The sequence below is a fragment of the Rutilus rutilus genome (genome assembly GCF_951802725.1).
Source record: "Rutilus rutilus genome assembly, chromosome: 20".
Taxonomy (NCBI): domain Eukaryota; kingdom Metazoa; phylum Chordata; class Actinopteri; order Cypriniformes; family Leuciscidae; genus Rutilus; species Rutilus rutilus.
Genome location: NC_140225.1, coordinates 33,664,945 through 33,786,840, shown reverse-complemented (window position 1 = coordinate 33,786,840; position 121,896 = coordinate 33,664,945). Strand labels below are relative to the sequence as shown.

At 39.7% G+C, this 121,896-nt stretch overlaps 3 protein-coding genes across 3 annotated transcripts; 2 read left to right on the top strand and 1 right to left on the bottom strand.

The window, feature by feature from the left end:
* The first annotated feature begins 730 nt into the window (after positions 1 to 730).
* On the top strand, positions 731 to 71,262 carry pcsk2 (proprotein convertase subtilisin/kexin type 2). The gene is made up of 12 exons (XM_084392025.1): positions 731 to 1,036; positions 3,359 to 3,463; positions 12,003 to 12,116; positions 12,487 to 12,595; positions 13,676 to 13,713; positions 23,056 to 23,132; positions 29,467 to 29,555; positions 43,471 to 43,646; positions 49,204 to 49,419; positions 57,120 to 57,220; positions 61,996 to 62,223; positions 69,958 to 71,262. The coding sequence occupies exons 1-12, from the start codon at positions 863 to 865 to the stop codon at positions 70,445 to 70,447; spliced, it is 1,917 nt and encodes a 638-aa protein (XP_084248151.1). The 5' UTR covers positions 731 to 862; the 3' UTR covers positions 70,448 to 71,262.
* A 2,854-nt stretch (positions 71,263 to 74,116) lies between these two features.
* On the bottom strand, positions 74,117 to 97,593 carry bfsp1 (beaded filament structural protein 1). Its single transcript, XM_084391163.1, has 8 exons — positions 97,042 to 97,593; positions 94,617 to 94,677; positions 92,769 to 92,864; positions 85,689 to 85,775; positions 82,309 to 82,422; positions 80,116 to 80,336; positions 79,159 to 79,250; positions 74,117 to 75,267 (listed from the first exon to the last, which is right to left on the bottom strand). Exons 1-8 carry the CDS (start codon positions 97,407 to 97,409, stop codon positions 74,330 to 74,332), a joined length of 1,977 nt encoding a protein of 658 aa, XP_084247289.1. The 5' UTR covers positions 97,410 to 97,593; the 3' UTR covers positions 74,117 to 74,329.
* A 10,213-nt stretch (positions 97,594 to 107,806) lies between these two features.
* Positions 107,807 to 120,756, top strand: prokr1b (prokineticin receptor 1b). Its single transcript, XM_084391927.1, has 3 exons — positions 107,807 to 107,935; positions 115,705 to 116,309; positions 118,816 to 120,756. Exons 2-3 carry the CDS (start codon positions 115,840 to 115,842, stop codon positions 119,531 to 119,533), a joined length of 1,188 nt encoding a protein of 395 aa, XP_084248053.1. The 5' UTR covers positions 107,807 to 107,935; positions 115,705 to 115,839; the 3' UTR covers positions 119,534 to 120,756.
* Positions 120,757 to 121,896: the final 1,140 nt, after the last annotated feature.

Genomic DNA, 121,896 nt, shown 5'->3' with positions numbered 1-121,896 from the left:
CAGTTTTAAGGAGGAAATACTCAGCAATGGTGTCGACTTATGAATTTACACATGGTTTGTCTTAAAGCAGATTAAAAACACCACATAGACACATAAACAACATTAAAAGCTGGATTTACACCACAGGGAGACTTTAAATCAAACAGGCTACAATATAAATAGTTCAACAGCTAATTAGCTTTAACAAAAAATTACAAGCTGCATTTATTTTGACAGCCTGATCTCATGAAATGCGTCTCTATAACACGCATTGTGTTTATCGGGCAATTGAAATGCTAAAATGAGTTTTTTACATGCATATGACACGCAGTTTATTGCATGTAATACACGTAGCCCACACCAGTAATCCCCAAGGGGTTTACAGTGCGTATCTGCACGCAAAAACAAATTTTCGTGTATAAACTGCACGATAAACACAATGCGTGCTATAGAGACGCATATAACGAGAACGGGTTGATTTTGAAGTCTCGTTTACAAACTGAGGAACGCGTCTAAATTATTTTGTTATTCTTCATGAATATCCGAGCCTGGTAAACTAACCCGAGTCGGATGGAGGAATTCTCCAGGGTGCTGAAAGTACAGCATCACTTCATCCACACTAGTGAGGGAGTGAGAGAGAAATCAGCCACACCCGCTTCTGCTTATTGGGCATCTTTCCGTGGAACGTCACATGCAAAACAGCCACACGTTTATGCCGATGAATTATAGATTAAAGGGAGGCTGAACATGCAGATTGGGTTCCACACACACACACTCATGCACCGATGACTGAGGACAGAGATGCGTCCTGACGAGCCTTGCTGAAGCGATCTCCGTTTGACAGCGTTCACTCACACACAGCACGGAGAGAGAAACACACACGATGCGTTTATTCTTCAGAGATGTGGTTCTCTTACTGCTCAATGCACTGGTGCTGATATCTGCAGCAGGAGAGGAGCTCATCTTCACCAATCATGCTCTGGTCCAGCTGCACGAGGGCTCGGATGGAGATGCTCACACTCTTGCCCTGGAGAACGGCTTCGGGAGCGCGAGGAAGGTATGCGCACCAGAACGCCTTCAGAACTGGCGTGTTGATGCATGCATGCTTAAATAAGGCTCAAAGGCAGGATTTATAATCATGCAATAATATAGAAGCATATGCACACTCGTGCAAATATGAGTACACGGTGTTCTTGTTTACATCAGAAACAAATCAACTGGAATTAAGTGCTACATTCATTCTGCAAAATATAGACTCGGAAGTTGAGAGGTACATCAATTTACAAAGTCATAGTTTATTGTTTTTTAATGGTCATATGGTCGGAATTAATTTTCGGAATTAATTATTATTCCTACTGGAACTGCCAAGGGATAAAAGAAGAGCACTTTAAAGAAAGACGTGGAAATAATATAACTTGAAAATAGGAATTTCAATTTATCCAGTATAGGATTTTATTTAATTCTTGGAGGGCATGTATTTGATCGTATTATGATTTTTGACTATTGGAGATTGTAGATATACAATTATGCAGGTGATTATCATAACATTACACAACTGAATCACATCATTTCTTAGGTAAACCTTTACTTGAGTGCATAAGACTGACATGACGGCTTTATAATCATCACATGACACATGATATTAATATGAAGGAGGTTTATGCATGTTAATGACACTTGTCATTAAGTGTCATGCGCTCAGTTATGTCATTTTTAATGCAAAGATGACTTTGTTTGAGATGTCTTTGTTATGACAACTTGACATAAACCAATACATCATAACCTGTCATAAATGTGTCATAAACATGACAAACATAACAGGAGCAGTAAGAAAATGACTGAGAATTACTCTAGTGTAAATAGTAAACATATCCTTCATCTGACATCCCAATGTTTATTTATTCGTCTCCATAAAGAGCCGTTTATCACAGAACAGAGACTTGATGAGCTTGACAAATCAGCCTTGTCAAATGTCAAACATCACTGGTGTGGAACAGAGCTTCACGTGTGGCCGTGCATCGGGATAACATCTTTCAACTTATTATAGAGAGAGAGAGAGAGAGAGATTTTATTCTTCTAATTCATGCACTCTGAACCAATTATGGTCTCTTTGAATGATGCAGTTCACTGCTTTCTTTGCACCTTGATGAACAGTGTTTGGACTCCGGGATGAAACCTCTGTTTGTGGAACGAGTGTCTGGAGATTTTATTTGACTTCAATTCCATGCTCAGAATTTCACAATCACAATTTGCCTTGAACTTAAGAACAAGATTCAATTGAACAATGACAGCCTGTGAAAAGATATTGTGGGAAGATGAACGATTAAGAATACATAAAATATAAATGATAGTGTAAATACAACAAGATATCTGAGTTAAAATTGAAAAACACAATACAGATGCCAAAATATAGATTAGATGTAACGGTTTCAGAGCCATAGGATGAAACTGGATCTGAATGGTATTCTTAATATTCCATGTTAAGTGCAATGAACATGCCTTTGTAATACAACTTAATCTTGTTTATTATCATGAAAAATAATGCAACATATTTCCTCAATGTTAACTTATTAGGATTTACAGTGAATATTAGTTGGTGTCACTCAGACCAGGTTTAGTACATCAGTGGAAGCCAATAAAGTTCTTGCCTAAAGTTAAAAAAGTGTCCGTTTATAATATACAGTAATACAGATCATATGATCATTTCTGTGGGGAGCATTAGTGGCATAAACATCTTACTTTAATTTTTGGTTATCTACACTGCAAAATATGCTTTTCTTACTTAGTATTTTTGTCTTGTTTTCAGTACAAATATCTAAAAATTCTTAAATCAGGAAGCATTTACTAGATAAGTAAAATGACATAAGAAATTATATCTTGTTTTCTGAGAGAAAACAAAATCTAAATGAAGTGAGTTTTTGTTTAAAACAAGCACAATTATCTGCCAATGGGGTCAGAAAAATTAAAATGGAAAACAAGCAAAACTTCACTCACTTAATTTAGACCCCCCCCCCCCCCCCCATTTTACTTATCTAGCATCTTGATTTTATATATTTTTGATATTTGGACTGGAAACAAGACAAAAATAAGAAAGAAAAGCATTTTTTTGCAGTGTAATATTTGCATGCACAAACAATCTCAACATCTTTTTTATGCCCAATTATTAACACATTTTCATGCTGATGAGTGTACGAGTGTCAGTTTATTAATTCACATTAGCGGGACGAAATATTAATGTGTGACCATGCAGATGCTCTGTATTTTGGCCTTTGAAAACATTACATTAAATCCATCATACTCAAGTGCGTGGACTGGGTTTGGTGTATTCCACACTTCTCCAGAGCTCAGACTCTTCTAACACACGTCTGTTTCATTTCAGCTTCCCTTTGGTGAGGGGTTATTCCACTTCTACCCACGGGAAATCCCTAAAACTCGTAGGAAACGCAGCGTTCACCACCTCCACCGCCTGGCGAACGATCATCGGGTAAGACCAGCATCTCACAGCGTGTGTGTGTGTGTGTGTGTGTGTTCCCATAGAAACAAACCCAGCCATTGGGAAACGACCGCTAATCTGATGCCAGATCCATTGCTTGTATGAGTTAAAGGCTAACATGTCAATCAAGTTTTTGGCTTGATGTTTGAATGTATTATGACATTATGCAGTTTGAATGAGGTTATATTTGTTTTATTTATGAAAATGCTTTGTTCTGATTCTGGATGCTGATTGGTCAATGCAGTGCTAAAATGCACAATATAGTCACAGCTCTGATGCGAAACACGTCAGCGTTGGTTTACATGGCTGTCATCCACTGAATTGTATTATTTCAAATTATGCTTAATGGCAAATTTGTGTCAAGGTCATGCTGTACTGTGTGTCACGACAATATCAGTGTTTATATCACATGTAGCACGACCTCTCAATGTACAGCATAAGAAATACATAATGTATGTTTTAATGTCAGCATAAGATGAATTGCACTTTAAAAAGTTGAGCAAAGTTGATTGATTTGGGACATAAAGTCCCAACAGCTGGCAGCTCAGACAGGAGGACACATGTTTGCTTTGTTTTTATGCTTTAGTGTGAACATCCAATAAATACCAGTTATTTCACTGACTTAAAACAGTGGAATATACAGTACAGACTGTACTCTCTGTTTGGAGCTGAGACTGCTATTTCATAAAATAAAATGAGCCATAAATGAACCATAGATGGTTTTTTGAGACAGAAAATGTGAAGATTTCAATCTGTAAGATTTAAGCCTATAATCATCCTCCATAATCCTGTGAGGCGGTACAGCACCAATGGGAACTCGCATGAGAGGATCTGTTCAGTTTCTGCACTTTTAATAACTAAACAGCTATTAATGTTCAATTGTGGGTTTGAGGAGTTGAATTATTTATGAGTCTGTTCATCAGGGCTGAACCTCTCGAAAGCATTGCTCCGGCTAAAGTGTGTTAACTCATCCGCCAAACCCTCAACATCAACATATTGAGCTGCAGTCATCGTTCGCAAAGATCTTCGAAGCGTGAAGATGCATTATATTAAGTCATTGCTAGTGAAAGCTTCTCTAGACATCATGCAAACAAACCGATTTCAACTTGATTCACGTAAACACGTTTCCATGTGTTTCATGTCTTCCACTCTTCACCATCCAATCATTTCCCGATTAATAAAAGCAAGCATTTTTTCCTCATTGATTATCATGTTCCAAAATACATCACATTATGGAAGTGAAATGTCTTAAAGGGGTGGTATGCCCTTTTCACTAATGTAAAATAAGTCTCTGATGTCCCCAGAGTGTGTGTGTGAAATCAAAATACCCCACAGATATATTTATATAGCATGTTAAATTTGTCACTTTTTGAGGGTGAGCAAAAAACGCACCGTGTCCCTTTAAATGCAAATGAGCTGCTGCTCCCGGCACAGAGGGCGGAGCTTCTCTCTGTGTGTGTGTGTTAGCAGCTCCAATTACCTCACACACACACACACACACACTGAACATTTCAAAAACTTTTAGCCTTTCATGTTTAAACCGGAGTCAGACAATGATGGAGAGACTCAAGAAGAAGTGACAACATGCAGAAGCAACAGGACATTTCTGAATGATTAGTTGATGAATTTATGAAGGTTATGTGTAGTTATCTTCTAGTCATTGATTAGCATATTCTGTCTTGATAATCTATAAATCGTGTTCTGGGGGCGGGGTTTATGTAAATTTAGGGTTAGTGATGTCACTAACCGGCGAAGAAGCTCATTGTAGTTCCTACCAGCTATTCGTTGTAGTCCTTAAAACGTGATTTCTGGAAAAGCAAATATCTCCCTTTGCTTTGAGCTTTGAGCGCTATAACTTTGCAGATGTTGTTTATGCTCAAACAGCAACATTACACACTAACTAAAGTTAGAAAAGTCAAATCATAATCAGTGGTTGCGTCCGACATCGCACGAGTTGGTACTTATTTTCAATAAGAAATTACTTCACGGCCGCTAAAATGTGTGTAGTATGAATGTAATCCGGGCGTTATACATCCGCCATGATGTCAATATCATGTGACCTGCCAGCACCAGTGCCATTCATAAATCCTCTCCTGTGGCCTCCTGGGATAGTAGTGTCCATCGTCTCACACTTCAAATCTCACCGGAAAAGTGGGACTTTCCCTACTCTTTTATGAGTACTGTGAACTCAGACACACTTCTTTTGTCACATACTGTTTTTTGCCTACTATATAGTGGGGAAGTGTGTGATTTCAGACGCAGCCAGTGTTTTATGTTTAATTCAATTCACTTTAAACAAGAAAGAAAAAGCTCACCGATCACTAATGTCTGTTTCCATCAATCACTGGATGATATCTCTGAAAACTTCCCCACTTACAGTTTTGATTCAATTAGAGTCCGTTCCATTGACCAGGGTAATCAATTCAGAAATGACAGTCCCATCATATTTCATCCATTCATCATCTTGACAAATGACACGCGTCTCATTAACAGACTGATGTGCTTTAGCTCGGCCGGTCTTTACTGATGGACACAAGCTAAAGATGGACAGCAGGGGAAAAACAAATGCAAATGCTAATAATAAAAATATAACCGACTATAAAATCATGCTATTACAAAAAGAAAAAAAGCTTTTGCAAAGGAGAAGAATAAAATATGCTTGCAACATCTTTTGTTGTTGGCATCAAAGGTTTTGTGTCCTTTGTATCAAACTATACTGTATTTTGGTGAAAATGATTGATTGAATTTAGTACAAATACATTGCAAAACCGATGGTAACTTGTAATTTTTATCTTAATTAGCTATTACATGCAATGCATACGAAATAGTTGTTGGTAAATCAATGTATTTAGGTGTATTCACTGATTTTAAATCATATTTTTGACTTTCTCGGTGTAGACAGTGATCCATACGTGAACAAAACTACACAAAGTAAAGGAAAATATGACCCAGACTACATTAAATACAGGTTTATTGCAACGGGAGAATAAACATTGTGCTGGTTTGAGCGTGTTTCGGGATGCGAAATGCATGAAACCTTTGAAATTCAAGAGACATTTAGAAACCCAAATGTACAGCTTTTGTTTGTGTATTGTTGGGCCTATGCAGTTTGTTGTCAAATAATGAAATATCAATGTTTGATTTTAAGGACATGACCCAACATTGTTCAAAACTAATGTCCAGGAAGTAAATCCGATCCCTGGAGCAAAAGCATCCCAGTTTGTGATGGATTTACCTCAACTTTAGGCGCTTTAGGCGCTATTCAGGCAAAGAGTCTTGGAATGACCCTGGAACGACCCTGGTTTCTCCATCGCCATCATTTCCGGCTCAAGTGTTGTGTGTATTCTCAGAGCGCTGTGTATTGATCTGTGTCCTGTTTTTGTGTTCTGCTCATTCACACGCTCCTCTCAGGCTGTTTACACTGAGACGCTGGTAATATTTGCTCTGCTCTTCATTTGGACAGTCTCTCTCTGTCGTGTAACAGCGTTCTTCATCACAACTGTCCGTGTCGGATCCTTTTCCTTCCGTAATCAGACATATTTCCAAAGCAAGTTACATTTAAATAAAGGATTGCATAGATGAAAATAGAAATATTTAATAAACATTTAATAAACATTAAAAATAAAGGTTATTTATTGGCATTTGTGGTTCTATGAAGAACCTTTAACATCTATTGAACTTTTCCATGCACAAAAAGTAGAAAGAAGTTCTTGGTTTTAGGGTTTAGGGTTTAGGGTTCACTTTCTGGAACACGAAATGGTTCTTCAATGGCATCGCTGTGAATACCCACTTTTGGAAGCTTTATTTTTTTATTTGACTTTTTTTAATTGAAAACAAGGAACAAGGGGTCATCATAGGCGTTGTCCAGACAAAACAATTTCCATACACTCTTTGAATTACAATAACACACTTATCCGTACACAATACATTTATCCCAATACTTAATACATTTTTCCAAATGAAGTCTAACAGTAAATGCAAGTCTCTCCATACAGTACATTTCGTTTACAATTTCCATTTGCAGCTTGCTAAAAGTATATATCACTGTTTACAACTTTAGGTACTTTAGTACAATGTCAAAGCTTTATTTTTAAGAGTGTGCTGCACTCAAAAAAAATGTTTGGGTCAAAATGGACAAACCCAAACGTTGGGTTAAAAATGTAATTTAAAAATGTAACCCAACGGCGGGGTTTGTCCATATTTGACCCAAAGTTGGGTTGAAACAGCCCAGCAGTTTTTAGAGTGCATGTGCACGATAAGAGCAGGAACTTGTGCTAACAAAGCAGGGTCCATTTTTTAAAACATTTTCTTCCAGCTCATCTAAAAGTAAAGTATTTGTTCTGTCACTCTTCGTATCGCTCTGGGTTTGGGGTTTTAATTCAACAAGTGGAGCAATTATCACACACTTCACCATTAAAGACACGTTTAAATTAGCATGTGTTCTGAACTTTAGGGACAAAATTAAGAAGGATATTCACGCAAAGCCCCACTTACATTTGCTACCTCAGAAACACTTGTATTTTCTTTAGGGAACGCAAATCTGCACTGCTTGTTTTCTCTCCTGGATCAATCATTTCAACTAGTATTTTTCTAATTTGAAAATAAGTCTCTTCGGATAAAGCGGTCTTCTAAATGAATGAATGCATTAAAATATGATTGCGTATGAAGATCTGTCTGTAAAGGGGAAGGACAGTGTTCAGGGCGATGCACGTATGAAGCGTACGGTGCCATTTTGAGAAGCAGCAACATCTGAGTCACGGGTTTGTCAGATGTGAGGAGATAAGACAGGCTGTTCTGAGCGCAGTCCCACCGGAAACACCACGAACACACACACAGAGACGCACGATAGAAACAAAGGGTTAAGAACATATGCCTGAATGCCCCTTAATCAGGAAACATCATGAGTTCTGGTGTTTTTTAAGGATCACTGATGCACAATGCAACTGATTGCGAAATTGGTAAATGAAAGGTACTGTGTCCTTCAAAACCCATTTACTGTAGTGTAGTGAATTTTTACAATAGACCCAACCGACCCATAAACCCCTGAAGCCAATTTATTCCTTGTACCCGTCACTTTCCCACCTTTCAGCTCAGGTTCGCTCGACTCAATTATCATGTCCTTGAATGTAGTTCCTGGTAGAGAGAGAATTTCTTCTCATCTTTTGCAGAAAGAAGCACATTGATAGACTACTGTGTTTTGTGCTAGGACTAGAATCTTAAATCATTGCATTAGTGTTTTTGTTTTAATAAAAGTAATATCATGATATACATTTCTCCTGGACATATGAGGAAAAAGTTTCGTACTGTTGTACTGCCAATCTGTGGACAAACCAGTGAACAGGTTCATTTCATTTGATTATATTAATATTTTAGCTGGAACTTGTTGGATGCATATTCAATTAATAAGATTATTCATAACAAACTGAGTTAAGAGATTCAAAACAGTAAAACGAATTATTACTGTCGAGTTCTGACGGCTGTCACAGTCGGCTGACGCAGAGATGAAATAAAGCTGGACTTAATCGCAGCAGCTCAAAAACATGACCAGAACAACCAACTTCATGCGATGTAGACCTAACAAAGACTAACAGAAGACAGGCTCAGTATACAAACACAAACCAATGACCGAAACGAGTGACAGGTGCAGTGCATTAAACAATCAATGAATAACCATGGAAACAAAACTCTAACACTGGCAACAGACCAGGAACTCAAACTCAGACAAAATGTGACAACAGCATCAGTTTAATTCTTTATAAAAATGAACAAGTTACTTGATAAGGCCACTAAATTAAAATTCTACATTTCTACTTTTACTTGTCATATCGATCACACTAAGTCTGTATTGTTTTTTGTAGTCTGCATGATTACTTTTAATCATCTCTATTAAGATACAGAGATTAAGCACAATCTCAAGTCATATTTATCTATAATGCATTAGAAATAAGTTTATATTGGTCATAATTATCATACTTGTACTACCACATGGTAAATTCACAATTAAATAATATGCTGGACTCTTTTGCCCAATATGCTCTGTGCATCTTAGCGTGGCCCTTATTTGCACCAAAGCACCAAGTACGGGTCATGTGTTGTCTGATATCATTTATTTGAATGACTCTGAATGGCAAGTGTGTGTGTTGATTTACTGCCACAGTGGATCGATGGGGTCAAAGAGCTCTGACCTCTCATGGGTCTCCAGCAATATGAGTGATGCTGTAATATATTTGCATGACTGAGAGATATACATACACTTGCAGACAGCTTTGTGTTTTTGAATTAGTGATGCACGATATATCGGCCAACCAAATCGGTATCGGACGATATATGAGAATTCATAATGTTATCGTTATCGGCCTGATTCGAAAATTTGGCCGAAATATTAAAGCCGATAAATAATGGGTTATTTCCTTCAGCCGAGACACTTCAGATGCCACTGTTGGAATTGCTTGAAATATGATTGGAATCACTTCAAAAAAAGGAAAATACAGTTCAGTGCAAATCTGCCATGTCGGCTACATACAATTATAATGACAACATTATAATTGTGTGTTTGGGACATGACTTTTACTGGTGAGATTTTTGTTTTTGTAATCAGGCTCTCAAAATGTATATAAAAATTTGGATTTAGATTTATCGGCCAATATATCGGTTATCGGCTTTCAAATATAAAGAATTATCGGTTATCGGCCCAAATTTTCATATCGGTTCATCCCTATTTTAAATGTTAGCGTTTTAGTCTTGGTATAAAGATTGTATGGATGTAAAGGTGCAAAGTAACAATTTGCCAGAACTATACGTTTCATAATAGACTCTTATACTGTATAAGGTGGGGAATCTCAGCTGCTCATGAAAATAATTAATATGTCATCAGCTTGCAGTGTTTTAAGCATTAAAATGTTCTCGAATCTGTGTGCGTTCACACTCGTCGATACAACCGAGATCAAAATGAAAAATTCGTAAGCAAAATGGCCGTGAAAATGAGAAATGCTCGTTTGCTGCTAGTGTTTGTGTTGTCTGGAGGGCCGGTTCCTCGCGCCATCAAAGCGCTCTCTGAGACCGAGTGCAGACTTTCATCTGTCTTTATTTCACATGCAGATGTGAGAGTGTAATTGGGGGTTTCTTTGTCTGCGAGGCCTGGCTGACGTCACGCTCTGGTAGTGACGGGCTTCGGGGGGTTTCTGCGGTGTGGAGGTGAAGGGTCTCGCTGTGAAGTCTCTCTAGTGTGATGCTTTAAAGGACAGCGATCCGACCATGAGTAATCCTGCACTTTGAAACTCTACGAGCTGTGAATATTGTGCTCTGCTGTTTGTGTACTGATAAGACCTCATGGATGATCACCAGCAGATGTTGTGTTTCGGATGTTGGTGTCCGCAAAAGGCTTTTTAGCGCGATTAGAGACTTTAGATACAACTTAATGAATTTGCTTAAAGAGATAGTTCACTTTGAAATTAATTTTTTATATGTTTTAGCTTACCTCAAGGGCATCCAAGATGTAGGTGTCTTTTTTTTCCGCAGTAGTTTCAATTTTGATATTTTTAGGTCAAACCGTTCTTGTCTGTCAGTCATATAATGCAGGTCAAGGTCACTGTCTCAAAACACAAGCACAGAGTCCAAATTAAAACAATTCCCCATCGTCCAAATGAAACAATTCCCCATCATAAGTACACATTGATGGCCTAAGACACGAAACGAGCGGTTTGTGTGAGAAAACGAACAGTATTTATATCGTTGTTATCTCTTGAAAACAGCACACGTCCAAATGATCTGACGGCGCGGGCGGGTATAGATATATACATAGATGTCGCCTTGGCTACGGTTTTGTTCCAATGAACTGCAGTAGCGAAGGCGACATCTAGTGTATACATCTATACCCGCCAGCGGGCGGGTATAGATATATACACTAGATGACGCTTGGCTACTGTTTCGTTCCAATGAACTGCAGTAGCCAAGGCGACATCTATGTATATATCTATACCCGCCCGCGCCGTCAGATCATTTGGACGTGTGCTGTTTTCAAGAGATAACAACGATATAAATACTGTTCGTTTTCTCACACAAACCGCTCGTTTCGTGTCTTAGGCCATCAATGTGTACTTATGATGGGGAATTGTTTCATTTGGACGTGGGGAATTGTTTTAATTTGGACTCTATGCTTGTGTTTTGAGACAGTGACCATCGACCTGCATCATATGACTGACAGACAAGAACGGTTTGACCTAAAAATATCAAAATTTAAACTACTGCGGAAACAAAGACATCTACATCTTGGATGCCCTTGAGGTAAGCTAAAACATATCAAAAATTAATTTCAAAGTGAACTATCCCTTTAAAGTTTCCCTGTAGTCACTCAAAACTTATCTTTGATCAACTAAATGACATATTTGAATGTTTTTTCCTGTGAATTTTAAAATAGCTTGAATGTAACTCTACAGTATTTGTTGGATGTAACACGGTATTCACGCATAGAAGTGTGAGTCTGAAGCTTGAAATCCAATGAAATCCAAAGTAAGTTGCCTTTGTTTTTCAGGTGAAAAACGTGTTTCCTCAGGAGGGTTTTGGCCGTCAAAAGAGGGGCTACAGAGAAATCAGTAACTTTGACGTCAACATGACTGACCCGCTTTTCACCAAGCAGTGGTATCTTGTAAGTAATTATTGTTCATGATGTCTTCATTTTATTTGACCTTCAGCATAGGAACTGATTGTATTGCATTAGTCGGGAATCGCTGACGGCTCTTCATTTAAACGCTTTTCCTCATTAGCCATCATCGAAACACGTTGATATCTTCTTTATTTCTCCAGGGCTTATCGTGACAGGCGTCCCTGTCTGTTTTGCCCTGGAGAACGTTCTTTAATTTAGTTTGTCAGTTATAAACACTCCACAGCAGGGTTTCAGCGAAGTGTAATATCTGTGTGACATTTATTTTCCCTTCCACGCCTCCTCCCTCATGACATCTAATTCTCAGTGCGTTGGATGCTCAGCCCGTGTGACGCTTTCGCTATTGTTTGATTAGATAAACACAGGCCAGGCGGACGGGACCCCGGGGCTGGACCTGAACGTGGCAGAAGCCTGGAGCATGGGCTTCACCGGCAAAGGAGTGACCATCGCCATCATGGACGACGGTGAGCGAAGCCTAAACACTGTCGTTGTGTGAATGAACGGCCAGAACACATTAAGAGTTTTCTGTTTTCAGTTGAAACGGTGTCGTGTTAGCGGCTCCTAAGTTAATAACTAAAGATCTTTGCAACGGAAGTCAATCAATCAAAACTAACTTTAGCTGGACAATAACTTTATTCTAGAGCTGCTGTAAAGCCAAAACAATTTCTGTTACTGTAATCTCCTATTATCGCTGTAAAGCTGCTTTGAAACAATCTATACTGTTAAAAACACTATATAAATGAAGGTGACTTGACTTGACTTGACATAGACCAGTTATATATGAGTTAAAGTGCCACTATTATGCTTTATTGGATATTTACTTTCATGTAGTGTGTAATAAAGCTGCTTGAGAGTGTAAAAGGTCTGATAAGTTGAGATCAAAGTGCAGATAAATGGAGTTTTTGTCCCCTAAAAGAAAGAAGTGATTCTGAACTGAAACGAGTCATCAGTGATTTAGTCTCACTTCCTGATGAACCTGTGTAGGTTTGTAACTAATTTGCATAATGCCAGCCTCTGGTCTTGATTGGCTGATCAGCGTCTCTTAACCCCACCCTCAAACACTGTAGTTTATCAGAGAGTTTGGTTCGTGTTGTTCATGTGGAGAAGACGCTGTTTTCTGCTGACAAAGCAAATCCACTTTGATGAGATTGATACGGTAAAACCCTCGCCATCGTTACTGTTCGTATCACTGTGATCAAGAGCTGAGATTCAGATATGATAATGAGCGTTTGCTTCTGACCAATCAGAGCAGAGCAGCTCTCAGAGAGGCGGGGCTTAGAGAGACTGAATCCTTGATGGAGGCGTTTCAGACACTGAGAGAAAAGAGCTGATGCTGCAGTGGAGATTATGAGTTAAATAAAGTGTTTTTTTTTTTACATTAGATAGATGTAAACCTGTTTTGAGACTCTGAAACAACATGAAGAACCTTTAAAATAGCACAATAGAGGCACTTTAAAGGCTTGATAATGTTTAGTATTGTTTGCTAATTTCATCATGTAAAGATTGAATGGCCAATAACGTACTATTTTGACATCACCTTGCAGGCATTGATTATCTACATCCAGATCTCGCCTCAAATTATGTAAGTACTTTTTTCATTTAATCCTCATATTTAATATTTATATAATATTTGAAGTAAATTGTAAGTATTGTAAAGACTTTGCAATAAGTTCCCATTTGTAATGCATTAACTACATACATAGTATGTATTCATTTTAATGAAAATTAGTTAATAAAAATACAACTGTACATTGTTAGTTCATGTCAGCTTGACATGTCCATGAAATAATAATAATAAAAGATACAACTTATGATTTCAATGTAGTAGTTAATGTTGAAATTAATATTAGCTAAGATTAATAAATGCTTTAGAAGTCTTTTTCATTGTTAGTTCATGTTAACTAATGCAGTTAACGACTGTTAACTAATGGAACCTTGTTGTAATGTGTGACCGTTGAAGCACTTTTAATCTGTGAAGTATTTATTTAGCTGAACTGGTTATTTAATAGATAAACCATTTTAATTGAATGCTCAGCAAACATTATTTTACTATCGTAGACACAGTTACAATGATGTGATATGACTCACATTGTGATATGAAGCTTTGGTCATGTCTAGAACTCAGATGAACTAGCTGGTTAATGTGGAGCGCTAAACAAGCAAACTCCTCTGTGGCAAAATAATGCGTTGTTTTCCGTTTCTCAACCTAATTAATGTTTAATGTTCATGCGGCTTATGAAGCTTTACAGCATGTAGACAGTGGAATAAATCCAGCGCATGGCAATGATCCCTGTTGTAAAGGTTTGCAAAGAAAGGCTTTCTTTTCTTCAAACAGATGACACATTTGCATCCTGTGCGCAATTAAATATGCAGCTAATGGTTGAGTTCTCTTCCCCGCTGAGAAGGGATTTGCTGCACCTTGGCAATTAAGAAATGCTGCCACACATCATACATCAGTGCCTTACTTGCATACAGTAGATCTCTTTCCATCTTTACTTCACCCTGTGTCTCTCAGAAGAGATGCACTATTTTCTGTCTGCCAGTCCTTCACGACTCTCGATAAATCAGGCTGGGGGAAGACATGCTAAAATACTCTTACAGTGTTTCCTGCACTTATAGTGAGTGGCAGTGTCCAGGCAAAGGCAATGATGTTTTAGTTATGATGTTTGGAGTTTAGAGCTTGTCAGTCTGAATTGAATGTGATGAAAGGAGGATTTGGTGCCACAAAACAAAACAATGTCTATAAATAGTTAATGCATTTTCCTTTTGTGTTGTCTTTACTAGTTGCACGCAGCAACAAAAAGATTCATGAACGAATTACTCTTATGACGAACCAGTTCTTTTTAATGAATCGTTTAAAGACGTTTCTCAGCGCGGATTTCACTCGATGTGTAGACGGCGTTTAGACTCCTTGTGGGGAATAATCGATGGTACGGCATTTGGTTTAAGTCTATGATTATATACATCCCACCTGTAAGTTCTTGCAAGCTGTGGTCTACTAAAAGCCTCAAAGGCATCAGGGCTAAAGAGAAGAGAACAAAGAGGGATTTTTTTAGTCTTCCCATTTCTACTCTTCTTATAGCTAGGAAAGCAGTGAAAGCTTCTCTTGTTGCCCTTCGACTGAAAATTACAACCAAAAGCCGCACAATGTGGCATTGTATCAGTATTTATATTCCGAGTTGTGTTGCGGTAAAGTTTTGTGTTGTGGTGCCAGTAGTTGTGTTGTGTCTCACCGGGTGTAACCATTTGACGTCATCGACGCAGAATGCACTGCGCACCTAAAATGGCGCCCCCATTGTCCAAAATATGTCTAAAACTATGTGGATTTTTTAAAATAAAAATATTTCTACCACATATTTTAGTAAGAGACATCATTTACGTTATATTAAGCCATACAAGTCTTAATACCCGGGGTTCCCTTTAAGAGCATACAATCTAGTGGAGGGGGCCCTAGCATTTAAAATGTAATTAATGACCTCAGTTGAGAGACCAGAATCTACGAGCTGTAACCCCTCAGGATCCAGACCCACAGTTTCCAGAGCTACTAGTAGCAGACATTTTCCATCCTGACGAACCCTCGCCAGAACTCCCGGGAGACTCCTCGGAGGTGAAGAGATCTGCCTGGCCAAACCTCTACCATATGGACTCCACTACTTGAGGATGGAGTCGCCAATCTCCGGGCCTCAGCCCCTTACTTTGCTCCCGAATTTAGGTGTCCAGGAATGTACACTGCCCTCAGGTAGAGCAGTTATCCTGTGCTTCTTGGGGACGAGAAAATAATGGCTTTAATGAGTTTCTTATTGGGAGGGGAACATGTTCTATGGTCCCTTTGTCCAAGAGCGTTAGCAATGGAATATGTATATATATCTGATCTGGCTTCACCGTAGTGGGGAGCATGCCATTGAAACGAGGAGGATGAGACTTAAACTGAATTCTGTAGTCGTATTCTATAGTCCATAGAACCCAAGGAGAGACGTTCGGCAGAAGAGGTATTTGTGAGTTGAGACTGGCTGAAAACCCCTCCGGAAACTGCTGTTCCACCAAACACCGGAGCTGGCAGGGTCGAGAGAGAGATGGGGCATGTAGGTCAGTACCACTCTCTCTCCCTCGAAGGGGCTCGCCAGTAAGGACTTGGCGTCAGGATTTCTTTCTCTTGGCTGCCTGGGACACAAAAACAGACCTGAGATCTCCTTAGGGACCGGAGGCTGCTGGACCCGGGTGAGGGACGAACTGCTGGAATCCATCAGATTGCTTCGTTTGCCACTTGAAACCAATTGACAGTGGTGTTGATCGTGTCGTCAAATAGGCCAGCAGAAAAGCTTTCTCTTTTTCCTTGATCTCTTACAGGTTTAGCCACAGGTGCCTCTCTGTAGCTACTCTGGCTGCCGTTGAATGGCCGATAGCGTGGGCCATATGTTTGGTATCTCGAAGAGACTGGTCTGTGGCTCGGCGGTGCTCTTTAACCGCGTTAGGGACAAGGCCCTTGCTGGTATCCAGTTCCTTCAGCAGGAACTCCTTTATGCCGCTTCATAGGCCTTTCCAACCAGTGCTGATATTCTACGGCACGGCCTGGACGGCAAGACTGGCCTTTTCAAAGATGATGCCAAAGCCATCCTGGTGGAGGTGGGAGGATGGAGGGGAGGGGACCATCCTGGTGGTGGTGGGAGGATGGAGGGGAAGGGACCATCCTGGTGGTGGTGGGGAGGAATGGACAGGGACCATCCTGGTGGTGGTGGGAGGATGGAGGGGAAGGGACCATCATAATGGAGGTGGGAGGATGGAGGGGACCATCCTAATGGAGGTGGGAGGATGGAGGGGACCATCCTGGTGGTGGTGGGAGGATGGAGGGAAGGGGAGGGGACCATCCTGGTGGTGGTGGGGAGGAATGGACAGGGACCATCCTGGTGGTGGTGGGAGGATGGAGGGGAGGGGAGGGGACCATCCTGGTGGTGGTGGGAGGATGGAGGGGAGGGGAGGGGACCATCCTGGTGGTGGTGGGAGGATGGAGGGGAGGGGAGGGGACCATCCTGGTGGTGGTGGGAGGATGGAGGGGAGGGGAGGGGAGGGGACCATCCTGGTGGAGGTGGGAGGATGGAGGGGAGGGGAGGGGACCATCCTGGTGGTGGTGGGGAGGAATGGACAGGGACCATCCTGGTGGTGGTGGGAGGATGGAGGGGAGGGGAGGGGAGGGTACCATCCTGGTGGTGGTGGGAGGATGGAGGGGAGGGGAGGGGACCATCCTGGTGGTGGTGGGAGGATGGAGGGGAGGGGAGGGGACCATCCTGGTGGTGGTGGGAGGATGGAGGGAAGGGGAGGGGACCATCCTGGTGGTGGTGGGAGGATGGAGGTAAATGATGGCATCAGCATCTGCGAACTCAGACGTGTGTAAGTACCGATCTTTTATCCTGCCAAGTATTAGAACACGATTGGTTAGATGTGAAGGTAATAAGTGACGTAACAATTGAGTCTTCCTGGCAGAACTTACTCTAAAGCTTTCATTTCCATTTATGTGACTAAAAAAGTGTTGTTTTAGTATCGATTTTTTGTTTAGTATATACTAGCAGTGTAACGAGACCCTCATGTCACGATTTGATACATATCACGATACTGAACTCACAATACGATATTATTGCGATACTCCAAGACATGATAAAAGGACAAAAAATTAACTGTTGATTAAAATGCTAAATTTGATATTACATTGTGTGTGTAAATGAATAGTCTTGGACTTGGTGCTGAAACCCAAAGCACAGGACAATAGAGACACCAGAATAACAATATTCATGATTCTGAAGCTGGAAATACTGAATTATTTTAGATGAATATGCTTGATCTCTGTCACTGACTAGATATATTTAAAATAATGTAGGACACTTTTTACTGGTAACATCAGACATTTGGCATTATCAGGACCCACTAATATCCCCCATTGCATTATTATACATTATATTCAACATTATATATAGCAGTTTAATGTAGTACTGACACTAAAACTCTGTAAACTTGAATTTATTCTCACAGCGTAATTTTAATTTTGGGTGAACTATCCACAATACATATTGTCACAATCCACAATACATATTGTTTCATTTTTGTATTGCGTTATATTGTGACATGATATATTGTTACACCCCTAAGTATATACAGTATTTACTGCGGAAGTTCTTCTTCCAAACCACTAAAATAGCTATCAATGAAATCTTAATGGAGTCGAAATGGGAGTCGGAACCAGAATATTTGACGAATGCTCCTCCGCCAGTGAAGTAGAGCTGTTACTGTTCTGAGACCCGCTGAGCTCTGTGAGCCGCAGGAGCCGTGGATGTGCACCACAGATGAGTTTAACCCAAAAATAACCTGGGTTTGACTGCGGAGGAGGATGATGTCTCCAGCCGGGCCCAGCTGAAGCATAATTCACCATGTCCTCCCCTGCTACTGTTTTATTTAGCATCAATTCCTCCCAGACATCCCCGTTACTCACCATTAGCAGCAGAACTATACTCGCTGAAAGACAGAATGTAAACGTTTGTTTTTGTGTGTGTGTGTGTGTGCCTGAAGGGTACGAGGTTAAAAATAGATTCAGAATAATTTTCCTAATAAGGACTAATGTGGGATGAGGAGTGAATTAGCATAATCGTTTGAAGGATTGTTTCCGACAGGGGACTGGATTTAATTCATCGCTTGCTAACTGCGGTCTCCAGGCGGCAGCCAAATGGAGACTTGCCAAAGAACAGACCGAATCACGCTCAGCTGCTGCTGAATTCACTGCGCTGTATGTGTGTCTTTCAACACGCTTTCCTCTATGGTATTCGGTTTCCATGGTGATTAAAATGATGTCATACGCACACACAAGGGTTTTAGAGCATTTTTTAAACTTTGACCTCACAGATGTAGCATGAGTGGAACTATTTAGTGAACATTAATCTAATTTTGTGCAATGCAAGAATTAAGTTTATTTTTCTAACCCCATTGGCAGATATTTTGAAAACAAAACTTATTATCTTAAGTCATTTTGCTTCTCAAGTAAATGAATCTTGATTTATGGATGTTTAGATATTTGTACTGGAAAGCGAGTAAGAAAAAAGCAATAAGCCACTCGAGGCTTTGCGCTACAGTGATTTTACGAGTGTATAGGGGTAATAGACCCTTGACTTCCCTTAATTCCCTTAATTGTGGTAAAATCATATACATATATATATCAGCCACCATATCGGTATCGGCCGATATATTTGTTAATGTTATCGTTATCGGCCCGATTAGAAAATTTGGTCGATATATTAAAACCATAATTAATGTATTATTTCCTTCAGCCGAGACACTTCAGATGCGCACTGTTCAACATGATGGTTTTGAATAGCTTGAAATATGATTGAAATCACTTCAAAAAAGGAAAACACGGTGAAGTGCAACATGTGCAGCAATCTTTCATATCGGCTACACAACATTATCATGAGAACATTAAAATTGTGTGCTTGGGACAGGGCTTTTAATGTTGAGACTTTTGTTTTTGTAATGTTTTGGCAGTTTTGTTTTGTTTTGTCTCTCAAAAATTATTAAAATAAATTTGGATTTAGATTTATCGGCCAATATATCGGTTATCGCTTTAAAATATAAAGAATTATCGGTTATCGGTATCGGCCCATCTTTTTTTAAATTGCCATTTAAATGGTGCATCCCTAATATACTGTATTTATAAATACATTGCAATTCAGAATATCACTATTACTGATGATGTTTTGAAGCACTGATGCAATTTCATGTTTTCGTCTTGCTCTCCATTAATGAAGTCTCTGGGGCAGAGAAGGATACTTCCTCTCCTCTGAGAGAGCTGAAGTGAAGGCCGACATGAACGGCAGAATCTGAATCTCCATGATTGCACTGATGGATTATGGGACACACACACTGCTGTAAAGCACAGGACTGATGTGTCATTTGTCTCTGGGAGCCGTTCGCTCTGGGACTGCTGTCCATTATCATGCTCTACTTTCTCTGAGTGCAGACTCTGAGAAACTGGACTTTTTTTCTATGGCAGGAACATTAGCTATAACCACCTATTTTTATGTGAATTTTGGGATATTGCGTTAAAAAAAGGGGATGGATACGGCAAGATGCGCATAAATTCTAATAATGCTCATATAGATGTATGTGCCCAATTGAAGTGGATACATTTTTTCATCCGATGAGAAGAAATGCACATAATCTATGATGGAAACACATTAGCAGAGTAAATCCCTCAAAACTCATGTGACTCTGCCTCAGCGTCAGCTGTGATTGGATAACTGGAGTAACCAGAGGACCAATGGCGTCGCAGCATCTCTAATGTTAGTTTGGTGTTTCTGAAACGCCGGAGTCGAAGTGTGTGATCAGAATGATTTGGTTTAATTCCCTCCAGAAGCGTCTCACACACACGAGTGTGTTCCCGAACACCAGCATCCGAACGCCAGAGAACATGACAGCGTTTACTGTGTTTCGTCTGACGCTCTGAGACACACTCGTTTATGATGGAGGGAAAAAGAGTCCGATTGCAGAAACTTACAGTTTTATTCCTGATATTTTGTGCCGATTTCCCAGGAAGTGATGATTTTGTTCTCTTGAACACGTGTTTTCTTATTATTTCTGTCAGGACCACTACCGTCAAATATGATTGACAATTAGCATACAGTTTGGATTGGCGGTATGGTTCTGTTCTGGGCGAGAACTAGCCTAGCATGGATAAGAGCAGGGAGAGCAGCAATAATCCCCCTTGGGGGAAACAGAACAGAACCAACATGAAAATTTGCAAATATATTTAATTCAAGATTTTAAAAGTACAACATATTCGATAATTGTTCTGATTCAAGGGGAATCAGAATGTCAAATCCTGACTGGGCGAGAGGAGGAGCTGGGGATGGAGGAGGGTAATCAGCTCCTGAGAACGCGATATCTGCTGATAATACTGAAGGAGCTTATATATGTATACGGTGATAGGTGTCGTATTCCTATAGGTAGATGTGGATCAGCTGATGCGAGCTTGACTAACGTGACCTGCCAGAACTAACGCTACGCTTGATAATTGTTATTAAAAAAATTCAGAATGATAATAAGGATAATAAAGTATCATTCATAAAGTTCATCATTTCTGAGGGGAAAATAAATAAGCATGTTTTGGCAAATATAAATGATACTTGTTTCTGTTATTTGGTACTTTGATGTTATGTACATGTGATGTGACTGTCTACCAGTTAAGAAGGGATTTCACATGGCATGCATTTGGCTTTTCTTAATAGTTAACATTGGGCTTATGGTCAGAACAAAATAAATTCTTGTTATACTTTGTCATAAGAATATTTCTCACCGATGGTTCCACTAGGAGACCAGCTGAATTTGGATGAACCAGTGAATCTCAGTTTTCTCAGTTTTGTCATCCCTATGAAAACCTTCCATCCTCCGTTATCTTCTCCAAACACGTCATTAAACCGGGCCTCGGGAACCAAAGGCCTCCCTTTTGTCTCCCACTGAGTCACTGGTAAATGCCAGGCTGAAACCTCATCAGCCTGGAGCCATCGACCACACAAGTGAGCCATCTCTTCAACTCTGGCCTAATGAAGGCCACGCTCGGGCCGTATGGTGAGAAACGCTGTGAAGACCTGAGATCATGAGCATGGGGAAGGTTCTGCATGGTTCTGCTCTGAAGAGGGCATTTGTTGATTTCGCTGGCTGAAATGATGTGAAATATGTTTACAGCTCCTGCAGCTTGCCAGGTTTATATGGGTCATATATACTGTGTGGCAGTGGATAGAGAGATTTATACTGCGGTAGAGCCATCACTGTTTTACACTATTTATAATATCGATCAAAAGTTTGGAATAATTAAGATTTCTTGTTTTTGAAAGGAGTCTTTCATGATCACCAAGGCTGCATTTACATTTGATCAAACATTCAGTAAAAACATTAATATAGTGAAATTTAGAAATGTAATTTATTCCTGTGATCAAAGCTGAATTTTCAGCATCATTACTCCAGTCTTCAGACTCACATGATCCTTCACAAATCAGTATAATATGATGATTTGATTATCAAGAAACTATATTATTATAATTTTATTATCAATGTTGAAAACAGATTTTTTTACTTTCAGAAGTTTGGGGTAAATAAATAAATAAATAGGCCAATTTTATTCAGCAATTATGCATTGAATTGATCATCAAATAATCATGAATTTTTAGTTAGTAGCAAAAACTGTTTTCAGCATTGTTATAAGAAGAATCATTATTACTAATTTAGCACCATTAATAATGTATGAATTCGGGAGGATCATGTGACACTGAAGACTGGAGTAATGATGCTGAAAATTCAGCTTTGGAATAAATTAGATTTTAAAATATATTCACATAGAAAACAGTTACTTTAAATTGTAATAATATTTCACAATATTATTGTTTTTACTGTATTTTTGATCAAATACTTGCAGCCTTGGTGAGCAGAAGAGACTTCTTTCAAAAAAAAAACCTTACACATTATTGGTTCATTGAATTTCTGCATATATATATATATATACACCATTACTGTGACAAAACGACTCATTTCAGATTGTGGTCATACACCCACACCGACCTTTTCTTCCTCATGTCTCTGCAAGTTTTTGTCAGACCAGAATGAAGTTCCTCTCATGATTGAGGTGTCTGTGCCGTGTTTCCCGCAGTGTTTGAATGCATTACCCCTGAGATTGGGTGGATAGTTAATTAAGGAATAGCTAGAGGAACGTTTAATGAGGGGCAGCTCGAAGCACACGGAGGGATGAACACAATGGGAATTCCAGAGATGGTTTCTAAATAATGAATGACTAATTACTGAAATGAAGCTCATTGTTTGTTTTGACATAATTGGTACTAATTCATAAGTCTGTAAAGCTTGATGACGGATCCTCTGTTTCTTGTTGATGTTTCAGAACGCAGAAGCCAGCTTTGACTTCAGTAGCAACGACCCGTTCCCTTACCCCCGCTACACGGACGACTGGTTTAACAGGTAATGAGCTCCGTTTCTAGCGGCTGGTTTTCAGAATGACAGTGTGTGTGTGGCCATATTTTGATGTGTGCATCCGTAGTTGTTTGAGTGGATATCAGTGGACAGCACAGATCCCGGACAGCAACACAGAGTCGGCACAGATCCGGCCCACATCTGGTACGCGCTGAATCCACATGTATCTGGGCCGACACTGTGTTGCTCTCTGGGATTTGTTCTTTTCATGTGAAAGTAGCAAGAAGAACCATGTAGAAATGTGAAAATACTGAGTGGACACAATGCAAAGCGTATGGACGCATTGTCGTGTTAATTAATATCTATATGGTATGTCTATATTTTAATATCTCTAATAATATTTCTCAGCTTCAATTGTGGCTCATTGAATCAGAATTTAGTCTGATAACATTATCTTTAAAGGTTTTTTGTCTTTTTTTTTACTCATGTGTCACATAATGTGAAGCCTTTTTAAAAGCACTGATGCAAGATTTTTTATTTTTTATTTCTATATTCAAATTTCTATATCATTAGTGCTGTTCAAAGGTTTGGCCAATATTTTCAGCATCGTTACTCCAGTCTTCAGTGTCACATGATCCTTCAGAAATCATTCTAAGGGTGCTTTCACACCTGCCTCATTTAGTTCGGTTGAATCGCACTAGAGTTCGCTTTCCCCGTTGGTGCGGTTCATTTGGGCAGGTGTGAATGCGGCAATCGCACTCGGGTGCGCACCAAAAGCGGACCAAACAAGCGTACCGAGATCTCCTAGAAGAGGTGGTCTCGGTGCGCTTTGAAACGAACTCTGGAGCGGTTCGTTTGTGGTGAGAACGTGATCCGACCTCGAACAGACCCAACTGCCAAAGAACTGCGTAATTTTGGCCTAAACCAGTTGCCGTAGTCTACTGCACTGTGCATTATGGGAAGAAGAGAAATGTTTGTTGACAGTTTGCACTTTAAGCATGGCAGCTCACGGACAAACTTGGAGTTTATTTTCGAGCCGCATCCTCGCTTCATTCTCAAACATTATCGTTTGTCTAAAGTGGTGTAGACAAACTATATGATAAAATATGACCAGGGATACATTCAGCTCACGCAGTCGTCTCTCCACAGTGAACAGCGGCGTGTTGTCTGCCGGATTTTACTCCTCTTTGTTTACTTCTGGGAGTTCTGTTGGAATTTTCCCGCACGTTAATTCTGACCAATCGAAGTGCAGTTATGGAAATGCGTTCAAGTCACATCTGGCCAACGAGTGATGTGGATGTTGTCACGTGACTGCATTTTGGTTCGTTTCATCAACTCATAAACTGATCCGGACCAGAGCGATCAGTGTGGTGTGAAGAGGAACCAAAATGCCTGACAAATGCTACAAAGTATAATTTTTCGCCCTTGGTCCGGACCAAATGATCCGAACTACAGATGTGAAAGCACCCTAATATGATGATTCGCAGCTCAAGAAACATTTATGAATATTATCAATGCTGAAAACAGTTTTATATTTCTGTGGAAACATTGATCTTTTTTTTTTTCAAGATTCTTTGATGAATAGAAAGTTGAAATATAAATCTTTTGTAACATTATAAATGCCTTTACTGTCAATTTAGCTTTAGAGCAAATGATGTGTTCACCGTATAAGATATAAATCTGCTCGCTGAAGATCTCGCTGATGCCGCAGTGCACTGACCTGCAACTGTGTTTCTTAGCAGGGTTTGGATGAAGGACTCCTTGCCTCTCTGTATTGATTTTCCTTACACGTAACCCCATTAAGTCATCTCTCCCTGGCTCTCAGCCCAGCTGCATTAACACACGCAATGAGCCTTTCCTTCTGCTCTCCTATCAGAGCGATGTAGGCCTGAGCAAAACCACCCCGAGGTGAAGATCACGAGGAAAACTGCCATGTTTCATTGCCACCTCCAGTGGGACTGATCAATGACTCAGCACTCAATAGATTTTACATTACAATAAACATTCATTAATGCTCTGCAAGAGATGCAAGGAGTTTTAATACTTAAATCGATGTTTTCTTCCATTCTCTCTGAATAAATAATCTGATCCTCCTCTCCGCTGTGCATTATGAAACAGAACAAACGAGAGATGTTTATGTGAGGAAGGGTGTCGTGTGGACAAGAAAGACACAAGAATCTCACCATTCAGTACGGTCCAGTGTAACGTAACTGTGTGCACTCAGAACACTTCGTGACGCAGCGACACACACGTGAGCTCACAGCTAAAAGCATTTGCATTCACAAACGTTAAGAAAGCACTTAAACTCCCAAGCATGTATATTTTAAAAAAGCAGTTTATGACACTACATTACATTAGCAGTAAAAATGCATTTGTTGACTATTCACTTTATTCACTGATGATTTTTTCATTTGTTTGTTAATTGATTCAATTTCTCAGATGATTGAGGCTCATATATATTGTGTGCAAAAGCATGTCATTTCTGCACCACTAGCGAAAGACATGAAAATAAAACTGTTATGAAACAGGTTTCTGGAACTATGGAAGCTTGTTTCCATCAGGGAATAAAACAATTAATTGCGACTTTTTAATCTCACAATTCATAATTTATAACTGACAGTTGCAGAAATGTGAGATAAAAATACATAATTGCAAGTAATAAAGTCCAAATTGGAAGACATAAACTAGCAATTCTGACTTTTTTTTCTTGCAATTGCTTATATTTCCCAATTCCTGCTTTTTTTCCTCAGAATTGTGAGATATAAACTCGCAATTCTGAGGGAAAAAAAAGTCACAATTACTTTTTTATTCCATGGAAACAAACTTCCACCCCTCTGCCTGCTATTGTTTGGACAAACAGATAGTCCCACCCCAAATGTATGTAATTGTTTGAGCCAGTGTTTCTGTGTTGGGCTGGTTTGGATGCTCAAATGAGCAATAATAGTTCAACAGCACCGCAGAGCCACGATGTTTATAGTTTTCACCGGAATCAGTCTAAGGATGCTTTAGAGTTATGATACGACATTGAACGGATTTGTCTTCACCCGATGCACAAGCTCTTCTCCTCTTGTAGGGACACATGTGCTATATTCAACACACTGATTAAACCTGATTAAAAAAAGCAATATAATCTCTTAAGATCCTGAATTCTTAGCTAGGAACCTGTTCAAAACTATATCAAATACAAGAGTAGCTGTTTTCTTGGCTTGGATGATGAGCTGTTTATTGTGCAGATTTGTGCAGCCGACAGCTAATGCTTTCACGAGAGTGTATGAGATATTTCTCCTGCACATGTACAGTATGTGGACAGAAGGTGCCCGACGGGAGGAAGGTCAGGGAAGATTGGCAAGCCTTCTGTCGGCGTGCTGCTCTGCTCAAAGACCCCCATCACACTGTCACACCATCAGAGAATATTACTGTACCAGACGTTAAAGGTGCAGTATATGTGAGATTGACAGCTAGTGGTGGAAATAGGTACTGCAGTCCAAATTCTAAATATCAGAGATCGTTGTTTCTCCCGCCTCCTCAGACTCGGCAGATTGAGGACACGCAACAGGAACGATCGCAATTGACAATTGAATGCGAGGAGACTTACTGTGCGTTCACACCGGACGCGAATAGCACGTCAAATTTGCGCCTGCCGCGTCTAGTTATACGCTTGACCACTTTGTGTCAATTCGCGCGTCAAGAGCGAAATTGATGCGTGTAAAAACAAAAGTTTGAAGCGAAATTTACGCGCATCACGCGCGTCAGAGGAGAAAGTTTCAAAACCCGTTGGCGGCCATCTTTTTACAAGATGTCTGATGTTGATCGATCATTTATCGAGAGAGTCACCGCTCTGTATTTGCTTTGGAAAGCAGAACAGCGGCATAGGGGTCATCGTCGCCGTACTTGGGTCCACCGAGACCCTCCGGAGGCGTACCCAGTTTGGCGAGTTTCACCATTTGCTCCAGGAGCTGTGCCTGGATGACGGCCGCTATCAGCGGTGCTTCCGCCTGTCCCACGCCAGGTTTGATGACCTGTTGTCCCACATCGGAGCGAGGATCACCCTCGCCCTCACCCACATAATCTGTAATTTATTTTTGTATTGATGATAAATGGAACTTGATGCGCGAATGAGGCGTATTCGCGTCTACCGCGCCGCAGGAATTTTTTATGCGCATAACGCGTCTTTGCATTGACTTAACAATGAAATCACTCGCGCCTGACGTGCTATTCGCGTCTGGTGTGAACGCACCATTACACTCTGAAAGCTGATGAGTTGATTTGAGTTGATATCGCGTTTTAACATGCTCCCGTTCATAGTGATATTTAGATGGATACCAAGGTTTTGTAGGTCGGGTAGAATCTGCGATCTCTGACCCAGTGTGTTCGCTGGCTTCCAAGGCTGCATTATGCTGTGTTTTCCGGCAACTGGCAACCCGGGTGTCGAAATACTATTGGGTAAATTGGCAACGTGCGGTCTCGCACAGACCAAAACACAAACAGACATGCCAACACGGAACGCACATTTCATAGTAAAATAACTGGCTGTAGAAGTGTTTTACAGAGAAACGAGTATGTGAACTTAGCATGTTTCCTAAATATCTGCAAACATATTATGGTATTTTCTATGCTTTAGTACAGTCAAAAACGTACATACAGCACCGTTAAGTAAAAAAAAATGGTGCAAATTTACAGCATGATTCTGGCTACTAGTTGCTGTGCGTTTATGGAAAATTCTTATATTGACAACTTTCAATTAAATCACAGTATATTCTGTGTTTTGTATGCCATGTTTTGTGTTAATATATACAGTATGTGGCTTTCTGGTTGAGGAACCCATACTAATATAATCGTTGATTATAAAACATTATTCATTTTCTGTGTCGAAACCTAAAACATTTCCAGAATTATGATCAGACTTTAGATGCAAGACTTGATAAACACCCCTGTAAAACCATGTCAGATCAATTATCGGATGACCCTGACACCAGCCTTATACGAGGCTTTCTTAGAACCGATCAGTCTTTCAGGTAATCTGCAGACTAGTCGATTTTGAAAATATTTAGGTGTCCATAGATAAAGGAACACGCCGACTTTTTGGGACTTTAGCTTATTCACCGTATCCCCCAGAGTTAGATAAGTCCATACATACCCTTCTCATCTCCGTGCGTGCCATAACTCTGTCTGACGCACCCACCGCTAGCCTAGCTTAGCACAAAGACAGGAGGTAAACGGCTCCAGCTAGCATACTGCTCCCAATAAGCGACAAAATAATAAGAGTTGGAGCAAATCACTCCGCAGAAGTAGCAGTGCTTCGCCTTCTGAGAATATAGTTCCCAGTATGTATACGGTTAGAAGATGGCTGTGTCTCATGTGACCTTGTTATTCGTACACGCTGTGACTATACAAATCACAACATGTAAATAGGAAAATGTTGGCGTTATTTTGTCACTTATTGGGAGCAGTATGCTAGCTGGAGCCGTTTACCTCCAGTCTTTGTGCTAAGCTAGGCTAGCGGTGGGTGCGTCAGACAGAGTTACGGCACTAACGGAGATGAGAAGGGTATGTATGGACTTATCTAACTCTGGGGGATACGGTGAATAAGCTAAAGTCCCAAAAAGTCGGCGTGTTCCTTTAACACAGAAAATGTCATAACCTGCATTGATTTCAGAGTACAAATCTGAATACGATATTTTGTAGAAAGATATTAGTTAAACCTTGGCTTAATTGATATTTTTTTACAGTGCGCATCAAGGGCAGACACAATCTAATAGAAAGGCGAGAAGATCCTCTTGTGTTTTTCCATGGTGTGAAGCATGCTGGGGCGTGTGGTGAGAGCAGAGTAATATCATCCGAGCTGCAGACTCACAGCATAATCAGACGCTTATATATAAATAGAAGCGCTGACTGTCTGAGTGGAGGAGAGGAGGGAACCATCGCTGTGCTTCATGCCGGGGCTCTTCCTGAGGATTCTCTGTTCTAGAGACCATTTTAGAAGCTTGTCTTGTACATTTACGGGTTGTTATTGAAGTAGAGTAATGTTCAACATCGATGACTTCATTTCCTTAAGGGGACCTATTGTGCAAAATTCACTTTTACATGGGGTTTGAACATAAATGTGTGTACACAACCACCCTATAATGATAAAAATCCACAAACTCCTTGTTTAATCCCCATAAATCAAAGCAGTGTCTCAGAATAAGCCGTTTGCAGATTCTAGCCGTGTGACGTCACATTGCACAGGCCCCGCCCACAAATATGAATAACTGAATAAGAGCTTTACTGACTGGAAAGATGTTTTTTAACAAATCATTTTAATATTTAATTGTTAGATCACATAAATCATTGTGAAATATGTAACTCTAGACATCTCTGAATGTTTTTGTTTTTTTTCCAGTCATGGAACCAGGTGTGCTGGTGAGGTGTCTGCAGTTTCAAACAACAACATCTGTGGGGTGGGCGTGGCCTACAACTCCAAGGTAGCAGGTACGTTTCTCATAGGTTTTTTTTACAGAATTTAAAGTTCTGGTTCATTTAGACATTTCCACTTTAGACATTCTACTAACTATAAGTAACTTTGCAGCTACATGTCAACTAATTCTTATCAGTATGCAACTACATGTCAGCTAACTCTCAATAGAGTATTAGAAGACTGTTAGGTTGGGTTTAGTAGAATAATCTGAAGTACTTTCAAAGTTTCTTATAGTCATTAGAATGTCTGTTGGGGAGCATCAAAATAAAGTTTTAGCAGATAATAATCAGACAGACTAATAATACTCTAAAGACTGCTAGTTGACGTAGTTGCAAAGTTACTTATAGTTGGTAGAATGACTAAAGGGGACCATCGAAATAAAGTGTTATCAATGTTCCTAACAACGTCTCATTTGAGATGTCAAGCAAATTGCCTTGGAAGTAGTTGAGAGTAGTTGAGAGTAGTTGAGAGTAGGCTGAGCAGTCAAGGGATGAACCAGAGCTGTCAAGTCAGACAATAGGCTTTTGGTGTGCACTATCTGCGTTGAATATTTTATCCAAGTTCTTTGTGATACATTATGCTGAACCCAGTTTATTTACAATAATCATAAGTGAGCAAAATAAAGACTGGTCAATAACATAAACATGAAAACAACTCACCAACAGAAGTTACAGAGACAATACTAGACAAGAGACAATGGGAAAATGACGGCTCTTTATACACAGAAAACGAATGACCAAACAAGAAACACCAATGAAACAATGAACCAATCAAAACGTGACACATAAGAAAAGGGAAGCACAAGACATGATCACATGAGGGCAAGGAAATCACATGACACAGGAACCATGACTGTGAGAAACTGTTGTAAAGGTTCGCTCTGCTCATCCCGCACGAGCTGTAGAGTCGCACAATCAGTTCACTGATCACGTGACAAAAGTAAGGTGAGATGACTGACAAGTCCATGGCGGAGGATTCATTGTGAAACAGAGCCTAAGCATCTGATACATGTTTTTTATGTTTAATGTTTTATAATCTATACACAGATAGCTAATTCAAAAGCGAAAGTAAAACGCAAGCTTCCTGATGCCTGCTACACACAATAGCCTGTCTCTCAATATTAAACCTATCTTAAAGGGGTCATATAATGCCATTTTTGTACAAGCTAATATGATTCTTTAGGGTCTAAATTAAAAGTTTGTAATATACTTTAATTAAAAATTCTCATTAGTATTGTAAGAAAACACTCATTTTACCTGGTCAAAAACAGCTCTGTTTTCAGCACGCCGTTTAAGTGCATGTGTCTTTAAATGATAATGAGCTTTGCTCACCCCACCCCTCTGTTCTGTGCGTACACCGTTTGTAATAATAACACAATAACCATAACGCGTTGTTCATTATAAACGTGGGATTATGAATTATATTGAAAACGTCGTACATAGAAAACATGGCGTAATGTACCCTGAGTGTAAACAGCCGCATTCATTGTCAAGTTGTGATCTATTTTTTTTGTGCAATTCCCCACTTGAAAAGGACAGTCCCTCCACATGAAGATTTTAACTGGATTTCACTCAATAAACAGCCATGGAATCAGTTGTTTGTCTTTTATTTACCATGCTTTGGTTGGCACTAAACAGGTGAAAAACCTCAAAAGAGAGATGACAAATACAAGATTATTATTTGAGTTGACAGCCAAACAAAATTATTCACATTCACCTCAGATAAACACATTACTGCTATTACAAGGTTTCCATTTTTATTCTAATCAGTAGTTTTAAGCAGTATTTTCATAATAAAGAATTATTCTAAGGTATCATTGTAGCCACACAACTAGATATGCTTTACCAAAACAAATCAGTTGGTATTTTAATTTTCAAAATGTATATTTTCTTATCTTTTAACCAAGTATCTTAGCCAAATAACTTTACCTTCAAAATATTTAGGTTAATTAATAGATCTCATTATATTTTTAGCCAAAGATCTTTAGAGTATACATTTTTTACTAAATTAAGAACTTATAAGGGTGGTGTGGCGCAATGGATAAGACACATGCCTTTGGTGTGAGAGACCCGGGTTCGAATCCACTGTGAGACACCAATGTGTCCCTGAGCAAGACACTTAACCCCTAGTTGCTCCAGAGGCGTGCGACCTCTGACATATATAGCAATTGTAAGTCGCTTTGGATAAAAGCGTCAGCTAAATGTAAAATGTAAACTTGGTTTATGAAGATTTCTACAAAGTTTAAATTACTTTTAACCATTTCAAACACATTCTTTGTCAAACAATGAATTTGGCTTTTCTTACTTTTCCTTTATACCCCACTTGTTTGATAAAACCAAACAACATTTGAAGTTACAAACATCAAAGTAAAAGTCCCAACAAAGTCAACAAGAGTTAAGAGTCTGTGTTTTCCAGAGTATCATTTGCACTGCACTGCTTAAGTCAGTCTAGCCAAACATGGCCAATATGGCGCTTACCGGCTGTCCTTCACTGTTTTGTGGAGGGCTTGGTTTTGCACAGTCACCTTGATGACAAAGATGAAATTTCCTTGGTCTAGTGGTGCTATAAATGCTCCTTTCACTGTGGTCTAAAGACAACAACAGAGCCAGGTACTGGCACGCTCAGATTGCCTCAGATTTGTTCCACCTGGTTCTCCACTGATTGAAGGAGGAGGAGTTTCACCACTGAGGAGCTCCCAGCAGTTTGTCAGCACACCTCCCACTCGATCTTCCCACGGGAACCGATGGAAAGATCGTAAATCAGCACCTGCTTACTGCCGGTCAGCTCCGAGTTTGGTCCTCAACTGGTAGCAAGACAACCAGGCGTCGAACATCTCTGTGCAGGACCGTGGTTTGGGTAGCGTCTTTCAGGACTTTGGCCGATGGCCGGTTTAGTGCGGGTTTTGTGACAGGAAGGCAGGAGCTTTGGACCACTTTGACGTTCACGTCTCGAACAATGCCCTTAGCATCTGGATTGACGCTCACCACCCGTCCTAGCTTGAATTGGCCCCTCACTGCATTTTGGTCGCACAACCAGACAATATCTCCGACAGCAACGTTGCGATGCGAAGTGTGCCATTTACTTCTCAGAAATAAGTTTGGGCCGGCAAGCTGGCTCCAAGACCTCCAGAACTTGTTGACCTGGTTCTGCATCTCTCTGAGTCTCTTGTAAGGGTAGTTTGCAAAGTCAAATGTTTTGATCTCACCGCTTGGAGAGGCTCGGCCCAGGAGAAGTGTGTTGGGTGACACATACTGCACGCTTTCTTCATGGCTCTGCACCCTGGCATCTATTGGGCATTCGTTGGCAAGGTTTGCAGCAAGTTGTAGTGTTGTCTGAAACTCGCTATAGCTGAGGCCAGTGTTGTTACCCAGGCTCTGTAGTGCCTTCTTGAGAATGCGGACAGCGGCTTCAGCAGCCCCATTGCGGTGAGGTGAGTCAGCAGGGTGAATTGTCCACTCCCATTTGGTACCTTTTTGAGCCGACATCTCTTCTATTGAAGTTCTATTCTGAGAATCCAGGAACTGGTACAGCTCTCTTAGGACAGGTTTGGCGCCGATGAAGTTTGTCCCCGGGTCGGACCAGATCTTTCTTGGGTGCCCTCTAATTGCAGTAAAGCGTTGGTAAGCCATCAAGAAGCTCTCTGTCGACATTGTGTTGACCAGGTCTGCATGAATTGCCCTGCTGGCCATACAGCTGAAGACGACACCCCACACTTTCATTGAGACCCGTTTCTTGATGTCATCTTTGACAAGGTACGGTCCGAAGAGGTCGACTGTAGTGAACTCGAACGGAGCTGCAGGTGTGGCTCTTTCAGGAGGTAGGTCAGCCATTACCTGTTTGCACCTTCTTGCTCTTGAGTTTTTGCAGAAAAGGCAGTTCTCCACTACTTTTTGGGCAATTTTCCTCCCTTGGATGACCCAGGCTTTCCTCCTCATTTTCAGCAGGGTTGCAGCCACACCTTCATGACCCTCATCATGCGCCTCCCGTGCCAATAAAGTAGAGACCCATGCATTGAAAGGCAGAAGGGGAACTGCAGCGCCATCCTCCCTGAAGCCATGGATTCTCCCACCGCAGACTAGTAACCCAGATTCTGGCTCTCTGTACACAACCAAGCGGTCCGTAGTGGTAGCTGGGAACGTCACCCCTTCTTGAGCAGCAAGATAGATGTCTCTTATTGCCTCTTGACGTTCTGTGGCGGTGATAACTCCTTTTGTGGGAATCGCCTCCCACTTTGGGGTCTCGATGGACTTTGTTGCAGATATAAACTTTTTAGCGGCTCTCCAGATGAAAGCAACAGTCTTGATTAGACACTTTAGGCTACTAAAGCGCCTCTCATCCACCAAGTTTATGACAGCTGCACCAGCAGGAAGTCTTCCCACGAGACTTGCGGAGCTCATCCGACAGAGGAAGGTCCCATGTGTCCTTGACCATGCTGCATTTTGGTTTTGCCTCTTGGAATGCCCTTCGGACCAAGATAGCCCCTTTTTGCTTTGATGGCGTTGTCAGGCCAACTGGGTCGTACAAACCAGCAACTTGACTCAGCAGTTCACGTCTTGTCAGCGGGTCTGGTGTCTGTGCTCGTACTTCTTCTAGCAGCAAGTCTTGCCCAAGTCTCATCTTTTTCTTCCGCCTGGAGAAGTTGACCCTTACCATGACATGCAACATGTCTTCATCCACAATGTAGCCGAGACCGAGCGCCTTGTTGTCTTCCTCCTTAAGCTGGTTCGGCAGGACAACAATATTTGGTGATGCCTTTTCTCTTTCTCCTTTACCTTGGCCTGAGAAGACCCAAGGCTTCAGTGCAAACCCTCCTGCTTTTAGAATCAGCTCCACATTCTTTGTGATGACTTTAAGTCTTTCACGGCAGTTGTGGGATGTCAAGATGTCATCGACGTAGCTGTGCTCATGTAATACTTGGCATTCATCTGTGAGGTGGCTGAATTGAGGCAGGTTAGCCGTCTCCCTCATGGCAAGTTGTGCTATGCAACCTGCTGGCTTGTCCCCGATATTCACTCTGGTTATGGCGTATTGTTCTAGCTCATCGCCCTCTGAATCACGCCACAAGAACCGGTGTAGATGGACTTCCCTCTCCTCGAGCCACACAGAATTGTACATTTTTCTAATGTCTCCTAGAGCGGCGAAGGAGCATTGGCGGAACTTGAGGAGGACAGCTCGGATCGAGTTGAGAACGTCAGGGCCTTTCATCAGAAGGTCATTGAGACTTTGGCCTTTGTACTTCTGACTGCTGTTCCAGACAAGTCTTACCGGAGTTGTAACAGAGTGGGGGTTGGGTGCGATAAGATGACTAATATACCAGACAGGTCCATTCCAGTTGGTTAGATCCTCTTTGGTCAGCTTTTTTGCAGCCCGGCGGTCAACCATTTCGTGGACTTGAGCACTATAGGCTTTTTTCCACTGTGGTTCTTTGGCGAGCTGTCTCTCTGTTCTAAGGAAGGTTGCCTCCACTGCTTTTCTGTTGTTTGGCAATGTAGATGGGTCCATGAGCCATGGATATCTTGCATGCCAGTGTGGACTATCACTGTGGTCATCAGCACCAACATAAGTCAGGCCACCCTTTACAACTTCCAGCTCCCTTTCTTCAGCCAGAGTCATTTCTTTGCCACCAGGTTGACAACTGCCGCAGCAACATCCTCCACATTTTGGGGTGCAGGGGGCGCCAATGCTATCCCATCTCCACCACTCAATAAAATCCCGAGTGGTAACAGCAGAACAAGAAGACTTGATGGTAGGTTTGGTGCAAATATGTTCTTCATACATCAATGCTGCTGTTCTCATGGACCTGGCGAAGTGCACTCTGGACTGGTGTGCTGTAACTGTAGCCTCTTCAAACAGACCAGGGTGTGTCCCTGCAATTGTCTTTCCCAATGGCCCATCCCATAGTACAAGGTCCCCAACGGTGCGTATTTTCTGTGGGACCAGTCGCCCTTCCTTATGGCTTATCAAAAGCTGTATCTGTCTTGGTCTCACAAGTTCATCTTGAGGGACATCTGGAAAGAACTTTTGGAGTCTTTTGGCCGTCACATGTTTGTGGATATCTGCAATGCTGTCCAAACCATAACAGAGGAGTTGGTGGGATCTGAAGTTGCCTTGCTCTGTGCGGACCCGGATCTTTAGGAGGTACCGTTTTGTGGTAACTTGAACTTTCATTCCTCCCACACCGTGGACAACAAGGGTTATGGCTTCACTTCTAAGGTTCAAACGATCAGCTGCATCATGAGTTATATAGTTTGTATCCGATGCCAGGTCGATCAAAGTCCCAACTTTTTGTCCTGCATTGGCCGTGACCTCTAAGAGCATCATGATGACTGGCCACTCCACTATTCCATTCTCTGCTAGAAGGCTGGGTTGGTTGGACACAAGAGAGGTTCTAGCTATAGTGTTGCAAAAGGCATTGCGACACTTCTCTGCAAGTTCAGGTGAAAGACTTTTAATGAACTCTTCTTGGGCTTGGGTGTAACGCTCTCTTGTGTCACCTCCCACTTTGCTGTTATTGTTGGACCTCTGGACGACATTCCCTTTGGACGTATCAGCTCTCGGGCAAAGGTAATAGTGGTGTTCTGCAGCACGCTGTTCTATGCAGTCTGGCCTCCTGCACAGGAACTCTGATTTACAGTAGTCACCTTCATTGTGAATCTCCAGGCATTTTTTGCAGGCTCCCAGCTTCCTGACAGCATCTCTTTTCTCTGACAGCTTAAGCGTGCGAAACTTTTGGCAGAAGTACAGCCTTTTCTTATGCTTGCCGTCTCCGCAGACCACACATCCTTGAGCCTGGTTGCTTAGTTGGGTGGAGGTTCTGGTTCGAGCTTGCCGAGGTTCAGATTTTGGTTTTGGTTCCTCCTCTCTCAGTTGGTCCAGCTTCTCATAGATGGCTTCTTGACCTTGAAGAAATTTGAGGAGGTAGTCAAATCGCTTGTCTTCTTCAGCTTCATCACCTTTGCCAGCTACATGAAGAAGCCATTCCTTCTTCAGGCCATCAGGAAGTTTACTCTCTATTGTTTTTGTTACAAGAGGGTTCTTTATAGCACCGGTCTTGCCAAGCTCGTTCAGATCGACTAGGGCTTTTTCTACAGATTGGATGAGCTCAACAATCCTCCTAGGCTGGTTACCTTTAACTGCTTGGAGTCTTTGGAGCTCTTCTACTATCTCAAGGGCTATAGTTGTCTTATTTCCAAAGCGGTTCTCCAAGACCCGGAAAACCTCCTCAGCAGTTGTGTAAGTTGTAAGGCGGAGGTCTCGTATTGTCTTCTCATCCACACTGTCGAGAAGTTGGAACTTTTTAACCTCTTTGGATCCAGTAGGTTCTCCCTGCATCTGGAGAGCTTCCCAATCTTTTTTCCACCGGTGAAACTCTCGGCGGATGCCAGAAAACTTTGGGAGGGCAGCTGGCTTTAATTTAATTGCTGGTGTGGCCACACAACTGATTGAAGTAGTACTCAATCTGCTGGTTTCTTCTCTGACGTGTGCCCCTGTAAAGTCTGCTTGTCTTATTGTGAGTTTTGGCAGGATAGTTTCAAGGCCTTTGATACGACTCTGGAACTGTTGTTGCTCTGCTGGGGGGGCCCAGCACTTCCAATGTTTATGCACCTCTTTCGCAGCCTTCACAAGTTTCTCTAGTTGTCCGATCATGAAGAGATATGCATCTGGGTTTTTACTTGGGTCCACAACTCCCACGTTTTCTGCTTGCGACTCTGCTGTTGTAATTGCTTGTGTCAGTTCATATTCCCCGAAATTGGCCCACAATGTCTTTTGTATGAGGTCCTTTAGCTCTTGCAGTTTTCTCTCACACTCATTGGCTGTTTTGACCAAGTCAGACTTTTGCTGCTCGCTCAACTCCTCTGCATCAGAGTTTTCTTCAATACATTGCCCCTCTACATCATCGTTGGCTTCCAGGACTTTGCCAGCTTCTGCAGTGAGCTTCTTAAAAATGTCTCTGAGCTCCTCTTCTGACATCATTGTATGCATTCGTAGCACATTATTGGCCAGACGGGAAAACTGACGCTTCACTGATGTCCTTGCGGTCTTTAGCTGCTCCAACAGTAATGAATCAGCCATTTCAATCACAGCAGCAGGGCGGGAACAGTCTTTATTTGTCTCTATGGACACGTGTGGTCACTTTTCTGGTCCTTCTCCAGTCTTCAGCAGCGGTTTTTCACTGTCAAGTTGTGATCTATTTTTTTTGTGCAATTCCCCACTTGAAAAGGACAGTGCCTCCACATGAAGATTATAACTGGATTTCACTCAATAAACAGCCATGGAATCAGTTGTTTGTCTTTTATTTACCATGCTTTGGTTGGCACTAAACAGGTGAAAAACCTCAAAAGAGAGATGACAAATACAAGATTATTATTTGAGTTGACAGCCAAACAAAATTATTCACATTCACCTCAGATAAACACATTACTGCTATTACAAGGTTTCCATTTTTATTCTAATCAGTAGTTTTAAGCAGTATTTTCATAATAAAGAATTATTCTAAGGTATCATTGTAGCCACACAACTAGATATGCTTTACCAAAACAAATCAGTTGGTATTTTAATTTTCAAAATGTATATTTTCTTATCTTTTAACCAAGTATCTTAGCCAAATAACTTTACCTTCAAAATATTTAGGTTAATTAATAGATCTCATTATATTTTTAGCCAAAGATCTTTAGAGTATACATTTTTTACTAAATTAAGAACTTGGTTTATGAAGATTTCTACAAAGTTTAAATTACTTTTAACCATTTCAAACACATTCTTTGTCAAACAATGAATTTGGCTTTTCTTACTTTTCCTTTATACCCCACTTGTTTGATAAAACCAAACAACATTTGAAGTTACAAACATCAAAGTAAAAGTCCCAACAAAGTCAACAAGAGTTAAGAGTCTGTGTTTTCCAGAGTATCATTTGCACTGCACTGCTTAAGTCAGTCTAGCCAAACATGGCCAATATGGCGCTCACCGGCTGTCCTTCACTGTTTTGTGGAGGGCTTGGTTTTGCACAGTCACCTTGATGACAAAGATGAAATTTCCTTGGTCTAGTGGTGCTATAAATGCTCCTTTCACTGTGGTCTAAAGACAACAACAGAGCCAGGTACTGGCACGCTCAGATTGCCTCAGATTTGTTCCACCTGGTTCTCCACTGATTGAAGGAGGAGGAGTTTCACCACTGAGGAGCTCCCAGCAGTTTGTCAGCACATTCATCGTGATGCGTGCAGCAAGCGATTTGCAAAAATTAATATAAATATTAATATAAAGGTTAATAAAACGTTACACTCACTTCTTCTTCTGGAGGTGCAGCAGGAACATGAATAGTTGGTACCGATCCTTTTTTCAGGAGCAGCTTCTTAGCAAAACCAGCTTTATACTGACCCTTGTTTGTAAAGCAGTCTGGTGTGTGAAATGATTCGCGCAAACATGAAAGCATTGATGTTGATCGTGGGGAATATTCCCTTCGAAAACAAAACTCAGCCACTGCGTCTTTAGCGGTTCGGATTTAGGAACATCAAAATGATGCTGTGTTCGTTATTACACCCAAGAACAGAACACCACACTCGCTTAGACGCCATTCTGCTCATAGACAGTGCTCCAGCGTATCAACAATGACGCACGGACTATGATTGACAGCTCGCTCACGAGCGAGGGCGGGTCTGTGTTGAAACGCTGCTGTCAATCAACAATCGTGGGTGGGGCGTCGATTTTGTGACGTCACAAAATCGAATGGCTTGATTTGAGATGGGGGAAAACATATAAGAAGATAAAAAAAAAAAACACACTGGATGGATTTGTATCATTTTATGATGGTTGTGTACAGGCACTGCCAACACACATTTAAGTACAATCAACTTGTAAAAGTGCATGTACCATTATATGACCCCTTTAAGCTGGGCTGTGTAGTTGTAACCACCTCTTGACTCTGGTCTCTGTTTGCACTTTAAATATTGAGAGAGTTCTTTGATTATGGTTGCACTTTTTGTTTGCACTTAATAACACTAAAAAAAAAAAAAAAAAAATCTATTTTCAATTTGTGGAAAGGAGTTTAATTAGGTCATACACAGTCTCAATCAGAAGTTCTGGAAGCTCATAATTCATGTACAGTAAGGTCTGAAGAGACACTTGTGAAATCATACAGGAGAGAAGTCAGTCAGTTGAGTTTGTGGCAAAACCTTTTACAGTGCTTGTATATTGCAATGCATATGAAAATTCATACTCATTAAGAACGGAAATTACATTAATTACAAGATGATTGATAAAACAAAATGCACCTGCAGACTATTGTTCCAGTCATGAATTTTTGTTGTCTCGTCTCGCTCTCATGAACCCAATCTCGTGTCTCGTCTCACCCCTACTAAAGTACCAAGAACATTCATTCCATAGCACATGGTGCATACAAATATACACATTCAATATGCAATTCAATTCAATTGAATTCACATTTATTTGTATAGAGCTTTTCATAATAAGTAAAAAAAAGTTTCAGAACAGCTTTACAGAAAATGCATGTTTCAAATTACAATCAAGAAGCCAATTAAATTCAGAAACCATATTCGTCTTAATGTGTTTGGATACTATCAAGATTCAAGACAATGTTTTAATTAAAATCATTTCCATGCATTTTTTTCCTTATCAGGTTTGTTCTGTGTAGTCGATAAATATAATGAATGACTTTGAATGACTATGATGAATGATCCGTTTGTTTCAGAAAATCATCTTTATCATATTGATAACTTCTACCCTTCCCCTCTTCCACAATATCCAGCACACAAACATCAGCATCAATAAAAACATCATTTACGCACTGCAGCACATTGATTTTTTTTTTCTTTTCAAAAGGCCACAAAAGTAAAGGAGAGTAACTAATTGCCAGTGAATATCTTGTGTTTAGCTTTTGTCCCTTACAAAGGGCACACACACTGAGCGTCTGTAGTCTCACCACTTCAGCTCTTGCAATGTTTTATAATCACCTTCAGGAAGAGGTCAATATTAAAGGTCTCACATGTTTGATGTCTTATGATACACAGCAGTGGTATTTTTAGAGTGTATTCATACAGAGCTTCAGGCTTAAACCTGTGCATATATATATGAAAAGACAGAGATTGTTGCATATTTAAACGTACTGTAATGAACTTGAGTTAGCGCTGCTCATGTTGCCTGTTGAAGATCATTGCAGAAGTTGCATCGTTGGCCTCCATCACAGTCCCCTTCAGACTGTTTAACTCTTTCCCCGCCAGCCACCGCCAGCTTTTTTATGACCCCCAGAATATTTTGTTGTATAAATATCAGAATATGCAATATATCAAAATAAAGAGCAGAGCCTCTGTTTTTAAACAAAAACCCGTTTTATTCTAGCTTCATGCATTCTTTTTTTATCAACACTTGAATGTGGGTAAGTTTCGTAAAAAAAAGCAACATTTTGAGCAAAAAGCTGAGAAAATCGTGTTTGTGTGAAAGACTACATCCGGATGGGATTCAGAACGATGATCAAACACAGATGGAGTAGATCAAGTTCATCAACACCCTCAAAGCTTCACAGTCCCATAAGCTGTTTAATGTTGATGATCGTGTTATAATTTACATATGCACATGATTACATATGGTATCGCTTGTTTCTGCTTTTTCTTCCCCTGTGTTTTGATCAGGAGATTCTGTACTCTTTCAGTAGGTGTGTAATAGCGCCCCCTACTGTATAACAGTGAAAACAAGGAAAGCGGAAAAAGAGTTAACTAGCAAGACTCCGGGAGAATAATGCTTCGGAATTAATGCTTCGCAAACAGCTTTCAAACTTCTTATTAACCCTAAGTAAAGAATGAAAAGACCTTTGCTGTGAGCATATGAAGGCCTTTACTTGCTGCAGGAGCGAAGCATTGCATGCTGTTTCACCAGCTAGACCAGCAGGGACGTTTATTTTCTTCTTTTCTGCAAGTTTGTCAGAAGAGAGAGAGAGAGAAGCAAAGTTAAGGTTAAAACTTGTGAAGTGCTTGATGCAGTACCAAAGCTATTATCTTCTGCTTCTTCTTCCATATGTCACCAGTGAATCTCACACCCTCTCACCATAGGCGTGTTTTTTTTGGACAGTTTTCAGTGGTTATGAGGAGCAATATGAGAGAGAAATTTGGTGATTGTTGTTTAGGTACATTAAACCACGTAAAGCTTTTTCACGTTAGGACTTATATATAAAGCCCATGAGAACCGTGGGGAGTCAACCCACCGCCGCTCCGCTGCCCTGCTGTAAATCTGATGTCAGATAATGTCCATAATAACTGGACTTTAGGTTCGATTTTTTGACAGTTTTCAGTGGTTATGAGGAGCAATATGAGAAATGAATTTGGTAGGCATTGTACATTAAACCACGTCATGTCATATTGTCAACATGGTAGGCTAGTTAGGCCATCCTTAAAAATATTCTTGTTTGCCGTAACCGGACCGACCCTGTCGATTTAGGACCGACCCAATTACATTTTTTTTAGTCCGACCGACTTGCCGGTTGTAAACTTGCGTTAAGACCGACCGATTTTTTTTTTTTACTCTTCAAACAAATAATACAAATGCAATAGTATTGTGAATATAAATAAGCCTACATACAAACGTAGGCAACGCTCTTTCTTTTAAATAAAAACCCATGGCGTCATCTATGATTATAGTTGTATGCGAAATGAAACCGAAATCGCGACACTCAGATCCACGAAAAATATGTTTTAAGTAATTCTATGAATTACACTGCGCAAACATAATATACATAATATAGGCATAATATAGGCTATTCATTTTATTTTATTTTTCGTGTTCGCATTTATGAGGAAGAAACAATGTTACGGACGTGACCGCTCTGAATAGCAGCACTAGGCTACAATTAAAACTTTCACAGAGATCTCAAACAGGCATTTAAAACACCAAATATTAAGAATTGGCATATCAAGCAAAATAATATTCGATGATTGATCGAAAATCGTATCTCACATGCTCACCGGCAATACGAACCGACATTAAATTTCTCTGTAGGCTATAGGCTAATAGGCCTATGTGTTGTAGCCCAGTCATTAAAAAACGATTTAGTTTCATATTCATGTTTAAATAAAATTATATTTAAAAAAATAAATTCATGTTGATTATATGAAAAGTGAAAAGGATGAATAAGATAAGATGATCCCGAAAATATTGGGAGACAAATGGAGTGGGTAGACATGATTTTGACCACTTCATTAAGTTCGTTTCGTTTTGTATTAATTGTATCTTAATTGTAATCAATGTTTCATCAAACAATTTCCTGGATTTAATAGGCTAAAAAGCAGCCAATATAATCAGGACACGGAGGCGCCGGCGCGTGAACTGGAGCTGGTCTCTTAAATGAACCAAAACTCCGCGTATAAGCTACTTGCCTCACAGACCTGAGACATATAGAAAGCATGAAATGTACACTTTTAAATAAAACAATTCAAAACGAAAGAAAACAGACTGCTCTCTGCTTATGTAATGAAATGTGCATTTCTCTCTGGCGCGTTCACTACTGCGAAGATCGCGAGTCAGCATCGTCAACTTCAACAAAAAAATATAGACCGACCTACCAACCTTTTTTTCTTTTCTTTTTTTGGCTGTTACGGCAAACCAAAATATTTTTAAGGATGGCCTTATGAAGCAGAATAGTGGGTCATATGTCTAATGCTTTTTGAAACCTTAAGGCTTAAGGACATCATCACATTTTTGTATACATTTTTACTTACATTAGTAAGCTACAGGACATCGTCTTTCAAAACATGACCTGCGCGAAAGAGAAAAAAAATGAATGTGTCATTGTACCCAGCACTTCTCAAACCAAACTGACGCCCATGCCTCTCACCCATCCAGTTATCACTGCAGATCCTGATGAATAGAGCGGCATCAAGGGTTTTCCTGTTGTTCCCTTGTTCTCAGTCTTGCCATTTTTTGCAGGCATTCGTATGCTGGACCAGCCCTTCATGACGGACATTATTGAGGCGTCTTCCATCAGCCACATGCCACAGGTCATTGACATCTACAGTGCCAGCTGGGGTCCCACCGATGATGGCAAAACTGTGGACGGTCCTCGCGAGCTCACCCTGCAGGCCATGGCAGATGGAGTCAATAAGGTACCGGAGCAAAGAGTTTTCAGTAACACTTTATTTTACAGTGTCCTTGTTACATATGTTACATGTACTTTCCATAGCAATAACAGTAAATGATGCATAATTACATGCAACTAACCCTCAACCAAACTCTAATCCTACCCTAACCCTATAGTAAGTACATGTTGTTAATTAATATTACTCAGTAATTAAATGTATAATTACATTGTAACAATGACACCTTAAAATAAAGTGTAACCGAGTTTTCTTGCAGCATAGCAAACGGGATTCCCTTATGAATCGCCTGCTGCTGTGGAGAGAAAAGAGGGAAGAAAAACTAGACAGGTACAGAATTGTAACATCTGGTCCAATCAGATAAAAACCTGGAGTTCAGAGTCCTCCTGGTCGCTCTGCCACTTTAGATCAGCTGCAACACTGATTATTGCACAGTTCTGAAAATATCAGTGTATTTAGAGGTTTAGCTTCAATATAAAACCAGATTAACTAATAGAACTAAAAATGTGCATTTCCAGAAGGAAATATTTCTATATATCCCCAATATTCTAAATCACAATTTGATATGCACATATTATGCAAATGTTATCAAAGTGAGAAAGAAAATGGCTAATTATTGCACAGTTCTGAAAATATCAGTGTATTTACTGATTCAGCTTCAATATAAAACCAGATTAACTAATAGAACTAGAATTTGCATTTACAGAAGGAAATATTCCTATATATCCCCAATATCAATTCAATGAAAATTCAGAATGCAAATGTTGAGTAAGAAAAGTAAATGTAAGGTACTTACTTTTGATAATGTAAAGTAAGAAAAAAATGGCAGCTGTGATTACCACAACTTAACTGTAAAAAACAGTAGCAACATTTTAAGTTTTACAGATTTAGCTTAAATTTACAGTAAAGTTCATCACAAGTGGCTTTTCTCCAAGCTGAGGGAAATACTGATATATAGAAGACAGTGTTAAACCCAAAACACCATCATGGTAACACACATGGCACTAAAATAATGCAATAAACATTCATCTAACAACATAAGATGTAACATAACTGATAAGAAAAAACTAAGAAGAAACTGAGATATTTCAGTGAAGACCCATCAAATGTGAATTGTCATACAGAGAATTTTGGGAATGCCAATTTAAGGCTTTTCACCGCAAATTATATGGTGACTTGTTGTTTGTCACTTCCAAAAACTTTATATTTAACAGTGTTTTACTGTGAAAATGTCTTATTAGTTCTATTGCATAGACTAAAGGAACTTTCCATTAACCAATTACATTTTTCAGTCTTTACCATTAAAATTACAATCCCCTGCAGGTGTTCACTAACATCAGGCGCGTCCCTATCAGGCGCGACGCAAGTGTGTTTTGCTAGTTTCAGCCCAACGCAGTTTTCATTTTCTCTTGTTTAAATAGCAAATGCATTTGTGCCATTTGTGCGCCCATGGGCTGCTGGTCTGAGAACGAGTGTGTGTTCAGGCGCATTGTTGGAGCGTTGCTGTTTTGAGGAACTGAAATAGACTGAGCCATTGATCAACTGAAACCTGCTCTTAAGTCAATGGTGCAGTATTTTTTTTGTTTTGTTATTTAAAGAGCACGTTAGTAATGTTATAGGCGGGTCCACAGCGCGCTTACACTCTGCTTATTAGTTTTCCACTTGCAAATTCTGCCGTGTAAATAGCGAATCTGCCATGGCGCGAGCGGCTTTTAAAGGGAATGGGAGATGAGACTCTGATTGGTTTATTGCACGTTACGCCCAAAACACACCCATTACTCATTAAGAGAATAGGGACGACCCTTTTAGATCATGCGCCGGGACCGCCGACCATTTTCCCCGTCGTTAAACTAGCAAAAGTGGATTCGGACCGACCTAAGTGCACTTGTGCCGTGCGCTTTAGACCATGAGCTTAGACCCTTAAAATAGGGCCCACAGTATGTCAGTTGTCAACCTTGCAGAGTCTCGTTGCTTCACACTGTATGTGTTATTTAATTGCGCGTCCCCTGTCCGTGACTGGAGCATTCACAAACTGCCTCGGCTAATTTGTATAAATGTAGCTGAGCGTTCCTCTGCTGAGCAGGATTTATGAGGGTGACCCATCTGTCAAGACGAGCCATCGCACAGAGTAATCTCCCTGTGTTTTCAACAGCCCTTTGCAATTGAAATCAGATTGGACAAGAATAGCAGTGATGGGTGAAGACTCGGTCTGTCCCTCAGGCGTTCTCAATGCAGTTAGAGAGGACCGAGGTTGAGCCCGGGAGTAATACTGAACGCTGTTTAATCATTTTAAGGGTCAGATGGCAAACACTTCATTTATTTATATGTAGGATGGTACAGAGAGTGCTAATGAAAAGCCAGATACAGTTCAGCATTGCGGTTTTGATGCTGGTGTCGTAGCTTAAAGAAATGCTCTGGTTTAATATCAGTAACAGCATGTTTAGCATAATGTCGATTACCACAAAATAATTTTGGATTGTCGGTCAAAAATTGTGGTTACGATATAGCAAGTACAATGGTGTATTTCAATAAACATAAGGAATATTTATTTACTGTTTAATTCAATGTTTTACTTGGCATTTCTTCGTAATTAATTGTGAAATCTACTAGCAATTTCAGAGCGAAAACTGTTTCTACAATAATTTTTTTGCAGTCTTTTCAACCTCTGTGTCATGACCTTGTAACATGACACGATTATGCTCAAAATACAGATAAAACAGAGAATCCATGTCTGCATGGATGATGGACAGTTGTTCTTCTTTTAAACCCTCTGGAATGAAAGTCCAAATGATTTCCATAACCAGAATTACACATAGAATGCAACTAAATTGAAAGGAATAGTTCACCCAAAAATGAACTACTTTTTTTTCATTGAAGGAGGGACCCAGAGTCACATCTAGAGACCAGAACATCATAGGGACTGGGAACAATATAACAATATGTCCATATTGAAGTCAGTGACATTACACTGAATATCAGCACAGACGCTTCTGCTCCTGCTGTTTGACCAAATGTTCCTCCATTCGTCCGGAAGGAATTTTCTCCCTCCCACACTAAACAGAGCCTGTTACAAAACCAGCAGTGCTTAAAGCGCAATCGCTTGTGTTAGCTACGTGTAATTGTTCCAGAGTTCAGCTGATGGGTCTCCATTCATAAAGAGTGTGAGAGGAAGAGAAACAAGAAAGAAACAGAGATGGAGAGATTCTGCTCACTAAAATGAGCACCAGAGTATTCATTTAGTCAGTCAAGGGATGTGTAAAAAGGTTGGATCATGGTCCAGACCAGTGGGGCCAGTGCACTTAGAGGTCTGACACACAAAAACAAGGCACTGGCACTGCAAATGTAAAATTAATATTGATATACAAATTATGCTTGAATCAGTGCCTCTAAATGTTGGTACAATGCAACGCAACTTAGGCTCACTGGAAAAACATGCCTCTGACTCCAAAAACGTACCTATTTCACTGCAGTTTCCAGCTGAAATGAACACTAGTGGCAGTAAAACACCAACAACTGTTATTCCTTTTCACACAAATTATGATTACAGGAGCAGATTGTCAACTCATAAATATTTCTTTTTACATGCTTAAATGCACAATACTGTGTTACGACTAGCGCTAACCCCTGATATTGAACTAATCGTTAGTCGACCAGAAGAGGCTTAGTCAACCAAAAACTGTATTAGTCGGTTAGTCGCAGAAAAAAAAAAAACTTGTGGTGAAGTCACACAGTCCGTGAGGGACAGATCGTTAACGGCGGGTCCTTGTGGGAATTACATTAGTGAGCGAGAGACAAATTATTGATTAACTCTGTTTACCTGAAAAGGGTTTTTAAAGCGGAGTCGATTCCTCTTGATTTTGACCTTGACTTTGGAATCAAGGAATCAAATATTTTCGGAATCGAACAGGTCTACTTTTATTTGTGTAAACCTACAATAACAAGAAAAAATTGTGCCTTAGTAAAAGAAATCAAACAGGATGTGCTTTCTGCCGTCTCAGTCTCTGTGAACTGGAGCGCGTCAAAAAAACAACAACCCAAATCTCAGTGTATACTTGCCACACAGACATAACTTGAAATGTCAAGCGATTATTAACTAATTCAAGGGGGAAACAAATATTCTCAGATTATGTAATCCGTATGAAACGTGCACATAGGCGCGTCCACTACTGCAGAGATGACGAGTCAGCATCGTTGACTTGATCTCTACAGCTGAAAACACAGAAAACATTAGCAATAAATTATTAAAATGTTCAGACAGTCTCCTTGCTGTTTTTTCATGACACATTCATAATCATTACTTTGCAGGTGCGCTGTGGCAAGCTTTATGCGTGCGCTTGGGTGCTGATTAGGCTATGTGTTACATATATAAGGTTTATTATTAAGATTTACAGTATGTGGCTTATTGGTTACATGGTTGCTTCAGAAAATGCATTTTTTAATCTCATGTTTGCTTTTGTTAACACTGTCGGTTAAGTTTAGGGTTTAATGTAGGTGCTACTTTATTTACAATTGCAAACCGGACATTTCATTTCCAAACTGCAGCGATATGTACAATAACCAACGTTGTATAAAATTGTCAGATTCATGTTATCTGGTTTGGGTAAAACTGAACTCACCCACTAAACATTTAGCTTTCAAAGGGTCACGAAACTTGCTGGAAGCAACAAAATATCATTTTGCAGAAATGGTCTGATGCACTAATAACGGCTTCTGAACACCACACAATTACACACCACATTTTTAATACATTGCAAGGTTGAAAACAAATTAGACTTCATTAACATCTAAGCAGTATGCTAAATGTCTAAATTGTTTTCATCCTTGCAACGTATTAAAAATGTGGTGTGTAATTGTGACTTTATTCTATTACACTGTTGAGACTTTATTTCTCATATTAGCAGATACTGCAAACTACATCAATTCATGTTTATTAGTCACATTTGACGTTGGGCTTATCAGAAGCTAAATTAGTCATTTTCAAAAGTCTCAATTATCATAAAAAGTAAAGTCATAATTCAGAGATATTCTGTAGCTATTGCAGAAGGTAAAGACACCATCTTATTTTCCTTATTTGTTTACTCCAAAGAGGCTGGTGCCCAGAGGTCTTGAAGGACCATAATCGTTCCTCAATGTGTTAGCGTAGTAAAATAACCACCTACTGTTCAAATAACAATAATCAAGTAACCTTTTAAGATCACGATTGCACTGTACAAATTTCCTCCTCTCAGATGCCTGCCACTATAAAGCCCAAAGACTAAAGAAAAGAGCGCTCTTGCGTTCAGCTAAAAGCATCAAAATTATATGTTCAGACAAGAATCGTAAACACAATGCCTCTGCTTGAATCATCTACACTCAGAGGAGAGCTTGTAGTCTTTAAAAGGTCTTGAAACTCCTCTCTGATGTCTCTGTTGAATTACGTTTGGTTATGTGAGTGTAATTTGTATGATAAATTGAGTAAATCTCAAAGGCCCTTAAAGAAACATGTCAAAGAGAGTTGACTGCTCCTTATTGAGCTGTGGCAGGCGTGAGTACGGGTCTTAATAGTGCCGCTTTGTGTGTCCAACAGGGCAGAGGTGGGAAAGGCAGCATCTATGTGTGGGCCTCCGGAGACGGTGGTAGCTATGACGACTGTAACTGCGATGGATACGCCTCCAGCATGTGGACCATCTCCATTAACTCGGCCATCAACGATGGACGCACTGCACTCTATGATGAAAGCTGCTCCTCCACCCTAGCCTCCACCTTCAGCAATGGCCGTAAACGAAACCCTGAAGCTGGCGTGGTAAGTGAGTGTGTGAGTGAGTGTGTGTGTGTGTGTGTCTGTGAGTGGGTGAGAGAGAGAGAGAGAGAGAGAATGTGTGTATTTGTGTGTGTGCGCGTGTTAGTGTTAATGTTTGTGTGTGTGTGTGTGTGTGTGTGTGTGTGTGTGTGGGGGTCCTGGTAAACCCTACATTATGTCCATTATTTTTTTCTCCCCATGAGGAAAACAGCTTGTAAAAATGAATTCACGAGTTCACACGTACATGAAATCAGATATAGTAATTTATGCGTATTTGGCGTGCTGTCCGGTGGAGGGCTCCAAGCTTGGGGGAATTTGGCCTGAATCCAGAGTACTTCCCCCTTTTGACTGGGATAGAAAACCAGCCAAGAGTGAGGTGATGGGGTGGTGGAGGGATGCTGTGAAATTGTCATGGGACAGAGGTGAGGGAAGGCTATATTTAACGGCTTCCTCTTGTGCTGATTGGCTGAACGTGCTCCTCCCGAACTTTGTTACATAAAACTTCATAATGTAAAAGTGCAAATGTAAGATTTCTGTGATGGGTAGATTTAGGGGAAAGGTAGAGAATATATAGTTTAAACAGCATAAAAATCACTATATTGATTGAAAGTCCCCATAAAACATGGAAACCGCCTCCATCGCCTCCACCGATGATGCTTTGGGAACGCCTCTGTGTGAATGTGTGAACTATGGTTACAGTTGTATTCTGAGAGGTTCCCTTTCGAGGAAACTTGCGCTGCGTCGATGATGCTTTGGGAACGATAATGCCCAAAGCTGTACTTAACCCCCTGAGGTCGGCGGTATCGCCGGCGATACCAGCTCGCTTTTTTTTTATCAGTGTAAAAGAAACTCATAAATACTCTGTTGACTTTGATTTTCCATAGGAGTTTCATACATCAATCGATTCTGTTAAATGTGTATTATTTTTCTGTATACTCACAATAAAAACAAAGTGTTGTGCTTTTCGCCAAATTAAGAAAAATAATCACGGAGCGAGTTCTGCCTTCTCTCTGTCCGTGTAGTCCATTCTGAAACGCGTCCGAAAATGAATCATAACTCAGCGAATACTTCTCACACAGGCACGTGATATATGTCTTTATGAAGCTTGAAATCTCTTCTTTTAAATGAAGTAATTAATAAAAAAAACAAATGTTTTCAACTCATGTAATCCGTTTGAAAGCAAGGAGAGGTACCGTTTTTTCCTTCTGCCTAATTATCTCTATAATGAACTGAGGCCGCCCCGCCCCCGGCGCTATTCACATGGTAAATAGTTTAGGTGATCTATGCTTCGCACCCGCCCCCCGATCAATGCCTTGAAAACACGAAGTTTCATCAGATCAGATTCACTGATAGTTCATCGCGTTTAGAGAGGATGGCGCGTTTCTCCGGTAAAGACGCTCTTCAGATGATTCTGGACAGCGAGGAATAACTCACCTTGGCTTTTCCTCAGAGGAAGATTGTAGCTCAGGCGAACGGCAGCATGTTCAAGAGCGAATTGATCACGCCGAGTAAACACCGAGTTTTCACGTGAGTAAATACGTGAACTCAAGTGGTCTAGTGGTAGAACATTTGCCTAGCGTGTCAGAGGTTCTGAGTTCGAATCCGCACTCATATAGTTTTTTTTTTTTTTGTCAAATCAGATTATGTTTATCAGTGGTTGTATATCAGGCAGAGACATGTGTGTGTGTGTATTTTGTTTTGTAATTTCACTGGAACGAAAAGAGAGTCTCCACAACGGATTGAAGCGCGCGTCCGAGTGAAGACTGCGCGAGCCTAAAACAAACACAGTATCCGCGTCTGACTCGCGGGAATCCTCGGCGCAAACCTGTGAGGGGCTGTGTTTTCTCGTTTATATTCCTTTTAGCATTTTAGCATTTATATTCCTTATAATAAAAATGAAAGACCTATGTTACAGACATATGAAAGACAACATTTCGTTGATTAGTTTTGGATAGATTATACATTTTTACTGTAAAATATCTGCCACCTCAAATAAGCTTTTATTTGCCAATTTTTTTGTCAAAAATAATCAAATAATCAATCAAATCCTTAACTTTGAAATATGTATGATAAAATGTATACTTTAGTTTGTACAAAGAAAGATTACACTTGAATTGTTGTTTATTTAAATATTTACAAGGTAGATGTAAACAAACTATTAAAAGGTAAATATAAGCCTTTTCTTTAAATAATGTTTATTGTGTTTTATTAGTGACAAATTTGGGGAGAAGATAAATATTCCAAAACTGAAAATACAGTATGAGAATTAACTGCACAATTACATGTTTTCCTTGGCTATTATAGGCCAAATTGCAAGCACAATATGTGGAAAAATAAAAAAGAATTGAGATGCTTCCAACTGTTGCTCTTGCATTCTTGTGGCTCAGTGACTCACCTGAATGAATGGCTCATTAAGTATGCGGTCCTCAGGTGTGAACCACTACATGTGCATGATCTGTGACGCCCACTCCGCATATGGCCTTTCCAAACAGAAAGTGCTTTGCAAAATTCAAATCAATGTATTGTGTTATGTGAAGGATTAGGCAGGGTGATTTTCACATAATTTTGAAGAAAAAACACTAGGCGATGACATCCACTAGACAACAGTCTTATTGGCACATATTTAGTGTGTGTTTTGTGGTCTTATTTCAGAAACTTTAGTTTTTAGTTTTTTCAATAACCACGCATAAACATTATTCTCTCAAAAATGCAGACATGTACATTCTTGTTGCTCACATATTATGGTAGCCCGGTTTGTGCTAAATAGTGTGTAATTTTTTTTTGCCATTACTATGTTTATAAGCAACTGAAAAAAGCACAAATGTCAGGGCATGTCAAAACATCTCAAGGACCCCAAAAACACCTCAGACCCCAGAGGGTTAAAGTGCCTGTCCGTGTGAAACTGTGGCACATCTAAGACATGAGCACCTGTGGACCTGGGGCAGCATCCAGGTTCAGGCTGTAAAACCTTATGAATGTGAGTGGAGACAACCAACCCGCCGCATCACAAACTTTTTGAAGGATACACCCGAAATTAAGGTCTTGGAGACCGCCATACTTCTAGTAGAGTGAGCTCTGACAGCCAAAGGTGACGGCTGACTAGAGACCTCATAGGCAAGAGAGATAGCCTTGACTATCCACTTGTAGAGGACAGATTTCCTCTACAGGGCAGCTCTGTGGACATATGTATCCACCGCTCTAACTGGACAAACAAGGTTAAGCTTTTCCTGGTCCTGATGACTGAAAGGAAGAGGGCAGAAGGCTTGCAAAACGATAGACTGATGTATAAAACGATAAAACGATGTATGTTGGTCGGCACCTTAGGGATCGGTTTAGGGTAGAGGTTTAGGGTTGCGGAATTCCTTGCAAACTCAAGGCATGTGTATACCAATAAGGCCTGAAGATCTCCTACTCTTTTAAGAGTAGATGTGGCTGGAAGGAATACTGTTTTTAAAGTCAGAAACTTTTCCGCCGCCGATAAGCCTTCTAAAACAATAGCCAAGTCCCAAGCAGGAACCCTGGTACGTAATAACATGTTATTAGAGGGTTCCTCCCCATATATACACAACCCAACAGGACATGGTAAGCTGCTATGGCTGCCACATAAACCTTTAATGTGGAAGGGGATAGCCCAGCAGAAAAACGATCTTCTAGAAACTCTAGCACTGGACCAACCGGGCAGTTACCTGGATCCCACTTTCACATTCTGCAACAAGAAGGGAAGACTCTCCACTTCAGGGTGTAACGTTTCCTCGTGGATAGTGCTCTGGAGTGAAGTATGACCTCCAGAGCACAACTTCGGTTGAGAGACTTGAGTCTATGAGTTGGGCTCCCTCAGAGGCAAAACCCACAGGTTTCATATCTCTGGGTGGGGGTGAAGGATCGCGCCCCCTGTCTGAGACAGAAGGTCCCTCCTGACCGGAATCTCAGAGCCGTCGAGGAGAGAAACTAGGTCTGAGAACCATATTCGGCTCGGCCAGTACGGTGCTAATAGAAATAGATTTACTCCGTCCCGACGGACCTTCTCTAGAACTCCTGGGAGCAGAGCAATCAGGGAAAGAGTGTACACACGTAGCCTCGGCTATACCATAACATCCAGTCCCGGGGGGTGTGTGAGGGAGATCCAAAGTGGACAGTGCGTCATATCCTGAGATGCAAACAGATCCACTTCTGCTTGGCCGTAAATGTATATGTATATATATGCTCCACCACCTCAGGGTGAAGTCTCCATTCCCCGGGCCTCGGCACCGTGAGGAACGCAAGCTTAAACACTTTCCTCAAAATGTGACAGGCGGGAGCGGAGCCATGATCCACTCCCAAACACATAACAAACAAGTCGTGTGTATCCCCACCCGTAAGGAAGCGAGGGCAGGGAGAAGCACGACTTGAATGTCTTGTTATTCGCCATTACTTTGTGTTTTGTGTACTGCACCATATCGGGACAGACAACAATAAATAAGACACACAGTTTGACACAGAGCACTTGCTGAGGCAAAGAAGCTAACGCCGGTCTTTCCAGATGTCATTTTTACTTTCCTGGATGTGACTTAACCCGCCCGCGACTATACTAGTAGTCACACGTATTTCAGACGCAATCACGCTCCCAAAGCGCCATTGACGCCTCGAAAGGGAACCAATGTTTTTAACATTATAATACATCAATATTCATTGTTACACCTTTAGAAAGTATAATGCATTAAAACGCATGACAAACAACCAATTTCAGATGTAACAAGGAATCTGCAAATATTACAGTACATTTTAACTTATTAACTTATGTATGAAAAGATATAATGCATTTATTATGAATACCATAATACATTATACATAAATACATCAAATAAAGTGTTACCAATGTTTCTAATTTTATGTTTTATGATTATGTATGATTTTTATTATAATGGCAGAATTATTCCAACATATTATTATATTTTTTATTAAAATTACATTTATTTCAATATTACTACCATTAATTACTTCTTTCTTATTCTTATTCTTTCATTGCCATTTTATTATCTCTATATTCTTATCTGTTTTTTTCTTTTCTTATTTTTATCACAAAAACAAATGAAGTGTGGGATATATCCGTCCTCGTTTTGTGATTTTGAGTCTTATCCTGTCTCGACATTTTTACAACAAGATTGAATTTGGTGCTCGAGAGAGTGCTGTTCGTAGGTGCTTTAAAGTATCTTTTTGAAATGCAATCCCTTATTGTGCAGTGTGATTATACAGAATATGACAGTGATAAAATGATGGGAAGTTAATTGTTTCATGCATTTTGTGTCTGAACAATGACTCGAAAGTGGAATTGAAGGCATGCATTCAGCTAGGAACTTCAGAGCATATCTGCAGCATAATCAGAGCATAATCAGAGCATATCTGCAGACTCTCAGAAAGGATCTGAGATGAAGACTGTGGTTAGTCTGTCAGAGGTGATCCTGTCAGTGGAAAGGAGGGAATTGGCTTGTGTCAGTCTGGATTCAGTCAGGGCGATCAGGGTTGCTGTGGTTTGGTGTTGTTATCACTTCACTCTTATTCAACAATGAGCGGCAGAAATGAAACCAAAATAAATGGCAAATTCTAAAAAGGGGAATATTATCACTGAATAACTTAAATTTTGATCTGCTCCTTACATAAAACTATTGTGTGAGTTTAGAAGAAATGTATTTTTATGTTACTGCCATCTTTTACACACATATATATAATAAAGAAAACAAACAGGATGCTCCTTTCTGTCTTCCCAGTTACCTTTCCTTAAAGTTTGTGGAGCACTTCACAAAAATGAATTGAAACTCAGCGCGTAGGTTCTCGCGTGCCGTCTGAATGCTTGTTTTGGGTTGGTGCGTAGATCGTCTCTTCTTTTTCTGCTCTGTTTCCTGTTGTGGCGGTGTACGAACAGCGTTGCATTACCGCTTGCCCATTGTAATGTGGGGACTTTCCTAATGATTTTTATGCTGTTCAAACTATATATTCTTTCCCCTACCTCTAAACCTACCTATCGCAGAAAACTTACATTTGTATTTTTTTGCATTTTCAACAAATGTCACTTTGTATGATTTATAAGCTGTTTTCCTCACCGAAAAATGTCCCCACAAGGACAAGAATTTTGTATATTGACACCTTTGTGGGGACATTTTGTCCTCATAATGTAGGGTTTACCAGGACACACACACACATGGATACATCAAACGGGTTTATTACTGTAACTATTTCTTTAAAGAAGGAACATCTATATTTTTCTTAGTCAATATGGTATTTATTCACATATATTTACACAGATAAGAGCCACATCAACTAACAAAGTACTAAATAATTCCCTTTTTACTTTCATCTCATTGCTTTTTATTAAGGTTTGCTTAGATCTGTCAAAATTGGTCACAAGTACAAACTTCCATCCATCAAATATGGATGGTTCTTTCATCTCCTGCCTTTGATAGATCATGAAATGCCGGGCAACTCGAGTACAGTGACGAATAAAGCTTTGAGATTTTGCAGGGTATTCCTCATTACACTCAGCCTGACCAAGAGCTCGATTACAAGTTCTGTTTGTGATCGACAGAGTTGGGAAGAATTCAGAATTTATGATTTGGCTTCTATTCAGTGGATGAGCTGGAATATGAATCAGCAGCAACAAAAAGGACGATGAATTGGAATGTAAATGACAGGAATTTACTGAATTTAATTTAAACAAATTGAACTGTTTGTCACGCAAAAGAGGAATTTCATTAGTACAACACAACAACAAATGGTCAAGAACAAATGATTTATTCAGCTGTTCTGCCTTGCTTCATATTGTTTTAACTCTTTTGTGTTCTTCCACCATAGTCCTGTCACGTTTGGTCTTTGAGTTGGACTTTGAGCTAGTTTTGCACTGTTCCCAGTTCAGCTTTCTTTGTCTCTGTTCATTTGTTGTTGTACGCTGCGTTCGAATTCGCATACTGCAGTAGGAAATACATTTGGTTTGAAACTTATTTTGCGACCGTTAAAAAATTCGGACATATTACATCTGCCATGTTGTCATTGTCATGTGACCTTCCAGCGTCAGTGTCGTCGCTTCACTGTCATTCATAAATCCTCTCCCGTGGCCTCATGGGATAGTAAAGTGTCCATCGTATGCACACTGAAGTTACTTTAAGTGCTGGGCAACGATTAATTGCATCCAAAATAAAAGTTTGTGTTAATATATGTGTGTGTACTGTGTATAATTATTTTGTATGTATAAATACACACATACTGTATATGCATGTATTTATTTAAAAAAATATTGTATATGTATATACTGTAAATATATTTATCAATATTTAATTTTATTTACAACATAAATTTTTCTTAAATACAGTATATACATGCATGTGCATGTGTGTGTATGTATATATACAAAAGAATTATACACGGTACACACACGTATATTTTCTAAACACAAACTTTTATTTTGGATGCGATTAATCACGATTAATCGTTTTCCAGCACTAGTTACTTTACATAATGAGTAATTTAGCCTATAATGAAAATTTTAATTATTATAGTATAATAATTAAAAAAATATTGTTATATATAACATTGGAACAGCTAGAAATGTGCATCCTGTTTGCTATCTCAAATTCACCTGAATTAGAATATCAAAGGCATTTTTTACAGTGTAATTAGGGTATGTTTGGCACTAATGTTTAATTGAGCCGTTCTCTTTGTCTGTGTGTCTCCAGGCCACCACGGATCTGTATGGAAACTGCACACTGCGTCACTCGGGCACATCTGCCGCTGCCCCTGAGGCTGCTGGAGTGTTTGCCTTGGCGTTGGAGGCCAAGTATGTACACTTCTGTTTTCCAGCGTACAGCTCTGATGAGTAGTGAGCTCCTATGAAAGATTTATGAAACAATAAGGCAGCTTGCGTACACACGGTGCTGGCAGACTCCAGCTGAGATCATAGATTACTGCTGACAAGGTTTGTGTCAGAGCAGCAACACAAGCACAACTCTGGCTTTAAAAAGTCTGGCCTCATGCATGATTGATACCCTTTTAACACCAAAATGGTGCTGATGCCATAGCTAAACCTGCATTCCCAATAAATTGAGAGTTGAGTGATGATGTTATTGCATAACCTGCCAACAGATAAACATTCTGCATTATGTTCCTTTATTTATAAGTCTTGCTACTCGTTTTGAAAGCATATTGCATCTAAAGAACTTGGATTTTGCTTCTTCATGCGTTAACTCTTTCCATGCCAGCACTGTTTTAAACCGTTGACAGACTTTAAACAAAAAACAAAAAGATGTATTCTAGCTTCATTCATTCTTTGTATCAACACTTGCATGTGGGTAAGTAAAAAAAAAAAAAAATATATATATATATATATATATATATATATAGATTCATTTGTCAAAACCTTCGTCTGAAACTGATTCAGAACGATGATGGAGTAGATGGAGTCCATCAACACCCCCAAAGCTTCACAGTCGTTTCCTCTTCATGGGTTCAACATTTCATTCAGTATTGTTAGTGAGTTTTGATTTATATGCTTTTGAATGTTTGACGTTAGCTTACATGAGCGTATGCAATGCTTCTATCGCTTGTTTCTGCTTCTTCTTCGCTTGTTTTTGGATCTGAACATTGTGTACTATTTCAGAAGATGTGTAATAGCGCCCCCTACAGTATTACAGTGAAAACACGGATTGCCAGAATAAGCTGTTATAAGTTAATTGTACTTGAAATAAACAGAAAAAAATAAGGTAGCCGGAGCAGCTGTGCAACATGACAAAGATACACACCGCTTTTCTTCAGCGTAAATGTGTGATACAGTGTGAGATTGGGCTCTGGCACCAGCACTGTTACTCTGTTAGTGGAAAACAGGTATCACTGTTCATTTCTGAACCCTCGGCTGAGGCACTTCATATCCACATACTTTCAGCTGTTGATGAAGAACTGGCATGAATATTGCTGATCGCCTCATGAAAAAGAAATCAAAAGTCACTTTTGGTTCAAGCCAATAATAACCCTATGTTTCAATGAATGCCAGGGAACAAATCATATTTGGACTGTATCTGGTACTTCAGGCTCATTAGAAGGGTGTGGGACTCACTGTGTTGGCTGTCTTCTCTCACTCCTGTGTAGTTATTAACTCTTTCCCTGCCATGGACAGAATTTTCCAGCAGTCCATGTTTTCACTGTTACACAGTAGGGGGTGCTGTTGCACATCTTCTGAAAGAGTACTGAATCTTTGGATACAAAACGAGTGAAGAAATAGAAGGGGTTAGAATAGAATAGGGTTTCAGAAGTAGTATGGGAGTACTTGTCAGCTAATTTTTTATATCAGCTATGCATTCCATTAATTTAGTGAATTGTTGAGTTTTGTCAGGGCGTGTGAAGAGCTATAGAGCTGAGTATCATCAGCATAACAGTGAAAGCTAATGCCATGCTTCCTGATGATATCTCCTTAGGGTAGCATGTACAGAGTGAACAGCAACGGTCCTAGTACTGAGCCTTGTGGTACTCCATACTGAACTTGTGATCGATATGACATCTCTTCATTTACTGCTACAAATTGATAAATTGATAAAATGAAAGAAAAAGAAATACAGGTTAATCGTAATAAGAAACAAACACATAATAGAAAGCAGGATCTGGGGCAGAAACAGGACGAGCTCTTCTCATTGAGAACGGCAGGAATCACAGATAAAGCAATTGCCGTAAGTGAGCAGAAATGAGGAACAAACAGAAGGCAAAAAGAGTAGTCAGAACTAATACTTTACTGGAGATGAGGAGCAAGTTAACAATGCAAATGAAGATTGTCGCAGTTACTGACATAACCTTCGTTCCCTGATGGAGGGAGACTTTAGATCAAGTGATGACATTAAGACTCCCAAGTATGACCCCTGATGTCGTCACTTGACATAATGTCGAATGTGACTGACAGAAAGGGTACTGCAGTTTCAGTACAAATCAGGAGGAACAGACAGAGCTGCGAGAATGAATATACTGCAACAATTAAAGAGATAAATTGCCTTGCTTAGTAATACTGCATGTAGCTGCTTAAGACTGTAATGCACTACACTAATTTTGCCCAGATTTATGCCCCGGTTTTCAGGCTGGACGAGTCAAGGCTAGTTGTGGAAAGTCAGAGCTGAAAATCACAAAAATAAAATTGTGTAGTGTTTAATTTTTTTTAGGAACCAAACAGACTGTAGCATTTGAGACAAGCAAAGAAGCAGGCTGGGAAGAGGATCCACGTGCAGGGTTAGATTTATTAAAATCCATACACAAAGTAACTGAGGAAAACACGGAACATGCAGAAACACACAAAATCAGGGAATGTCCATTCAACAACTGGCAGAGAACAAGTGAAACAAAGGGCTATATATACACACACAGGCAGACGAGCTTAACAAGATAACAAGGGGGCGTGGCTAATAAGAAACACCTGGGGAGACTAATCAACATTAAACCTACAAAGAACTGCAAAACATGAAACAAGACAGGAAATAACATAAAAGTCCAAGAATCATAACACAGTCAGTGATTTCAACACCAGCAGTGATAAAGGCCAGTTCATTACACTTGATTAAGAAAGCTTTGTAAAAATTAATTGGTGGGAAAGAGTCAGTTTTGCCACATCCTTTCTGCTTCCATTCACACATGTCAGTGGGACTGGTGTTAATAACTGTTGACACGGCCTTTCCTGTGTAAAGTCTGTGTGTTTGCTCAGTACTAAATAATGATGTAGGTGGCAAAAGAGCAGGCCTCTTTGTTCAGCCAAAAGCAAATGCTCATTATAAACTGCAGGTTCAGTTGCATGTGTTTGTATAGCTGAGCAGAACCAGAAGTATGGCTGAAGGGCTTCGACGTTTCACAATACACTGTTCAAGTATACTTGTAAGAACACCGTTACTTACCAATGGAATAAATACCCTAGTAAAAAATTTTTTTTTTTTGAAATTTTGTATTTGAAATGCATTTATTTTGTGCTAAGAATACTACAAATACATTTACATATTTATTCCCTGCAATTGTACTTTTGGTATACTAAACTGGTATACTTAGTGTGCTAAATTGGAACAACTAATTTTGTACTTGATACACTTTAATTGTGCAGAAGTAGTGCTGAAGTCCAACTAAAGATATACTTAAGTATACTCGATTGTGCTAAAGTGGGACTATTGCAAATAAACTTACGGTACATTTTAAATATCTTGCATTTAAAGACTGATCTTATACAGAGATCACACAGTCCTTATTAATACTGATATTAAAACACATTTTAGGCATAATATTAGGGCATGTGCATTGTGCAATAAAGAAATACTCCAAATAAAGTTTAATTATAATTTTATATCACTAAGTCTTAAGATATGTCAATAAATATCTTAATGGATTTAAAGTATACTTAGTATGAAATAAATGTATTTTAAATCAATTTTGGTATAGTTTTTTTTTTTTTTTTTTTACTAGGATAAACAGGTATAAAATACTAATTGGAGTTGAAATTTTGTCATATTACTTGTAGCTTAAAGCTTCAGCTAAGAAAAGTAGTCCATTACCACATGAACTAGATGCAGACTACACCGCAACAATATTACAACATTAATGTATCCATTATTATTAAAATGCAATCTAAGTTACTTGTTTTCCTCTATTTTAACATCAGCATTAAAACGAAAAATTCACCCTAATCATTTTCTAAATGCATGTTATAGATCTTATGCTGAACCACTCATCGATGCACGTGTTTCATGTTTTTTTGTTTTTGTTTTGTTTTACTTAGTAATGTTCAATCAAAATGTAATACTTGGATCTGGTGAAACATCAGTATGCAGGATTATCCAATCATTTACTGCACTTAAACTCCGCCCCTGCAAGCTAACGCTCATCTGCATAAACGTATGGAGTGCCACGCCCACATCTCATAATCCAATCAGAAACTGATGCACAGAATCAAGTCCCACCCTACATTTTTTTTTTTCTTTTACACTCAGCCAATACAACATAACCATCAGACCTCCAAGCCCTTACTACAACCAGAGACCGTTGTGTTAGATGATACAGCAGGGATGAGCGATGGTTATTCAGAAATGTTTTGCTCCTGAATGCTGTGATTGATCAGAGTGAAGTATTCCTGAGAGCTGTGTAGTAATAAAATATAAACCATCACTGATATGTGATTTTAGTCTTCCTGCCCATCTCTAGGATTAATAGTCAGAAAGTAGTCAGTAAATCAGGGAAATCAACATCCGCTCTGTGCTCATCGCTCTTCATCTTGAGGAGAGGACTCATGAGAAACCATACATGACTGTGCGGGTTTTGTTGATTCGTTGCTATGTGGTCTTTACAGAAATTGACTCATGAGAGCACATTTATTTTAGATTGATATATCTATTAGGATTGGGAGCATAAAGGAGGCTTGAATGTTTCATATTTATGCAGTTTTTTTTTCTTGGCTTGACTTTATTTCCTTTATTTTTAGTGTCAATGCTCCTAAATTATGGAATTCACTACCCCTTACTCTTCGTAATATCTCATCTATGGCTACCTTCAAGACTCATCTGTACATATGTACATGTTCTTATGTGTTTGTGTGTTTTCCTGTAGTCCGAACTTGACCTGGCGGGACTTGCAGCATCTGACAGTCCTCACGTCGAAGAGGAATAAACTGCATGACGAGGTGCACCAGTGGAGGAGGAACGGTGTGGGTCTGGAGTTCAACCATCTGTTCGGATACGGTGTGTTAGACGCCGGAGGAATGGTCAAACTCGCCCGCGAGTGGAAGACTGTTCCCGAACGATTTCACTGTGTGGCTGGATCCGTGCAGGAGATACAGTGAGTACAGAAAACACACCAGAAAAGCATCCAACAAGACTACGACATGCAATGCTGTTTGCAAACATTTTACTTCAGCAATCGGACAGTGATATTTCCAAGTGAACAGGATGATGAAGGGAGAATGAAGGGTGGGGATTGGCTGGATTGTGAGCAGTATGCGTTTATTACCAGAACTGAGCCAAATGGTTGAAAAATAAAAGGGACTTGTGACGTCAGCCGAAAAGGAAAGGCCACAAAGTTGGGTCAAATTATTACATTTTAATAAAAGATTTTAAGGACAAACAGGGTTTGAAATGAACTTATTCACACACCAGCCAATTTGGCTACTAAATTTGTACGTTACTGGGCATTCTGAACTTATACTAGCCAAAAAAAAAAACGAGAAAAAAAGAAGAAGAAATTAATCAGATTAACAGCTTATTTATATATATATATATATATATATATATATATATATGTAGATATATATAGATATATAGATATAAATACAGATATATATATATATATATATATATATATATATATATATATATATATATATATATATATATATTATAAAATTTGTATTTCAAACATTCCTTTCTTATTCAAACAAAATCCTGTCATCCAGCATCTCCTCTCTTCATCTTTCATCCTTGTCGCCAAAAATGTGATTTACATGGACTGATCAATACAGAACAAAGAACATGTAGGATGCTGGAAAATAACAACATCTTTTCTGTTAACCAAATGCTTTTTTTAATCTTCGCTGTTGCTTCAATGCAAATGAACAAGCGTGCCGTTATTTGTTGCGTAGTGACGTGTGTTTGTTCAAGTAATCAAGATATGAGCAGATTCTGCACAAAACGCTATATTTAATATATCATGATGACAGAGTATTTGCGTTAAATCTGCTCCTCCTCCGCCTTTCCTCCCCTCGATCAGGCCGTGGCCAAAGGGTACACTGGGGTTCCCCTGGTGGAATGTTCTGTTGCGATGCAGCTGTGTCCTCAGAGCACTTCCTCCTGTGGTGACCCAAAGCACCCCTCCAAAGCCTGTAGGTTTTCGTCGACCCTTGTCGCGAAATCCTATAGAGCTGCGGGCAGGCCGCCGCCTCTTTGCATGCCATAGCCATCCTGCAGGTATACCAGGCACGGATGCTCATGGACATGCACAAGGCTGGACTGACCCAGGGCTCTTTGATGAGCTGCGTGCAGCCACCGACCTCGCTCTCCGAGGGACCAAGGTGACCGCACGCTCCCTGGCCCAGGTGATGTCCACTAATGTGGTCCAGGAGAGACACCTTTGGCTCAACCTGGCCAATATGAGAGATGCCGAGCGAACTCGTTTCCTCGACACTCCCATATCCCAGGCTGGCCTCTTCGGCGGCCAGAGAACTGACACAGACCCCTGGCAGAGCAGGCCCCCGTGGACCGCTGGTCCTTCCCTGGCCTCCTCTGTCAGGACGCGGCAAATGACCGTGCCCCCACACCGGGATGCTACGCCTCCCATGTCCTGGCCGGTCATTCCGCCTCGCTGTCCCATCGAGGGTACATCTGTGGTTCGCATGACCCCTCTGGTACAGTTTTTTGGAGCCTGGCTAGAGCTTCCCAACCTGTCCCGCTGGGTCACGAGAACCATCAGGCTCGGCTATGGGATTCAGTTCACACGGTCTCCTCCCCTTCCGGGGAGTCCGCTACACCATGGTCGGTGGCAATGCCCCTGTCATGCGTACAGAGATCGCCACCCTACTGGCGAAGGGTGTGATCGAGACTGTCCCTCCAGCCGAAATGAAGTCCGGGTTCTACAGTCCCTACTTCATTGTACCCAAGAATCCTGGACCTGCGCGTCTTGAACTGATCCCTTCACAGGCTTCCGTTCAGGATGTTGACAGCTCTCGAGACCAGGTTTGCGAATGCAAGGATCTAGTGCTCTGGCACCTAGCCCGTCTTGGCCTTCGACTCGGAATCGACTTCGAAATCGACTCGGTCGCCATGTGTGCGCAGCTTATAAGCGAGCGTGCGCAATCACTGCTGACTTGCCTGAGACAGTTCGAGGGCAAGAGTGCGGTTCCACTGAAGTTATTTCAGAGGCCCCTGGGGCATATGGCATCCGCAGCGACGCCGCTCAGGTTGCTTCATATGAGACCGCTTCAGCTCTGGCTTCGTGATCGAGTCCCGAGGTGGGCATGGCAACTAGGCACACTCCGAGTACCAGTTACCTTCTCCCCGTGGACGAACCTCAGCTTTCTACGGGCCGGAGTGCCCTTATAACGAGTTTCCAGGCATGTTATTGTATCAACAGATGCCTCCACCACGGGCTGGGGTGCTATGTGCAATGGACATGCTGTCGCGGGCTCCTGGACAGGACCCCAGCGCCTTTGCCATGTTAATTGCCTCGAGTTGCTGGCAGTACGCTTGGCTCTGCACCGCTTCTGTGCGTTGCTCAAGAACCAACACGTACTAGTCCGCTCAGACAATACCGCAACAGTAGCGTACATCAACCGACAATGTGGTCTACGCTCCCGCCGTATGTTGCAACTCGCCCACCACCTCCTCCTATGGAGTCAGAAGCATCTGAGGTTGCTTCGAGCCATTTATATCCCGGGAGACCTGAATCGTGCAGCCGATGAGCTCTCACGGTTTCAGCCTCTTTCTGGAGAATGGAGACTCCATCCCCAGATGGTTCAGCTGATTTGGGAACAGTTCGGCGGCGCACAGGTAGATCTGTTTGCCTCCCATGACTCTTCCCATTGCAGCCTGTTTTATTCCCTGACTGAGGGCTCGCTCGGCACGGATGCACTGGCGCACAGCTGACCATGGGGCCTCCGCAAGTATGCGTTTCCCCGAGTGAGCTCAGGGAGGACGAGGAGCAGGTCATATTGGTCATACACCTCATTGGCCCACCCGGACCTGGTTCTCCGAACTAGTAATCCTCACGACAGCACCTCCCTGGCCAATCCCTCTGAGGAAGGACCTCCTTTCTCAGAGACGGGGCACCCTCTGGCACCCTCATCCCGATCTTTGGAACATCCACGTGTAGCTCCTGGATGGGACGAGGCAGGTTTGAGTATCCTACCACCTCCGGTGGTGGCTACCATCACTTCCACTAGAACATTGTCCACGAGACATGCCTATGTGTTGAAGTGGAGTCATATGAAGTGGGTCATATGTGTATTCTGTAAGTCCCCCCCCTCCTTCTTTGCCATTGGCTTGTTTTATAATACTCGAGGGTGAGAGGCTTTCTAAGCGAAACCCCATTCATCGTCACGACATAACTTGTTCACATCATATTACTTCTTGTTTGCAAGATGTTCTATCAAAAACAACGTTCATCAATAATCTCCCTCAAAGTCCCACAGTTCTGTCTCAGCTACAACTACAAACATTACTTTTCTTCATAACTCTCACTGTCTTCAGGTCATGGCTCAGTTTATTCTCCCTGTTCACTCATGTGTCTACTGTTGTAAGCCAAGCCGGTAATAACTGTATGTTGTCAGATCACTGCGAGTTATGGTACTCTACATTTTGAAAAAAATTTGGTACGCACAGATTTGCAAGACATCAACTTGCTAAGTCTGAAAAAAAAAAAAAAAAATCACAAATATATATTTTTAATGTTTTTATTCTGTGACAGAAACAAACAACATATAACTGCAAGATGTAAACTCAGAATTCTGAGAAATAAAAATCACAATTACCTTTTTAGTTTTTATTCGGTAGTGGAAACAAGCTTCTGTAATATTGTACTGGGCCATGTACTTTCTTATGTAAACTGCTGCATTTAGTTAACATAACAATAGTTACATTTACGTGGTAACACTTTACAATAAGGTTCATTAATTAAAATTAGTTAACTACATTAGTTAGCATGAACTAATAATGAACTGCACATATACAACATTTATTAATCTTTGTTAATGTTAATTTCAACATTTACTAATACTTTATTAAAATCTTGTTAACATTAGTTAATGCACTGTAAACTAACATGACCAAACATCGAACAGCTTTATTTTTATTAACTAACGTTGACAAAGATTAACAAATACAGTAACAAATGTACTGCTCATGGTTAGTTCATGTTAGTTAATACATTAACTAATGTTAACTAATGAACCTTATTGTAAAGTGTTACCGAAATAGTTGCCAACAACCTGATTAACAAGAAAGCCTTCACTTTCGATGCTAGCTGTGTGACATTTATGTGCTAAATAGGTCTTTGCAAACACACAGACCGTACATGTCCTTAAATGTTTTCTTTTAATAACCGTTGTCTTGTCTTTATGCACTGAACACATCCACACCCTTGTGTCCTCTTTGTGTGGCCCTTGGATATTTCTATCAACTAGTTTCCCGGGAAACACTAGCCTTTCAAAGACTGACGTGCACACAAACACTCCCACTAATCTGAGCGCTGTAATGGCCAGACTGGGAGACCTGCCTCTGATAATGCCATTACATCCACTTTACAGCCACTCGCTCGAGTCCTCCGCTGTTATCATCAAAACAGCCAGTCAGCAGCGCCGGGCCTTTGTGCTCGCGCCTCAACAAAGACGCCTTACAGAGGGGAAAACACATCATCTGGCCAAACCAATTGTTGGCACCACGATGCTGTGCTATTGAAAATAGAGGAACATATAATCATTGTTTTCCATGGCCCAGTTTTGCTGCTTGTTTTGAAATGGCAAAGATCAGAATGGTAGAACTGTAAATTTATGAAATGAAAACTGAAGCTATGCATTAAAGCTCTAGCTCTTGCACAGATACTAGGGGTTTCACAATATATCGTGTCACAATATATCGCAATACAAAAATGCATCAATATGTATTGTGTATATTTCACCCAAAACAAAAATTACTGTGTGTGGACAAAATTCAAGTTTTCAGAGTTTTAGTGTCAGTACTTCATTAAACTACTATATGTTGAATATAATGTATAATAATGCAATGGGGGAATATTAGTGTGTCCTGATAATGCCAAATGCCTGATGTTACCAGTAAAAAGTGGCCTACATTATTTTAAATATATCTAGTCAGTGACAGAGATCAAGCATATTCATCTACAATAATTCAGTATTTTCAGCTTCAGAATCATGAATATTGTTGTTCTGGTGTCTCTATTGTCCTGTGTGTTGGGTTATCAGCACTCCAAGTCCAAGACTATTCACTTACACACACCATGTAATATCAAATTTAGCATTTTAATCAACAGTACATTTTTTGTTAACCTTATATCATATGTCTTGGAGTATCGCAATAATATCGTATCGTCAGTTCAGTATCGTGATATGTATCGAATCGTGACATGAGGGTCTCGTTACACCCCTAACAGATACTAATTTTTGTGATTATTTATTTGAGATTTCTGTAGATGAAGCGAAACACATTTGTCTGAGCCTGATGCCTATCCATTATGGCCAGAGAGGTCTTTACATTCATACTTGTTTATTAGGTAATGTCGCTGAATTAATATTAACTCTGTAAATGTCACTGGGAACATTAATGTGATCTAATAGCCAATCTACTGACTTTTTCTTCTGCACTGATTTATTGGGAAAGTCTGCAGAAGGGTTTAAAATCAATGTGAAATAATAACTGACCCAGTTTTCTTTCTTAACCCTTGTAAAAAAAGAAAGAAAAAAGAAGTATACTTGAAAAGAGTAATTGCTGCGGAAATAATACACTTTTAAAGAATATACTTCAGAGCGAACTGAATGTAATGTTTTTGGACACTTAATGAAATGAAAAATGAAAATGTATTAGTTTAAATGTATATAAAACACAATTAGTTGAACTTAAGAGTGCTTTCTAATCCAACTTAAATAGCAAATATGTAATTTCATAATTAGTTATATTGTCTGTTTGAAATATGGTTATAGTGTACTGACAAGTATTTATGTTTATTCACTTCCCCTTTTGTTATATTCAGACATGATTCAGACACACTGACTGACTGAGTGTTTGTGGACATGTCAGGTTTCAAAAGCATATCATTGTTAATTCTGCCAGAAAAATAAATGTTAGTTATGAATATGATTAATAAAATAAAAGAATCCATCACACAATCATGAAAGTTTACTCTCTTGAAGTACACTTAAGTGGCCTTTTATTTCAGTAATATTATATGATCTGCAAGTATCTACAGTTTTTTAAGTACTTGGAAGTACACTACAAGGGTACATTCAATACAATTAAGCACACTCGTTTCTCACAAGGGAATGCGTGTTCTTGGTGTTATTGTAAACAATGTTTGTCTTTGCAGTGTTTTATCCAAAAATGAACATCTTTCATTATCACAAAGTCTGTTTAGTTTCAAACCCTCCTTCTTCCAGTATGCAACACCTACCTTTCAGCAATCAATTCCCAATGGAGAAAAGCGAGTCCTACCGTATCCTACATTTTTCTCATTGAATATTCATTTAGACTGAAATATTTCAGATTGGGGAAATAAATGGGATTTTCATTGTTCACAATTCAGAGAGCTAAGATAACTACAGTCTTATTTACAACCAGAGGCGGACATTAGTGAAGTATGTTTTACTCTGATAAAGTACAGACACTTGAAAAATGTTTTTATTTGGAAAACTTTTACTTCACAACATTCCAAAGCATAATGTCGTACTTTTTTTCTGCACTGCGTTTCATACTGAATTTTATTTAATACTTAATTACATTGGAAATCAAGTACTTTCTTACTTTTACTCAAGTAAAAGTTATTCAAAGTTTTACTTGAGCACAAGTAAGAAAGTACTACATTTCTAATGTACTTGAAGTCCCCGTGAACCGGAAGTTGCAAACGACTTTTTTCCAGTGACGTATTTCCAAGTGAAAGGGAATATTGAACAGAGGGCAGGGTTTTACTTTAGCGCTCCTCCTCTCCAACTCTCGCTCATAGCAGACTAGCGGTTTGAGTGGTTAAGCGTTTTCAACCCAAGCCGTCAAACTGACGTCATCAGAAAAGAAACACCATTCCGGACCGGAAGTAACTTTTCAGATATTGATTGAAGATTACCACGGCAAACTATTTTTTTCTGTGTGTTAACTTGCACGGGTTAATTGTTCACCATAAGACCAGTAATATGCGCTAACAAAGTAAATAGGGTCAATTTTGATTTCATGTGGACTTTAAGTATCAAAGGTAAAAACAATTGGACCATGGACTTTTATTTATGAAACGTAGTGCAGTAAAAAGTACGACATTATGCTTTGGAAGTGATGTAAAAGTTTTCCAAAGATAAAGCTACAGATAGTAGAAAAATGTACTTGAGTAAAGTAAAAATGCTCCACCACTGTCCACCTCTGGAAATAATCAAATCAAAACCAGAATCGTTCATTAAACGCATGGGTTGAGATACAGAACTTTGTGACATTTGGCTGTTTGAATCCTACAGAAATCTGCAGAACTTCTCCACATGGCCTTTCCCCCCAAAACATATTCATCAGTAAGGATGTTGTGTACTGTATGTCTCCATTGTTCCAGAGAAGTGATTATGGAAGAACATAACATTTGTCTCGGTTGAAATGCTTATAGCTCGCCTAAAGGTCCTGTGGAGTTTTAGCATGTATATCAACCGCTGTTAGCGTGGTGCTGGGAAAACAGCCGTGTTTAACGTATAGTGCACCTGATAAAATGCCATCTGTTGTCTGTGAACAAGCCAGTTAGACAGTATCTTCCATCGTCGTTTGCCTCTGGCTTGCTAGCAGCATTAAATGCCATCTTTATAATATCTCGCTCTCTTTCTTTGTGCAGTAAAATCCAGTCGGGAAACAAACTGGTGCTGAGCATCTCAACCGATGCCTGCCAGGGAAAGGACAATTTCGTCCGGTATCTGGAGCACGTTCAGGCCGTCATCACCGTCAACGCCAGCCGCCGCGGAGATCTCAACGTCAACATGACTTCGCCCATGGGCACCAAGTCGATCCTGCTGAGCCGCCGACCCCGGGACGACGACGCCAAGGTGGGCTTCGACAAATGGCCCTTCATGACCACACACACGTGGGGCGAGGACCCTCGGGGAACCTGGCTGCTGGAGGTGGGTTTCCAGGGAGAAACCCCGCAGAACGGCCTGCTGAAAGAGTGGACCGTCATGCTGCACGGCACACAAAGTGCTCCTTACATAGACCAAGTGGTGAGGGACTACCAGTCCAAACTGGCCATGTCCAAAAAAGAAGAGCTTGAGGAGGAATTAGACGAAGCTGTGGAGAGAAGCTTGAAAAGCCTTTTGAGTAAAAATAACTAGCCATGTGCATGATGTCTTCTCTGTGTTAGCATATATTCTTAGCCCATTCTCTCTCGGCTTTCTCTTTTTTCTTGTGATTATTCAATGAATGTCTCTCATATGTGAGTCTCTCATGTTAAAAGTGTATTCTCTAAATGATACAGTGGCCCTGAAAAGTATTCGGACACTTAAGACACACTTAGAAAAGTCAAAATATGCAAGTGCCAGTTTTTGTAAAGAAAGACAGCACAAGCACATTTTAAAAGCAAAACACTTTACAAAAAGATTTTTTTCAGGCTTCAAATGATAATGGTAAAGTTCACAGTAGTAAATCGTCTTGTCAGCAGTTGGTCAAGGCTTGTTTGGTTGGATTAAACCAAACTCTGGAGCGATTGCTCTGTTAGTGCGGTTCATATGAATAATAGTGAACTCTTCCGTCTCAACCGGTTTTTTGTTGTTTTGGTTTTTTTGGTCCAGACCAAGCGAACCCAACACCCTAAAAATAATTAAGAAAAATATCTCAGAAAACCTCCAGCATCATTTTGTCTTGGTTTGATATTTTGTTTTTTAATCCAGTGACATTCAAACTCAAAGATATTCAAAAAGTGTGACTCGAGTGTCCAAATGTGTGTTTTGCCACCACTGTATGTCCCACCGAAAAATATATTACATTCCACTTACTTACTTTTTTTTAAAACTCTTTACAGAAATGTATATAAACCAAATATATCTACTCTTGATTATGTTCTTGCTTACCCTGCTGTCCCACACCTCTGCTGTACAGTTTGTGACTGTAAATCATTTTGTGTGGTTCTCCTTAAAGTTTAGTATCTTGCAAACAGAGCAGTGATATTTCTTTCTGTAATATATAAATATATTTTGTGAGGAGAAGATTACTTTTTATTATGAAGAGATGGAATGTGAGTCATTATACTGCTTATGGCCAAACAAAGCATATTTCATAGCATTGTCTATATATAATAAATCTATTTAGCTGTTTGTTAAAGCACCTGAGTGATTAAGACAGTGATTTCCCCATTGGGTTGGTTGATCTGGGGTGCAGTGGTTTAGAGTTGGAGTCTAACTCCCAAACTATGGTTTGTGGTTCCCAAGAAGCTGACAACAAATCTTTGAACATGGCGAATCCAATACGAATTTTAAGTAATGTAAAATAAATAGATAAAGTTATTGTTAATAATCAGAATAAATAATTGTTCTGCTAGGTAATATATTTCATTATCGTAACTGTTGGCTGTTTTTGGTTGCAAGTTACTCTGTCAGTGTACATCTGTAGTCGCAGAAAAACACTACGCATTATGTAAACTTAAAAAAAAAGGTGCATTGTGCCCAAATGAGAGGCTTTCTTTGAATCCTGAATGTGATACTTCAGTATTTTCTCTCTCCCTCTCTTGCTCTCTGGACCTTGGATAGTTGATTATGCAGAGGTCACATCTGTATCCCGCAAGGTCAGTTTAATGAAAAATGGATGAGTTTCATTTTGCAACTGGCTCCCGCAGAGAAGCAACCTCACACAGAGGAGTGAAAGAGATAGACTGCAGAACTAACTGAACCCTGTTAAGGTTTCTTCATGCCTTAAAATATCTTGAATGTAACTCGACACCCTTGCCTCATTTAGTATACGCGGTTCTATGAATATGCAAATGAGCCCCGCCTCCACTCACTCACTCAGCTCAGAGATCCACTGGTTGACGATCACACGTTGATCTGATTGGTTACAAGGTAGTTTGTGACGTCAGAAACACCAGCGATTTCAAAGCGTGTTTTTTCACTGCAGTTTTAAGGAGAAAATACTCGATGGTGTCGACGTGGTTTGTCTTAAAGCATATTAAAAACACCACATAGACATATAAACAACATTAAAAGCTGGACTTTCACCACAGGAGGACTTTAAGGTTCTGACTAAACATTCTAGTAACACTTTATTTCGATGGTCCACTTTCGACATGCTACTAACTATAAGCAACTTTGCAACTACGTCAACTTATTCTACTAAACCGAACCTTAGCAGTCTACTAATACTCTAATTAGAGGTTAGTTGACATGTAGCTGCAAAGTTACTTATAGTTTGTAGAATATTTAAAGTGGACCATCAAAATAAACATTTTCTATGTGTTTAAAGCTGCACTCATTTTTGTCAGCTCTTATTCATCTTTATCATTAATATGGTGGTCTTGGAATTTATCCAGACACCTATTATTGTGGATTCAGCATCATACAAAGTTATCCATAGCAGCGGAGAAATACTGTGTTCACAGTCACCCATGATTGATTTATTCCACAGACTAAAGTAGGGGGTTAAACTGAGTTGCAGAGAGTGAATAGAAGCCTTATGTAGAATAAAACAGCTTTCCCTAGAACACTCATATGACAAAGTAATCTCGTGTGAGTGAACTTCATTAAAAAAACGTTTAATTTGTTTAAACCTGCACTTTAAAATCCAATGGTTTCTACAACAGGCGGTGACAGGGCCATGTAAGGCTCTACAGACAACTAACAGACAACACAAGTTGAGATTTTTGGTTTCAATGTTTATTTTTGGTGCAGTTAATACACATCAAGACTGGTGGGCAATGCTGGCATCTTAAATTGAACAAAATAATAGCAAATAAAACTCTAAACATTTGCTGTAGTTTGGCTTCAGGGTAAGGGCAAAAGAGGCTCTGTTCCAGAACGTAGGGAACTACCCGCCTAGGCAGCATTTTAAGGTATCATACACATGATGCAATCATTTCCCTCGCTGCCTCTTATGACACCAGGATTCTAAAGTGTCTTTTGCAGAGAAGGCAATCCCAGAGTAAAAAAATATCCATCCAAGATGGTGAATGAAGAAAAAGGAAATGCAGAATATAAAATATAAAACTGAAATTGACTATTTAACCTATGGTTTGTAAGCCATCTCTTTTTATGATTATAAATTTGTTGTCATTGTGTTGTTAGCTTAGCAACGTGGTAACACTAAACAGATTAATGCTGCAGGTAGAGCGTTCAAGTCAATACCAGTTGGTGCATAAGAAGGCAGCTCACAAGGTTTTGGAATAGAGCCTGTGAATCCTATTGAAAAGGGCAAGTAAGCTTCTCCATGTCATGTTTCTTAAAGGATTAGTTAACTTCAGAATTAAAATTTCCTGATAATTTGCTCACCCCCACGTCATCCAAGATATTAATGTCTTTCTTTCTTCAGTCTTTCTTCAGGTTTTTGAGGAAAACATTCCAGGATTTTTCTCCATATAGTGACTTCAATGGGAACCAACGGTTTGAAGGTCCAAATTGCAGCTTTTGACTTTGTCTGTGCAAGTTTGACTTGAAAACACTAGGTCGGTACTTCCGCCTACGTCACGCGTGACCTTTCAGCATGATTACGTAATGCATGGCACTTCGCAGAGCTAAAGCAAGACGAGCATTTGTGGTTAAAAAGTCTATAATTTCTTTTTTCTTTTCTTTTTTTATAAAATGACGATATTTGGCTATGTTATTCATCAGCTGGGATCGTGTAGAGACTTTGAAGCTCCACTAAAAAACTGCAATTTGGACCTTCAACCTGTTGGACCCCATTGAAGTCATGGAGAAAAATCCTGGAATGTGTTCCTTAAAAACCTTAATTTCTTTTCGACTGAAGAAAGAAAGACGTGAACATCTTGGATGACGTGGGGGAGAGTAAATCATCAGGACATTTTAATTCTGAAGCGATCTACTCCTTTAAGTCATCTTTTTGTGTGAGGGGGGAGATGGGGCAATTCAGTTTTAGCTTCCCAAGTTTTCAGACAGTAAAGGCCAAAGGCAATGGTTCAGGAAGTTAACAGCAGCACTAGGAATCTCGTCAACGGCAAAACCGGAGCGGGTCAGAGGCAAGAATGGATTGAACGTGCAGAATGTTTCTGTGGCTCAAGAAGATCTATCGGCATGTTTCTTTCTACTGGTCTTCTCAATCATGGTCTCCACCACTGTGGTTGTCTCTTCATAGCCCTTCACTCTTTTGTCAGGCGAGAGCTTCTCCACTGACTCAATGACCTCGAGCTTCTCATAACTCATGGAGTCTGGGGGGATGGAGCTGTGTGATGGCATGGGTGGGAAGATGCTGGGATCCTCCGGGATCTTGGTCTTGCCTCCACGAGGGGAGGGCTGCTTCGGGCCTGAAGGAGAAGGGCTGGGGTCTTTCTTTTCATGAGGGCCTGGTGCTGGACTGGGGCTCGGTTCTGGTTCTGGTTCTTTCCCCTTTGGATGAGGCTCTCCACCTTTGGACTTTCCCTTTCCACCATTTCCACCCTTCGTCCTATCTCCATCGCCTTTTCCCTTTCCTGGGTCCGAAGGAGTGGAAGGGTGTAGGGGTGTTGGTCCTGGTAGGGGGCTTGGGGTAGGGGAAGGGGAAGGTGTACGTGTCCAGTGAGGATCGTAAGGCATCATGTCACCTTGGAATGTAACAAAGATGTGACTGGCAGAAGGGGTGGTTGTACAGAAGCAGGGGTCCAGGTAGCTCGAGTCGCCGGTCACTAGTACGTAGCGTCCCTTGGTGAAGAAGTCCGCGATGGGCTCCGGTCTCCTTCCCCGCCTCATGCGATCACGAAAGATGTTGCAGAGCGTGTCGAAGGCCTTGCTGATCCGTGCGCCATCAGGCACATCTTCTCCAGGAGCCTGTTCCTCTCTTTTCTCCCCCTGCTCCTCCATCACTTGTTCTGTCTCTTCCTCCACAAATTCTTCGGCTGCCTTATCCTCAAGTCCACTAGCTTGTTTGGAACTGATCTCTTTCATTTTAAACACTTTCTTAGCCAAGTTCTTCTGACGAGGCTTTACGTTGGTGAAGTCTTGGATGACTTGGGTGAGATCTGAAAAAAGCAGATAACAGATTTTGGTGCAATCTGAGGGTCAGTCTTGTTCTGCAAATAGTTTGTTAACTAAAGTATTTCACTAAAGGTGCTTATCAGTCTTTTGGAAATATGCTCTGGCCAAGCTGAGGCGTGAAACACTCTCAAACGATTGTTCATATTTTTGCACTGGAAATGTATGCATTACATTCTCAACACTGCCTCATGGGGGCACTACAGCAAGCATTAATGTAAACTGACTTCTACTGCCAGGTTTTTTTTTTTCTTTCAGGTTTGTATACTCTTATGTTTGAACATCCTTTTGAAGAGAATTCCACTTAGCAAGCTAGAACACATTTAACTGCAGATTTTCTAACCGCTCATACTCTATGCTCAGCTCACACATGTACCTTGATGTTTTTTTTCTCCACTAAATAGTTTGTTCAGAGGGTGGCAACACTGCACAGGCCCATTATTTCTCAGTCGAAAAAGACACAAATGAGACAGAACAACAACAAACAACTGGAGACATAATGACAATAGACACCCACATTGATGAGCTTTGAGGGGATTAAGAGATAACTGTAAATCTGTCAGTATTGAAGTATAGGGCTTAAACTGCAAACAAAACTCTAAATCTGATTGGCTGACTTTTACAGGTTTTCTGGAAACCTAGGGCTTCATTTATAAAACGAGTGAACGCAGATTTAATCTTAGAGTGTGCGTTCGCCAAAATCCACAGCTTTTATACAAAACGGTCTTTAATGTGGAAAAGTGCTTAGCGCCATGTCAGAATAAGAGTCCTGCAGGTATTTGAAAATCTAAGCTTCTAATATAAACTAAAACCTAAATTCTTGCTGCTCGCAGTTCTCAAGTAAAGGATTTGGATGTTGACTTCGCTCTTTTATATGTTAATGACATTCATTAGGCTGCGTTTACAAGTCGGAGATTGAAACCATTCAGCTGCGCACAATTTCAAGATCATTTGCGATTTATAAATTTCACATCTGGAAGAGAGGCGTACGCACATTCTTTTGTGCGTACAGTATGTCGTTCTCTGAATCACACGTACACACATTTGAGAAATGATCGTAAGATCAAATATAGGATTGTTTCTATGCAACATTTTATAAATGAGGCCCCTAGTGTGCAACGATATTTAACGGTCCACCAGGAAACAAAAAGACATGTTTACAAGTTCCAGGACTGAATGCTTCAGAAGACCAACTAAATGCTGAATTAAAATAAGTTTGTGAAGTGCACGACTTAAAAACTTCAAAAGACATTCAGACGTTTTGTTGGAGGCACTCTTTAAAAGAGATCCGTTCACACATTTACCTACTGGATACAGAAAGCAGGGTACAACGGGATAAAAGGCGCATTTGACTTTATTCTCTTCTAAATCAGTAGATGGCAAAAAAAAAAAAAAAAAAAAAAAACCAGCTCAGCACTTTTCTTAACAACCATTTTTGATGATGCACGTGGAAATTTGACTGATCCTTGACGCAATCGCTGATTCGCCAATTGATTTTTTTAAAAATGTTGTAGATTTAAGCAGCAAATGAGAATCACTAAAATGTGAGACACTAAAAATTTTGAGACAAAGGTCTTGTTAATAACTTTCAGTTTTGTTCATGGTAATTAAAGCAATTTATGTTCAATAACAGAGGAACATGTAAAAGGTAGTTGGGATTAGAGACGCCCCTGCTGAGGCACAGTAATTACTGTAACATGATAATAAACAGCCAGCTGAATTTTCCATTTGTTGACATGACATGGTCAGATTCAGATAGGACTAGGGATGCACCGAATATTCGGCCACCGAAAATTTTCGGCCGAAAATGGCCCAAAAGTGCATTTTCGGTTTTCGGCCGAAAGACTTTTATCACCGAAACAATACGGCCGAAATGTTGTGATGACGCAAACAGCAGACACCGCGACCTGCACGTGCTTGTCTGAAGCAACATTACATATCTGCGGTGTGGACGTATTTAAATATATCTAAGAGTGACCCACGGACAGCGATTTTCAAAACACAGACATCCCAAGTCTTCCGGAAGTTCCGGGAGTCTCCCGCGTATTGATACCGGCTCCCTAATGCCCACAAATTAGTTTAAATCTCCCGGAATCGCGAGCGAGCATGAGCGCGCATACGTAGCGCACGCGGCAAAGAGAGGGAGCGAGAGACCTTTGCGTGTGTGTGCAGAGCAGCCGTCATTTCTCAGAGGTTTACCTGAGCTGTTTATGGTTTTTGCAACTCACGTCCATGAGCATATAACTGCAGATATTATTTTGGGCTATGGCAGTATTGACCTAAATGCACTTTGTTTTTATGAGAGAACATTTCATTTTTAAACCTTTCTCCAGGCCAGTAGGCTTTTACATTATTATTTAATGTACACATGAGTGGGGTCAAGTTAAACATTTAATTTTATACTTTGCAAATGCTAAATAAATATTTGCATAAAATTTTTATGGATTTATTCTTTGAAACTTTAATATTCATTTATGCAATTGCAATGCCTTGATTTTAGTAAACTTAGTACACAGTCATAGCCATAAATGCAATGGTACTAACAATAATTGGCATAATTTCTTTCGGTGTTTCGGTTTTCGGCCTTGGTTTCCTCTTTTTCGGTTTTCGGTTTCGGCCAAGAATTTTCATTTCGGTGCATCCCTAGATAGGACATATCATATATTAAGCTGGGTCTTCTGACCCCTTGATGGTTTTACCCCGTGTGTCTGTGGGCTTACAGGCTCACCTTGCCACCTTATACATTTATAATATTTTTAACCAAAATGAACCACTTTTATGATTTATTTTCACACAAATCTGTTGCTCCATCAATGTTCAACAAAAAACATATATTTTTTTCTGCAATCATACACTATGGAGTAGTGAAAAGCACATTTTTCTTTAGCCCCATTGTACCCTGCTAATATCATGACCGACCCTTTGGATTTCCAAGTGATTTTAATTTATTATATGGAAGATCATGTGAAGTTCCTCGTTGAGAAGGGAATATCTGCGGCATATGCAGGTAAACACTACAGTACCCTGAGTCTGTTACAGAACGCCTGTGTGTTCCTGCAGAGACATTTACCCACCGCTAAACATGACGCTGAACAAAACTAAACAGTGATTGGTCACTTCACAGTGGGCGGTCCTTGGCCAATCCCAGCGGCTCGAGGCCAAACCTCATGAACCAGGTGAAGGTCTGGCTACACTAGACTAGCTAACGGGAACTTACTGGATGGAAAGTCATTTTGAGCACAGAGGGCAAACCTATAATTGATTATTGTCAATATTTACATGAAAAATTTCATTAGAGAAGAAAACGTTTTCGAAACATATGGACTATTTTTAAATATTGCTTGAACATTCTATTTTAGAATTTTAGAATTGGAACATGGTAACATACTCAAACTAAAAAAGTGAAATTATTTAACCTCTATTTACACTCTTATTTGTATTATTTGTAAAGTTGTGAATATATTCACTCACTACAGTTTTACAAAAACAAAACAAAAATAAGAGCGTAAATAGGGGTGAAATAATTTCACTATTTTAGCTGAAGGCTTTTGTTGTGGCTCTTAACAAACAGCAGTTACTTGAGCCCAGACATAAGGTCATTGTCATTTATCATTGTTAACAGGGCCAGTGCAAAGAATCTTACAGGCAATTGTATTATGCTTCTAGATTCAACGAGCCATTGAGCGCCTGAGCGAGACAGAGTGGGTTTGATTGACAGCTGAGTGGGCGTAACCCTTCCTTCAGGCCAGCAGCTGCTAGCTCTTGATTTGTTGCCTGTTCACAAAGACTATTACAATGATGCAGTCATGTTACATAACCCCCCCCCCCCCCCCCCCCCCCCCCCACCCCACCCCACACACACACCCCCAGACTCTCACCTTTACCCTGTCTGCTCACGCCAGGATTGTGGGGGTTTTCATATTTGTTTGTGAGCAGAGTAATAGGTGTCCCAATTATCGCCGAGTTCAATCTGCGAGAAGGAGAAAGAAAATTAAGCAGCCGTATTAAAGACTTGAGGAAGATTCCAAGAGAAAGCATTGTCAGATATTACAAATATGCAAAGCACATCAACCATAAAGTGTTAATGAATGATGCTGGAATACATGTATGCTAAAATATCTGTAAAGGCTTTAATTACAGATGAAGAAAGTGACCAACGTAAAATCTCCCTTGGATTATTGGGTAAAAAGATGATGTAGTTATACTGCCACTGTGTGGAAGCTAGCCTGCCCTGATCCACATAAAAATTATATTATTTTTAGCTAGAAATTATTAATTCTGCATTTTTTTGTACAACAAATGCAACAATGATGACTTTTTTGGCCTGTTCAGTAATGAAAAAAACTGGTGCTTAGACTCTAAAAAATGCTGCATTAAAACAACCCAAGTTGGGTTAAAAATGGACAACGTGCTGGACTTTTTTTTTAACCCAACTATTTAAAAATGTAACTGTTTAACTCTTTAAAAATGACTAGCTTAAAAATGAACCAAAAATAAGACACATAATATCTAGAGGCAACGGTAAATAATCAAAACATATATTAATAAGCAATTAAATAAATGTTTATTGTTTAATTATTAATCATTAAACTTATTAATAAATGTTAATTTTCATTTTAAGCAAACAATACAACAGTTGAGTTAAATAAAACTACCCAGCAGGTTGGACAAACATTTAACCCAACCACTGAGTTAAAACAACCCATTCGCTGGGTTTGTCCATTTTCAACCCAACTTGGGTTGTTTTAACCCAGCATCATAATAAAATAGATGTACATGTACAGGTGTCGCTTCAGGATGTGGTGTGAGGAGTGTAAGACGGAGCACGTTCTCACCGGTTGTCCTCGTTCTCGATGATTCTCTTGTAGCGCTCGAGCTCGTTCTCCAGAGAGCTCTGGTACATGGCCAGCTGCCAACACTTACTGGTGTACTTCTCCAGAGATCTCTCGGCCTCGTCGATCTCCTTCCTGAGAGTCTCGATCCGATCGTTGTACCGCTGGATCTCGTCGTCGTAGCTCTCTTGTTTCGTCCTGATGGTTTGTTCCAACGCAGAGGTCTAGAAAAACAGATTATAGAAAAACATTAACTTTAAAACATTTTCATTAACAGAAAAACATTATAGTCCGATTATACTGGACTTCTGCTCTGACAAGCACAGCAGAAGACAGATAAAGTTGACCTCTATAGGGATGTAGACTTGATAAAGACTAATGAAGAGACTGTATGCATATATAAACTAAACTACCGTTCAAAAGTTTGGGGTTGGCAAGATTTTTTTTAATGTTTTTGAAAGAATATTGCTGTTTTTACAGTATTTTTCATCAAATAAATGCATACGACTAAAACAACAATATTGTGAAATATTATTACTATTTTAAGTAACTATGTTCTCTATGTGAATATAGTAAAGTGTAATTTATTCCTGTGATCAAAGCTGAATTTTCAGCATCATTACTCCAGTCTTCAGTGTCACATGATCTTTCAGAAATCAGTATAATATGATGATTTGATGCTCATGAACATTTATTTTTAATTGTCAATGTTGAAAATAGTTGTGCTGCTTTCAGATTTTTATGGAAACGGTGATACTTTAGTTTTTCAGGATTATTTGATGAATGGAAAGTTCAAAAGAACAGCATTTATTTTAAATAGAATATATTGTACTATTATACATGTCTTTACTGTAACTTTTAATCAATTTAATGCATCTTTGCTGAATAAAATATTTATTTATTTAAAAAAAAAAACTACTAAGCATAACAATATATATATATATAAGAATCTTGATAACAGTGGCCAATAGCATTGATAACAGGAAAAAAAATCGACAGGTGATAAAATTGAATCTGTTCATCATATAAAGCAATCAAGTCTTTTCAGAATATTTTAACTAAAACGCTCAATTCATATGGGTTAGTTTTATGATCTAGTTAAGACATTTATAAGCGTCAGAGTGGTAGTTGCGGAGCTGTTAATGGAGATTCATTCGATTTCATTACAAATATCTTCATTTGTGTTCTGAAGATTAACTAAAGTCTTACAGGTTTGAGTAATTGATCACAGTTTATTTATTGATTGATTTATTAATTTTTGGGTGAACTAACCCTTCAAAGAGTCTCCCATACATGTTTGAGTAGAAAATTAAATTTTAAATCCCGTCCATCATTAATTTGATCATTTTTGGCTACTGTGTCTATTGTAAACCTAACGCTCAAAATAATTCATTGATTTGAGGAGGACAAACTTGAATTAAACGAATTAGTTCAGTCAAGTGAACTTGTATGAGTATTTAGCACTTTCTTTTTCTTTCAAGTTAACAGAACTGATATATTTTAAGTAATCTGAACTGTTTCATTGTTTTGAGTTTTATGAAATGATTTATTTTAATTTAAACAAACTTAAGTTTAACTGAAACTGGGCTAGGATTTCTGTTTCCCAGCATGCTTTGCCCGTGGCACTCGAAAGGGAGAATAAATGCTAAAATTAAGTGTAATATAATGTATTCTTTTGTGCTAGATTAATGTTAAGTGGGAGATTTAGTATTGATAAATGTTTTGTTATGCTAATTTGGAATAATTTCTGTTAATGTTGGTTTTAGGAGAGTTGTGAAAGTGGTGCATGAGCTTGGTTAGAGAGCAAGTTTGTTTAAAGCTTTATAATGCTGTACTCTTACAGCAAGTGCTATACCATGCTATATGTTAGCAAATTAGCTAGTTAGCATTAATTGAATTAGCTTGTTATAACTAGCTACGTTTATACTAATAAAAATGTTGACATTGAGGTTACATGAAAAGTTAAGTGCATGAATAAGTATAATCAAACATTTAAGGTTAAGAATAAGTAAAATGTATGAGTACAAAATAAAAATCTGCCAGTACTGCTTACGTAAACTTTGAATTTCTTAACTTAAAATTTTTAAGGCAACTGATTGCCTTAATTATTATTATTTTTTATTTTTTTTGCCAACTTATTCGTGTTTCCAGGTGTTCTGGTTCTGCCGTGTCTCTGACAGAGAGACTCTCTGGTACCTCAGTGTGCAGCCGCTGCTTCTCGGCCTTCAGCTGACAGATGGCGCTCTTGTACTCCTCCATCTGAGTCCTCAGACCCGGCATCCGTCTCTGAGCCATCACACGCTCCTGATCCTGCAGGAAAACAGCAGCTCACACACTTCTTACTGTACTCATCATCAAAGCGTGCCTATGATCTGATCACATAGAGCTCGAGCATGTTTCACTTCGACTCGTGTCACTGTACACCTTTCAAATCCCGACACTGACGTTTCTAAAAGAGCTGCTGAGACGCTGAAGGTCAAACACGCACAAGACTCTTTATTAGGACAAGAACGCTAGAATTACCACACGAGGATTCAATTATTCATTAAAAAGAAAAAGTTAAATCAATAAGGTTTAAAACTGACAAGTAATACGATATTTCACAGTTTAATTACTTACAAATGTAGTCAATTTTAAAGGAATGCTATCTTTTTTTCCTGAACATGGTTAATCAATTGCTGTACCACCATTTAAATAAAATGAATCAAACAGCTCTTAAAACTGTCTAAACTGGCAACTTAGGCTACGTTTACACGGAAACGATGTAAAAAAAAATGAGAAAACGCAAAAGTGGCGTTGCGTTATCACTTTTTTATTCTGCGTTTAGACGAGCATTATGGGGGGGAAATCTGCGTGCATATGGTGACGCAAAAGTGTGTGAAATTCGATGTAGTATGCACTCCAGGCGGCTAGGTGGCAATGTGAAGCACTGCCACACAACAACACCAAGTCCGCGCGCCTGCGTACAACCTTCACTGTCTAGCAGACTTTTGCGTTTTACCCTTTAGACGGGTGGAGCGTTTTTAAGATTTCCACTCTGGAGGGTGGTTTCACTTTTTTGCGTTTTTAAGCCCCAAAAACGCTGTCGCCGTCTAAACGAAAGGCACATCTGATCAAATATTTTTACGTTTTCCCCTGCAAGCGTTCACTATCTACATCTATGTTCCTTCGCATTTTTCATTCACAGACGACAACGTTGTCAAAACTAAAAACTAATGCTTGTGAATTTACACGGCAATGGCATTTTGGTGACCTGAAAACGCAAACTTTTGAAAACGGGTTTCAAAGAGAACGTTTTTGAAGACGATACAATTATCATCTCCGTGTAAACCACAAAAACGGGAATTTGTGAAAACTGTGAGATCATGCGCATGCGTATTACGTGTTTGTTTCTTTACAAAGTGACATCGCCATCTACTGGCCTGACAGCAGAATACAGCGCTTTTAGTCGTTTTGACAACGTTGTCGTCTGTGAACGAAAAATGCGAAGGAACATAGATGTAGATAGTTGTCGTGTAAACGTCCACTTTTTATAACTCCTATTTATATATTTTTCAAAATCATAAGCAATAAACCTGCAGAATCCAGATTTATTTGTCCTTATAACGCTATTAGTTGTCGTGGTTGTGGCTGTCATTTAAAAAGCAAGGAAATATCAATGACACTTGCACACAAGCACCCATTACCACAATGAACAATATATTAGCTCAGTGCTTAAATGCTTATTCTTTATGTTTGCTATGGCAAGCATTGACATTATTATTGCCATTACTAAGTGCCAGTAATTTGAACAAACAGCTAAAGCTAAGTAATAGGCTGAACTTTATCTCATAACTAGCCTGCGACAGACATGATCACTCAAAATGTTTTTTTTTTTTTTTTTTTGTGCTATTTCTTCTCTAAGCAATCAAACTTTGACCTGTCAGACTATAAACAATCACACACACACACACACACACACACACACACACACACACACACACACACGCACGCACGCACGCACGCACGCACGCACGCACGCACGCACGCACGCACACACACACACACACACACACACACACACACACACACACACACACACGTGCACACTCACACACACACACACACACACACACACACACACACACACACACACACACACACACACACACACACACACACACACACACAGAACACCTTAGCAACCACATATCAGGATAGCAACCCACTTCAGCGCTGTGCCATTGAGCTTTGCAAAGACATGCACCACTCACATTTGGCTCAGAATATCATTGACTTGATTTGACTCTAGATTAGTAGTGTTTTTTTTTCTGTTCTTCTGTAACACTTTGTTGATGCTCCACTTTAGACATTCTACTAACTAGAAGTAACTTTGCAAGTACATGTCAACTTTCAGTGCATATGTTTACATCTCAACTGCTGAAATTAAAGTGTGAGATGAGCGATTCACTGCTCATATAACTCACTAATTCTTGTATTGGCCCCTCATATTCTATATCAGCAGACAATATATAGACAATTACTATTCAGGAATATTATCGATTCATCTGCACTGACACTATCGGATAAGAACATAAATCAGTTCAAAATCTGAACTAAAGACAATAAATTGTTAAATCATAAATGATTAACTTTGAAACTTCAATATTATTGAACTGAATTGATCCAAAATTGTTCTGACTTGAGTTGAATAACGACACTATTGTCTTCTGCTCATCTGCTTTAAAGCTGAAATTTAATTTGTTTTATAATAATTTAACGAATTCTGCAACATCAACTGCTTTGAAACAATCTGAGAGTGACTTGACCACTAATAGAGACTATACAACAAATACAACTAATTATTAACTCTTTCCCCACCATTGATGAAAATGTCTGGCTTTCTGTGTTTTCTCTGATATACGTTATAGGGGGCGCTATTACACATCTACTGAAAGAGTGCAGAATCGGCTGGTAAGGACTACAATGAGCTTCTTCACGGGTTAGTGACATCACTAAGTTTTTTAAATGTTCAGTGTGTGTCCCTTTAAATGCAAATGAGCTGCTGCTCCCGGTAAAGAGGGCGGAGCTTCAACAGTTTGTGTGTGTGTGTATGTGTGAGGTAATCGGAGCTGCCAACACACACACACACACACACACACACACACACACAAGCTGTTGAAGCTCCGCCCTCTTTTCCAGTTGCAGCAGCTAATTTGCATTTAAAGGGACACACACAAAAACGGCGTGTTTTGCGCACCCTCAAAAAGTGACAACTTTAGCATGCGTAAAAAAAAAAGCTAAAACTTCACATACACACTCTGGGGAAATCAGAGACTTATTTTATGTCTTGTGAAAGGGGCTTTATAGGACCCCTTTAAGTAAAAAACAAACAAGCCAAAAAGCAAAACATGGGTTCTAAAATGAGACTTTCCTCAGCAGTAATCGTGCGCTTCAGATGGCTCTCGACCGCAGAAGAACGGTGATAAAGGAAGATAAAGGGTGTCATCGCTCAGGGATCCTGACCACTCAGAGACACACAGCTCTTATTCCCTGTGACCCGAGAGTCAGAACGGGCCCGACACAAGCTCACCCACCTCTGAGACAGACGAGCTCGACATCAGGGGGATCGTCTGGTTGATCTGGTGCAGGATATTCAGATACGTCTGAATCTCCGCGAGGTTCTGTGGAGGAGGACAAACACACACGGGACAAGGATCAGTGGACGGGGACATCAGGAGTGGGACTGGTGAAAGGTCAATTTCATCACAGAGAAACAGGCGTTAGAGGAATGCAAAGAATGTTTCCCTTGAACAATAAAAAGAAAATAGATGATTATATATAGATCACTCTATAAATTAGATTTGATTGTATAACAAACTATCAAAGCAAGTGGTATATGCAAAGAAATTATTCTCTTCAGTGGTTCCAATGACAGGGTCTCACAACCACTATGCTGGATCACTCACTTAAAACTACATGTTTAAAGTCGGATTCAATAGGAAGTTGAGGAAGTTGTTCTTCCCTATTGTGTCGTATATCCGAGTGAAACGCTTCTGGAACAAGAACAAATGTGGGCGGGGCTTGATTGTGTCTGTGGGGAATTGATTGGATGATTGGATGGTTGTGGTTTGCTATTGGCTGTTCTCATGTGAGTGACAGATTGCCCCGCCCACATCATCAGAGAACAGAAGAGGGAATTTTTCTGATTCAAGATTACCAGGAACATCAATTTGACACAATAATAATGTGCACATATAAATTATGTAGAATAAATACTGCAATACTTAAAAAAATAAAATAAATAAATAAAATAAAATAAATGGTTGTCTTTCAGATTCCCTCGGCACGCAATAGGACAGCGCTACAACCAACCAGAGCGTTTCCCTCCAGTGGAGCTAGTTGATAGATTAAACTTTTGCCGTATCCGGTCGGCAAAACTCCGAACACATCTTCCTTTTTAAGAATGACTTCAGTGCCGTTCTTTGTTCTTTTCTCAAAGAAAAGCTTAACTCCAAGTCTTTCCAGAGTCGCGGCCAAAGCCGATTGGACAGACCGCTGTTCGCCAGCAGAAGCAGCTCTTCTTTGTTTTCAAGTAGTAGGGAATTCACACGGAACCGTCACAACTCTGCCGTCATTATGTAAAGCCCGCCCACCGACTCTATACACGATGTGATTGGCCTGACTAGAGTTTGGTTTTTCCAGCTCTCAAGCCAACGGAGAGTTGCCAGACAACACTGGCTGCAAAATAAAATTGCGGCTATGCTGCCGCTAGGGTGCGTCTAGATTTCTAGGCTAGTCATGGACACTTTAATGAAAGGATTAGTCCGTTTTTTGCATAGACAGTAAAAGAAATGGACACAGCGACCCCATAGACTTCAACGGAGAAAAGTGAAGTCAATTAGAAGCTCTCACTTCCTGATGGCCGAGCGACTGCGCAGACTCACACTGAGCTTGACGACGTAGATGTGACGTGAGCAACCCGTCTGTCTTCTAGTAGCTGTGCCGAGAGAAATCTGAATCATTCCCTTCCGAATCTTGCAGAGACGGAGAGCGTGAGTAGGAGCTGTCCATGAGCTAGGAGCAGGAGCAACTTTTGCTAAGTATTCTGATTAATAATTTTGTCATTTTGCCTCCACGTCCCCCCGATTGCCCGCGAGCTTCTCCTCCTGTCCATACGGTAATCTCTCTACTGTGCGACAGAGAGTCGCGTGGTTATGACGCAATCGTTAGCCTATTTTTACAAAAACTGCTTCTACGGGGCCATAACGTAAGATACAAGGTAATGGAGCCTTTTATACATTTTTGTGTTTCTTTAGAAATAAATAATGGACAAATGGAGTCTTTAAACGCCTCAGATGTAAAGTTATTCGCTGTCAAAGTGACGCCAAAATGAATGGGAGTCAGTGGAATGCTAACAGCAGGTGATGGTCTGCTAATCAATGGCGGCCCGCGGGGAAGCTTCGGTTTCCGGCTGATGGATTACCCCCTTGTTTTTTGGGGGGGATTTGGAAACCCATGATTACATATTTTTAGAAGACGAAGACTCTCCCCCTTAAGTTGATGGATATCACTTAAAGGTTTAGAAAGACTCTTGACCTGTGTTATGTTTGATTTTATATAGTCATAATATTATATGTACAGACCCCAAATATAATAGGGTTTAAGATTTTTTTAAATGGATATGCTTATTTGTAAATGTCTTTATCTAGGTTATACATTTTATTTCTTTATTTTGTATTATTATTATTTATAAGAATATTTCTATGTATAATTTTATAATTCATTTTGGTGGAAAGGATTAATATGGGGGGGGGATACATTTTGTAATCATATGGAACTCTTTGTTAAAGTAATTGTAATTGAAAAACATGAGGCACATTTGTAATAACTTTAAACCAACTAGTGTCAATGTGATGTTTAGTTAATCGCGTATTGATTATTGTAACACTCTTTTCCACAGCCTTCCTTCAAAGCTTCTCTACATACTTCAGTTAGTACAAAAATCAGCCGCACAAGTTATTTAACTGAACATATTTCTACTTATTACTAATAATCCTGCACCTTACCTACAAGGAAGGCACTCAATAATCTTGCCATTCTCTGACCTTCCTCTCATCTACACCCCTTCTCCTACATTACCATCCTCGTCTGCACTCACTCTTGTTCTTCCTCAGACTTCACTGGGCTCCCGAGCCTTTAGTCACGCAGATCCATATTTATGGACCTTGCATCCACAGGATGTGTGAAATATGAAAGTCTTTCCCCCAGTTTCACAGACAAGGCTCACAATAGTCCCAAACTAAGACTGCATGTTTGAGCTGTTTTAGTATCTTAAAATATGTCTGTGCCATTGTTTTGTCTCAAGGTGCACACCAGTCATGTTTTTTTTATTAATCCTTCCGCCATGTTGAAAACCCTATAACACTTGTATACACTTGATTATAAATCTCTAGTTCCTCTCTCTACACCCTCACCAAATATTGGATTCGATCTGTTTGCCTTGTTTTCTTTCACTTAGGACAGGTTTTGTATTTATATTTGCAACTGATAAATCGTAGGCCTCATTTATCCGAGCTTACGTACCTTTTTACATAAAATATACATATTAAAAAAAAGCACTGTTTATCACACTAGTGTGCTTTAATGTTCAACCAGTAAATTTGTTTTGTTTTAGTACAAATCACTCTTTACGCTATTTTATCACCAAATATTGGATTGAATCTTTTTATCAACTTGTTTACTTTAAATTAGGACAAGTTTTGTATTTATTTTTGAAACTGATAGATTGCAGGCCTTGACAAAATTATCCACAAATAAGACTTTTTTCACTCATAAACTGAGGTACATAAGCTCAGATAAATAAGGCCTGCGATTGATCAATTCCAAACAGAAATATAAAACCGGTCCTAACTGAAAGAAAACAAGCTGACAAACAGATCGAATCCAATATTTGGTGATGATGTAGCATAATGAGAGATTTATAAGCAATTTTTTGTGGGCTGGTCATTTTTGATCAGGAACATCACAAGTGTTACAATGTAGAAAAAAAAAAGAAACCTATCAAAATGTTTTGGGAAGCTGTCAGAGTCTGGGTGAGTAAAGTCAGTAAAATATTAGTCTAATGCAATAACATTAACTAGCATTTTCAGGTACGGGAAAATGACCCGAACACAACATAAGGGCCCGTTTAAAAAAGGCCTAATCCAGGTTTAGTTTAAACCTTGTCTGTGAAACTGGCCTTTAAAGGCAATTGTACATCTCGTCGTAACACTAATTTTTCAGACAGGCTTTTATGTGATTGTGGCTACGTCTACATTAATCCGGATACATTTGAAAACGGCGTTTTCGTTTATAAACGCTCTGCGTCCACACTAGCGTTTTCAGGCGTTTTCGGACGTTTCAGTGTGGATGAGACACTTCTGAAAATGCTAAATTCACCTTTACTGCGCATGCGTAAAACCCCACAAAAGATCACTGATATGATTCAGATGGAAAAATAAATAATGAAGTTATCGCGCAATTCTTCTGACAGGATCATTTTATTTAGTAAAATATCTCATTCACTGATGCGGTCCAGGTCGCACGCAGTCATCATATGTTTGGTCTAAAACGCTAAAACTGCTCTCATGTATTGCCGCAGGACAACAAATGTGAGTAAATTCTGTCATCTTTGCAGGACTGTGATTTGAAGAGTGTGCAATGTAGAATATTCTTAGCAACAGTGTGAAAGTGAATAGGACATAACAGGCACAATACTGGTATAAACATCAATATCTATTGGTACAATATGCGTCACATGACTAAATTTACGTCATCGTTTTTAAATCCCACCAGTTTCTCAGTCCACACTACAGTCCACACTACAGTCCACACTACAGTCCACACTACAGTCCACACACACTACAGTCCACACTACAGTCCACACACACTACAGTCCACACTACAACGCGAAAATGGCGTTTTCAAATGTATCCACTTTGGAGGGCGTTTTCAAAAAGTTTTCATTAATAAAAACGCTGTCTCAGTGTGGACGGAAGGCCAAAACGGAGAGAAAAATATACGTTTTCAAACAAAAACGTATTAGTGTGGACATGGCCTGTATTTGTATCCAGTCTGTCCAGTCTGCAATGAGGATCATTTGTTGTTTAAAGCTACAATATGTCATTGTTTTCACCGCTAGGGGTCGCTAACCTCTTACATTAACAAAGACGTATATTGATGACGCATAAGCGTAATTATGGAACTTGCCGTCATGCTGATGGATCTATGGATGAGTGAATACATTGATGTTTTTAACATGACTGAGGAATGAAGCAGAGCGCGAGTGCTAATGAGAGACAGATATCAGCGCCACACGCGAGTCCCGCGGATATAAAGGAACGAGGACATTTCATTCTGCCGAACTAACTTACCCGCAAGTGCTGAATAATACTCACACAGGGCAGTTTATTAGACGAATGAAACTTGTGAGCTAACGCAGCGCTGTTTCACTTGCTCTACACTATCACACTAAACTGCATTTGAGTGTGTTGAAAGTTATAATGTTATTCTGTGTATTTGGTATATAATGTTAATGGTATTCACTGTTAGTTTGTCTGTATGAGACTAGCAGTAACATTAGAATAACATACTGATCATATTCTAACATTTCATCATGTTGAGCTTTATAACATTGATTAGCTTTATGTCAAGCTCTGTTAAGTCGAAGTTAGCCGCGGACGCTAGCTCTCGGCATCTCGAAAACACCACGCTGATATTGATCCTCGGTTTAGTTCTCCTTTTAAAATGTAATATTTAGCACTGCATCTAAATTTGAAATAGTTCAACTCACAGAAATAGTTGTCTATTTCTGAAATAGTTGTCATTGGGGATGTGACGCAATACTGTTACATGTGCACATTTTACTCACTTTTTCCTCATATGCTATTCATGTGTAGTAAACAGTGAATGATTAACCGAGTCAGTGGCTTTAGACACAGTATATGCATGACTGTGCAAAAAGCATCAGTCGCTTACGTTCTCTCATTCGCCTCTTGACAGACGAGCAGGAGAACAGCTTCTGGTTTTCCATCCTCACTTTCCACACTGGCATCTACTCTCAGTTGTCAAATGGGAAAGTTTTTTGGCATCTTGCTGACTTACCTTACATCATTATAACACACTAGCTATGTTTCCATATCCACCTATCTTTACGCGAATATTGGGATATTGCATAAAAAACACAAGATGTGCACAAATTCTAAAAATGTGCATTAAAAAAAGCGTACAGGCACTTAAACTTGTAAAATGTATGCGCTCAACTGAGGTGGATATTTTTTTATCCGGTGAAAAGTCATGCGCATAAACTACAATGGAAATACATTTACTGAGTGAATCCCTCAAAACCACGTGTGACTTTGCCTCAGCGTCAGCTGTAATTGGATAACTGGAGTATCCAGTGGACCAATGGCGTCGCAGCTTCTCTAATGTTAGTTTGGTGTTTCTGAAACGCCGGAGTCGAAGTGTGTGATCAGAATGATACGGTTTAATTCCCTCCAGAAGCGTCTCACACACACGAGTGTGTTCCCGAACACCAGCATCCGAACGCCAGAGAACATGACAGCGTTTACTGTGTTTCGTCTGACGCTCTGAGACACACTCGTTTATGATGGAGGGAAAAAGAGCCCGATTGCAGAAACGTACAGTTTTATTCCTGATATTTTGTGCCGATTTCCCAGGAAGTGATGATTTTGTTCTCTTGAACACATGAGATTGAAACGCTGCTTTATTAGCAACAGTTTTATGCGATATTCCAATTGTAGGTGTAAGTTCACAAAGTTCACAACTTTGGATGGAAAAATAACTACAAACAACAAACCAAATTCATCAACTTTACAATGACAGGGTGTCAGTCCAACAGCTTGTCTAATTAAAAAGCCTAATTAAAAAGTACAGTAAAAATGTCTTTACTGTACATCTTCATTTTGTATTTCAGTTTTGTTTTGTCACTTAAAACTTCTTCGTTATGCTTGAATGATGTTCAAATTATTTAGCAGAAAACAAAATGCAGACAAAAAGCAAACCTCAATTAGCGTTAGCATTGATATACCCCCCCCCCCCCCCCCGACTTCCTGTTTCCATAGGAAATATGTAAACGCAAGAAAGAAAAACCGCACTTGTCAAGCTATTTATTATATATTTAAAATAAATGTCAGATAAATAATATTACTGATATTTATACTTTGAGTCTATTTTGGGTCATTAAGCTTATTGACAAGCATTAAGATTATTACATAATAATGCTTTTATATTAAACAATAATTCGAGTGAGACTTGATCACTTCAATCACTAGAAGCAGTATTCTGGCTGCGGTGTCATATGCCTATGCTCGTGTGCTTCTGTGCTTCCGGCTCCTGTCATAGTTTCTGTATTAATGCACATGTTGATGGGAATATTCTGTGATGTACAACATAAGTTACTGGTCAAAGGTGAAGCACAGCCACACAATGGACTGTCACTCGACGGCTCGGAAAAACACTGCTGACATCACATTTAAAAGATGCCAAATACTGCTCTCTGAGTGAACACATGTCAGCTCAGCACACACACTCCTTTCAACAACTTTCACAGAAGAACTTTCCAGAAGCTCCTTGAAAAGACAGGAGTGGAAATAGAGGTTATATTTTCCTCCTACCTTTTTGTGCCTCTCTCTGGTAGCGTTGACGTCGTCTTGCAGAAACTGCAGCTGGATTTGATACTCAAGGTTCCTCAATAGCACTGTGTCGGCTTCCTGCAAACACAAAAGCAAATGGGCTCATAATTGAGGCTTTCTCTGGAAAACATTGTTCAGTGAACAGTGGTGGTGGAGTAACTCAGAAACACTTGTCTCAACATAAGAGACAACTGATTTTCAATAAAATGTTCATTTTAGGCCATATTGTGCTCTTTTACAAAGTTTTGATGTTGTTTCAGGCTCTACTAGAACAGGTTTTCCTGCTTGAATGTTGATTATTTTCCTCATATTCTCCATTGTTGCAGCTCCTCTCTTCCCAGTCTGTCAGTAACGCTCTGTTTACTTCCTGTCTCTATGAAGCCCCTCCTTCTGAAAAGCACACTGTGCTCTGATTGGTCGGCTGGAGCAGTGTGTTGTGATTGGTCGAGCGCTTCGAGTGTGTTTGGGGAATGTCTGCCTATGAATTATTATAATGAGGAATATTGTGACGTGTTCGTTCCCGGAAGAAACTCAAGTCTACAATGGAGGCGTTTCAGGAGTTCAGAAACACTGACACTGATATAAAGAAGAACTGGAGCTTTTTCATGCTCAAACAGCAACATTACACACTAAAGAGAGATAAACATGCGAAAAACAATAATAGGTCCTGCTTAATATTTGGGTAACTTCCAGTTTAACTAACTTTAATTAGCTTCCATTATAGAAGTTGAGCTGAATTTTCTTTCTAAACTAATGTCTGCTATAGCACCCCATGTGTTACTGCTGAGAATGCGGAGTGTTACAAAACAAGCTGTAACAATGCACACCTTTGAGTTTAGACAACTAAAAGCCTTTGCATTTGCAAGAACTCGTATATGTTTCTGGCCTTAGGCTTGATGAAGAGCGTGTTGAGTAGCTTACAGCATTGCATTCATAAAAAAATGATAAGTCACTTGAGTGTGTGTTTCATAGATTTCACTGCTGCTAAGGTGGTTTGAGGTACTTCACCTTGAGCCCTCGAACCGTCCTCGCCTGTGGTTATATCTCTGAGATGCATGATCTCTCGTGAATTATTGCTTTTTATTACACGGCTCTGTGGAATACTTGATTCTGATTGGTCATCCAGTGGTAAAGTATTCCCAGATAACAACCGCTGAGAACAGAAACACAGGCTCATCCGGGTCACTGAAGTCAGCAGCACTAGGAACATTTTCTCTTCGTGGAAGTTTTGTATTTGGTGAGCTAATAAAGTATTAAAACTCAGTCGAATCAATATTTTGTGTACAGTTATTTAATTATGCCATCCAGTATCGTGGACTGGAATATTCTCTTGTTTCATTCAAACGCAGCGGCGGCCATTTTGTGACTATTGTTTTGTACACTGTTGGATTATGAGATACAAACAGGTATGATTTTAAAACAGTTTAATCTGAAATCAATATCTCTTATCCCCATAATTATTAATGTGGTGAAATGCTGTGCAATAAGTGTTATGACTGTAAACCGTATCTCTTAAATGTCCGTCTAGTTTGATCTCGCCGCTGAAACTGCTCTCTCCACGGACACTTTGTGTTTAAACACCTGATAAAATATCTCAACTCAGATTAATATTTCGTGTCTAATTATTTACTTATGTGGCAAGTATCCGTGTAATAAGCGGGATAATGTACATCCAGCCGGTGGTTCTCTCAGAATAACCCCCTTCAGGTGTGTGTGTGTCTCTGATCAAGACCTCATCAGGACTATAGGGGTTATTTTGAGAGAACCACCGTCTGGATGTACATGATCCCTCAATGGCCTGAGAAACTGCAGGTCACAGTATATTTGTACCTTATTGAGCTGTTCCAGCGTGTGCCGCAGCTGCTCTTGGTATTCACATTCATTTCTGTATCTGTGGACAACAGAGAGTATTTCAAGCACAGTTCATCACGGCAGTCATGCATGTTCACGGTGTTCATTTCAAGGCTCTTTCTAACAGTTATTGATCTGCTTTGATCTGTGGACTCTGATGTCATTTCGTTTGGTAATAATTCAGAGGTTTCTTGGGTGTTATAAAGCATGCAAACATGACTGATTCTCATTTACTACGCCCTTGACCTCTGAATAAGTTCATTAATAAACTTCAGGGTTTTGAATGGGTCTATCAGGAAACAAAGTTTTCTTATTGAATCATTGAGCACCTTTGAGGAAGAATTAACTACAATATTTGGTCACACTTTATAGGTGTATAACTATGATGTACTTACAACAATAAAAAATATGATGTATAATGTACTTATTGTGGTGCTGTTGTATTACAAAACACTATTGAGGAGGATACAGGTACGGTTAGGACAGGTTTGTTGGTTTATGGGTGGGTTAAGAGGTCAACAGTAATTACGTAATTACATTTAGGTATTTTAAATGCAAGTACAATCAATGAAAAAAGATGTATGTACACAATAAGTGCAACTAAAATGTTACTACATCGTAGTTAAAGACACTTGATGTAAACTGCGACCTATGATTTTCCAAAGTTTAGCGGAATCAAATCTTTGAAATATATATTTTATAGTTTTAAGGCACTGAGTAGCAAGTAAACTAACAAGCTGGAAATTAGAACTTTTCATTCAAGTCTTTGAATAAATCTGTGTTTTTCTGCATTGTTATTTAAATCAGAACTTTATGTCTGTGTTTTGTTTAAATAGCTTCTCTTCTCTTCTCTTCTCTTCTCTTCTCTTCTCTTCTCTTCTCTTCTCTTCTCTTCTCTTCTCTTCTCTTCTCTTCTCTTCTCTTCTCTTCTCTTCTCTTCTCTATTAATATTATATAATCTACTTCGGCTAAAGCAGCCGCTCAACAGTCCTTTAAACGTCTTGTTTGAGCAGATCCAGAATACACTGCAATGTGTAGTTGTACTGTTGTGGAATTATACGGTTTAGTCAAAGGTCTGAAAACACAATCAATTTAAGATTTGGTATTGTTAAATAATATTACTGACTTGAATAAATCAGTTTATTTAGATGTTACCACATGAATGAGTCATTTGACAACACATTTCTCATACAGTGTATTCTGGCGTCCTTTTTGTTTTGAATCAGTTTCATAATTAGACTATAGTTTTTGATTTTTTTATATCCCTTAAACAGTATCTCGATATTTAGACATTTTGATATCATCTGCATTGGTCAATAACCACGATAAAGGCCCATTCAAACCAAGGAAAAAAACGTTAACAGTATCGAAAGAGAAATATTTCTAAAAATCTACAGTCCACACCAACTGTAAAGTTAAAGACACAGAGGAACGATATCACTGGAATCACTGGTAACACTTTATTTCGATGGTCCAGTTTAGACATTCTACTAACTATAAGTAGATTTGCAACAACATGCCAACTAACTCTCATTAGAGTATTAGTAGATTGTCTGCTTAATATCTGCTAACACTTTATTGTGATGCTCCTCAACAGACATTATACTGACTATAAGTAACTTGCTAACTACAAGTCAACTTATTCTCCTAACCCTAACCATAACCCTAACCATAACCTAACGGTCTACTGACAGTCTACTATAGCCTACTAATACTCCAATGAGAGTTAGTTGACATAGTAGTTGCAAAGTAGAATGTCTAAAATGTCTAAAGTGGACGAAATAAAGTGGAACCGAATCACTTTAACAATGATTTTTGTCCAGCTGATGAATGATAAAAACGTTGACAACCAATCAGAATCCATCCTGCTTTAAAGAGCCCGAGCATTTAAAGAGACAGACGCAGAAACTGCAGCGTGCGCTTACAGTAAACAGAACGATATCGTGCGTTGGTGTGGACGCTAATAAAGTTATGTTTAATAGTTGTAGTTCTTGGTGTGAACATGTCTTAACTCTCCCTTGTGTTGGTTTCAAATGCAATGTAGTCAATGAACAGATTTAAGATGCTCCCCCAACAGACATTGTCTTGACTATAAGAACCTTTGCAACTGCAAACTTATTCTAACCCTAACCCTACCAGTCTAGGCTAGTAATACTCTACTAACACTCTAATGAGAGTTATTAGCGACGTAGGTGCAACTTTTCTTATAGTTAAGAGAATGTCTGTTGGGGGAGCATCTTAAATCTGTTCATTGACTACATTGCATTTGAAACCAACGCAAGGGAGAGTTAAGGCATGTTCACACCAAGAACGAAACCGAATTTTCTTATCTTAAATCTATTATATTCGCATCATTCTCTCGTCTCCCCTTCCACACTCTCCATCATCTGTCAGATTGTCTAACCTGCTGTTGTACTCGTCCAGCATGCGCTCTGCATCTTTCAGCTCTCTCTCCAGCTTGGCTCGGTCGGACCGCAGTTCTCGGATGCGTTGCCGGTTGACTCTGATCTGCTCGCTGAAGGCCTCCTCCAGCCCCGGCGTCCCCTCGATGCGCTGCAGAGTCTCCAGCTGTTTGCGAAACACGCCGTTGCGTTGCTCCAGGATGCGCGCGCGGTTGATGTAGCGCGCTAAGCGGCTGTTCAGCTCCTGTACGTTCTGCCATCCCGGGACGGCCGGAGCCGACTCCGTCTCTGGGCTGCTGGGATCCTCGAACTCATCGGAGCGCTCGTACTTCTCCTTGCGTACCTCATGCTTGTAGCTGGACTTCCACATTGTTTGCGATCTTCAACTAAGTGCTTTACCCCTCAGCACCTTTAGTGTGTGAAAACTAGGGTGCTCACCCTCTGCTGTCTCATGCTAGACTAAACTCTGCCCATTCGGGCCACGGGGCCAAATAGCTAAAAAACGTTTCATCCCGGTGTTTCACATGGTGTGCCGTATGGATTCTTCCAGTGGAGTCCTGTGTGCACAAGGCCAGCAAAAGCACCATCATTGTCGAGGGCTTTGCTGTGTTGAATGATCTTTTGAGCTCTGCTTTTGTTTCCAGAACAGCAGCTGAGTCTATGATCACAATGATAAGATTCAATAGCCCTCTGTTTGACAATGAAAAACTGCAAGGCCTGCTGTTTTAGGGCACACAAAACAACTAAACATTTCAACTACAGTCTGGCAATGACGCATAACAGCCAGTACTTTATTATCCAGACACCAATACATCCATTGGCGTATCTGCTGATTAACCTCTTTAAATTAATTAATTAATTAATTAATTAATAATTATTTCCACTCTTTCTTTCAAAGACCCAGTGGCCTACAATCACACTTTATACAGTAGTCAACATTTGAAGTGGATCAAAAAGTACATCAAAGTTGTCCACAAGAACGGGTATTGTTCAAAATTCACGTATAACTTTAATGAAAGGTTTTGATCCACTTCAAATGTCGATTACTGTGTTAGGTGGCCTTAACTTTCACAGCAGGCACAATTTCATTTTGCAGTATAGCTAGTAAGCCAACAGTTTTCTTTTATTCCTATTTTTAGCTTCTTTTTTTTTTTGTGTGACAAATGTCACATTTAATAAAAAAAAATTCTCTGTGACATTTTTTTACTGTTTTTTTTTTTTACATACAGTGTCATGATAAGACCAAAATAGCAAATAAAATTCTTGTAAAGCAAACATTTTATATTTGGTAATGTTATCCCCAATCATGCTCTCTTTTGTTAGGGGAAATTTAAATGTGAGATTCTGTAAACGAGATCTAAATTTAGCGGGATAGGTCGGGTCGGGTTGGGATTTATGAAAAAATCATAATTATTCCAAACTTTTGACCACTAGTGTACTTGTTTTATAACAGTTTCTTGTTCACCCAGTCAGAATTTGGAGTCCACTTTTGTTAAGAGGCGTTCGGAGGTAATCAGCTGGTCACTGCGATCCGTCTGGCGCACCAGGGCTCTGTGGCCCCGCTCAGGTGAAGGTGAGTCATCCACATCAGGGCTTTAGGGGTCTCTGCCATGCTCTGATTGGAGATGGAGCTACTCTCTGTCATAATGGATTATTATCACACTGAAGCATCCTCAAGTGATTGCTCAAAGCATAAGCTGGCAGAGCTCCCCTCTCCTTTACTTTGCAGTCTGCTTTCTAAATGAACACACTCTCCTTTGACATTGTGAGGGACGTGACTGGCTAGAAGCAAATGGAAGGATGACGTATGAGTGTGTCGAATGAACAGAGTTGTGTACAATCTCTTGTGCATTGTGTGCGTTGCCTGGCTATAGAATCTTCACTGGGACATCAGTGTTTTTTTTTTTTTGTCATTTGGAATTGATATTGCACAAAGCGGAATATTCTTGTGTCTGCTGCATTTAGCTTTCACAATGATACGCAGAACTTTGCAGAAACATGACAGCTGAACAGACAGCATTTTTCAAAGAGTAAATAAACACATTCAGAGCATTCACACAGAGCAACATTAAATGCCCGAATAGCACATCACAGGCTAATATAACAGATTCTTTTCAGTCCTTTTATATTAAGGAAGTTGACCAAGAGAAAGTTGCTAAAATCATTAATAAATTAAATAATTCAAAGGCAAAGGATTGGTTTGGGTTGGATATTGCTGTTATTAGAACACACAGCTCCACTCTGATTAAACCAATAACACATCTGATAAACCTCTCCATTAGAGTTGGTAAATTTCCACAAACCTGGAAAACAGCAGTCATAACGCCAATTTTGAAGGCTGGTACACCAGATCAAGTAAGCAATTATAGACCAATCTCTATCTTACCAGTTCTCTCAAAGATTCTGGAAAAAATTGTTGCAGAACAACTGGTTGACCACCTTGAAAATAATTTACTTATTTATCCTAAACAATTTGCATTTAGACCAGGGTATTCAACTGAAATGGCCAACTGCTACCTTTCTGAAAACATCAAGTCTTCATTAGATAAGGGTAATGTAGTTGGAGCAGTGTTCATAGATCTTAAACAGGCCTTTGATACTGTGAATCATGAAGTGCTTTTGAACAAACAAGTACTTGAAATTTTTCTGAGCAAGCAACTGGCTGGTTTGCATCCTATCTCGAATCAAGAGAGCAGTGTGTAAAAATCAATGCAGAATATTCAACCCCCCGACAATCTACAATGGGAATTCCACAAGGCTCGATTTTGGGGCCTCTGCTCTTCAGCTTATACATGAACGACTTACCATCATGTTGTAAAAAAGCTGAATGTCAGATGTATGCTGATGACACAATTATTTACGTACCAGCTAAAACCCCTTGTGTAGCAGCAGATATATTAACAAGTGAAATGGAGGGAGTATCCCTATGGCTTAAAACAATCACTTAACTTTGAATTTGAAAAAGACTGTGTCAATGTGTTTTTCAATGAGAAGGAAAGCAAAAGAAAAGCTTATAATTAGAATAAATCAAGAGGAAATGAGGAAGTCAATGATTTTAAATTCCTAGGTGTAATTTTGGACCCCAAACTTAAATTTGATAGACATTACATACCCCTCAAGGCAGCTCAACTGTTTATGCATGCCATGATTTTTCCCATCTTTCTTATTGTGTTACTGTATGGAGCCAGGCCTCACAGTCAACTGTTAAACCCATTATTTCACTATATAAAGCATTGAAAATAATGGATCAAAAACAAACGAAATGGCATCATTGTATAATACTGAAAAAGTATAATTTGCTTAGTTATGATAGTTTTATTAAGTTCTGTTTTATCAAATTGATTTTTAAATGTGTGAATAATCTCGCACCAGCTGTACTTTGTCCATATGTGACAGAAACAAATACTAATAGAATCATCACTAAGGGATCAGCAAATGGCAACTGCAGGGACATGTACATACGGATAGAGAGATAGACGCACGCACACACACACACACACACACACACACACACACACACACACACACACACACACACACACACACACACACACACACACACACACACACAGAGATATATGTATATAATGTTGTGTTTTTGTTATTTTTTTTATTGGTGTTTCTGGTGTTTGTTTCTCTTCTCTTGGTAATGGTGATGTATGTAGCCTAACCAGGGACAGGGGTTGCAAATTAGCATCAGCTAGAAACCCTGTAAACCCTGTAACACATCTGTTAAAGTTATTGTAACCTGTTACAATGTGTCTCTTTTGCATTGTCCCTGACAAATAAACAAATAAGTAAATAAATAAATAATGGTTAGGCTATGCATTGCTGTATCTATCATAAAAAATGACCAAAACTTTACAACTAAAATAATGCACAACTTTTAACAAAGTTCATGTACAGTAAGTGTTCTTTCCCCATCAGTTTCCATGAGTGGAATTAAAAATGAAAAAAGTTTCAAATTTGTTAAAAACTCCACAAGAATTATTGAGGGGACATATCTACTGCTCAGTCCCCTTCAGGGTAACACTTCGTTTTAAGGGTCCAGAATTATGCATTAGTTAAGCACAAACACACTAGTAATTAATGATTAACTTCACATATAGTTAGGACATATTAGCCATTATTTACAATTTGTTAAACATTTGAAGTATCCACATTCATGTGATAAATAATTAATGATTAATTGAATGTATAGTAAACGCCTTTTAGCCATTACACCACTGGGATGTGCAGTTGACACAGATCTTCAACGCCCTCACCGGACAGAGGCCAAGAGGCCGCACATCACTCCCAGTCTCCGAGTCAGAAGGGGAACAAGACCACTTGCTGGGAACGAAAAGGGGTCGAAGCAACCTTAGGAAAATAACCTGGCCTAGGTCGCAACAAGACTTTAACCAACCCCGGGGCAAAATCCATTCAAGAAGGGCTGATTGAAAGAACCTGAAGATCCCCAATTCTCTTAAGGGAGGATAAAGCAACTAGAAGAACTTTTCTGACACAGACTCCAATGGCTCAAAGGGGTCACCTGTTAAACCCTTCAAGACAATAGAAAGATCCGATGAGGGAATTTGTACACGGAAAGGCCTAAGCCATCTCATCCCTTGCAGAAAACGGGAGACCAGGGGGTGACATCGACCAGAAACACCTCCCATAGGCACATGTTCAGCAGATATAGCTGCCAAAATAACCTTAAGAGTGGCTGGGACTGTCCCTGCCGTAAAGCGACTCTGACAATACGGCCCTAGCTGGACTGGGGAGTCTCGTCCACGGATGCAGGGTGTGAAATGCGCTTGATCAGAACTCTGCGGAAAGTGTGGCAATGAGGCGAGATCCCTTGGCTTTTGATCCACCATTGGAATGGTCTAATGTGGAGCAGGCCCAGCTGAACCGCAGGGGCCATAAGTCTGCAACATAAACTAACGTGGACTAGAAGTCGTACCCAGAACTGACCCAGACAGTCCTGTAATGAATGAAAGCGTGCGGGAGACAATTGTGCCCGCATTGTCCAGGTCCACACCCAGAAAAGTCGTTTCCTGATGTGGCAGCAACATGCTTTTCTGAAAGTTTATGCGTAAGCCAAGGCTCCTCAAATGACAGAGCACTAGGTCTAGATGAACTATTGCCAAATTCTGACATAGAGCTTAAACCAGCCAATCGTCCAGGTAGTTTAAGATCCAGACGCCCTGGAGCCGCAGCAGGGCCAAAGCTTAGCAGAACTTCGTAAACTTTTGAGGAACCAGAGACAGTCCGAATGGAAGAACATGGTATTGGTAACCTTAACCCTTGAAAGCAAATCTGAGGAACTTCCTGTGTCTCTTGACAATCTGGATGTGGAAGTACGCGTCATTCAGATCGATGGTCACGAAACAATCTCCGGTTTGAACATGAGACAAAATGGACTTTAACGTCAGCATTTTGAATTTGCTTGCTCTGAGCGCAAGATTTAAGCGATTTAATCCTTTTTGGGCACAGCAAAATAACGGCTGTAGAAGCCTGACTCTATCTTTCTCTAAGAGAGACAAAATCTCCTGACTCAAAGCCGAGGCCTCCTAAGGACTCACTGTCATGGGAAGGACCCCGTTGGGAAGAGGTGGGCCTTTACAGAATTGGATGGTGTAGTCTTGTTGAATAGTATGTAACACCCATTGTGAGGTCTCGGGCAGACGTTTCCACGCAGCCCAGTACTCTGCTAGTGGCTTTAACCACTACATTTTTTGTCTTATATAGTGTCTTATCCTTTTCTTTGATGTCAGTAAGAGTAAGCCAAAGATGGCGCTCTACTGACACTATTCCCACACATGGACCTGCCTACTGAATGAGATTGGCATCATTAAGAACTAATAGGTAACTATGAAAAATTATAAATAATTACTAATTAATTACTAATCTCAACATTAATGTGTCTGAGATGTTCGTTACCTGAAAAAAAAAATCTATTTGTCAGCTTTTTGCACTTTGCAAAATTTATCAAAACATTTAGTTTGTTTTCAAATGAATAAAGGTCCTTACACACTGAGTCTGGAATTTTCGTACGTATAAAATAAATACGACCTCATGTTATGTGCAATCTTTGCACACAGCTTCCAAAACTTTCGTCCATCATAAAAAAATTGCCACCAAATGATGAATGCGAAAAAAACACATACGAAAATTTGGGACTCAGTGTGCAAGGACCTTACAGCTGTAACGGGTGCATGCAGATAGGAAGACGAAGACACAGAGGTGAAGATTCAAACGGGTAACTTTACTTATAATAATCCAACAGGTAGCGATCCATACAAAGAATATAAACACACACCATATTGTACGCGATACTGGGAAAAGAGTGCAAGATAACGTGACCTATATATGCACAAAATCAAACAAGATGATTAAACTAACACAGCTGACACGGATAAACTATTAATGATGGTAACCAAGGATGCTGATGAGTGACGTTAATCAGAAGAAAGACACACGGCAAATGAAAACAAAGTCCATGAAAACTAAACTAAACTGAACAGAATGATGACAAAAGCATATATTCTGTGCCCAAATGGCATCATTTTCAATGGCAATAAAACCTAACCTGACTGAAAATATTTAAAGATGTGACCAATTATATACCATTTCTAATGGGTTACTCCAGCAACAACTGCAACCCTTTTTTGCATCTTTCATTCTCGGTTCCCATTAGCTCAGGTTAGCCTCTGAAGGCACTTGATCTGTGATCTGACCCAGTAGGCGTAATGCCTGCTGACATTCTAGCACTCACCCACTGGGTTACAGCGCGGCCATTTAGGTCACCTAGTCTACCTCAGTCCTCAAGACTGCACATATAAACCACAATCTGCACGGCTTTCCACATTACACCACACGCTCACAAAGTGATTCTGTAACACTTCATTGGTGAATAACTAGGAACAAATCAGTAACGCAATATTAACATTCTACATTTAATTTTATGAATTAAACAGCTTTTAAACATTCTAGAAACATCACTGGAAATGTTTAAATAACACATTAAACGTGAAAGTATTATCTAATCCTTTAAGACATTTCTCCTTATAGAACCTTTTTTGGCATGAGGCGTTCTTTCTCAGTCAAGAATCCTAGGGTTAGTCATTGAGGGAAGGGATAGTTTATGACCAGGTTTGTTTGAGATGCCAGCTTGAAATTGATTTTGATTTCTTTTAACCGTCAGATCCCGCTGAGAGAATTCGCTGAGACGCGAGCCTGACCCCCCGTGGGCCGGGACTGGTGGCGGTTGCCATGACAGCTCATGAACGCAGATAAATGTAGGCCATCATGAACTTTTAAAGCTAAAGCAGCACTGTGATAGGCTAGACATTGTTTGACTGAATGACTAAAGCACTACGAGCCTCCCTGACAGAAATACCACTTATGCTCTATTTCCATGCTCTATTTATAATGTCATCAAGCAGGATGGAATGTAACTAATACTGAAAACAATGGAACACATGGAATATTTCGGGTTCTTTTCAAGTTAAGATCAATCCACAGCGTTTGTGGCACAGCACGTCAATACATCAAAATAATTTAGACTTGTCCCTGGAAGTATAATGAGAATGGAAGTCAATGCCACCAATTTTTGGAGGATTTCAATGCTGGGCTGTAAAGTTTCGGTCATTTCTGTGGCAGTTTTAGTTATCATGGCAACAACCTTGCAAAATTGTCCCCATTAACTTCCTTTGGAGCTGTAACCCAGATTTGAACTTTTATAAAAGAATAGGGACGGTTGTAATTCATTTTTGTGGTAATTAAAATGATGTGCTGTTGATTGAGCTTACTTTTAATAAACCCAGAATATTCCTTTAATAAACTGAATAAAATAAATAAATAAATAAATAAATAAATAAATAAATAAATAAAGGTTAAATTAATAAATTAATTAATTCAAGCACAAACTGTAAAGTTTAGCTAATTGAATGTAATATAAATTCACACTGTAATAGATTTGCATTCAGTTGCAATTAACATGCAGTCCAGCCATATTCTTTTAAAGCACATTATTTCCATAATAAGTACCTTTTTTTTCACAAGGATTCCCTCAATGAAATTAACCAGATCTCCTCCTGCTCCTGGGCTTGTTTAACTAAAGCATTCTTGTAATGAATGCATCACACTGACTCAGGAAATGGCCTGAGCACATTAGCATATGCATATGACTTTAAGAACTTGGCACAACTAAGGGCATCATCTAACCAAGACTTCTGTATGCAAAATATGTTCAGCTTGTCTCTCCTGACTCCTGACAAAGCATTTTTGCATGCATTTATTTTGCAATGCGTGTCTTTTTACTGAAAATATTGTCTGACAAGTGAAGAAAATATAGTTTATCCTGCTGGCTATGGCTTTTTAGTCAATCAGATGCTCTGACTTTCAGCAAAACTTCAGCACAATGAACATACTATATCAATAGAGTTAGTCTAAAAACAACAGGGGGTCGATGCGGTTCCAGAGACAGCAGTTGTCTGCTCTCTAACAGTGTAAGTGTGTTTAATGAAAGAGTGGATCAGGTCCTCATTACCTGGGAAACAGCCTCAGTCCCTCTGCTCATCAGAGTCCTAGCGTTTAATAACCCATCGGATGAGCTGATGGACTGACGGATGCTTCTCTCATCATGCTGTTGTTTAAGTTCAGCTGTTAAGAGGAGAACCGTGACACAAGCCATTGTTTGTCTACTTCAGTTTAATGTCAGCTGAAGTGGTTGAAGTGGCTCGGACTATTTATTTAATCACTCTCACAAGAACTCAACGGTTAATCACAGCCTTAATTCAAACATTTAAATGTATGAGAACAATTTTAATTAGACAAGTTGCATGGTTCCCTGAGGAGCTGACATTGTGATTTTAAAAATATTAGATGGGTGGAAAAATGTGTTTTCTTGCTGTTTTGAAATACAATGCTAATGCATTGCAATATATATTTTCCACCACCATGGGGAAAGTTACTTATAAAAGTAGGCTAATGCATTCCTTTACTATATTAGTATATTACTTTACTTACTAATATTGCATTACTCCCTAAAAAGTAACTAATTGCATTACTTTTTTTATGTAATTATGCTACTTTTGTGTTGTTTTTTCTCACCTGTGCTGGGCTTGGCTGTTTGTTTGTTTTTTTAATAACAAAAAAGTCATATTTTTGGCACATTTAAAGGCTCTTTCTCACCAAAAAGTGAAATGAACAAGCCTCAAGCTGAAGGAAAGCACACAATACCTCTGCACTCCTGATTTCTCTCAACATGAGGACTGGAGTCAGTCAATGCATGGGAAAACAAAGTAGCTTGCGTTACTTGAAAATGTTACTCAGATATTTCATTGTAAATTTAAAAGCAATGCATTACTTCACTAGTTACTTGGAAAAGTAATCTGATTACATTACTCACGGTTCCCTCAAAACTGACCACCGGTTGTTACTAGTCTAGGTAATGGAGACTTCCCATGCTGTTGCTTAAAAATAAAAAACACATATAGTTTTCAAAATCAAACTGCATTATAGTAAATAAAAATTAAGGAAAGAACAAATAAATAAACAAAGAAAAATGTCTCCTAAATGAACACAAATCTGCCTCCTGGGACCCAGGAATAGACTTTTGCCCTCTGTAGTGGATATGTTTGTGCATTTCTCTGACATCATACATCATGGATGTCCAGTATAGAGCACATACAGGGCTTTCAGAGACACCAAATGTTTGGAAGTTTCACAATGACAACTGCCTCTCCTTGGACTTTAGAAATGACTGACATTCATTTATTGATCAAATTTAACACTCTCATGGAAATATGCTCATATTTTGTAAAGATCATTTAAATCTGACAAATTTTTTAATTGTTTGTCATAAATAAACATCTCAGGAAAATGTAATGGGGTTTCAAATCAAAATATGACTTTCTGTTCTGAAAGGCATAGATTTCATACATGTCCACTGTAGAGGACATCAGGACTGAAACCATGTTTATCAGGCATTTCGGGAGACACGAGTGAATAGGGTGAGGAATTATATTTCAATATTCCTATGATGAATGATTCCTATGATATTCCATTATAATGAAAATCTTGCCAATTACTATTACAATTATTACGCTTCTTTTTTCATTGTATGTTGCCCCAAGAACACATTAATATGCAAATTAGATACAATGTATAGATACATAAAATGGGAAAACCTGCCTATGGCCATTTTACACACATAGTTTATCAAATAATTATGTTATATCTTTCATAAAATAGTTAAGAATCATATTTATACAAAGTTTGTTAGGCTTTATAAAATCCTGAAACCTAACAATTGATTGGTGATTTAAAATAAAATACCATTGTTTTTGCCCATTCATGTCTTTTTATTTTTTTAGAATTGAGTCCTGGTGTCCTCTACAGACCCTGGTGTCCTCTAACATAACAAATGAATAAAATATCATTTTTCAAAAATGTTCTTTTTCTTTTTTTCTTTTCTTTTCTTTTTTCTTTTCTTATAAGCAATGTAATGACACGAAAGGAGGATCTCAGGAGGATAGTATATTGGGTGAATTCAGTCAGGTAAATTGGGACACTTTATAACTATATCTACAGGCTATATATAATGTTGCAATATAATCCCAACTGAGCCTTTTAATTCAAGGACTGTATTCAATGTATAATTTGGCGTATTGTAGAGACTCTTACAATTAGCGCGCGTCACAGCGTCATGGTGAACAGGTGAAGCCGTGCTGGAGGACTGATCGCGCCACTGATCAGACTTTCACATGAGCCACCAGAGGGAGAGAGAAGATGCTCATCTGTGCAGGACCCGAGCGGAGCCGCGCACACCAGCGCGCGCGTTACACGGATGCGGCAAACATCGCGGGCGAGCAACAATGACACGCGTCTCTCAACTCTTCCAAGTCGGTAAGTTTACGCACAACATCAGATGAGACAACTTCATCGTTATTCATACTAAACATGTTATAAAACATGAGGTGACAGCATACATAATGTTGGATAAAGTGGTAAAGTGGATGAACGTGATTCACTATGAGGGAAACATGAATGTATGCCACTGAGAAGCATTCAGACCTCTTAGGAAACCAAGCAGAAAGAAAATGATGCATCTTAGCAAACCAAAAGCATTTAGATGGTAAAATATGCCATTTTAAAGAAAACAAAAAACAATTTTAAAGCGGACAGTTTGACTGTATATACATTCAAGGATTGATTATTAAAGTGTCAAGTATTCATTGTGAAATATCTGTTATTATCTGTGTCTATTATTGTTATTCTTCTTTATGAACCGTTTACAGCCTTGCTAAAATGTAATAAAGTAAACGGCCAGCAAACAGAATTTTTGATTTTTCATTTCAAGAAAACAAACAATAATTGTAAGCACAGTTGCGTTATGATGCCTCTTCGTGGTTATAATAAAGCTCATGTTGCAGACGTGATAAAATATTCCTGTTCCATAGGTATATTGCATTTTTCTATTTAGTATTTACATACTGTGGGGTTATAATGTATCATGACTGTGATTACAATTAATTATAATATATAAATATATAAAGCTTTACTTGATGTATCACAAATTAACACCCTTTTAAAGCATTGTTAATACATGTTAAATAAAAGCCGAATCTTATTAAAATGGAATTGGATGTTGTGGTGGAGCCAGGAAGGCAAAATGTTTAATAATGTAAAATGATTTAAGTGAAATGATTTTTTACTTTGAAATAAGCATCACACTTTAATAATCAATCCTTGAATGTATAGTCAAACTGTCCGCTTTAAAACTGTTTTTTTCTTTAAAATGGCATATTTTACCATCTAAATGCTTTTGGTTTGCAAAGATGCATCATTTTCTTTCTGCTTGGTTTCCTAAGAGGTCTGAATGCTTCTCAGTGGCATACATTCATGTTTCCCTCATAGTGAATCACGTTCATCCACTTTTTTAAGGAGAAAGTACATACATTATAAATACATTATCCGCAGGAGACTGGAGCTGTTTCTTCCACGGGACTCTTTCAACTTTTCCTCCCCCTCAAGTTAATGAAAATGTGTTCATTATTTAAAGGTCCCATTGCATGAAAATTTCACTTTATGAGGTTTTTTTTAACCTAAATATGAGTTTCCCTAGCCTGCCTATGGTCCCCCAGTGGCTAGACGTTTTGATGGGTGTAAATCATAGACTGTAAAAAAAGATGGACGACGCCCCTTCGCTCTCTTCCATTGGTGAGAACTGAAGCCGCCAGTGTCCCGATATGGCGCTGACATCTTGGGACTTGAGTCTGCGCAGTAGCGATCTCGGGTCCAGACCCGCGCAGTAGCGATCTCGGGACCAGACCCGCGCAGTAGCGATCTCGAGACCAGACCTGCGCAGTAGCGATCTCGGGTCCAGACCTGGGCCGGGTTTCCCGATAACGATGTATCTTAGCTCTTAAGAGCGCTTTCTACGTGCAAAGTTACGAACGCTCGCAGCAATTCCACGAGCGTTTCCCAAAAATGCACTTAACATGAACGCGCGAGAACGCGCTCTACGTGCTACTTAAGAGTCGCTGTCCATTCGAGAAGTGCTGAAACATAACCTTATATGGAATCGTATTCTGAACGTTTAACCTAATAATTGTCATCTGTTGTGGATTAGCAATCAAGACAAGTCTATATAAAGCACCTACAGGCGGAGGCACTGACAAAATGGCAAAAAAAAAAAAAAAGATATCTTTCAAAAAGATGAAATTAATGTCCTTTTATAGGAGATAGAGCGAAACAAAGGTGTAATTTTAAACAGATTTAAAGGATTTATTTTATTTATTTTTTTGTTCATTCATTTAATTTTGATTAAAATTATTAGATTAAATTATTTCTTTTTTTTTTTTTTTTTTTTTGACCTTTTTAATTATTTAATTTATACATTAATTTAACCAACAACAAAAAAGAGTAATAAAGTGTACAATAAAGTAGGGCTTAACGATATGGACAAAATTTCATATCTCGATTTTCATGCCAGATATCTCGATATCGATACAATACGATATGACTACGTAAGTACTAAAAAAACAATACATTTAGAGTTTGTAAAATACACACTGATGTCTATGGAAGAGGTAATAATAATCCTTTCCATTATAATTCGACACGTTTTATTCATATCAGATACACATTGTGTAAGTAACTTCAATGTTTACTCTATTCTATTCCCAGTTCACCAGCCACTTACTTTTGTGATCGCAGTAGCGATCTCGGGACCAGACCCGCGCAGTAGCGATCTCGGGTCCAGACCCGCGCAGTAGCGATCTCGGGACCAGACCCGCGCAGTAGCGATCTCGGGACCAGACCCGCGCAGTAGCGATCTCGGGACCAGACCCGCGCAGTAGCGATCTCGGGACCAGACCCGCGCAGTAGCGATCTCGAGACCAGACCCGCGCAGTAGCGATCTCGGGACCAGACCCGCGCAGTAGCGATCTCGGGACCAGACCCGCGCAGTAGCGATCTCGGGACCAGACCCGCGCAGTAGCGATCTCGGGACCAGACCCGCGCAGTAGCGATCTCGAGACCAGACCCGCGCAGTAGCGATCTCGGGACCAGACCCGCGCAGTAGCGATCTCGGGTCCAGACCCGCGCAGTAGCGATCTCGGGTCCAGACCCGCGCAGTAGCGATCTCGGGACCAGACCCGCGCAGTAGCGATCTCGGGTCCAGACCCGCGCAGTAGCGATCTCGGGACCAGACCCGCGCAGTAGCGATCTCGGGTCCAGACCCGCGCAGTAGCGATCTCGGGTCCAGACCCGCGCAGTAGCGATCTCGGGACCAGACCCGCGCAGTAGCGATCTCGGGTCCAGACCCGCGCAGTAGCGATCTCGGGACCAGACCCGCGCAGTAGCGATCTCGGGACCAGACCCGCGCAGTAGCGATCCCGGGACCAGACCCGCGCAGTAGCGATCTCGGGTCCAGACCCGCGCAGTAGCGATCTCGAGACCAGACCTGCGCAGTAGCGATCTCGGGACCAGACCCGCGCAGTAGCGATCTCGGGTCCAGACCTGGGCCGGGTTTCCCGATAACGATGTATCTTAGCTCTTAAGAGCGCTTTCTACGTGCAAAGTTACGAACGCTCGCAGCAATTCCACGAGCGTTTCCCAAAAATGCACTTAACATGAACGCGCGAGAACGCGCTCTACGTGCTACTTAAGAGTCGCTGTCCATTCGAGAAGTGCTGAAACATAACCTTATATGGAATCGTATTCTGAACGTTTAACCTAATAATTGTCATCTGTTGTGGATTAGCAATCAAGACAAGTCTATATAAAGCACCTACAGGCGGAGGCACTGACAAAATGGCAAAAAAAAAAAAAAAAGATATCTTTCAAAAAGATGAAATTAATGTCCTTTTATAGGAGATAGAGCGAAACAAAGGTGTAATTTTAAACAGATTTAAAGGATTTATTTTATTTATTTTTTTGTTCATTCATTTAATTTTGATTAAAATTATTAGATTAAATTATTTCTTTTTTTTTTTTCTTTTTTTTTTTGACCTTTTTAATTATTTAATTTATACATTAATTTAACCAACAACAAAAAAGAGTAATAAAGTGTACAATAAAGTAGGGCTTAACGATATGGACAAAATTTCATATCTCGATTTTCATGCCAGATATCTCGATATCGATACAATACGATATGACTACGTAAGTACTAAAAAAACAATACATTTAGAGTTTGTAAAATACACACTGATGTCTATGGAAGAGGTAATAATAATCCTTTCCATTATAATTCGACACGTTTTATTCATATCAGATACACATTGTGTAAGTAACTTCAATGTTTACTCTATTCTATTCCCAGTTCACCAGCCACTTACTTTTGTGATCGCAGTAGCGATCTCGGGACCAGACCCGCGCAGTAGCGATCTCGGGTCCAGACCCGCGCAGTAGCGATCTCGGGACCAGACCCGCGCAGTAGCGATCTCGAGACCAGACCCGCGGAGTAGCGATCTCGGGACCAGACCCGCGCAGTAGCGATCTCGGGTCCAGACCCGCGCAGTAGCGATCTCGGGACCAGACCCGCGCAGTAGCGATCTCGGGACCAGACCCGCGCAGTAGCGATCTCGGGTCCAGACCCGCGCAGTAGCGATCTCGGGTCCAGACCTGCGCAATAGCGATCTCGGGACCAGACCCGCGCAGTAGCGATCTCGGGACCAGACCCGCGCAGTAGCGATCTCGGGTCCAGACCCGCGCAGTAGCGATCTCGGGTCCAGACCCGCGCAGTAGCGATCTCGGGACCAGACCTGCGCAGTAGCGATCTCGGGTCCAGACCCGCGCAGTAGCGATCTCGGGTCCAGACCCGCGCAGTAGCGATCTCGGGTCCAGACCCGCGCAGTAGCGATCTCGGGACCAGACCCGCGCAGTAGCGATCTCGGGTCCAGACCCGCGCAGTAGCGATCTCGGGACCAGACCCGCGCAGTAGCGATCTCGGGTCCAGACCCGCGCAGTAGCGATCTCGGGACCAGGGGACCAGACCTGCGCAGTAGCGATCTCGGGACCAGACCCGCGCAGTAGCGATCTCGGGTCCAGACCCGCGCAGTAGCGATCTCGAGACCAGACCTGCGCAGTAGCGATCTCGAGACCAGACCTGCGCAGTAGCGATCTGGGGACCAGACCTGCGCAGTAGTGAGCAGGAAGTAAAGCCGCGAAATCAACGCTCCGCCCTAACTCTCGCAGAACCAACTCTCCCTGAGTGCACTTTTTTAAAAATGTATTGGAGTACGACAAGAGGCTTGTTAAAATAAAGTAAACACAATCTCCTCAGTCCTCCGTAGATCCCGAAAAAAAATTTCGTTGGTGCTTCAGTGACTACTTCGCTCGAGAACCTGTCAATCACAGCTGTCAATCATGACGTTACACCACCGTTTTTATAGCATCACGTAACTAACTAAAAACCAACTTATTTTTGAAACAGACACTTGAACTTACATCAGCGTGATAAAAACGACAGCAAGAAACCACCTTTGGAAAAAAGATATTTGAAGTGTAATTTAATTGTTTAGTTGGTCTCACGTCCCGTTGAATAAGACGGGGAGGCGGGGTTTACGACCTATACTAGGACCAGTCACCGGGGGGCAATCGAGACATTTTGGCTTCACTTTTCAAGGCTTGTGCGGCACGCTTGGTGTAAACCAAGCCCTGGGTATTTTGGAGAAAATGAAAGCTGAGAGGGGCGAATCTAGAATCTTCCCTTTATGTCGTCATAAGGGAAAAGGTTACCTCCCCTTTCTATTCTTTGCCCGCAAAGAGAATTTGGCCCGGCCATGAGAAAATGAGCTGTGCGAGCGCGATATTGGTTTTTCCTCGAGAGACATCATGGCTTGCAAACAAGCGAAGCATGGCAGTTGCTCAGTGTTTGGATGTACAAATGAACACAAAGGTATTTTTTTAGTTCCTTCATCCGAGCCTCTGAAGAACCAGTGGGTTATGTGAATGTCTGATGTGTAATTGTTCAAGTTCAGACAGATAATCTTTCTCTCAAAGTCGTTCAATACTGTTTATGCATCAGTAAATCAAGCCAGTGACTAAACGATCAACTTCACTTCGTTTCTCTTAGTAGGATGAAAATAATCTTATTTAAACTGTGATTAATATATATACAGAAAGCAATCAAAGACCAATCCCTTTCCAATCGCCCAAGCTGTCAATCACACAGCGCGAGTTTATCTGGACACTTGCCAAAACTCGTTATGAAATCACTGTTACGCTGCACAACGAAGCTCTTACTGTACTTACCTCATGTTTGCATTGGTGAAAGCATTAATGAGAGTGCAGAAACTGCATTGCAATGATAAGATCTTCATTCACGCGATAAACAGGCTGTCATCTGCTCAATGCTCATCTCTGCAACCTTTTATGTGATGGGAATAGATCTAAATACTTAAAAAAACTTCTCACGATTCGTTAATCTCGATAGCTATAATAGTAAAAACGAATAATAGCTGTAATAGTAAAAGTATTCGAGAGAGTTCCACATGTAATGCTAGATATTTCATATGCAAGCATGTCAGCCAATCACAGCAGTGGGCGTTTACACTGAAGTCTCACAGCAGCCAATCACAGCAGTGGGCGTTTACACTGCAGTCTCACAGCAGACACGCCCCTTCAAACAGAGCGTTCAAATCAGAGCCTAAAATCAGGCTAGGAAATATGCCTTTTATTTCTAAATTATAACAACTTTTGATCTAAAAAACATACTAACATTATAAGGGCACCCCAGGAATCATTCTAAAATAATACAATAATCCATGCAATGGGACCTTTAACCGAACAGTTTATTCCAAAATGAACAATCTATCATTATTCACCTAATCGTTCCAACTCTGTATGACTTTCTTTCTTTCTTCGAACACAAAAGGCGATATTCTGAATAATACTCTGGTTGCTCTTTTCCATACAATTATAGTGACACGGAAATTAAGCTTTCAATGAACTAAAAGCACAATAAAAGTTTCTCAAAATATATATTGCAAGTCTTCTGAAATCCCATATGGCAAAAAATAAAAAAATAAAAAATAATTCTGCCCAAAATATATGCTGAATATGTGTTGTACACAATGAAATACATTGTTGAAATTGAAAATATATTTCGTTTTAACATTCATATACCAAAATGTATTTCAGGGTCAAGAAAACACATTTCCAGTCTTACAGTATACTACATTTTGGCTAAATGCAAATGTGGATGGAATAGCCTCCTAAAGATCTACACTAGGTTTTATATCCATCATTTAAAATACACTGATCAGCCACAACATAAATCCACCTACCAACAACACCTTGAACTTTTGTTCCTCAAAGTATTTCTCCTGCTTTTTTATAACCTCCAACTTTTGCAGTGTGGCAATTTTTTAAATTTTTTTAATTTACATTTTAAAGTCCACGTATTCATGTACAACAAGTAAAGTTTTTCTTTAAATGTTAAATTGGTAAATGTATTCTCTTGGTTTGAAATATATGGAGGGCAAAATATATTTTAAATGCTTTAAAAAAATAAACATTTTTATTTTTAAAATATACAAAAAATGGTCAAAAAGTGTCTCGATAGAAAATATATTTACATTAATATATTTTTTGGCCATTTCTTGTATATTTTAAAAAAGTTTAAAAATATATTTGAAAGTATATATTTTTTGTCATATGGGATGGAACTGTTAAATTTCCACAGTGAGACATTTACTCAAGAACTGCTGTGTGTACAACGCTTTTGTGATTTGTTCTTGAATCAGACATCGCTAATTCTCTGAAGAACACATGAACGAGATCGAGGGCAGATTAAAGATTTAATGTTTGGGTGAACTACTCTTTAACCCCCTGGATTGTGATGGTTTTCCACAAAGCTGCAAAATCAACTTAAAATACTGTCGTTTTTTATCATACAGGAACGTAATATGTCATTTGAAACTGTAAAGGAATACTTTTATTTGTGTACACTCAGAAGAACAACAAAACTTTCTGCCATCTCAGCCTCTGTGAACTTCTTTCTGAAACGCGTCACAAAAATGAACAATAATTTATATGAGATATGTCTTTAGAAAGCTTGAAGTGTCTACTTTTAAACAGTGTTTGATTGACTGTGTTTATGTTTTGTTTCATTGACCGTGATTGTTTTGTGTTTCATGTGCGGCTTTCTCCTACTGAAAATGTAGCATCTAAAGCATTATCAAAAGACAAGAACCAGCCTGGATCATGACCGCTGACTGATAGAAAAACCTTACGAGGCGAGAAACCCGACAGAAATTTCAAGAGCTCACTCACTCACTCACTCCTCTGGTGTTCCTGCCATGGCGGACGCTAACATCTCTCAGCTGGCGGCCGTGTACGTGAACCCTCACAGTCAAGTTCCCGTTCTGGACGTCCATGACACTTACACGGACTTCTACGACATGGACTATGGCGTTCCCGCTGACGAGATGCCGGACACCACGCAGGGACTGGCCTACTTCGTGGCCACCATCGTCATCGGAGCGGTCCTGGTCTGTATCATGCTGGTGTGCGGCTTCGGAAACTTCTTGTTCATAGCCACTCTGGCCCGATACAAAAAACTCAGGAACCTCACCAACCTGCTGATCGCTAACCTGGCCATCTCCGACTTCATCGTGGCGGTGGTGTGCTGCCCTTTCTTGGTGGATTACTACGTGGTCAAGCAGCTCTCCTGGGACCATGGGAAAGTGCTGTGTGCCTCCGTCAACTACCTCAGGACTGTGTCCCTGTATGTGTCCACCAATGCCTTACTGGCCATCGCCGTCGACAGGTCGGTGTGATTTAGATATCCTCCTATATACTGCATATTCAGTGGCCGAAAAATTCTTGGCTTTCAGATTCATGCATTATGCATTGAGGCTCCTATACTCAACTGTGAGGAAAATATTGCATACTCTGCAACAAAAGCTTTCCAGTTATTCAGTAGGATTTAAAAATCTGCCATGCATTATCCTGTATTGAGAACAAAGCAAGTGAAAACCTCACTATCTTAGCAACTTTACTTTAAGGAATAGTTCACTTCAAAATGAAATTTCTGCCATCATTTACTCGCCCTCAAGTTGTTTCAAACCTGTATGAATTTCTATCTTCTGTTGAACACAAAGGAAGATATTTTGAAGAGTATGGGTAACCAGACAGTTGTTGGACCCCATTGACTTCTATTAAAAAATAATTCTATAATATGTTTTTCCTTCTAGTTATCACACATCTCTTCACATTTGAATATGTCACATTTCATACAGTAACACTGGTGAAGGGGAAGATTATTGGTGAATAACAACTGTTATTTCTCCTGGATCTACTAATACTTGGCAGATTTGACAATCATAGTGACTATGAATTATTATTGTAATAATAATAATAATAATAAAATTCCCCTTTGTGTTTAAAAAATGCATACTGTACATGTTTGGAACAACATAAAGAGTGATGTAAGTTTAATGATTAGATTAACTATGACACTGATATTTATAATGCTATTCTGAATGCATTGTAATGCATTATAAAAACCTACTATGAATTGTTGTTGTAAAAATAATAATAATATCTCCCATTGTGTTAAATTTTTTTTTAAATAAACGTGTACTGTACATTTGGAACAACATGAACGTGAGAAAATAGTGATGTAATTTAAATTTTAAGATAAACAGTTCCTTGATTATTACGCCGGAATGAGAGTAGTTCCTAGTCATATAGGCTTAGAAAATCGCAACTTTTCATTTTCCGTCGATCTTAGTACACGGTTTAACTACAGAAGAGTCAAGTTTTAAATAGGAAAAATATTGAAACTCTTTGGTCATTTTGAAAGAAATGCTACTGGACTCATCAGAATCAATGATCTATGCTAAGCTATGCTAAAAGTGGTAGCGTCAGACCCGGAGTTCGGCTGAATGGATTCTAAAACGGTAAAACTCATCTGTTTAACTCTGGGGGAGTTGTAAAATGAGCATATTTCCGAAAAAAGTGGAGTATCCCTTTAAATAGAACAAATTGTACTAGATGAAGAATTGCAAAAGAATTGTGTTAAAGTCAGCTTGAAAGGGAAGTTGCTCTAGTCTTTTCTCCTCTATTGTGTAGTATATCAGAGTGAAACGCTTCTGGAACGAGAACAAATGAGGGCGGGGCTTGATTGTATGATTGTGGTTTGCTATTGGCTGATCTCATGTGAGTGACAGGTTGCCCCGCCCTCATCATCAGAGAAGAGAAGAGATGCTGCAAGAGGGAATTATTCTGATTCAAGATTACCAGGAACATCAATTTAACACAGCAATGATGTGCTGATCAATTATTTATAATAAATATTGCAATATTGAAATAAATTGATTTCACAGTGACTTCGATGTGTTAGAGAGCTTTAGGTTTTCACTCAACACAGTGCAGTGTAAAGTTAGCAGTTATGTTAAAATATTTTATATTTATAAAATAATAAGAAAGATGTGATCATTCACAATACAGAATGAAAAAAGGATAGTTCACTCAAAAAAATAAAATTAAGTCCACAAGCTAGCAGACTTTACTTGTATGACATTTACGTTTAATGACATTGGTGAGGGTGCAATACATAATTATGCAAATTCATAGAAAAGGAGACAGAGCTGCATGATTAATCATTAAAAGATTGCGATCTTATTCTTAAATGACAGAGATTCGGCTCAGTTTATTAAACCTTTGATAAGTCTGATCACAGGAACATTCAGATCTGTGTTCTGATCCAGAGAGAGCCGTTGTCATGAATAGATATGAAACCGCTTCACAAACAGTCTCTTTTTTTTTAACCACACAGGATCATTATTTCTGTCTTACAATCATTCATATTATCACAGAAGTACTGGAATAAAAGTTTATTGTTCATAATTATATAATCCAAATAGACTGAATCACATTTTGAAAGTAACTTAACGCTTCAAGTAAAGATTGTATCAGTTACTTCATTACACCAGTAGGTGGCGACAAGTGACTGTTAAAAATGTGTCATTGAATCATTAATTCAAGAAATTTGTTCAAAAACGCTGATACACCCAGTAATAAAACAAGTGAAGTCTTTATGAGTGAGTCATTGAATTATTCCCTCAACCCGATTTTTTCAACAACAAAAAAAAAAAAAAGATTTTTGTAAACCAAAAAATTGTGATTCTTGCCTGGCGCAGCGCTACACCAGTGCAGATAGTTAAACCTGGTTAAACAGCATTGGTTAGTAAACAAAAAAGCATGTTTTTAGTGCATTTCCCCGTACAGTATGAATGGAAATTGACCCTGGTCATCTTTGTCGTCTTTAGGTATATGGCCATCGTTCATCCCTTGAGGCCCAGAATGAAGCTCCAGACCGCATACTGTCTCATAACCGGGGTGTGGGTCGTCCCGGTGCTCATTTCCATCCCGTCTGCATACTTCGCGTCCGCGACCAAAGTCCCCAACGGGGCGAACCGCAGCAAAACCTTCTGCGCCCAGATTTGGACGGTGGACCAACAGCTGTACTACCGCTCGTACTTCCTCTTCATCTTCGCCGTGGAGTTCGTCGGGCCGGTGCTCACCATGGCGCTGTGTTACCTGCGCATCTCCCGGGAACTCTGGTTCAAGAGCGTGCCGGGTTTCCAAACGGAGCAGATCCGCAAACGCCTGCGCTGCCGGAGGAAGACGGTCATGGTGCTCATCGGGATCCTCACGGCGTACATCCTCTGCTGGGCTCCGTACTACGGATACACAATCCTGCGGGATTTCCACCCGACGCTCATCTCGCGAGAGCGCAACTCGCTGGTGGCGTTCTACATCATCGAGTGCATCGCCATGAGCAACAGTATGATCAACACCTTCTGCTTCGTCAGTGTGAAGAACAACACCGTCAGATATTTCAAGAGGATCGTTCTCCTGCGCTGGAAATCCACATACAACTCCAGGAAGACCGTAGAGGAGACGGACATCAATCCCAACCTCACCGAATGTAAGAAGGGAGTCGAACTGAGCGGCTTTCACGTCACCCATATTACAGACGATTAAAGAGCAACGTTACTGGTCAAACTTTATAATGAGGTTCATTAGTTAACTAACATGAGCTAACAAAACATTTCTTACAGTATTTATTCATCTTTGTTAATGTTAGTTAATAAAAATACAGCTGATAGTGGTCTGTTCATGTTAGTTCACAGTGCATTAACTAATGTTAACAAATACAACCTTTGATTTTAATAGCGTATTAGTAAATGTTAAAATTAATATTAAATACTATTAATAAATGCTGAAGTAGTGCAGTTCATTCTTCATGTTAACTAAGGGAATTAACTAATGAACCTTATTGTAAAGTGTTACCAGAGTAGGCTACTGGTTATACTGGCATTGTCTTGTGACTGTTGTGTTCTAGTGGTTTTAGTAAAAAGACTTTCCTGTGAATTGTGCCATTTTCATTCTTTGTACTGTAAGTATAACCAATCATTTCAGTTGTTTTGCACAGATGTATTTTATGAGTAAATGAACTGCTCAGCCTATAAAGCATTGTGAAGGACTTCAGTGAATCAAAGGCAATGGTAAAAATATAAAACTACGGACAGAGGCCTATAATTTTGATTATAAGTACAGAACAACATATTTGTTTTTTGGTAACGCTTTACTTAAAGGCTTCATATATAATGCATTATACAAATATGTTTAATATAATGCACCTTATAATGCATTGTATGATCTCATGAATAATTTCAACCACAATTATAATACATTATAATACTTATCTATTCATTGTTACTCCTTTAGACAGTAAAACACATTAAAGCACATGAAAAACAACCAATTTCAGATGCAACAAGGAATCTGCAAATATTATAATGCATTTTAACTTTGGTTACAATTATTTATGACTTTTTTTTTTTTTTAAATCACTCAAAAGGTTCATATGATATTTTTAAAAACGTATTTCTCTTTGGAGAAAACGAGTGGGATTTTTTACTTCCACAACTTTAAAGCTCTATTTATGAAAAACAAACCTAAATAATCGGCAGTATTTCTATTAATACAATTATGGGCTCATTGAACCACCACTCAGTAATGTATTGTTATGTATTACAGATTATTTGAAAATGATAAGCAGGGTCTTTTTTCAGTGGATGTTTTATATTTGGAAGAAATACATTTTTCCATAGTTCTGGAAATGTGGACATTTGCTGTCTTTTGTGTTGTTAATACAGTACCTGCATGCATTCTAGCCAAATAAAGTTGAACCTTAGAACCAAGCCATGTGTCGTGTTGAGTCCTATAATTTTACAGTCATAATTCAAGAAGCAATATCGATCAGTTTAGTGGTGATGTCTGAACATTCGATCTCACATAACCTGTGAGTTATATTTCTCTTTGCTCTGAAAAGCAAGGTCTCTATTTATCTGACGTCCAAGGACAGTTCATACATAATTTACAGAATCTGTCGATACTGAACTCATCACATAAAAAATTATATTTAGTGTGGTCATTGTTTATTATTGACTTGGAATATAGTAGAGAATTTGAATCTAACTTCCACAAAACAACTGTATCTTTGGTGATTTTTATTTTATAGTAGTTCTCTGTTCTAACATTTAAATTAATTTGATGCAACGCATACATGTTTTTACATTGTACGTAAATTCAAAATATTGGCTACACTTTATTTTAAGGTGTCATAGTTACACTATACATTTAACACATTTAATTACACAAGTTTCGAGTAATACTAATTAACTACATGTCTATAGGGTTTGGATTAGGGTTTGGTTTGGTTCAGGGTTAGTTGCATGTAATTATGCATAATTTATAGTTTTACTATATTATTTATATTTATATGTATTACTATAGTAACTATATTTAACATAACAATGACACTGTAAAATACAATGTTACCAAAATATCTGCACGTAATCAGAGCTGTAATTAATTTATGAAATTACATCTATAATTAGGCTACACTGTAATTGCACCTTTAACCTGGCCATACCAGCAACCCTGTCTCTAACCTTACCTATATCCAGCTCAATAGCAGCAGTTTTGCAATACAAAATCAACACAATAAGTACACTGTAACTAACAATAATTTGATGCAAGTACATAAAGACACCTTATACAAAGTGGGACCAAAAAAGGGTTTCTTTACAATGCAGTACAATCATCTATTATCTTCAGTACAATAAAGTCAAAACTTCACAATTGTGTCACCGTTTACCCCTCATGTAGCTCCAAACTCAGCATTGAAAAGAGGCATTATGAAAATGTCAAAGCTACTGACTTTTTTCATACAATGAAAAGCAGGCCGATCAGTATCTGTAATTTTCTGCTGCGGTTTTGTTACATACAAATACAATGTTGTTCTCTTACGAGAGGTCTCTCGTACTGCGTAAGATATC

What these genes read in the sequence shown, in the direction of transcription:
- prokr1b (XM_084391927.1), top strand. Translation starts at nt 115,840, where the DNA reads ATGGCGGACGCTAACATCTCTCAGCTGGCGGCCGTGTACGTGAACCCT. An exon ending in CTGGCCATCGCCGTCGACAG is followed by an intron (nt 116,310 to 118,815) that starts GTCGGTGTGATT and finishes TGTCGTCTTTAG; the next exon opens with GTATATGGCCATCGTTCATC.
- bfsp1 (XM_084391163.1), bottom strand. Translation starts at nt 97,409, where the DNA reads ATGTGGAAGTCCAGCTACAAGCATGAGGTACGCAAGGAGAAGTACGAG. An exon ending in CCAGAGAGAGGCACAAAAAG is followed by an intron (nt 85,776 to 92,768) that starts GTAGGAGGAAAA and finishes CCTCCTCCACAG; the next exon opens with AACCTCGCGGAGATTCAGAC. An exon ending in CGAGCTCGTCTGTCTCAGAG is followed by an intron (nt 82,423 to 85,688) that starts GTGGGTGAGCTT and finishes GTTTTCCTGCAG; the next exon opens with GATCAGGAGCGTGTGATGGC.
- pcsk2 (XM_084392025.1), top strand. Translation starts at nt 863, where the DNA reads ATGCGTTTATTCTTCAGAGATGTGGTTCTCTTACTGCTCAATGCACTG. An exon ending in GCCTGGCGAACGATCATCGG is followed by an intron (nt 3,464 to 12,002) that starts GTAAGACCAGCA and finishes TTTGTTTTTCAG; the next exon opens with GTGAAAAACGTGTTTCCTCA. An exon ending in CTACAACTCCAAGGTAGCAG is followed by an intron (nt 29,556 to 43,470) that starts GTACGTTTCTCA and finishes CATTTTTTGCAG; the next exon opens with GCATTCGTATGCTGGACCAG.